The sequence below is a fragment of the Lissotriton helveticus genome, chromosome 7 (genome assembly GCF_964261635.1).
Source record: "Lissotriton helveticus chromosome 7, aLisHel1.1, whole genome shotgun sequence".
Classification (NCBI taxonomy): Eukaryota; Metazoa; Chordata; class Amphibia; order Caudata; family Salamandridae; genus Lissotriton; species Lissotriton helveticus.
Genome location: NC_136068.1, coordinates 1,950,872,119 through 1,951,016,297, shown reverse-complemented (window position 1 = coordinate 1,951,016,297; position 144,179 = coordinate 1,950,872,119). Strand labels below are relative to the sequence as shown.

Genomic DNA, 144,179 nt, shown 5'->3' with positions numbered 1-144,179 from the left:
GAAATACAACAAGAATCTGACTTCAATGGCCCCAGGCCTCTGTGCCACTGCACCTGCTGCACCAATGGAAGCTGGACCCCTGGCTCTAGAGAATATTTTGCTTTTGCGCATCACCCAGTAAAGTATCCTATTAGATTCTCTCATGACAATTCAGAATAACAAACGAGCTGCTTCTTTTCTCCTTTCTATTTACATAATTGAAATATTTTTACAGTTCATTCACAGGGTTTTATGCTTACAAACTTTCAGAAATGCTCTCACCCTGCAGTCAGGGAAAAAGCCATCATCAATCCCCATATTAAAAGAATAGGCAGCAATTTGTCCAAATGTATCGCCTCACATTCAATCTCTGTGGCAAGAGAATATTTTTAATTTCAAGGCATATTTTCGCTTTTTCATCTTAACTCCATTGTGGTTATTTCAACAGCTAGAAACAAATGTAAAAAAAAGAAATCTGCACGACATTGATAGATTGTGGTCGCTGAGCATCAGCAGTGACATCGCTGAACGTGATGAGTGTAACTTACCTTTTGTATCCGCCTTTGCAGCAGGCCGAGTCAGAGGAGGCAGGTGAAGGAGAGGGTCAGGCCCCAGTGACAGGCAGGCTAAGATGTGACAATGGCCATCTGGTGTCCTCAGTGTAGCTGTATGGAGAGGGGCCAACTGCAGGAATCTAGGGCCAGATGTTGGTAGAATAGATTTACCGATTCTTAATTACCGAAAATTACCGAATTTTACCGATTCGGTAATTAAGAATCTGTAAATCTGAGGGGTGGATATGTAGGTATTCCAGATGTGCTGGAATACCGAATCGGAAAAATTCGGTATTTTTCACAAGGCTGCAGGGGGTGTCACTTTGACACCCTCTGGCCCCCCCAAAACAGGCTCGGGTGCCATGTGGCAGGCATACATGCCCTAAGGGCAGGTCTGCCTGTCACATGGCATAAGTGTGCATGCACACATGTGCATGCACACCGGAATCGGTATTTTAACATCAAATTGGATTTGATGGTAAAATACCGATTCGGTAAGGACTCTGGGACTCAGAAGAGTCCCACCTACATCTGGGTGCCTCAGATTCGGTAAATTTACCGAATTTTTATTTTACCGAATCGGTAAAATTACCGATTCGGTAATTTTACCAAATCGGTAAAAAAATGCCCCCTACATACCTGTCACCCATTTACTGTCGTGTATTTCTATAGGTTCTGATTCGATCCCCCTATTCCTGACCCTATTCTGGTTAAACTTACTAGCTAGTTAACTAACAGTCAGCCCATGAGGCAAGAAAACCCCCATGATGCAGATACCGTTATCTGACGCAGTCACACTACGGCACAGGAACGTGTTATCTGATTAGGTCATAACGCTTGAGATCTAATTAGACAAGCGACATTCCTCCAGCCCCTGATAAGGCATACGACGTTCTCATAACAAATCAAACCTATGACAACCTGGATAATCCGTGCGGCCATTGTTTTGATTTCACAGAGAACTTTAGTAAAGAATGTGCTAACGAGCAAGTCGTATGACATCTTTATTGACGTACCTATGTCCATCCTTACGTCAATCTCGGCACCTTTAAGGTATAAATATTGCTGACCTTGCCCTATGCAAACACACGCGTGGTGACAAGACGGAGCAGCCATACTTGCCGAAGCCGAGAGCAGAAGCAGACCCCGCAGGCAGCAGCCCCGCCTTCCTGACGCGCTGAGAGACGCGCTGCTATCTCAAGCCGAGAGACCCATCACCGGCGCTTCTGGGCAGCCCTCGCAGGCAGCCTGGAATATCGAGAGCAGAGAAAGAGATACCATTCCTCATTCATCCTAAATTCCAGGTACAGAACTGAATAACCCCTCCTAGAGAATTCTTTAGTTATTCACTTGGCAAAAACAAACTTAAACTAAACTGTAACTTTCTATTCCCGCCCACGCATTAGACTTAGGTCAGGTACACGGGGTAGGCGTATTTAGAAACACCAGTTGAGTACGTTTAGTCAAATGTATATGTGTATGTAAATATATTTTAATCATTTTAAACATCATATGGCTCAGAAACCATATCAATGTTTTTACAGTATTATTTTATACTATTGCTTCTAATGTATGCACTTTACTTAACTATAAGTATTGCAATAATATCGATCCATTTCTCTTGTACGAGAAAAGAGACTGATCAATAAATAACATCTTTTATTGAACACGCCCGTCTCTTCCTTTTCTCTACATTCTGATGAGACTAAGAATGCACGTACTGACTGAGTAAAATAATTGCCTTGTGCTCACACGACTCTCGAGATTGACTCTTGATTAGGGGAGAGCAAAGTTGTCATGTTCTATGGTTGTCAGAAACTAAATCCCTTCTTGTCTAATCAGGGGAGTTAATCCTTCCTTGAACATTCGAGAAAGTTTCTAGCGAACTCTGAGCTTAGCTGGCAAACCCAAAAATTAAGTCTAGTATCGACAGTAGTAGACCTAGTTAACGTCTGGCCTAGGCCTTTACTGCTGTAGGCACTATTCCAATGCGCAGAGCCTATTGGGAAAATAGGTAATCGGTAACGGACAAAATCGGCCGTTACCGGTCGGTAAATGGCCTGAAATGGCCACCTACATCTGGCCCCTGGTTCTTGCTTCCTGGGTCCCGGATGGAGGCAGATGCAGGAATCAGGCCCTGGGACCCTGCCTGGCACCGGAGAGAAATTTGCTACTCTTGTGCTGCTCCTGGCTGGCTCCTTGTCCATGGTCCTTACTGCTGTATGGCACAGAAGGAAGGGAAAGCATTGCAAAATGCATATTTAAAGGGCTTCGATTGCTTCCTGCATCACAGCTATGGGGGTGGTGACTTTGCACGCTTTGCTGATGGCAAGATGATGGTCACTGCCAATGTGAAATGCGAATCATGTGAGCCTGCACTGCAGAGTAGAAAGGCTGTGCATGCTGCAGTGAGCACCGGTACTCTCTCTGGGCGCGGAGAGGTTCCAGTACTCGGAGGGAAATAAAAAAAAGTAGTGCTGACACTCAGTACTGGTGAGTACCAGCCCCTTTGAAGCACTGCTCAAAAGTACAAAATTAATATAAGGGCAAAACTGTGCGCCAAGACAATAGTGTATGTTTCAATTTGTATACCAGCTTTAATGTGTTTTCAAAAGGAAGGGGCAGAGTAAATAGGCGAGCAAAAATAAAAAATAAATAAAAAGACTTCAAATAAGTGTAAGACTCATGAAGGATCCCTAGCCCTGCCAAGTTCCAAGCATCAGGTGTTAGACTAACGCACTTCAGTGTGGTGGTCCGCATCACCACACTGAAATGCGTCTACTGAGTTGTCAAGCAGAACGCTGTTTACGCACCATTACTGAAATCTGAAATGTGCGCACGCAGCACCCTGCTCCCAGCAGGCTTGGGGGTTCGCTTAGGCTGCTCGTAGACAGCTCTAGCTGCTATGGTAACAATGTAACAAGATTCATGCACCTGAGACAGACTGCAACTGACGCAAGGAGTCAGTGCTCCCAATGTCTAATACGGATAGTCAGTGAGGAGGAAAGGTCAGGACAGTTTGTTTCAGACACACTCTTTAATAGGCCAAGAGACATCCTGCTGCTGTCCGCGGCGGTTGCTGAGCAAGCAGCAGTTCAAGCTCATCAGCTGCTGGCAACACAAACAGCTCAATGCTAAATCTAAAATGAATATCGGTGGTCATGTTCGCGCTATATAAAACTTTCAAAATAAAATAAATAAAAATAAATCCCGCGACCGGATTCACCCGACTCTCCGCCCCACAGGTGGCAGCAAGCTGACAGTGATTGAACCCATCGCAGCACCGCCAGTCGTAGTGCTTCCAGGGTCAATAGTCCACCACAAGAGCAGCACACCACAGTCCATTCTGTACAGAGCTGAGCCGCCCTGAATGCTGCTGGCCCAGCATTTTGGGGCCCACGGGAGAATCTGAGTCATACTCCTGAGTGCGGCCATGAGCGGCGTTTACCAAATTGCTGCGCTCTCCTGCCTTGCAGCAAAGAGTAAGTGGAGTGCGGTACTCTCGCTTTTGTTTTCTAAAAATGTGCTTTATAATAGTGCGCATTGCCTATTTCCCTGACATCATTCCTCAATCACACTCACAGCAATGAGATTGATGATCATGAAAAGGCTTAGGCACCTCACACAGGCTGAAATCACACAGTTAAATATGTTAGGATATAAATACTTATTTATTGGCAGGGTGGGTTCCTTTTAATTTAAAAGTATGCATTTTCCTCAAACAATGCTAAGCATTTGGGGGGCGTGGCTTGGCCGGCAGCGATGGCGGCAGCGTTTTAGGTTCGCTCCGGCCAGCCCCGTAAATATGCTGGCATTTATCCTGATCTGAGCATGTTTTTCCGACCAGCTGTTCTCCGGAGCCCCAGTGCTGTCCGTGGGTGACCCCGGTTGTCTGTTAGGGCTGCTGGGGCGCTGCACAACGATCTGCGGCGGAGGTGGGGCCTGGTGCTTGCCCGGGAGGCTGAAGCCGGGACCTGCAGTGTCGCGCCCTGCCGGGGAGGTGACCATTGCGCCGGCGGCGGGATATTGGTGCGCGAGGGCCGCTGAGCTATTCCAGCCCCTCCCTGCACGGGGGGGCCTGACCACAGGAACGCGTGACGGCTGGCAGTCTTACCAGGCCTCCCACAGTGAACCGGACCGCCTGAACCGGCCGTGTGGTGTCGGGGAGGCGGCTGCAGCGGGTCGGCCCTTTGGAAGACGGCAGCCATCTTGCCGAATCAACCCGCCGCTGTGGGCAGTGCGGCTGCCTTGCAGATCTGGTGACTTTGGGGACCGGAGGCGGCCCTGGGAGAGGCTGGACAGATTTTTGTTTGTGGCCTGGTGGGGGCAGTGGCCATATCTGGTCTCCCGGGCAGCAAGCTGCAGCTTCACAGGCCCAGTGAGGAGGATTGCGGCGGATAAGTGGGGACAGCGCTGGTTTTGCCCCCTCTCCCCCCCTCCTTGGACCCTGGAGTGCGTCGCCAGACCACGTGTGCCGCCTTTGGGGAATCCTGTGTGGCTTGTGGAGATGGCTGGCTGGTGCTTCGTGGCCGTGGACTCCTTGTGCTGAACTGGCCGGCAGTGGTGAGTTGCTCGCAGAGGGGCTTGGGGATTGAGACCTGGGGGTGAGGGCGCCCGCTCGATTCCCCCCCTCTCTTCCATATATCCTGCATGGTGGAGTGGTGATGGCCCTGTAGCAGGGCGCTCGGCTGCCTCATCGGGCTGTGGTGACTGGGGGTGTGCTGGCCGCAGTGCTTTGAAGTGGCTGTTCATGAGCTCTGGGCGCCCCGGGGCCGGGGGCGGCGACGGGGACCCTTGAGGGTGTGCATCGGTGGTCGGTTCGGGCCACAGCGCGCCGACGGAGGTGGGGTCCCCTGTCTGGAGTGGTGATCTGGCCCATGGCCTTCCAGATTGGCCCCTCGGATCTCTGGTGTGTGGGCGCTGACGGGTGTCGCAGTGAGGAGCTCCATCCCACGCATATCATCTACGGGCACCAATACGCGGGGTGCAGCCGGTGGTGGACATACTAAGCAGGGGACCCTTGATAAATTTACAGAGGCGGGGCAGGCGGTGGAGGGCCGCACAACGTGGTGCCCGACAATGCAGCATTAATGGCGGCCATTATGCAATCAAGGGACATGCTTGACGCCAAGATTGGGGCTGTTGGATTTGACGTTATGTTGCTCCGCCAGGATCTACGGAATGCTGTTGAAAGAATCACCAGCATGGAGACTCGCATCTCCGAAATTGAGGACGATGTGACTGTGCTCAAGAAAAAGGTTGCCGCCATGGAAAAGACTCAAAAGGGCCTTGCAATGCGGGTTGTGGATGCAGAAGGGTGTGCTCGGCGGAACAACCTCCGTTTTGTTGGTTTCCCGGAGGACTGTGAGGGCAACAACGCAGAGCGCTTTCTGGCTCAGTGGTTGGAGGTCTGGCTACCCTCGGATGCTCTATCCCGCTGCTTCGTTGTGGAGCGGGCTCATAGGGCCCTCATGCAGAAACCCCCTACCGGGGCACGCCGGCGCCCATTCATTGCGAAATCTTTGAACTATGCTGATCGCGACGCCATCCTGCGACATGCACGGTCAAAGGCCCCCCTCACGTACAACAATGCCACCATACTAATCTTTCCGGACTACACGTGGCTGGTGCAACAGCAATGCCAGTCTTTCCTTACAGCTAAGGCCCGCCTCCGGGGCCTTAACATCCAGTATGCTCTACTCTACTCGTCACGCTTGCGGGTCATCTACCAGTCCCGTACGCTGTTCCTCGATTACCCCGAGGAGGTCTTCCAGTGGACGGATGAGACTGTGAAACTTCGCGTCACCACGGCTCAAGGCGGTGAATCGGATTCCTCCTCCAGTGGGAAGGCCCGCGGGGGCCTGCGGGGTCAGCGGCGTCGGTGCAGGGGCTCAACTTCTGGCCGTAGTTCGCGCTCTGGCTCCACGTCCCGCCAGGGGGATCTGCCTCCGGAACAGCGACACCAGGACGTTCCCTGATGTATGAGACTCTCGTCCTGAACTGTGTGCACAGCAATAATAGACGCTCAGGTGCTTAGGTAATCGGGGCTGGAGCCTGCCCCAGTAGGTTTGGGTGGGTGGGAGTTTAAACCCTGTTTATGGTTTGTTGCTCGGGGATCCATTGTGAGGAGGGGTTTGAGTTCCCCCGTTGGGGATCGGGCTGCGCTCCAACCGCGACAGGTGCTTCCATGTTTGGGAGGTGCAGGGTGCGGGGTGGAGGGGGGGCTGCTATTTTGGGTTCGAGTTGGGGGGGACTGTTTGCGCATGTTATGCTGCTCTGTGTTTGCTATGCTGTTGATGTGCTGAGTCACCAGGACACATGTTATCTACATACATACTTGACCCTATGTCTGCTACGGGGGACGGTAGGCCGGTGAATTCCGGATCTTTGCGTGTTTTGAGCTGGAATGTGCGAGGGGTGTTGGACAAAGTGAAGAGGGGTGCGGTTTTCCGATATGCTAAGAGGACGGGGGTGGATGTCTGGTTATTGCAGGAAACGCATCTGCTAGGCACTAAGGTACCATGTCTCCAGCTATTTGGGTACACACAGGTGTTCCACTCAGGCTTTGTGAGGGGGTATAGGGTGGTTGCTATACTTGTACATCGAGGATCTCCTATGTGCATGATACACTCTGGACTGACCCACAGGGTCGGTATGTCTTTGTGCAGGGCAGGGTCGGGGGGGACAGGTTGACACTGGGTAGCGTATATGCCCCGCCCCCTCTGCAGTGGCCTCTTGTTGAAAAGCTCACGGCCCTTTGGGACGCCATACCGGATGCCCTGTCTATAGTGGGGGGAGATTGGAACGATGTCATGGACCTGGGCAGTGATAGGTGGTGTGGGGGGCAGTCGCTGGGAGAGGTGGGGGGGTCTCCACCACCAAACTCCATGCTCTGGTGACAGGTCTGGACTGGATCGATACATTGAGGTATCGCCATGGTTCACGTAGGGACTACTCATACTTCTCAGCAGTCCATGAATCGTTTTCTCGATTGGATTACATCTTTGTACCGAGGGGGAAGGCCCATAGGATCCACTCGGTGGCTATTTTACCGAGAGCCTTGTCTGACCATTCCCCAGTAGCCCTCACATTCCTCATAGACCAGGCCCGGCAGTCGTTTCGCTGGCGTATGTCTGCTTGGCACTTGATGCAGGATGATTACCGGGAGCACATGGCCAAAGAATTAGATCATTACTTGCTGTCCAATGTTGGCTCCGTAACCTCCCCTACCACTATCTGGGAGGCCTTAAAACCCACTTTGCGGTGTGTAGATATTTCTTGGTGCGCAGCGGCCCGTACAGAGCGAAAGAGAGACTTAGTGCGGCGCGAGGCTGCGCTTGAGGATGTAGAGCGTAAGAGTAGGGGGGTGGATGGAGGTCCCATCAGACGTCAGCTGCTACTTGCTCAGCAACAGTACACAGCCGTTCTCATGGAGGAAGCGCGACAGGCTTGGCTGGCCACTCGTAGTCAGGTGTACCAGTGGGGGAACAAATCCTGCAAAATGTTGCACCGCCTCTGTCAGGGCACTTTCCATTCCCAACCGCTGCCCCAACTTATGTGCCCTAGCGGGGAACCTATACTTGAACCTACAGCTATCACGAAGAGCTTCGCTGTTTATTACGAGGGACTCTATGCGCCCCGGGAGTGCTTGCCGGTTGATATGGTCCAGAAATGCATTGATGACCTCCCCCCGTGGGCTGTCTCCAATGAAGTGCGGGATTTATTGGACAAACCGTTGTCTGATGATGAAATTGGCACGGCTCTGGGTGAGCTGAACCCCGGTAAGGCGCCTGGTCCAAATGGCTTCCCCGCCGAATTCTTTCGTTGGTATTATATGCAGCTGGGTCCGTGACTCCGACCGGTGATGGAGGAGGCGCGCAGGGGGGGGTGCTCCCATCTGACTGGAGGCATGCTCAGGTCGTGGTCTTTTTGAAGCCGGAGGACCCCCTGAAAGCCACGCGTCCTACCGCCCGGTATCGCTACTGAATACTGAGGCTAAGGTCCTGGCCAAGGTCCTGGCTAATAGGCTTAAACCCCACATAGCTGACCTGGTCCATCCCGATCAGGCCGGTTTCATGCCTCGCAGGGCCACCCGCCACAATATCAGACGCGCTCACGTTGCGATCTCTGCTTGGAAGAGGCTGGGGGAGAAGGCGGCGCTCTTTTTGGCAGATATGGATCGCGCCTTTGATTCTTTGAGCTGGGTGTACTTATTTGCTCTGCTGCGACACCTTCATCTTGACCCCCGCTTCTTGGCATATGTTCAGCTGTTGTACACTGATTTTACGGCCTCCGTGCGAGTCGGGGGTGCTGTCTCTCGTTCTTTTTCAGTTCGGAGGGGAACACGGCAGGGCTTCCCCTTATCCCCCTATCTATTCGCGCTCGCCATGGAGCCCCTCACGGCATGGGTGTGCATCGATGCCCAACTTAAAGGCCTTCGTGGTCAGCGGATCTGGTGGATAAAATAGAGCTCTACGCCAATGATGTTTTGTTTTTTCTTACAGATTTGGACCGCTCGGGCCGCGGCTCCTGCGTATTTTGCAGATTTTTGGTGAAACCTCCGGCCTATATATGAACCCTGCTAAGTCGATGCTGTGGATACTCGGGGTCAGGGACGGGTCGGGCGTGGGCATCGGACCTCCAGAAGGCGTTGGGCGGTATGAAGTACCTGGGGGTGTATTTATCAGAGGATGCTACAGTTTCCCGCAAGCGTAACCTCACCCCGGTTTGGACTCGTACACGCGATGATATCAAGGTGTGGTCCCGTTTGCCATTGTTTATATATGGCAGATCGGCCATTTTCAAGATGGTTGCGCTTCCCCGCCTCGTGTACCAACTACAAAATCACCCCTATCAGATCCCGCCCAGCTGGTTCCGACAAGTCAACTCGGCACTGAGTGGCTTTATGTGGGAGGGGGGGATTGCTCTTGTGGCGCTGCGGACATGCTTCCGCTCAACATATACTGGGGGCTTGGCCACATCAGACGTGCCCTCTTATTATCAGGCGGCCCACCTATTGGTCTTAAATGACTGGTGGTATAGTGATCGAGGTGACCCGGCCTATGCGGTGGAGCGATTCGTCATGGGTTCGGCGTCGGTCCACATGCTGCTGTATTCGGCAGTGCTCCGGCGGAGTCTTCCTTCGGCCACGCAGGTGGTTTTTTTAGTCTGGCAGAAAGCGCTGCGTAGAATGGGGTGGTGGAACGTGCTCACTCAGGAAACCCCCCTCTGGTCCAATGGTCGTCTGCTCCAGTTAGCTGCGCTATTGGGCTTCCGGGGCTGGGATGCTATAGGCATCTCAACGTTGGGCGATGTGATGACAGGATGTACCCTTAAATCCTTCCAGGACTTGCAGAACGAATTTGAGATGCCACGATCTCAATTTTTTAAATACCTACAGTTTCGGCATGCCTTGACGCTCTACTTAGCCGACTTTGAGCAGCTCCCTGATTTTAGTCCGCTGGAGGCTAAATTCTTTATGGGGGAACTACCCGATAAGAAACTCTCCTGTATCTATCAGACCCTGGTGCATCACTGCTCCTCCGATCTACACAAACTCAAGGCTGCGTGGGAGGAGGATCTCAGGGATTTGGAGGAAGAGGACTGGAATGAGGCTCTGACAAGTCCACGGTTAGCAGTAATTTCCACTCGCTTGCGCTTGATCCAATTTAAATATCTGCTTCGCGCGTACTTTACTAGTCAGCGCTTATGGAGGGCGGGTATGGTGGGGTCCCCTGATTGTCTCCACTGTGGTTCAGACCTAGGCACACTCCTTCATACTGTATGGGGATGCTCCGCACTACAGAGGTTTTGGGAGGGAGTCTTTCGATGCTCGTCTGAGGTGCTTCCACGAGACCCCAGGTTGGCGTTGCTGAATGTTACGGAGGGTATAGGGGGCAATAGGTACAAACGACATTTGCTGCTTCTGGGCCTCGTCCTGACTAAGAGGGACATTGCCAGGGCCTGGAAGGCGCTACATGCCCCGCCCCTGGCTGCCTGGAAAAACGGTATGGACCTTTGCATGGGACTTGAGCAACCCATATTTTTGGCCAGAGGGTGCCCAGGCAAACATTTTAAAATTTGGAAGAGATGGGCTGAGTACCGAGGGCTGGACTTGGACCCTCCGCCTGATGTGACGGCTCTCCCGTCGCCTTGACATTTGGACATTTGGTAATACTGTGAAGTGTCTTGAATTGACTATGCACGTTTTCTGTACACGTATTTCTCATTTCTCTGTTAGCAGCAGCGCAATGGGGGGGGAGGTGGGGTAGCGGGGGTTAGTTTGTTCTGTAAATGTCTGCAGATGATATGCTTACTTTATTGATGTTGGCAGAAGACGCCGGTGCTCGGGGCTATGCATTTTATGTGTGATCAGACAAATAAAAATCTGCTAAAAAAAAAAAAACAATGGAAAGCATCACCAATACGCACTCTTATCAATAAAGTTTCAATAATTAAAAAAATTTACTTCAGTGGGTATTCCAAACGTTTCTTTTATTTTTATAATGTTCTTCTTATTTTGTTGTGATGTTATTTTCACATCACAACTTTTTAATTAACACCTCATAATTCTTCCGGTGATGTGCCCAATCCATTTCAGGCTATGCCCTTTTATCAGGGGCTCCTTCCTAAAAATATAATGTGAACGTTTTAAGGGAATACAGTGTGAGATCTATCTCATTAGTGCATGCTACAATTCCATGCATACTACATGCTTATCGAGAGCGTGGACAGCGACCCTCATCTAGGGAATCATTCTTCACAACTTGTGAATTATATGGTGGAGGTAATCTAAAACTAGTAACAGTAATGATTCGTAAAAGAGGGTAATCAAATGATAACAGATGGCTTTACTATTCGCATCCTGAATACAATTGTGAACATTGTATGTATTTGTGATAAGTAATTAGTATCGAATGTGAATGGCAGATCTTTCCAAAAAGTGATCAGCAGGACTTTTTTTCATTTTTTTTTTTCAAAAGTGATCATGCCATTATTTATGATGTACTGGCCTCTTTTGGTAAGAACTCAGGACTCTCTATTAATTGGGGTAAATCTTTGTTGTTTGTTCTGAAGGGTGATCCCTGGCTCCTCCGCGAAATTGTCCCATTTAAATTAATATGCATGGATTCAAATATCTGGGTATCTTCATTTCTTTGGATCCGGCGGTCATATATGCCCAACATCTCCTTCCCCCCTAGCGGAAGCTTAGAAGTGATATCGCTAACTGGAAGAAACTCCCGCTCTCTTTGTTGGGGCGAGCGACCCTTTTTAAAATGATGGCATTGCCTCGTTTCCTTTATGCACTTTAGAACACTCTAGATGTAGTGCCAGCCAGCTATTTCCGTAAGGTTGAAGGGTTGCAGCGTAGTCTTTTGTGGGAGGGCAGACCCCGTAACGCTTTAGCCAAACTGACGCTTCTCTGGTATGATGATGGCGTTGCCCTCCCGGACATTAAGCCTTAACTATTGGGCCTCTCAGCTATCTGCGATCAACCAGGGAATGTTTGGTCCTATCTCTGATCCTGGCTATGCTATGGATAAATGGCTTCTCCCCAGAGGTAGCTACAATAGGGCGCTATATTCTAGGCCAAACAAAGTTGAATTTGACAGGGCCCACTAAGCATGCTGTCCGAATTTGGCACGAAGCCACAAGCTCAATGGGATGGAAGGACAAATTGACGCTAGCTACCCCACTTTTTGATTCCGAGCGGTTGGCTAAGCTCTGGAATACGAAAGAATTTGATAAGTGGGACTTGATAGGGATTTCCACTATCAGGGACATCTGGGGCAAAGGGAGGATTAAGTCCTTTGAGGAACTGCAGACTGAATTCGAGCTATCTAGCTCCGAGTATTTTCGCTATGCATAAATTCGTCATTCTTTATAGGCTGCTCTGCCTGTGGACGTGGAAATTCCAGAGGCTGTGGTGTAGAGGGCTAGATTGGAGTGCAGTAGATTGGAGAGGAGTGTAGAAGGGCAGGTTGGGATAGATTGGAGAGAGGTGGATTGGACTGTAGTAGATTTGGGATAAATTGGAGTGAGGCAAATGTGGATGGTGTAAATTGGATTGTGGTATAATTGGGTAGATTGGAGTGCGGTAAATTGTGGTAGACTGAAGTGGGGTATATTGGGAACATTGGAATGGGGTATATTATAGTGTGGTAGAAAGGTAGATTGGCGTGGGATAGATTGGAGAGAAATAAATTGGGATAGATTTGAGTGCAGTAGATTAGGATGGACTAGAGTGGGGTAGATTAGAGTAAAATGAATTAGGGTGACTGGAGTGGTATAGGTTTTGGTAAATTGGAGTGGCGTACATTGGGTCATTTAGGAATGGGGTAGATTGGGATAGATTGAAGTGGGGTACATTGCAGTGGAGTGGGGTAGATTTGGGTGGTGTGAAGTGGAGTAGATTGGGATAGATTGGAGTGGGGCAAATCGGAGTGGAGTAGAGTGAGGTAGATTGAAGTGGGGTCGATAGGAGTGGGGTAGATAGGAGTGGGGTAGATAGGAGTGGGGTAGAATGAGGTAGATTGGGAGTAGTTTACATTGGGGTATATTTGAATGAGGTAGATTGGAGTGGTGTAGGGGGTAGATTGGAGTGGGGTAGATTGGAGAGGAATGTAGAGGGGTGGATTGGGATAGACTGAAGTAGGGTGGATTGGAGTGTAGTAGATTTGGGTGGTGTAAATTGGAGTACTCTATAAATTGGAGTACTGTGTAATGGGGTGGATTGGGTTGGACAGATTGGATTGAAGTAGATTGGAGTGGGGTACATAGGAGTGGGGTAGACTGGGATAAATTGGAGTTGGGTAGATTGGGTAGGGTAGATTGGAGTGGGGTAGACTGGGATTCATTGGAGTGGGATACATTGGACTAGGGTAGGTAGAGTAGGGTAGATAGTATGGGGTCGAGTGTGGTAGATTGGAGTGTATTGGATTGGGGTGGATTTTAGTGGGGTAAATTGGAGTGGGGTAGATTGAGGTAAATTGGAGTGGGGTAGATTGGTGTACAATGGAGAGCGGAAGACTAACTCCCTTAATCGCTGTCTTTCCGGGGCAATCAGTATGTGTCCTGTCTGAGTGCATTAATTTGCCATTTTAGATGTACATATCATCCAAAGATTCTAGAGCAACCATCATGGTCCGCTGCTCCCCTATACATTTGTGACACAATATGTCACACATAAGCATTCTATAATAGGATATGCTACAGCATCAGACTCATGATACCCACAACATACTTCTTGATGCTCTATCACGTTAGTGAATATTGTGACGGATCCCTGACGAAGGCTCTTTAGCCGAAACACGCATAGTGTCAACATACCGCCAGCTTACTTTATCGATTCAGCCATTCGCACAGTGTGTTCCTTTTACATAGTGATATTGTTTGATCAATTTATGTAATGTACAGGAAAAAAGAGAAAAAAATGTTTATCATTGTATTATAAAATGTGTATTTATTAACGTATTTATTGCAAATTTGGACACTGGATAAAAGTAATGAATTTTGTATGTAGAGAATTATCAGGCACTTTTTCAAATGTGACAACCCTGAATAATCAATAAATAATTTGATAAAAATAACACAAACAACTTTGCATGTTATTGGACATATATATAATGGAATTATCTGTTGCCTAGACATCATTTTTGTTTTGCCTGCTGTTGGACTTGGCCCTTCTGGCAGGTTCACCCCTGAACTTTTTGCCTTGAATTATAGTGATTTCTGGTCTTTGCACACTTTGACACTGTGGCGCAGTGTAAAGTGCGTGCACTCCATGAGTGCGTGTGTGCACCTGAAGACAAAGGGAAAAGGTGTATAAAAGAGGGGCTGTGACCCCATGAAAATGTTCTTGTTCCCAACTTGAATCCTACCAGGGGCGTGCTTCTGCTTGGGCCCAGGGGAAGGCTTGCCTCCCTGGGCCCTGCCCAACCCCTGGCTTGCTGATGGAATCCTTGTGGCACTGGAAGCCTTGTCCTGTGATGTACTGTTTGTTGCTGGGACCCTCCTGCTGTGGGGGTCATTTCCTGGGGCCTTTGGTGCTTTCTGTGCCCCTAGCGCCCTGTGAGCGCTTTATTTTCCATTTCTGGGCAGAGCGCTGTCGTTTTCCCGCGGAGGGAAGCACTCCTACCCTTTCTTTGCCCCCGAGCGCGCAGGTGCCACCCTGCGTCTTTGTTCGCATTTATTTATTCAATTACGGGTGCCCACCCCGTTTATATGGTCCTTAGCGAGTGCCCACCTCGCTTGCGTATTTTAAATGCTTACCGAGGTGCCCACCCCTCGGTATTACCCCCCGTGAATCGCCGCCGCGGCCCCTCTTAGGCCAAAACCGGAAGTCAGGCACCTTTTGGGTGGGACGGGGGTGGGGCCTGCCACCCGACAGGAAGTCCCGCCCGCCGCCGCCGACCGGAAGAAGAATGAGGCTGAGCGATGGCCGCCCGGGGCTCCCATGATGTGGAGAGAGCCCCGGGGCAGCCAGCAAAGTGTAGCGCCTGTGTTGTGGGGCTCCCATGTAATGGAGGGAGCCCCGGCCAAGGAGTCCGCCCGGAGCCACGAGGGCTCCGCCTGCCGAAGTCCCGGTCCCGGGATGGGGGACCGGGTGAAGCGTGGTGCACCCACCCCCGCCCCGGAGAAGCAGCTAGTGAGTAGAGCTGCCTGGGTGGAGGGCGGGGGAGGAGAGAGCACCAACTTGAGGCCCCAGGCGCTGGAGTCCCTGTGTTCCTAAGCAGCCCCCGCTTGACAGTGGGGCTGCTCAACGATGGGGTATTTGTTGGTTTGAGGAGCAGGATGGCTGCAGAGGCGCCCCCCTCTCCCTTCTTTTCTAGGGACATGTTCTTTTGGACTTAGGAGTGAGTCGCACTCCTTCCTCCCTACCCTGGCCTTCCCCAGCTGCGCAGCACTTAGTGCCAGCTGCCGCGTTTAGGCCCTGTCTTGTCCCTCAGCTGCCCAGCAAGTAGTGGGCAGCTGCTACGTTTAGGTGTTGGCGCAGTGGCGCAACCTGGACTTTGATGCAAGTTCTGTGCTAATGTAATTTCTGCGAATTGTTCTTTGCTGCACCGCTGAATGTGTTTTGATGCGTCATGTGCCTTGTTCTTACACCTCTGAATGTGTTGTTTATGCATCATGTGTTCTCCTGTGTTGCACCTCTGAATGTGTTTTGATGCATCATGTGCCTTGTTCCCTACACCTCTGAATGTATGTTATGCATCATGTGTTATGTGCTTATACCCCTACAGATATTGTGATACTTAGGTGGTTATTCTTGCTAGTACAGGTGGTGCTAGTGAGGTCCTGGTTCCCCGCGTAACATTTTCCTAAGGTGGTTAGGGTTGCGTAGGTGGTACTACTGCTTACCAGTGCTTACTGGTTGTGTGCTACATGGTTATTTGGTTTAAAACTATCTCCAAGGGCTTGATACTGAGCTCGCCCCCTGACCAGAGTCCCAGGACCAGTGGACTCTATTGTGCCTTCCCTGACAAATTGCTGGGACTTGTCTGATCTCCTTGGGCCACTGGGGCCTCGCCTGAAGTGTGCCTCGCTCACTCCCCTCGGCAGCTCGTGCCCGGGCGCCCGTCCAAGCCTCGAGCCGCACCGCTCTCCTCTGAGCCGCGCCGCTTCGCTGGGCCGCCCGCACCCTGCCCCCCTCCTCCTCCGAGCCCCACACGTTGGTCGCCACAGACAAACGCTTGTAGCCAGCCGGACGCCCGCTCAAGCCTACTAAGGAGATCACTCGCATTATCCCGCGCAACCAGGATGGAAGGTACTGTCCGATAGGCTCTATGTTCTAAGTTCTAGGCCTACAAGTATTGTATTCTAAGTTCTAAAAGTGCTATTTCTTTACCAAGTGCTTAGTCCTGACAGTGGCCCGGGTGGCCCTGTCCTGTGTACATATAATCCCTTGTAAATATTGCCCGTGCCAGTTGGCACAATGTACAACCTGTGATTATGATTCTAATGTGTTTTGTAATACAAAGGCTATTTTTACATATACCTTGTGGGGAGTTCCTTTTGTGGGGGACCTGGGATGTTGTTGCTGGGGGTGCGTGCGCAAATGCTTTACACATCGCCTCTGAGATAAGCCTGACTGCTCGTGCCAAGCTACCAAGGGGGTGAGCAGGGGTTGTCTTGGCGGGTGACTTCCTTACCCTAACTTAGGAATGGTGGTTTCTGCCTGACTTTGGTGCAAGCCTTAGCTAACCAGAAATCCCATTTCTAACACCTGCACACACATGTATAATGTTAGTTGCCTAGGTCTTTTTCCCAGTTGTTAATGCTTGGACCATGTCAGAGGTAGTGTGAAGGGGTGTGACCTCAGCGTCCAGAACCTTAGGGATCACGCAAGATGCCAGAGTCTGGTGGCCAGCCAGTACAGCAGCTCTCTGTTGTTTCTTCTCCCTGATAGATTCTCGCCGTGGAGGCGCACCCATCAATGTTGACCAAAACGCAGAGCGGGCCACTGCAAGTTGGTGAGAAATCTCGCTCTGGGATTCGTATTTTTATTTTTATTTAAGGCGATTTTATAAAGAGCAAACTTTACCCAAAGGTGTCAGAGGGCTTTACAAAAGGACCATTTACACTACATAAGGACTTTGGAGTACATGAGTTACATAAAAGATACAGACAGAACAACTCTATATTCGCAAAAGAACAGTAGTAAGTACATACGTCTACTGCAGATACTAGAGGTTAAAGTTGCATATACACAAGTTGTAGATTCACTCAAGGAAAAGAAACAAACAGAAAAACTCAACATTTATATAAGAAGGGTAGTAAGTAAATACAGCTACTACAGATACTAGGGGTTAGAATTACATATATACAAATCACAAATCACTCAAGATTACATTTTAAAAAGCGATTAGGGTTGGACAATTATATATTACAAATTTACAGAGCATGGCATTTTTGCCGTTGTTCAGCCAGGGTTCAGGTGGTGTTGCAGTTAGGGGCGGGGGTCTTGGGTCCGTATGGATCCCCGAGGTGGAAGTGGAGATGGCCGTAGAGGTAGAAGGCATGGTGGTGGTAGGCGGGAGTAGCATGTTCTAATACTCGCGGTTCCACAGCTCTTCACCGGAGTCCCCCTTGCCGGAATGCTGGGATAGTCCTTTTGTCAAGGATCTTTAATTTCCTCCTGCTGCAATGCGGAGCTAGATGCCCCTGAGGCTCTTTAATCCAGCACCCCCTTCAAATTAGAAGATCCTCTGGAGTGTGTTGGCCGCCATTTTGGGGTCAGGCACGGTCAAGCGTGGATCAGTTTTACTGCAGTTGCTAGTCTATGGCAAGCAGTGCGTCCACGCTTCACTGGATTTTACAGACTGCGCTATCCAGGTGTTCACATGTGCGCCGCAAAGACCCTCTATGAGCTCCTCCGGTCACGGACTGCAGCGGCACCAGTTGTGATGCGAAACCTCCTGCAAAGCGCTCCCAAGATTTCTGGGTGTGAGCGCGACGACGGCCCTGCTGCTCCGCTAAGGCATATGGGCATCAGCAGCTCCTCCGTCCCCTGGACACCGCAGTTGCCATTTTAATTTGCGCTGCAGCTGCTCTCAGGGAACCCCTACGAGTCACAAAAAAGGGGTCTTTTCCTCATGTGGATTGCACTCACTCAGCCTCCACTGGATCAGTCGAAGCTACGCAGCCTCTGTAGCCGGTCTGGTGAGTTTTTGGGCACATATGAGCTCGGGACACTTTTGTAGACCGAGAGCCGAGGTGAATCACGTCCACCTGGCTCCTTGGCCCCGCTAATGCGTCATACGGAAGTTCTGTTTCTCGGCGCATGGCTCGAGTCTCCAATAGAGTCACGTGCTGGATGCTGTCTTTTTCCTTCGACCAGATAATACTTTTGGAGTACCCCCCTGAATGTCCAGCTGGACACGTTCTGGTGTTTCGCCCTGTTTAACATCCACATTAACACCCACCCAACACAGGTGTCACTGGTCAGGTGATCCTGTTAATAAAAGGGTCCGGGCCACGTGCCCTGGACCTGTTACAGTACCCTACTCAGTGTTTCTGTGCAGTTATTTAGCGAGTATGTGGGCCTAGCGCCCAGGACATCACAATGGTGACGAGCGGGTCTGACCCCATGTGCCTGCCGGTTGCACAGGTCCAGTTGTTGTAGATGGGCTGGGCAGCCTGTGCCCAGGCACTCCCACACCAACCTGTGAGAAAGGTTGCAGCGCCCAGCCTCCATGACTTCGCCTGCCCGTTTTGACCTCCAAAAGGCAGGAGCGAACTGGTAGGCGGTGAGCCTGGGTGTAGAACAATATACCCCCGGCGAAAGGGAGAAATACATATGCATGTCGCAGTCGGGACTGTGACTTCCAACAAGCACTGTGAGAAGCCCCCCTGCTCAAGAAGTGCTCCGGCATGCCGGAAGAGAGAGATGTGGAGACGCACAGGCAGAACCCCAGCGAGCCCTGTAGGTAAGGGAGGCTACCTTCTGCCCTACTTCCCCCCGCTCGCAACGCACTGGTAAGCTGCCCTGCCTGCCAACACAGTGGGGAAAAGGGGGAAGCGGTTTTCCAAATGGGCCTGGACAGTGCGCGATATACAGCTCCAGCTCCAGCATCCTAGAGCTCCTGAACAGGCCGCACCTCACCAAAGCCCTGCGCCAGTCTCTCTAATGTCCGTGAGGTCATCAGCCAGAAGGAAGCTGCTGTGGTTTGTGTAGAGGCAGCTGCAGCGCCATAGCAGTGGCCATCCATGCCCGCAAAAGGCCGCCTAGGGCCAGAAGAGGCTATGTCTGCGTCCTGCATTCGAGCCCTGCACTGTTTTGCTAGTGAGTGTCAAGGCCCTCGACTAATGGAGAGACTCCCGTGGCCTGACACGACCGGAGAACCACATCAGGTGACCAAAGTGACAAACAGCCCCGGGGAAAAAAAACTGCCTCTACGAACTTTGGTCGGCTCTGCTGCCCAGGAAAGAAATGCCTGCAGTGCCCCCACAATGCTGCCTCTGCCAGCCACCGCCGAGTGCAGCATCTCGCCTACCTGCTGGGAACTGTGAATTAAGGTGGCCTCGCTCCTGCGGTGAGCGTTGTGGTGTGGTGGTGAGCCTCAGCAAGATCTATCAGTGCAAGGGGTTCGCCCTTCTCTGCACAAGTCCTCAGACCAATAGGAAAGAAGTTGGCACAGAAACTGGAATAGAAAATACAAAGTTTAATAGACCTCATGAGTTGGAACTACATTCACACAACACACTTCGGCAATGTATGAAGTAGCACCCTGAATTGAAGGAGCACAGTCCTTTTATACCCACGCAGGGGCTCATAAGAAGGCGGTACAAGTACAAGAAGGTTTTAGGTACATATAAGGTCATACAGAAAATGCACAATCAACATATGGGTGGAGCTAGTAAGTGGCTAATTCTGGTAAACACATCCTGACAGTTACAGATTAGTAGCAGCTGCAAGGACAGCTGCAACCTCAACTGAGCATGTGAGAAGCAGAAAAGGCTAAATATACCTTGTCACTATGCAGAATAAAAGAGTGTCATCCAGTGCTTGGTACCTGAGCAGCCCGGGGTAGCCTTTGTGTTATCCGGTGCTTGGTGCCTGAGCAGCCCAGAGTGGCCTGTGTGTCATCCAGTGCTTGGTGCCTGAGCAGCCCGGGGTGACCTGTGTGTCATCCAGTGCTTGGTGCCTGAGCAGCCCGGGGTGACCTGTGTGTTATCCAGTGTTTGGTGCCCGAGCAGCCCGGGGTGGCCTGTGTGTCATCCAGTGCTTGGTGCCCGAGCAGCCCGGGGTGACCTGTGTGTTATCCAGTGTTTGGGGCCCGAGCAGCCCGGGGTGGCCTGTGTGTCATCCAGTGCTTGGTGCCCGAGCAGCCCAGGATGGCCTGTGTGTCATCCAGTGCTTGGTGCCCGAGCAGCCCGGGGTGGCCTGTGTGTCATCCAATGCTTGGTGCCCAAGCAGCCCGGGGTGGCCTGTGTGTCATCCAGTGCTTGGTGCCCGAGCAGCCCGGGGTGGCCTGCGTGTCATCCAGTACCTGGTGCCCGAGCAGCACGGGTGGCCTGTGTGTCATCCAGTGCTTGGTGCCCGAGCAGCCCGGGGTGGCCTGTGTGTTATCCGGTGCTTGGTGCCCAAGCAGCCCGGGGTGGCCTGTGTGTTATCCGGTGCTTGGTGCCTGAGCAGCCCGGGTGGCCTGTGTGTTATCCAGTGCTTGGTGTCCGAGCAGCCCGGGGTGGCCTGTGTGTTATCCGGTGCTTGGTGCCTGAGCAGCCCGGGGAGTGACCTGTGTGTTATCCGGTGCTTGGTGCCCGAGCAGCCCGGGGTGGCCTGTGTGTTACCAAGTGCTTGGTGCCTGAGCAGCCCGGGGTGACCCGTGTGTTATCCCATGCTTGGTGCCTGAGCTGCCCGGGGTGGCCTGTGTGTCATCCAGTGCTTGGTGCCTGAGCAGCCCGGGGTGGCCTGTGTGTTATCCGGTGCTTGGTGCCCAAGCAGCCCGGGGTGGCTTGTGTGTTATCCAATGCTTGGTGCCCAAGCAGCCCGGGGTGGCCTGTGTGTCATCCAGTACTTGGTGCCCAAGCAGCCCCGGGTGGCCTGTGTGTTATCCAGTGCTTGGTGCCCGAGGTGGCTTGTGTGTTATCCAGTGCTTGGTGCCCAAGCAGCCCGGGGTGGCCTGTGTGTCATGCAGTGCTTGGTGCCTGAACAACCCGGGGTGGCTTTTGAGTTATCCAGTGAGGCCTAGGATGTTAGCTTCCTATCTTGTTCATCAAGTGTATTCAGTACAGTGTGTCCTAGTCGTGTCATCTGGGTTGCCAACGGTTCTTGTTTTTCTGTGAAATAAGATAAATGGTAGAAAGCTTAGCTTGTCCATGAGGCTACAGTGCAGGCTGCCTGTTGAGCTGGTTGAGTTTTTGAACTGGTAGGCCACTGTATTAACTTTTCTAGTTTGATGATAATGCCAGCCGCACGCGACGCCATGATGTTCATGAGATCCATCTGAAGGTCCAGTTTGTCTGACTGCATGTTAAGTGCTGAAACGTGAGTTTGCAGGATGCTTAGTAGGGAAGAGTGTAGGTGCGAAATATGCTCATGGTTCATGGCACACGCACTGGTCTATGTTATTACTACTTCGGTGTTTTCTGGGGGCGTATTGGTTGTTCCCATCTGCCATTTCCAGGTGGTCCTGCTTTATGCCTGGGGGTCGTATTTTGTTGCCTTGGGGGAATTTAATGGAGCCAACATATAAATGAATGGAAATTTCTATTATTGAAGGATCTGGAGCATGTTTTGTTTCAGAGATTTTGGTTGGATCTGCTGGCGGTAGTCGAAGCGGTAAACGCTGGTTCGTTCTTGGTGGAAATGCAAAGTCTTTGTGATCGATTGTCTGATCGATGGTCTTAACCCCCAGAGTTTGCATAAGTTCTGTATTATTCATTATTATTGATGAGGAATGGAGTCAGGTGAACCCCAGGGCTTCTTGTAGGTCACTTGTAATGCTTCCAAGTGTATGGGAGTGATGTGGGTCAGGCCTCTTATCCATTGTGGGTGTGGAGTGCTGGTAGTTCAGGGCGTGTGAGTGAGGCTGTGTCAGGGCGATGAAACCCCCTGACAGCTTTCTGAGTGCTGGCGCAAGTCTTTGTTCCAATTCTGACATTCAATATTGGCCGTTTGGAGCGTGGACCTTCGCCCGTGGTGGTACACTGCAGCCCCTCTGAGCCTTGATTGTTAGGGGCGTCTTTTGTTATAGAGTTCTGGTGCAGTCCAGTATGAATTGTTGAAGAATCCAGTGATTCCAATTTCTGGGGAGTCAGGGGGTTCAGCAAGTCCTCAATATGTTTTGTTGTGGAGAAAATAGCTGCTGCTGGGCCCTTTAGGAACATAAATTTGCCAGTGCCCCCGAATTGACAGAAGTATTTTTCCCCTCCTGAGGCGGAAGCCGGGAGGTCTCTCCTGCCGATCTTTGGGCATCTTTTATTCGAAACAGCGCATTTTTAACTTCATTGCTCTCGGCTTGATCTAAGAAGCCAGAGACTTCCTGCTGCCCCCTTGTATACCGTGTTCCCTCTCCCCACTCCCTCCGCCCACGGACCGCTCTCGGCTGAGTATTGACGCCGAGGTTCGGTCTCCCGGGTTTGGCGGCCATATTGGGTGTGGGCCGAGCGAGTGACGCACTCTAGTAGCGCTTATAAGGAAAAGACCATGACTCCGCGCAGCGGACGTGTACAGCGGACGCGCCGGACCTGCGCCGGAGTCGTGCCAGAGTCCTGCCCGTCTGCGCCCGTCCGCGCACGACCGGGCCCAGGGAGCAGGATCTCTGGTGGGCGATTGACATATTCTGCGAGTGAGCTACTTCTACTAGACCTAGGTGGGCAGACTTTAAACCCCATGAAGTTGACCACACTAAAGGAGACTAACATCATACGATTCCCTAGCTGTAAGCCCATTATCCACTCGCCCCCTCTGAAGCTCGCTAGCCTGAATACAAGGTCACTTCAGAAACACCACCTTGAAATATTTACTCTTTTTCAGGATGAGGCTATAGATGTATTAACCCTTACTGAAACATGGTTAGGCGACAACTCCTCCCCCGATATTATAGCTGCCCTACCAAATGGATAGTTTGGCACAACCGTCCGGATAATGCTCGGGGGGGGGGGGTGCAATTATGTTTAAAAAATATCTAACAGTAGTCAAACTATTAGCCGAAACTGTAGACTCAGCAGACATACTTGGAGTAAAGATCACCTTGAACAATACATGTCTTATTGTCCTAACTAACTATCGCCCACCACAATGTACTCCAGTATTTAATTAACTATTTGCTCCCATTATTTCAGATATTTGTACTCGATATAAAAAAGTCTTGGTGACAGGAGACTTCAATGTCCACTGGGACAGTGCATGCAAAGACTTGATAACCCGCCAGTTGGAGTCCTCTATGACCTCGCTAGGCCTAGAACAGCTCGTGGAAGCTCCAACGCATATCAAGGGTCATACCCTCGATTTAATCTGAACCTCTGTTCCAGAGGTGGTCCTTACGAATATCGTACCCTGTATTTGGTCCGACCATTACCTACTCCTGTGTGATATCCCTATTGATAGTGTCCTAGCCAAACCACCTTTTAAAACAAAAAAAGTGTGTCAATGGAAAAAAGTCGATGCAAAAGCCTTAACTGACGTCCTTCCTAAATATATACAATCAATGGTCCCTCATGGTGATCTAGACCAGGACTACAATACTATAACGGCGAATCTTAGACAGGCTATCGACCAGATAGCACCTGAAAGGGTACAGAAAATAAAGGGCACTGAAAAAGGGGCTCCTTGGTTTACCCCATCCCTAAGGGATCAAAAAAGAAAGCTTCGCCTTCTTGAGAGATGCTGGAGGAAAACAAAAGACTGTACAGACCGAGAACAGTACAAAATATCTTTGAACTTATATAAAAAGCTTATTGTGTCAGCCAAAGGGGAATATTACGAAACCCGTATAAACAATGCAGTTAATGTACAGAAAGAAACTTTTAGAATCCTAAAAGAATTGAGTAAGAAAGATGGAAAGGTGGAAACAACGATAGACTGTAACACCTTCCAACGTTACTTCATTGAGAAAGTGGCAACTATTCTGTCTGATATTAAGAAGGACAGTTTTAATGGTCCCCTTACACCACAGGTCTCCCAAGCCCCCCCGAAATCCACCATCTCTAGGTTTCCAGGCATGGACTCTACAATCCTTGGACAGCTCATAAATAGAACCAAATCAGGCTCCCCCGCAGAACCATGCCCTCCCGGTATTTTTTGTCTGGCGCTTCCTGTTCTAGCGGATCATATCATCTCCCTCTTAAACAACTCGTTAGACACTGGCCTTCTACCAGCTAGCTTTAAAGAGGCACGCGTCAAGCCCCTGATAAAAAAGCCAGGGGCGGACCCAGCTATTCTGAAAAACTATAGGCCAATATCCCAGCTGCCTTTTCTGTCCAAGATCCTGGAACAACATGTGCTAAAGTCCCTGTCCTCGTTCCTGGAGTCACACCACCTACTCCAGGAGCGTCAAGCGGGGTTCCGCGCACATCACAGCACCGAGTTAGTAATGCTCTCCGTGCTGGATGAGCTTAGAGGCATGGCTGACAGTAAGAAACGAAGTGCCCTGATACTTTTAGATCTATCAGCGGCATTTGATACTGTCAGCCATGTCCTGCTTCTGGACAGACTGGCCGCATTTGGGATAAAGGATTTAGCATTTCAATGGCTAAAATCCTTCCTGCTGGGGAGGACCCAGAGGATTCAATTAGGGGATTGTATATCTGAAGTGGGTGTTCTTGAGTGCGGTGTCCCGCAGGGCTCTGCATTGTCACCACTCTTATTCAATCTCTACCTACAACCACTGATAGACTCCCTGGCTAGTATGGGCTTCAGAATTTTTAACTACGCCGACGATACTCAGTTGTTACTGAGTATTGACAACACGGCTTCTGCACAGACCCAGGCCCAGAATATACTCAGATATACGGTGAGCTGGATGGCGGCAAATTTGCTGAAAATAAACCCCGAAAAAACGGAGGTTCTAGTGGTTTCAACTGCGGCCTCGCCCTGGAGTGACTTGTTTTGGCCCCAAGAGCTTGGCCCCACTCCAAAACCGTGCCCCAATGTAAAAAGCCTTGGTATTAAGATCGACCATGAGCTGACAATGGCTAGCCGGATATCCTCTGTTGTTGGGATGTGTACTAATCTGATCAGGCAGCTACACAAGTTAGTTCCCCTACTCTCCCTAAATATGCTCCGGACCATTGTCTCTGTGACAATAATCTCAAGGATTGATTATGGAAATGCGCTCTACCTAGGCCTGCCAAAAATCTCAATTAACCGCCTGCAGGTTATTCTGAATGATGCAGCGCGACTAATCTTTAGATTACCTAGACAGACCCATGCCTCCCCATTACTGCGCAGGCTACATTGGCTCCCCATAAAGCAAAGGGTGGATTACAAAAGTCTATGCATCGCCCATAAGGCAGTGTATGGGCAAGCGCCTGCCTACATAAAAGAACGGCTTGAGGTCTATAACCCTAAACGAGCGCTGAGGTCCTCCAACTCTCAATTGCTGTCTTGCCCGCGCTTCAAGATGGCAACCAAGGGAGGGAGATCTTTTTCTGTCCAAATTCCACAGATGTGGAACAAACTACCGGAGTCCCTCCGCAAAGAAACAAATCTTCTCCACTTTAGGAAGTCACTGAAAACACTGCTGTTTAGGGAAGCTTTCTCTTCCATCTGAAGTAATTTTCCTATATCTGTACTTTCTTTACTCACTCAGCTGTTGTTACTGCTTCTGTCAAGAGCGCCTGGAGACCTGACGGTGATTTGGCACTATACAAACCTCAGATAACAATAACAATAACAAGTGCAACCTGATACTTCAAAAAAAGGCCTGAAACCGCGATATTAATGTGCTGGCCTAGCTTCTAACGGCTTTAGTTGAAGAGAAAAAAGGTTTATCCGTGTGCAGCTACACCCACCCTGCATGGAGGGGGCATGAGCCACAGGCACTGTATCTGTAATCACCACACAGGAGATGCCTCGATGCAGTCCTGGCAAAAATTGAGGCAGGTGCCAAAACGAGTGGTGGCGTGGAAGGATAGCTGTTGCTTTCACACCAGCCGGGGGCAGCAAGTGTACTTGAAGAGAGCAAGCTAGATTAGGCCCCGTTGATGCCCACGCACATGTCATGTTTTAGTTAGCATTAGCTGCAACATTTTCTTTTTCCACTCCATTTTGTATGCTGATCAAAACTAATTTGTTTTAGTTCTGAGAAATGCCCTTTGCTAAGTTTTGTTTCTGTAATAAAGATTGTTAGTGCCAGCGCATAGCTTTCTCACTAGATTAAACCCTCTCCCATCTGTCTGGAAGTTTGATCGCAGCCCAGGGTGAAACGGCCTTGGACTGTGCTGAGATGTGCAAGAAATAAGAACAAAAAACTTAGTTTTTTTTTTGTGTCTTTCACTGTCCAGTTATATCTGCCAGGAAAATTCCACTTTGGGCGTGTTCTTACCTAACCATGAAATGTACATAATGTATCTCTATGCTTGCTGTTTTTAGTACCCATTGCAGCCCTCTCTCGAGCTTATATGAATAAACAGTTATTGGCATTTTTTCACCACTGTCTCCTCGACTCTTGATTTTGGTATGGAAGGCCGAGAGGTGGTCAGGGGTGACCCGGGTGACCCGGGTGGTCCTATTTGGGTTACTTCCCTCAAGCAATTTGCAATTACTTCTTCAGCATAACTGTACAAATTGAACAGTGATTGCGGGGGCGGTGCCACCGATAGAGCAAGCCACACCGGCCTAACGCCTGCTGCTTCCGCCTCTGCTGTGGAAGCCACGGCTCTAGCCCGCCCACTTTTCCTGCTACTTGCTGGTTGTCTTGCTCCTGTGCCTCTCCTATGCCTCACCTTTATTTATCTTCTGACTAACGGAGAAGAGGAGGGAGAGGGGGCCTATCCATTTGTCCGGCTGGTGCTGACAGTGGGATTGGTGGACAGATGGTCGCGTTCGGCCAGAGACTGGAGCGGCTAGGGCAGGCAGTGCTAGAGCATAATGCGGGTGGGCCAGCAAAAGAATACAAGGCCGTGCAGCCGATGTCACTCACCAGCACTGCCCTTCTGCCGCTGCCATGCCTCACCCTCGGCTTACTTTCTGGCTGGAAGGAGACTGCCCAAAAGCCGAATGAAGCCAGAGCTGCCGCTGCCTTGCTGCTCGCTCCTAGTGTGTGACATCACACGCATGCCACTTCCGCGTGGCAAATTAATTCATATATACTAAACCTAATCGAACCTCAGAAAATACTTGCAGCAATGCAGTGCCAGATTATGTGAGACCCGTTTGCTTCATCTATTAGATTAGAGAAACTGGAGGAAATCTTGGGACTCCAATGATCGTGAGGCCCACAAGTCCGCACTGCGGGAATATAAACGGAGAGTGGTGACAGTGAAGCAGGAGTACTTCTCCAACCTCACCAGCTCCCTCTCCTCTTCCAGGGAGCTCTTCAAAATTGCTGACACCTTATGCTCCCTGCAACTCCCAGATCCCGTAGTCAGTTCGCAAGAACTCTGCGACAACATCTCCGACTTCTTTCACAATAAAATTCTTGACATTCATGTATCCCTGGAAGCTCATTGTCATGCTTTGGACCAAAGCGTACTGCCTGTCATTTCCAGTCTTGATTCCTTAGGTACAGTTCCCTCCTGTTCTCTTATGGAATTTCCATCTTTATCCTTGGAAGGACTGAACCTGTTGCTTGACAGGACCAAATCTGCTTTCCCCTGGACCCCCTACCTCTGAAAAAACTTAAAGAGTGTAGAAATAGCCTTCTTCCTCCTATGCTTGAGGTAATGAACATGGCTATTACCCAGGGTTCCTTTCCTTCTGTGTGGAAGAAGGCGATTGTGAAACCTCTCCTTAAGAAGCCGTCCCTCGATCCGGCCTTACTGAAAAACTTCAGGCCGATCTCCCTCCTCCCTGCCCCCGCCAAGATGCTTGAGGCGCATCTGAATTTTCATCTGTCCTCCTTCCGCTCTCACTTGTGTGGTCAATAACATCCGACTCAAAGTGGACTCAGGCCAAACCACGGTCTTGGTTTTGTTGGACCTCACGGCCGCGTTCGACACACTGTCCCCGGCCATTCTTACATCTCGGCTCAGGGAAGCTGGTGTCATGGGACCGGCCTTGAGTCTCCTCAACTCCTTTCTGTTGGAAAGGGAGCAGAGAGTGATGCTTGGGAACCACCTCTCCCCTGCCAAGTCATTGCAGTGTGGGGTGCCACAAGGGTCGGCTTTAAGTCCGACCCTGTTTAACATCTATGTGGCCCCCCTGGCAAGACTAGTAAGATCGCAGGGGATGGAGGTGGTGTCCTATGCAGATGACACCCAGATTATGGTGTCACTGGCTCACTCTTCTGTTAGGACTTCTGCCGCCTGTTTCAGGGTATGCATGCAGTATGTGGCAGACTGGATGACTATAAATTCCCTGAAACTGAACGGCGAAAAGACGGAGGTGTTGATCTTTGGGAAGGACCAAGATGCCTGGTCAAGTGAGTGGTGGCCACCTTCTCTTGGCATCTGCCCCACCCCCTCCCAATCTGCCAGAAACCTTGGCGTAATTTTCGACACCTCGCTTTCCCTTTCCCTCCAAGTCAACAGGACCGTGGCCACTTGCTGGGGTGTGATCAGGATACTCAATAAAATCCGTGGGTATCTTTCCCCCCAGGCACGTAAACAGGTTGCAGTTGCCTTGGTAGGATCGAGGTTAGATTACTGCAACTCTCTCTATATGGAAGCCAATAAAAGCCTTTTGCATCGACTGCAGGTTGTGCAGAATGCTGCAACTCGCTTTGTCCTGGCCCTTCCTAAAACCTCCTCTGCTACTGCAGCCAGGAAAGAACTCCACTGGCTACCTGTGCAGCACAGAATCTCTTTTAAAATTCTGTGTTTGGCCTACAGAGCTGTGACAGAAGGCTCTTCCAGTGCTATTGGCTCTCTCCTTATGCGCTACGTTCCTACAAGAGGCCTTCGTTCTGCGGGACTTTGTCAACTTGTTGTTCCGCGTTTCAAACTAGCCAGATGGGGAGCCAGAGCTTTTTCCGTGGTTGCCCCTCAGCTCTGGAATTCGATCCCTTTCGAAATAAAAACCCTTCCCACAATTGAGTCATTTAAAAAGGCTCTCAAAACCTGCCTCTTTAAGAGGGCCTATCAATGAGAGAATGCTGTAGAGTGTACTGTAGGGGGGCTTAGCTGCTATATCTGATTTAGGCGCATTGACGCCCTTTGGGCTAAGTCTGCGCAAGATAAGATCCGTTTCATTCATTCATTAGTCTACATCAGGAAACAGCGGCCCGAAATTTCTAAATTAATCTTATGTAAAAATGATGGGGTACTCAAGGTTAGCCTCAACACCAAAAGCGCCATGCTTCTCTAGTTAGGGAGACGCCTTCATCTTTCCCCCACTTCTTTGCAACTTGTTGACATTGACAATCTCTCTGGGCAATTTCTTTTTCCAGTCTCCTAACTGCATCAGTACTGGAGTTTTGATTAAACTACAGACATTCTTTACTCATCATCATCATCATCATCTCATTCCCCTGAGGCGGAAAGCCGGGGGCTCTCGGCAATCTCTTTTGCAATCTCTTTTGTGCTGTAATTACGCGCTTTGAATACGAATAGCGCTTTTTACGTTTGTACATATTTTAGCCAGTCAGGTTTTAATAATTGCAGCCCTCACCTCGGCGCGAGATTAGCGTCCGCCGGAGGTGATACACAGGCTTTCTGGGTCACAGCGCTTGATCCACGCGCTGACACAGCACTCCACCCACCTCAGCAGCCATCTTGAGCGAGGTAAGGGTGGCGGTGCAGTGGTTGGACCCCTCCCACCCTCCTCATCCACCAATGTTTAAAGGCACCAGACCATCCCGACCGCGCAGCGGGCGCGCCGGCGGCGCGCCAAAGGCAAGCCCGTCTGCGCCCGTCCTCGCCGGGACCGGGCCCAGGGCCACGACCCCTGGTCGGCCGTCAGGCACTCATATCCTTTCCTATTCACGCACAACCTTATTGGACCTTAGACCATTGCCACTGTTGTCTTGCACGATAGTAGATCCTCACCTGAACCTACATGACCCAAATGCGCCTTGCCCACATTGTAAAAAGTTAATTCCTCTGCACTCGGTGCCTGCCCAATCCAATCAGCGGATCACTACCAAGGACGTAACTTTGCTGATGGCACTTATCAATGCCCGCTCACTGTGCAAACACAGCCAGGAAGTTGCGGATTTCATTACAGACAATAAACTCGACATCCTTTTCGTTACCGAAACTTGGTCCAACGAGTCGTCCGAACCAGATATGGTTATTGCAGTACCAGCCGGTTATAAGGTTTACCGGCAGGATAGAGTAAGGGGAAGAGGAGGCGGCCTGGCTATCATAGCCAGAGAGTGTTTTCCCGTTAGAACCACCCCTATTCCATCTAATTCATGTGAAGCATTGCAATTTGGAATTCAATTCAGTCCCCTTTTTAACTTTAAGGGTATACTGATTTATCGTCCTCCAGGGACTAGGACAGGTTTTCTCGCCAGTATTAGCAATATGTTGGAAACATTAGCAATGGAAAATACATTTACAGTGCTAGGTGATCTAAATTTTCACCTAGACCAACTTGACCACGCTGATACATCTACCCTCGTATCGGACATGGAGATTCTAGGGTTAAAACAATTAGTCATCTCGGCCACACACTCAGCAGGCCATATTTTAGACGCCGTCTTCTCCAATGTTGACTGTCTCCATATAACGGACATTCTACCAATGCCGTGGACTGATCATTACGCCATATGTGGGGAAATCTCCATCAAAGCTGTCCAAAATAACAATTCCATCTTAAAGCAAAGCTCCTTTAAAGATTGGAAGAATATAAATCAGACAGAGTTGAAAATACAGCTGGACAATATGTGTCCCACGGTGCCTAATAATCCCAACGAAGCAACGTTAAAATTCCAGACCTGGCTCACTCAGGCAACCGAGCATACAGTGTGTTCGAAATCTCTGTCCAGGAACCGAGCTAATCCGACTGCCCCATGGTATTCCGACGAGCTAAGGCGGCAAAAACAAAGTAATAGGAATCTGGAAAGGATTTGGAGAAAAAACTACGACTTGGCCAGTAAGAAAGATTACAAAGAATCTTTGGCACTTTATAAATCTATGATCACCAAAGCAAAAAAATCATATTATTCTAATCAAATTGACCAAGCCACAAATTCAAGTAAACGCCTATATGAAATAACAAAAATGTTGGCAGGTAATGTCCCCGACCTAACTCCTGTTCCCTCCCAAGAATTCTGCGATGATCTGGCGAAATTCTTCTTTACCAAAGTGGATGACATCTACCAAGCCTTCACCTCCAAATCATCCAAGATGAATACCGCTCCCCCTTGCCCATCTCAAGCCACTACCCTGTCGAGTTTTCTCAAACTTACAGATGACCAAACAAAGACCATTGTCTCAACCATCAAATCAGGCTCCGCTTTCGACCCCTGTCCAATCTCAGTCCTAACCCCAGTCATGGACTCCATTATACCTGTGCTGACTCAAGTTTGTAATGCCATCCTTTCCTCAGGGACTTATCCGAATGCTTTAAAAAAAACACTGCTGAAACCTTTATTAAAAAAACCCGGCCTGGATAAAAACGAACTTAAAAATTATAGGCCAATTGCGAGCCTACCGTTTTTAGCCAAAGTAGTCGAAAAAGCTATGAATTCCCAACTGTCAGACTTCATCGAGAAACATCGACTGCTAGATGACTCTCAATTTGGCTTTCGGAGACATCATGGGACTGAAACCGCCCTTATTAAGGCCGCCGATGATGTTAGGGCCATCCGGGATCAAGGCGGTACTGCAATTTTAGTACTGCTAGATCTATCAGCAGCCTTCGACACGGTCGACCATAACATCCTGGTCGACCGTGTCGAAAAACTGGGCATTTGTCACTCAGCCAGAAATCTCCTTGCCTCCTTCCTCGCGGATAGAACACAAGCGGTCACCCTTGGGCCTTTTCGATCTGCCCAACTCTCGCTGCCATGCGGTGTCCCCCAAGGCTCATCCCTTAGTCCGACACTATTCAATATCTATGTGTCGGACCTTGCCAATGTCATCAGGGCTTATGGGATGAGCCTAACATCTTATGCGGATGACACACAGTTGGTGCTGGCCATCAAGGGTGATGGAGGAGAAGTAGCGCAAAACTTTAAAAACGGACTGCTTGAAATCGGAGAATGGATGGCAACTAACTGCCTCAAACTTAATTCGGAAAAAACCGAGGTAGTTATCTTCGGCCTGCTCCTCCCAGCATGGTCCTCCTACTGGTGGCCATCTGCTTTTGGTCCCCCTCCCACCCCCGCATCAAAAGTTAGGAATTTAGGCGTCATTTTCGATGATGGACTCAGCTTTATGGACCACGCAAACAAAGTTGCCTCAACGGCACATTTCAGACTGAAAATGATTAGAAAGATTCGCCCCTTTCTCCTGGAGACCTTAATTAAAACCTTGGTGAGCTCCTTAGTTTTAACAGCGTTAAATTATTGTAACGGTCTTTTCCTCAACGCTCAGGTCAGGGTCAAAAACAAATTACAGTCAATCCAAAATGCGGCGGCACGCTTGCTCTCAGGAACCTCAAAGTTTGAATCCATATCAGCAATAATAAGGCAGTATCATTGGCTTACGATCGAAAATAGAATTAAGTTCAAGTCTTTGTGCATAGTTTACAAGGCTTTAAACAATCAAGGACCACACTCGCTTAAAGACCAACTGAAATTCTATGTACCTTCCAGACAGCTCCGCTCCTCCTCCTTGCACCAACTAGTTATCCCACGATCAAAGAAAGTTTCTTGGGGTGACCGTCGCTTTACAATCGCTGCCCCCAAACTTTGGAATACTCTCCCGCACAACATCAGGACGAGTCCGTCACTCTACCAATTCCGGAAACTCTTAAAAACATGGTTATTCAACCAATGAGCCTCTTGCAACGAGTGTGAAACTGTGGAATTACTAGCGCCAAGACGCCCTAGGGTAATCGCTGCGCTCTATAAATGTCAACAAATAAATAAATAAATAAATAAATGTTTATATCTATTGTTTTTACTATTGTACGCAAAATATTAACCAACCATTAGAACCAATAATAGTACCATTTCAACTTACAGCTAGCTGGGTTTCTACTTGTCAACTCTAAATAAAATCTGTCAATTTCGAAAAAAACATTGATCCTCTTATTTTGTAGAGTGATCTGATCTACACTCTCCCTTTTGCGCCACTCCAAGTCGATCAAGCGGGTTACCAAGTTTATATAGGTGATAGAACAGTTTTTTTTATAAAACTGTGCCTTCCTTTTAAAAAAAATTCCAAGGTTTTACATCAAACCTTCCTGGGGGATATAGTCAATCTACTTTATCACTTTATTTTGGGCCCTGCTGATGCTGAGATCCCCACAATTGTCAAGAACGATTGAAGAATTATTTCATTTTGTTTCAAAATTGGGAGATAGACAGGTAAGAGAGATGCTAATTCTATTTAAGTCCAAATACAGGCACGTGGGGCTATTCCAAACGTTAGATCCTTCAAAAGTTACAAAGTAGATTCCTCCATAGACTGTTAGCGGTTCCCGCAGGGACGGCCTCCTATTTCTGCCATTCTGAGGTTGGATTATCTTACTTGGAGAATTTATTTGGGTTGGCCCTTCTCTTGTTATGGCTTAAGATTTAGCAAACCCTAGAGGTATGCCTCACAAAAACAATCTTAAAAGATTATCTGACCATGGACAACATGGCAAATATCCCATTGTTAGCCTATGTCAAGGGCACTTTAGCATCTTTGGGGATAGCAAACCACTTCATCAACGCAGATACCATTGAAGATGCTGCAAAACACCGGATTAGGCTCTTTCTTCTGAACAGCGCCCGCATGAGCATCAAACAAAGGCTCTTCAACTGTATTCAATGGCAAATTAGTTTGCATTGTCCCCTAAATATGAATAACAATTTAATCTCACTTGCACAGAAAACTCTCAGTACATATGGTATTTAACCCACCTATGTCTTGACACATTACATTTTTTCTTAGCCTTTCCTCAACAGAGACAGTGGGGCATATGTACTAAGCTCTTTTCCCATTCGTAAAGGGCCAATTCTCAGAATCGGCCCGTTTGCGAACGGGAAAAGGCCTTTTGGGATGTATCATTCCAAAAGGGCATTGCAAATTAGAGAATCGCCAATTCGGCGATTCCCAATTTTGCAATTGCATTTAAGGAATCCCAAATTGCGGTTCCCTGAATGCGATGTAGAAAGCACCTAAGTTGTGGGAATTTGGCATAAGAAATCGTAAATTACCACCAACCTACAGTTGGTGGTAATTTGTGAATTATTTGAAAAAAGCATTTTTTTGGCTTTTTTTAAAGTGCCATGTGGCACACATAAATGCCCTTGCACCACATGTGCACACATGCACATTTCAGGGGTGCAACAGGGTGTCGTTTTGAAACCCTTGCACCCTTGAAATTGCGTGCGCAATTTGAGAGTACCTATTGGGTACTCCGAATTTGCGCACGCAATTTCCATTCATCCCTATGGCCCTCTTGGCCCGTAGGAATGAATGGGAAGGGATTCCTTAATTGCGACTCACAATTTACGAGTCGCAATTAAGGAATATGAGAGAATCGCAAAATATTTGCGATTTTTTTATTAAATCTCGTTTTGCGATTCTCAAATAGCGATTGTCAAAAAAATTGCTATTTGGAAATCGCAAAACCTTTCATTGATACATATGCCCCAGTGTTCGCAAACCTCCTGAATTGCCCTTTTGATATTCGGTCACAACATAGAACAGTCCATTTTATGCTTTTTTTGTTCTTTATATCAGTCTTGGTATCTATTCTTTTTAGCCCCAGTTTTATGTCCTCTTAATTTTAAAAACATACAAGAAGGGTATGTCATTCCTTTAGAAGTTGGGTTCGGCGCAGGCTGTTCCGCTGTTATCAGCTGTATTAAATGTTCATTAATTACAAGAAAAAGATATTCTTAGACAATTACCTAGAGTTTGTTGCATCAAATACCTTTGTATTACATAGAACGGTCTGCTGATTACTGTTTGTTTTATTTGATCTGTGACTTTAAATTAATCATGAATTATGGAACTTTTTAATATTTTAACTAGACAATGTAAATTTTCATTTCTGTCTATAATTATTGAATGTATTCTGTACTTGAAATAAATTTGTGATGTACTTTTATGGCATTCTTGCCGAATAAAGTTATTTTGAATGACACTATTTTTTAAAATCATTTAATTTCATAAAGCTTTATTCGATCTGGAGTACGAACAGAGATCATAAAAGCACCAATAGTGATAACAAGTATAAAACTCATCAATTATTCCAATAAAATACCTTAAAATTACAGATATATCTCAGTGTTTTCAAATTAGTTAAAATGCTTCCTTTTCTTTGTGCAGGCCCGGAAGAAGTTAGCTAATAAAATGACTGCCAAGTTTTTTAAGAAAACTAAGAGCAACTCTACATTGCCTAAACTTGTGCTGTCTCAGAACCGGTAATAAGTATCCTTCTGGTTCCTTTTTATACAGTTCACAGAATAAAATGATATGGAGGTCTGATTGTTCTGAGATTCCGTCACATGGGCAAACAGACAGGTCACAGAGCTTATGTTTTCCCTTTGGGTACCCCACCACCAGCAATAGAAACAGATTCATGCAGAATCTTGGTAGAATCAATCGGTGCTGTAGATTTGTAATTTCCCCTAGGTAGTGATAGTCACTCTCTTATAAGGATGGGAGACTCATATATATCCTGACTGATGACTTCGCTTTGTTTATCTCTATACGCTCATGCGCCAGGTTAGCCAGACATTTTCCTTTTGCAAATTTCTTTGATATTTGGAGGCAACTGCTTAGATTTTTACAAAAATCCTCCATACCGAGGTAGTCCTATATAATGTGATGTAACAAAACACAATGGTCCAGCACTCCACAATGAATAATAATAAACCAATAAAAATGTGCAGAATCCGTTCAGTAGGGCGTAAAAAGTTATTTTATTATTTGTTTCTTCATACAAAGCGTAGTCAATGCGTTTCGACCAGAGGACTTCTTCAGGGCTACAAAAGTGAATATACAAAAATACATATATTACAAACTACTATTTACAAATAAAAACAACTATTTTACTACACCAAAATTTGAAATACATGATTACTTTGTGCAAATTAGAAATGAGACTTCCACTATGTACATGGACTTGATTCACCTACTAAACGGATTTCTTTACATATTTTTATTTGTTTTACAAAACACATCAGAGAACAGTTATTTTTCTGGAATTGACAGAAGGAAAGAGAGAACCTGTTTACATACGCCCTTCGTTTGTTTTTACTTGCCGTTGCTGCTATTCACAAGGTCCAGGGACTAAAGACCTACTCCTCGCGGTACCCGCTTCGCGGGTCCCGCTTCGTTTTTGCAATCTTGACCCTTGGCTTCAGCTGTCTCTGTGGGGTGTGTTTCTGGCTGCAGGGCTGCGATCGTGGAACCGGGACTCGCTTTCCCAGGAGTCCCGGTGTACCACTGGCCGAGTCACCTGGCCCCGCTCTCCCTGACCGCCCCGCCCCACCTCCACTCACTTAAAAGGACCAGGATTGTGCTGCTGCGTGGGACGCCCTTCGTTTGTTTTTACTTGCCGTTGCTGCTATTCACAAGGTCCAGGGACTAAAGACCTACTCCTCGCGGTACCCGCTTCGCGGGTCCCGCTTCGTTTTGCAATCTTGACCCTTGGCTTCAGCTGTCTCTGTGGGGTGTGTTTCTGGCTGCAGGACTGCGAGCGTGGAACCGGGACTCGCTTTCCCGGGAGTCCCGGTGTACCACTGGCCGAGTCACCTGGCCCCGCTCTCCCTGACCGCCCCGCCCCTGACGCTGTGTTTCCCTGGCCTATAAGTAGAATACTCCTACGCTGCGCGGGAGCGCGTGGGAGCGCCCGGGGCTAAGCCCGGGCAAAGGGCGGGCCCTCTGTGGCCCTCCGAGGCCTGTAGAGTCTGGTCTGGGCCATAATTCCAGGTTATTAATTTGATTGCTTAATAATTGCTGTAACATTGGTACTAATAAGTGTGACTATTCCTATTTCTTATATTGCTGTCTTTTGGGTCCAGGGATGTGCACTCGGGAAACCCGAAGTAAGGCTGCTGCTAGCGCCGCCAAACTGACGGGTACCCTGGATAATTTTATTGTGCGCACTAACACTTTAATTGATGAGGGAATTGCCCTCATGGAACGAAGAGTGTCCAGGGATCTCGAAGCTGCTAGGAGATCATCGTTAGGCCCTTTAGCCCATGTACCCTCACCAAACAGTTCCCAATGTATTCGCCTCCTAGACCCTTCACAATCTATTTCTGGAATCCAACTGGGTTCCACCAGCCAAACCGCATTTGAGGATCATACTCCCTTACTAACCCCCCAAGTTGCCCCTTTGACCTCACTAGTAGTACCCCCAAACATCACAAACGAACTTGATGGACTACTAGCACTTAGAGGCCTTAGGGAAGGTGCTATACCCAAATCCTCGCATTTTTCGAATCAGGATAACACTGTTTTAATACCCGTATCGGTTGAGGGGGGAACTCTTAGATATCCAAGTGATTTGTCTGGTGGGTTGGAGGTAGAAAATGATATTGTGGGCTCCGTAACAACCAGCGAAGATAAAACTGCGGAGCATCGTGCTTCTCACCCCCTACCCTTGGGTATTCCCGATGACACAGCCTCAACCCAAAGTTTGGAAAATTTCCTTGAGGATTGTTCTCAGGTGGAGCAACCTGATGGGGAGGAAGATGAGAAGGGTATTTTTATGAGCTCTATAGCTACACTGATTGCTTCCCTTTTGGCCCCTTTGGAAACTAGACTAAAGGGCATTGAAGATAACCTGAAAGCCTTAAATCTAGAATTAAAAGGTAAATCGAAACCATTTCCTATAAAGACTACTGGAGGGCAAGTTTTAGTTGGTGATACACCATCCTTGCCCTCCTCACAAGCTGTAGGGAATGCCCGGCCCCAAATGCGCGTCCTGCTAAAACCCTTCCTACCAAGACTATTAACAATAGCTCCAACATTTTGCCCTCCAAGACAAACAGCTTGCCCTTAAAAGTGAAGGTTGCCTCCACTATTGCCCCTAAATCTTCCAATACAACTGATCCTAAACCACCCTCCTGTAGGTATTAAATCACGTCGGAACATTAACCTACCCCCTGATGCTCACCCCTATGTAATTGTATTAACAGGAGTTCCTGAGCTCCCTCCCTCTTCATCTGAACCATTTTGGGCTCTTAAAAATAAAGTATGCTACTGGCTTGACAGAAATTACCCATTACCGCCAAATACTCGCAGTAACATGCTTATGTTAGAAAGAGCACCTTGGGTGGGCCAGAAGACCAAAAATATTCAGGGTGATTGTATAGTTGTGACATTTGAGGACACGCGCACAGTGGAGTTTATCTGTGCCGGACCCCCATGTGACACTAGCTTTCCTATTCAGGTTAAATCACTCTCCCATTTTTATATGCTTCAAGATCAACGTAGCAATAGATGGAGCTGGTTAAGAGCTCCAAACAATTCAAGAAGGGGATCGAGAGAAGAATCTTTCCGTGATTATAAAGCAAACTTCTGGGATGGAGGGGAAGATAGAGGATGGAGTACTGTGCGAAGGAGAGCAGGCAGATACCCTCAGGGGGCTAGCCAGTTTCAGGGAGATTGGTTTGGTCAGCAACATTACCCCCACCCCTCTTCCTGGTTTCAATCATTTTAGTAGCTTAGAGGCAGTAGATTGACTTCCAACCCACATTCCTGGTGATAAGGTCCTAATACAGAATGTTGGGTTATCACAGATAACCCACATAGGTGGAGAAAATAGAGAGGACTCTGTGATCGATATGCCCATTAGAACGATTGAATCTGAGTGCATGGGGGGAGGACGGGGGGGTCCTCAACTCCCGTAATAGTCACTGACTCTCGTTCCATCTACATTATCTCTTGGAATATAGCGGGACTAAGAAAAAACCTTGAAATCCCAGAATGGAATGATTTTGTTGATAAGTTTCACATTTGTATGTTTCAGGAAACATGGTGTACGACCCCCCAATATAAAAATGGGTACTCCTCTTACTTTGTCTCAGCGGTCTCCATAGGAAAAGGGCGCCCCTCTGGCGGCCTGCTTATTTGGGTGAAAGTGATTTTGAATTATTCTGTTACCATACATAATATATCATCAAGTGATATTCTGCATATTTCCCTGAAAAGTCCCAATGGGAGTTGTGTTCACCTGTTTTGTGTATATGCTAGAGGGACACCGGGTGGTTCTATTTCTCCAACGATTCAGCTTTTAGATGTTAAATTGACTGAGCTTCCACCTAGGTCTAAAATCTTGCTGGGGGGAGATTTTAATTGTACATTTGAACCTTTGGATGATGAGGATGTTATGGGTTCAAATTCCGAAGACGTGAGTCAGGCCATTCCACTGTTAACGTTGGCGCCTATTAAAAAGTGGACTGCAAGAGCATTACAGTTGAATGCATTAGCTCTGGACCATAACTTACGGGAATTAAATGGTCAGACAATTTCTGATCGTGAAGGAGCGATGACCTTCAATAGAATTAATTGCCCATCACGTATTGATTATATCTTTTTAGATGTACTTTCCTGGGCTAGTCTAAAAGACATGGAAGTCATACAGTCCTCTGACAGTGACCATAATCCACTCTGTATGGAAATTGGCTGGGGCAATGGGATTAACAACAAAGGTGGCCCTGAGATGATTACAAAGGATGTTCAACCATCCAATTGCAATCGGAAACTGAGGTGGGATGTGGTTAAGCTTGAAGAGGGGAAAATCGATAAAATCAGGGAACTGGTCCAAATAGAAACTTCCAACCTTGTAGAGGTGATAAGAAGTGACATTCCCCTTATGGGCCAAAAACTATTGGATCAATACCAAACTTTTACTGATAAAATAGGAGCAAAGTTTGTTAAAACACCCCAAAGGAAACCCGCAGTGACCAATGGACTGCCTAAAGAGAATCCGTGGTTTACTGCAGAGTGCAAAGCCAAGAGGAAAGCTATTGGCACAGCAATAAAACTAAAGGATCCACTATTAGTTAGATTAGCAAGGAAAGACTACCGTGGCTCCATTGCTTTGGCAAAAAAAAATTGGGAGGAAAAGCATTGGCAAAAGCTCAAAACTGCTGCCAGCGGTAAAAATTCCATTATATTTTGGAAACTGATTAACAAGCTAGACAGGAGGGCTGGTAGCCCAATTTTAAATCATATTACTGACCAGCAATGGCACGCCCATTTTTTAAAATTATATTGTAATCCTGTTGATCAAATACCCATCCCGCCTTTGTTGGAGTTTAGTAAAATTGCATCTGGTTCGGAAATGTTGGCTAATGGAATACCTTTTTCCGAGTTAGAAGTTAAAGCTGCGATTCTAAAGATGCATCCAGGGAAAGCAGCCGGCCCAGACGGCTTGCCGGGAGATCTTTTATTACATGACCCCCACTCTGGGCTAACTATATAGCTACTTTATTGGCTCTTATTCAGTTAGGCCACCCAGTCCCTGTATCATGGAAAGGTGCGGAGGTGATCACAATCTTCAAAAAAGGAGATAGAGAGGACCCTGCCAACTACAGACCAATTAGTCTGATTGACACCATCCAAAAGGTAGTCGGTAGGGTCATCATAAACCGAGTAGAGACCTGGTTAATGGACAATGACATCCTTACGCATTTTCAGGCTGGTTTCAGGCGGAATGTTGGTGCTATGGACCAAGTTTTCCGGTTCTGGCCGTATATTGGAAGTCAGTATCGATCACCAAGGGTTGCCTGTATTTGGCTTTCATTGATCTAAAAACGGCATTCGATGTTATTCCTCGTGCCAAGCTATGGGAAATTCTACAAGCTATGGGGTTTCCATGCCCTCTTCTCCAATTAGTTATTAAAATGCATGAGAACACCTATGCAAGAATACGCTGGGGAAGGCGGGGCCAATTGACAGAGAGGGTTCCAGTCAGCAGGGGGGTACGGCAGGGATGTGTGATGGCGCCAACACTATTCTCCCTCTTCATAAATGGGGTGGTGGACCATTTGAGGGAGGTTCCGGCAGATGCCCCCATTCTTGCCGGGGAGAAAACCCCGACTCTCCTCTTTGCTGACGATACCCTCTTGATGTCCAAAACACCCAAAGGTCTACAAACGCTTCTTGACCGTTTCTCTTTATTTTGTGATGACCGTGGGTTAACTGTTAACACATTGAAGACTAAACTAATGGTCTTAACCCCCAATAGTAAGATGAGAAAGGTACATGTTACCCTGCGTGGTTCACCCCTGGAGGTTGTGAGTGAATTTGACTACCTCGGGGTGAGACTGTCTAACCGTATGACTTGGGACTCCCATATTTCTAAGATGGTACTGAACCTAAAAAGGGTGTCCGGTGCAATAACAAAAAATCAGCGACTTTCCATAAGCCGTCCGGTAGCCCCTGCCCTAATAGTCTATGAGGGGAAGGCTTTATCTTCGGCAGTTTATGGCGCCGAACTATGGGGGGCAGAAAACACTAGGCCACTGGTAATTGCTGAAAATAAGTTTATCAGAGATTTAGTTTCACTTCCGATTTCTTCACCCTTGTTACCCCTATTTTTTGATATGGGTAAAAAATCTATTGCGGACAAAGTTCGGCTTCAGCCTTTGTTATTTTGGGTCCGCCTTAGAAGAACCGAGGAACTAAGGGGGTACGCTCGAGTGTTGGATGAGCTAATAACTCTTAATGTTTCCAATCAAATAAAATGGCTTAACAACCTCAAGAAACTAGTAGTGTCATTAGGTCTCGGGGAGTCTTGGGCGTCACAAGGTCCACCCCCAAAAGAAAGTGTAAAGAAATTGTATTGGGATTGGGTTGAGTCCAAAATTAATAACCGTTCAAACTTGGGAACGCTAACAACGAACTTTCTTGCTCACAAACCACATATGAAGTTAGAACCGTTCTTAGATTTTATCCAAACAGCCAGCCATAGAACTCTATTTTTGAAATTAAGATATGGCACCTTGCCTCTTAATGGTTTTGTGGGAAAATGGAATTCTAAGGGGGGTATTGAATTAAAATGTCCAGGGTGCCATTGTCCTGAGGAAACCCTTCCCCATTTTCTATTTGCCTGCCCAACATATAAAGTTGTTAGAGCTAAATGGCTGAAACCTGTATGTAGGGAGTTGGGGGTAAAAGATTGTATGTCAGCCCTACGTATTATTACAACCAACACGGTTTCTTTGTACATTGTTTGTGGGGTGGCCAAATATTTGGGGGGTGCGTGGCTATTACGCTCCAGACTGCTGAACAACGTGTAAATCTCGGGAAAGGGGAAGTAAATTTTTTAAAATTTCTGTTTCATTTTGATTTATGAGATGCAATTGTAGTACTATGGATTATTTGTTTTATATGTTTGTACGTTTGTACTTTTATGATGTATGTCCATCGAATAAAGTATTACAACAGCATACTCCTGTGACTTTACATTTCCATAGGGAAGAGCTAATCATACAAAATTATGGTTTATTTGCTTGTCAAGCAGAGACTATAATAGTCCTAAGTTGATTTGCAGCTGGAATTAAATTATATTACCCACATATATACACCATGTATTGGAGACTAATATTACCGTAAGGAACAGCTGCTCATATTTCAAATTTTAGGCTTTGTTATTGCTTACCAAAAGTAGTGATAATGTCAACTGTGGATTTTGACGACCAATGGGTACATTCACGGATCTAATAATTCAAAGATTCAAGCGTGTACAGGGATGGCCACCTAATATGTAGAAAGCAATATTCTTCTTACTGATTCTAGTAATTATAGACACTATTATTACCCCAATATTTCAAAAATGAGGTTTCTACAATTTTTTTGTGACAATGAGTTCTTTAGAAGGTTTAAGGTTTCTCAACCAGTCATTGTGGCGTATGTAATCCCCCTTTATAATAATAAAAGAAAATTCATTGTATATAAACATTGTTTAAAATATTCATCCTGCACATATTTATGTTGGAAAAATATGGCAAAAGGTAAAAGGCTGAACCTCCATATGTAAAGTATTTTTCTCCAGCACGTAATAATGGAGACCGGGAGAAACCAGAGACAAAGTACAGTGCCCCTCCGAGCACCCACGAACACCCCAACAGCTCAGAAACCCGCAGCCAAAACCCAGACTCTAGATCACTGAGACAATTTCCATAACCAACATGTAGGACAGGGTTTCGACCCGCAGTCACCAGTAGACCATACAAGAGATCCCTAAATGGGATAGGTGCAGTGCAAAAATGATAATAGGTGTGGTGGTGATAGTTTAGAATAGAGGACAAACAGCAAACCAATTTTAATGGCCGTTAGTCTCTTTCTGGTTAAAAACAGGAACAGCGCAAAAAAACAGTGCTAACAAATAACTGTGTGTGGGCCACACACAGTTATTTGTTAACAGTGTTTTTTTGCGCCATTTAGTGATCTCTTGTATGGTCTACTGGTGACTGCGAGTCGAAACCCTGTCCTACATGTTGGTTATGGAAATTGTCTCCGTGATCTAGAGACGCACCATCCCAACTTTTGAATTACCATATGATAATTTTAATCACTAATAAGACTTTGATGGGAATCCATCCTTGGACAATGGGTCTCACCTACTATTACTGGTGGTTACATGTGTGTTGGTTTTGAGTAATTCTCTGTAGACTCCACGGTATTGTTACTTGGCACTTAATTAATTGGCTTTGAGTCTTAGTGGTTTTCGAGTACACTATACTCTGTGACAGACCCCTGGTTTACTTGTTTTTTCATTTTGCTCCCACCATCCTTCCATTATTTCACTGCCATTATTTCTCACAGCATTCTGAATTGTCATGTGTGATCTCTAATATAGCCTTATAGCCACCCGCTGAGGGCTATAACAGTTGTTAAAGGCCTTGATCCTGATTTATAGGCATGAGTCACAGGCAAGGGCTTACAAGGGAGAGGGTCTTTAACAACCAGTGTAGCCTGAGGCAGAAGGGCTATAAAATCCCATCCGCTGACGTATTAAATTTAAACTGAGAAACAGAAAGATACATATTTGAATGTTGGTGCAGAAGGCGTATACTAGCCACTGTTAGCCCTGAGCCCTTCTCCTGTCTTCATCGGAGCTGCCAACAATTCAATCTTCTAAATATATTTATTTAAATATTCTTACTCCGCCTTTATTTCCCAGTTAGTAGCCAGCAGTCTAGAATCCATATTGTTGCAGGTTGATATTTGTAACTCAATATCTTGACATACACCCGCCTTTGTCTTCCCGGTTCTAATGTTGTTGTGTGCGCTAGGGATGGGCACTCATTTTAATCCACTATTGTCAATATTCGTTGCCGGTAAGGCTGCAGTAGCACAATATCCAACTTCGAAAGATTCTGTGGAGTCAGTTAATCCTTATATTGGTTCATACGGTGATATTTATGCTTCCATTTCAGACACTAAGCGTGCATACGCTGTCAGTGGGTGTTTGTCTAGCGCTGATCACAGAGGTCTTTTCCCTTTAGGTTTGTCCATGTCCCTTACTGCGGGTGCTGCAAGGCTCCAGCTGTGTGACTCTCATGTCCTATTTGTGACTTGTGGGAGCCAGTCATTTGCATTGGAGTTTGGAAGATTCCAGCCATGTCCATTAGACAGCTGGAGGAGACAAAGAGACACACAGAACACACAGTAATATCTGACCTTCCTGCCTGCTGTTCATGGGACATGAGATCTTGCTTGTCCTAGGAGGACTGAACGATCAACAGTGATGCACCGGAAATAGACGGGAACGGAAAGCAAGCTGAAGAGTAGTCAAAACAGAATAGGGTCAGAGCTCTCCAGCTAGTCAAACTTCAAGCATTCGGTACAGCTGTTTAGCGTCCTTCATCGTTCGGTTCTCCTATATATATCATTTAATAATGACTTTAATTTCTCAGGTGTTAAAAGCGGATGCCTCCCCTTTCCACAATCTACACGCTAATCAAACATGTATTTTACTACCAGCCACAGCACATTAACAAACAACTGACAGTGCAGTGTACGCATTGATAAATACGTTTTAATTTGAAAATGAAATCAGGAAGAGCATTTTTTTAAATGATTATTCTAATCTAAAGCAAGGAGGCATTCTTTATTTTAGATATCACTTTCATGAAGAATAGCTATATTAGTAACTAACCGTTTTCAAATTAGTTAAAATGCTTCCTTTTCTTTGTGCAGGCCCGGAAGAAGTTAGCTAATAAAATGACTGCCAAGTTTTTTAAGAAAACTAAGAGCAACTCTACATTGCCTAAACTTGTGCTGTCTCAGAACCAGTAATAAGTATCCTGCTAGTTCCTTTTTATACAGTTCACAGAATAAAATGATATGGAGGTCTGATTGTTCTGAGATTCCGTCACATGGGCAAACAGACAGGTCACAGAGCCAAAGTACAGTACCCCTCCGAGAACCCACGAACACCCCAACAGCTCAGAAACCCGCAGCCAAAACCCAGACTCTAGATCACTGAGACAATTTCCATAACCAACATGTAGGACAGGGTTTCGACCCGCAGTCACCAGTAGACCATACAAGAGATCCCTAAATGGGATAGGTGCAGTGCAAAAATGATAATAGGTGTGGTGGTGATAGTTTAGAATAGAGGACAAACAGCAAACCAATTTTAATGGCCGTTAGTCTCTTTCTGGTTAAAAACAGGAACAGCGCAAAAAAACAGTGCTAACAAATAACTGTGTGTGGGCCACACACAGTTATTTGTTAACACTGTTTTTTTGCGCCATTTAGTGATCTCTTGTATGGTCTACTGGTGACTGCGGGTCGAAACCCTGTCCTACATGTTGGTTATGTAAATTGTCTCCGTGATCTAGAGACGCACCATCCCAACTTTTGAATTACCATATGATAATTTTAATCACTAATAAGACTTTGATGGGAATCCATCCTTGGACAATGGGTCTCACCTACTATTACTGGTGGTTACATGTGTGTTGGTTTTGAGTAATTCTCTGTAGACTCCACGGTATTGTTACTTGGCACTTAATTAATTGGCTTTGAGTCTTAGTGGTTTTCGAGTACACTATACTCTGTGACAGACCCCTGGTTTACTTGTTTTTTCATTTTGCTCCCACCATCCTTCCATTATTTCACTGCCATTATTTCTCACAGCATTCTGAATTGGCATGTGTGATCTCTAATATAGCCTTATAGCCACCCGCTGAGGGCTATAACAGTTGTTAAAGGCCTTGATCCTGATTTATAGGCATGAGTCACAGGCAAGGGCTTACAAGGGAGAGGGTCTTTAACAACCAGTGTAGCCTGAGGCAGAAGGGCTATAAAATCCCATCCGCTGACGTATTAAATTTAAACTGAGAAACAGAAAGATACATATTTGAATGTTGGTGCAGAAGGCGTATACTAGCCACTGTTAGCCCTGAGCCCTTCTCCTGTCTTCATCGGAGCTGCCAACAATTCAATCTTCTAAACATATTTATTTAAATATTCTTACTCCGCCTTTATTTCCCAGTTAGTAGCCAGCAGTCTAGAATCCATATTGTTGCAGGTTGATATTTGTAACTCAATATCTTGACATACACCCGCCTTTGTCTTCCCGGTTCTAATGTTGTTGTGTGCGCTAGGGATGGGCACTCATTTTAATCCACTATTGTCAATATTCGTTGCCGGTAAGGCTGCAGTAGCACAATATCCAACTTCGAAAGATTCTGTGGAGTCAGTTAATCCTTATATTGGTTCATACGGTGATATTTATGCTTCCATTTCAGACACTAAGCGTGCATACGCTGTCAGTGGGTGTTTGTCTAGCGCTGATCACAGAGGTCTTTTCCCTTTAGGTTTGTCCATGTCCCTTACTGCGGGTGCTGCAAGGCTCCAGCTGTGTGACTCTCATGTCCTATTTGTGACTTGTGGGAGCCAGTCATTTGCATTGGAGTTTGGAAGATTCCAGCCATGTCCATTAGACAGCTGGAGGAGACAAAGAGACACACAGAACACACAGTAAAATCTGACCTTCCTGCCTGCTGTTCATGGGACATCAGATCTTACTTGTCCTAGGAGGACTGAACGATCAACAGTGATGCACCGGAAATAGACGGGAACGGAAAGCAAGCTGAAGAGTAGTCAAAACAGAATAGGGTCAGAGCTCTCCAGCTAGTCAAACTTCAAGCATTCGGTACAGCTGTTTAGCGTACTTCATGGTTCGGTTCTCCTATATATATCATTTAATAATGACTTTAATTTCTCAGGTGTTAAAAGCGGATGCCTCCCCTTTCCACAATCTACACGCTAATCAAACATGTATTTTACTACCAGCCACAGCACATTAACAAACAACTGACAGTGCAGTGTACGCATTGATAAATACGTTTTAATTTGAAAATGAAATCAGGAAGAGCATTTTTTTTAAATGATTATTCTAATCTAAAGCAAGGAGGCATTCTTTATTTTAGATATCACTTTCATGAAGAATAGCTATATTAGTAACTAACCGTTTTCAAATTAGTTAAAATGCTTCCTTTTCTTTGTGCAGGCCCGGAAGAAGTTAGCTAATAAAATGACTGCCAAGTTTTTAAGAAAACTAAGAGCAACTCTACATTGCCTAAACTTGTGCTGTCTCAGAACCAGTAATAAGTATCCTGCTAGTTCCTTTTTATACAGTTCACAGAATAAAATGATATGGAGGTCTGATTGTTCTGAGATTCCGTCACATGGGCAAACAGACAGGTCACAGAGCCAAAGTACAGTACCCCTCCGAGAACCCACGAACACCCCAACAGCTCAGAAACCCGCAGCCAAAACCCAGACTCTAGATCACTGAGACAATTTCCATAACCAACATGTAGGACAGGGTTTCGACCCGCAGTCACCAGTAGACCATACAAGAGATCCCTAAATGGGATAGGTGCAGTGCAAAAATGATAATAGGTGTGGTGGTGATAGTTTAGAATAGAGGACAAACAGCAAACCAATTTTAATGGCCGTTAGTCTCTTTCTGGTTAAAAACAGGAACAGCGCAAAAAAACAGTGCTAACAAATAACTGTGTGTGGGCCACACACAGTTATTTGTTAACACTGTTTTTTTGCGCCATTTAGTGATCTCTTGTATGGTCTACTGGTGACTGCGGGTCGAAACCCTGTCCTACATGTTGGTTATGTAAATTGTCTCCGTGATCTAGAGACGCACCATCCCAACTTTTGAATTACCATATGATAATTTTAATCACTAATAAGACTTTGATGGGAATCCATCCTTTGACAATGGGTCTCACCTACTATTACTGGTGGTTACATGTGTGTTGGTTTTGAGTAATTCTCTGTAGACTCCACGGTATTGTTACTTGGCACTTAATTAATTGGCTTTGAGTCTTAGTGGTTTTCGAGTACACTATACTCTGTGACAGACCCCTGGTTTACTTGTTTTTTCATTTTGCTCCCACCATCCTTCCATTATTTCTCACAGCATTCTGAATTGTCATGTGTGATCTCTAATATAGCCTTATAGCCACCCGCTGAGGGCTATAACAGTTGTTAAAGGCCTTGATCCTGATTTATAGGCATGAGTCACCGGCAAGGGCTTACAAGGGAGAGGGTCTTTAACAACCAGTGTAGCCTGAGGCAGAAGGGCTATAAAATCCCATCCGCTGACGTATTAAATTTAAACTGAGAAACAGAAAGATACATATTTGAATGTTGGTGCAGAAGGCGTATACTAGCCACTGTTAGCCCTGAGCCCTTCTCCTGTCTTCATCGGAGCTGCCAACAATTCAATCTTCTAAATATATTTATTTAAATATTCTTACTCCGCCTTTATTTCCCAGTTAGTAGCGAGCAGTCTAGAATCCATATTGTTGCAGGTTGATATTTGTAACTCAATATCTTGACATACACCCGCCTTTGTCTTCCCGGTTCTAATGTTGTTGTGTGCGCTAGGGATGGGCACTCATTTTAATCCACTATTGTCAATATTCGTTGCCGGTAAGGCTGCAGTAGCACAATATCCAACTTCGAAAGATTCTGTGGAGTCAGTTAATCCTTATATTGGTTCATACGGTGATATTTATGCTTCCATTTCAGACACTAAGCGTGCATACGCTGTCAGTGGGTGTTTGTCTAGCGCTGATCACAGAGGTCTTTTCCCTTTAGGTTTGTCCATGTCCCTTACTGCGGGTGCTGCAAGGCTCCAGCTGTGTGACTCTCATGTCCTATTTGTGACTTGTGGGAGCCAGTCATTTGCATTGGAGTTTGGAAGATTCCAGCCATGTCCATTAGACAGCTGGAGGAGACAAAGAGACACACAGAACACACAATAACAAAACGGGTGCTGTGATTTACCCTTGGTCGAATAAACACAAACTTACTCAGTACTTGTAATCTTGGGTAAGCCAACTGCTCCACTATTTCACAAAAAAAGTCAAGACATTTATCATATCCATATTTATTTAAATGAATCGAGAGTGATCTCAAACAAAGGGCCTTACAAAAATTACCAAGATGGAACAATCGATTATGAATTGATTACACAAACCCATAGAAAAAACTAATGGAACATGTAATGCATGACAATACAGAACCCCTTGTCACAACTACAGGGGGAAAATCATGTTTAAAAAGAAAATATGCAACAATCATAATATTGGAACTATTTTAATAGCAAAGATGAACAAAATTGAAAAGCTACTCATCTAATTTCCATTGTCAGACACTAAAGTTAAGGCACAGAGAATGCAAATCATATGAGTAAAATCAGCAACAAATGAAACAAAGCAAAGACTCCCCAGGCACTTGGAGAAGTTGGCAGCTGGGAGACAGCTGGTTAGTGTAGATCATGAACGTTCACGGGGACTCCACTCTGACATAAAAGGAAAAGACATGATAGAACAACTGAATATGAACAAAACAGCACATATGTTCGGGATGTTGCCAACCCAGAGTCCAAAGTCTCAGTTTATTTACCTTCTGTCAAAGAGCGACAACGTTGTTCTCAGCACCTGTGACTGAGGGGCATCAGCACGTTTCAACTGCAGCACTATATGAGACACAAATACAAAGCAGCAACTCTGCTGCAGAAGAAGAAACAAACGAGGCAGTCTCTGCCCAGGCAATGCAATCAGAGAAGTTGTAGTCTTAGTACGAGAAGGATGTAGCAATCAACGGTGTGTCACCAGATGGCAGGGTAGTGGGAACTGCTTTGTGGACACTAAATGACATCAAAGAGAGTCGTAGGTTTTCCACTGAGGGTAGACCTAAGGAAGCAGGAGTAAAATCTGACCTTCCTGCCTGCTGTTCATGGGACATGAGATCTTGCTTGTCCTAGGAGGACTGAACGATCAACAGTGATGCACCGGAAATAGACAGGAGAGGAAAGCAAGCTGAAGAGTAGTCAAAACAGAATAGGGTCAGAGCTCTCCAGCTAGTCAAACTTCAAGCATTCGGTACAGCTGTTTAGCGTCCTTCATGGTTCGGTTCTCCTATATATATCATTTAATAATGACTTTAATTTCTCAGGTGTTAACAGCGGATGCCTCCCCTTTCCACAATCTACACGCTAATCAAACATGTATTTTACTACCAGCCACAGCACATTAACAAACAACTGACAGTGCAGTGTACGCATTGATAAATACGTTTTAATTTGAAAATGAAATCAGGAAGAGCATTTTTTTTAAATGATTATTCTAATCTAAAGCAAGGAGGCATTCTTTATTTTAGATATCACTTTCATGAAGAATAGCTATATCAGTAACTAACCGTTTACTTAAAGGATGGCAGGATTACATGCACTCATGGTACAATGAAAACACATTTAGTTGAAGACACTGTCAGGCATATAGGAAATCTCATAGCAAATAATTAAGTTCCAGGCTGCTTTATCTACGATGAGGTTTTTTTTTACGTCCTTAAATCTTTCACTGTTATAACAGGTAATATCACATCTGTCTTGGCTCCCCATTTTCAAAGCAGGTTTTTTACTATATGTCAATAGCCTGTGACTATTGCCCTTAGGAAAAAAACATTTTCTTCTCTTGTTTCATTACACTTGCTTTAGTTAAAGCCACTATAAGCAGTTTCTTGTAACTGGAAGTTTAAATGTAATTATTCACTGCACGGCTGAGATGTTCTTTCTTATTTTCTCATGTGTGGTCTCTGTGGCTGGGATCACTTGTATTTCAATAGTGGGTCTTTTTCTTTTTGTCATGCTAGCAAATGTTATTCTGTTATAAGTAGTTGAATACCAAAAGGTGTAATTTTTGGACTATGTGGTAATCTCTTTTTTTCCTCCTCAAATGAGTTTTCTTTGGTAGATAAATTCTCCTAATAGTATATTTTGGGAACTGGTAAATCTGAACTCCATCTATATTTACTGAGTTAGTTGCAATAGAAAATAAATATTCTGACGCAATACTAATGATTGGCATTGTGTAATGAAACAAAACCAGAAAAAAGGCAGACAAAATAAAAAGAATAGATGGTGATCTATAATTTTTTGAAAATCAGGACTCGCAACTAATCTTTGAAACCAAACAAAATTGTAAAGTGGTTCACAAAAAATAACACAGACAAAACCATTGGTGTGGTTAAATCAATAAACTTTGCTTGGCCATGAGTCTACATGATTTTACTGCATAAATATCATTAAAATCATATTTTATAAATTTCAATATATGAAACTTCCTTTAAAAGTACACTTAATCCCTGCTCAATTTCAGAGTTATCGCCTCCTTCTCATTTGAAATTATCTAAAATCATCATCTTAACTGCCCCTTTCAAACTTGAATTTAAAATTATGCTCTTTGCCAAAAACATGCCGGCTTAAAATATAATAATATAGCATGTTTAATAGATCTGTTTATGGATTTTAATCAGTTTTCTAATTACTTTTTAGGTATTTCATCCACGTTTCCAAATCATGCTTTCCACTATCAATAACTCGAAAATCTCACACAGTTTGCCTCGCAATACATACAAACCATTTTCTACAAATTCTTCTACTTGCTAATTTACATTTTTGTTAGTATTGCAATTTAACCTGCAACAATTTTGTAAACAATGATTTTATATCTTTTGTAAAGTTTATAAATGATAGCGGTTTCAATAATGACAGTTCTCAGCTCAGTACTGAAAGTAGAGGAATTTGTATATTTTTCTTTCCCATCTGTCTAGCAACACGTGCTTTCAAAATGAAGCCGGTCTCACACGCTGTGCATTAATTAAGACTTCTTATTAGTTTGTACGTTCTGGTTAATTCTAAGGCTTTCTTTTATTAATGAAGCTTTTGCCACACTCTGAGCATTGATTAAGGATTCTTGCATGAGTGTCTTTTACGGTGCATGGTAAGACTTGCTTTACTACTTAACCCTTTTCCACATTCTGTGCACTGATAAGGAGTCTCTCCTGTATGAGTTCTAAGGTGACTAGCAAGACCAGAAGATTGACTGAACCCTGCCCCACATTCAGTGCACTGATAGGGTTTCTCACCTGTATGTGTTCTCTGGTGCTTAGTAAGGCTTCCTTTGTCAGAAAAGCTAGCCACACAATCAGGGCACTGATAAGGTTTCTCACCCGTATGTAATCTCTGGTGCTTAGTAAGAATGTCTTTCCTAGTACACCTTTTACCACATTCAGAGCACTCATAAGGTTTTTCACCTGTGTGTGTTCTCCGGTGACTATTAAGAGATCCTTTCTGATTGAACCCTTTCCCACATTCTGTGCACTGATATGGAGTCTGTCCTGTATGAGTTCTAAGGTGGCTAGCTAGGATATGTGAGCGACTGAAGTGTGCTCCACATTCAGTACACTGATAAGGTTTCTCACCTGTATGTAGTCTCTGGTGTTTATTAAGGTTTCCTTTGTCAGAGAAGCTAATCTCACATTCAGTGCACTGATAAGGTTTCTCGCCAGTATGTACTCTCTGGTGAATAGTAAGATTATTTTTATTATTAAAACTTTTGCCACATTCAGTGCACTGATAAGGGTTCTCACCTGTGTGTGTTCTCTGGTGACGAATAAGACTATCTTTATAACTAAAATAAACCCCACACTCAGTGCATTGATAAGGTTTCTCACCTGTGTGTATTCTCTGGTGAATAATAAGACCTGCTTTTGCCCTGAACGTTTTACCACATTCTGAGCACTGATAAGGTTTATCCACTGTATGTGATCGATCGTGTGTAATAAGATATTCTTTCTTACTGAACTGTTTACCACATTCAATGCATTTATAGGGTTTCTCACCTGTGTGTGCTCGCTCGTGAATTGTAAGATTATCTTGCTTATTGAAAACTTTCTCACATTCTGAGCACTGATAACGTTTCTTGCCCGAGTGTGATCTCTGGTGAAGAGTAAGACTTCTTTTCACTTTGAACCTTTTCCCATGTTCGGAATATAGATAAGGTTTCTCACCAGTTTGGACTGTCTGGTGGATAGGTTTCTTATCTGTATCAGTCCCTTGGTAGATGGTAAGAAATTGCATGCTGTCCCACATTCAGTACATTAATCAGGTTTCCCACCTGTATGTCTTCTATTATGCTTTGTAGGATTTTTTTCTCTTGAAAGGTACTGGTAACTGATGAGAGTTTTCTTTTGAGAGTGCTCTCTGGTGAATGGCACAGCTTTCAAATTAACCCCCCTCGTCGAATCTGTGCATCAAAAATGTTCATGCTCTGCTTCTAACTGAAGATCAGTAATGTTTCGCACCTGTACATTTTTCCGTTTGAAAGAAGCATTTTCCACATTCAGTGCACTGATAAAGTTTCTTTCCAGTTTGGAATGTGTTCTCAGGTGTTTAGAATCAAGTCCTTCCTTGATGAAGCTCTTCTTACAGTTGCAGCATTGATATGATAGTCAGTGTGAGTTCCAGATGCCTGTCACACTTTCGCTTTCTTTGAAGCTATTTTCACATTCAGTGCATTGATAACGTTTTTCAGAAATACGGATTCTTTTGTTGAAAAAAATTCTTTCTCCCTGAGTGAAGCTTTTCAATATTTTTTTTAATGAAACTCATCATAGACTTGATATAAATTTGTGAGATATTTGTCAATAACAATCTTTTCTATTTGATCCATGCTTTAACAATTTTCTCTGGTTTTCCTTTGTCTGTCTGGTATGTAAGATTCGGTACTTTATTGATTACGTGTCACAGAGAATTGATAATGTCACATTTTCCATTAATTAATCGGTCGGGAGTGCTACCCAATTAAACTCAACAGAATTTCAGTTGCTGTGTTTCACGCATTCATTACCTATTAAAATAAAGAGAAAGCAACATTATTAGCTTTTGTCATGTTCCCTCAGCAAAATATACAAGACAAAAGCTACTTCTCAGTAATTTTGCAGAGTCCCCTTTCCCATGTTTTAGCTAGTATCGCTTTAAATTCCTATAACGGTGGAATGACTGCATCCCTGGCGAAGGGAAGAGATAATAGTGTACTTGTACACCATCAGACAACTTTCTTTTAAAAGTAATAAAGAACAAGCATTGGCAAATCCAATATGTCTCGTCTATGCAGAAGCTATAGGCTTTGGTAATGTGTTTTAGCCATGTTGAACCAAAACAAATTTTTTCCCCTGGACTTGTTATTCAATTCCGATATTTCGCTAAGTGAATACTTAATAATCAACCTAAGAACAAGAGATATAACTAGGATATCAAAAGTAACCAATTATGCTCCAACCACAGTATTTGGAATCTCATATTTTATAGAAATACACGTAAAATACTATTGACATTTGGAAATATAATTCATAGTTTATTGGACTAGATACATAACAATGTATATTTGTAAAGCGCATGTTCACCCATAGGTATCTGGTGCTGATAACAGATGTTTATTACAACCAAATTCAATGCTACTTATGTTATCGACTTCAGATGGATGAAAGGCTGAGTTGGCCCACCGGGATTTGAACCTTTGATTACGGGGTCAAACACAGGTCCCTGCAGCTGATGCATTTGTCCACAGAGCCACCAGACCCGGCCACAATATCTAAAACGTTTAGTCCAAATATTACATAAAATACAATTGTATACGATCAAAGTACCAAAAAGGACTATTGCATCAACGCAGCATTTCGGTGACTTCTTGAAATGTATCCCTCTGTCTTCAGGACTAATAACCCACCCTATCAAGAGGAAAAAGGTACTTGACTACTTAGCCAAGACTAAGGGGGACATTATCTTGCTGCAAGAAACCAAACTCTCCACAGTTGAAGCAGGCAAGCTCAGAGTCAGATGGATAGGTCGGGTCGCCTGCTCACCGGCGGTGGGTAAAAAGAGAGGGGTCATTACCCTGACCAATAGCAAATCAAACATAACCATCGAGAATGTGCAGCAAGATAACCAAGGCAGACTACTGATCACGCAGCTGAAAAGAGGAGAGGAGACAATACTAGTGACAAACATTTATGCACCAAACACCGTCGACACACCATTCTGGGAGGGGGTAGCTCAGGAACTAGAGACCAACAGTTCAAACAATATGATGGTTGTGACGGGCGACTTCAACATGGCGCTAGACCAGACGCTGGATAGGCAATCAAAAACACAAGCACGTACCCCGACGTCCCACAAGACATTAACCCCTTCGATGCTTGGGTTCCGTCATGCCTCACGGTTGAGCTGTGCGGATGACGGAATGGTTCCGTCACTACCACACCCGCGAATGGAATGTTCAGCAGCGTGGGAGAGTCAGCGCCGCAGGCAAGGTGTTAATGAACTTATGCAACAGATTCAACTTAGTGGACCCGTGGCGACTACAGCACCCCGATACCCGAGACTACACCTTCTATTCGAACCCACACAACTCATACAGCAGAATAGACTACATCCTCATCTCAGGAACCCACACGCACCTAATAGAATACACAGACATCGCCGGTAGAACAATATTGGACCACGCCGGCATTAGCCTACACCTCTCAGGGAGACACAACGAACACACAACCCGAAGATGGTGACTCAATCTCACAATCATCGCCAAACAAGAAGATAAGGCTAGAATCCAGAAAGCCATCGATGACTACATCAAAGAGAATGATACACCGGACATAGACCCCAAAACCCTGTGGGAGGCCCTCAATGCAACCATCAGAGGGGCACCAATAGAAATCAAGGCCAGGGAGGGACAGGGAGGTGAAGGCTCAACCGTCACAGCTAGAAAAAGACATCAAGCTACTAGAATCACGACACATCGGAGACACCACAAACCAACACATATTAACAAACAACGACATCACCCCCTCGCAAGACCTCTGCAACTCCCTCGCCTCCTACTTCCACAACAAGATCGCGGACATACACAACAGCTTCAGCACACAACCGACGCACGCCACGACCGAACCACCGCCCCCCAACACCACCCTCTGCGCCTGGACCCCAATCAGCACCGAAGACACCGTCCGCACGATGAACTCCATCCACTCCGGATCTCCGACCGACCCCTGCCCTCACCACGTCTTCAACAAGGCCGACGATGTCATCGCACCCCACCTGCGGGACATCATCAACACCTCCTTCGACACCGCTACCTTCCCGGAAAGCTGGAAGCACGCCGAACTCAGCGCTCTACTAAAGAAGCCATCAGCCGACCCCACCGACCTCAAGAACTACCGCCCCATCTCGCTGCTCCCGTTCCCTGCAAAAGTAATCGAGAAGACCGTCAACAAGCAGCTGGCCACCTTCCTCGAGACGAACGGATCCCTCGACCTCTCGCAGTCTGGCTTGCGGGCCAACCACAGCACCGAGACCGCCCTGATCGCAGCCACCGATGACATCCGAGCCCTGCTTGACAACGGAGAAACTATTTACAACAAGGGGTGGTGATGGACAGAGTCTCTGAATTAAGCAGAGTACTCTCACCCAGTCAAGAGATCAGGGCTAGATCCAACACCGTTTTTTAGCTCATTGCACCATCCCAGTTTCAGAACCTGGCTGTATGCAAATTAGTCTGTCCCTGGCCCAGTGCATCATGGGAACAGGGCAGACCAGACTACAAAAGCCAATTCTTACACTGGGAAGGAAACAAGCTTCCGGGGACCGGTTTCTGGCATTTCAGCCGTCTTCGGCCCGGCTTGCTTGAATCCTGATGGTGCAATGAGCAAGGGACTCACATCTGAGTATACCCTTCCACGCTTAGGGTGGACAAAATTATTTACAACAAGGGGTGGTGATGGACAGAGTCTCTGAATTAAGCAGAGTACTCTCACCCAGTCAAGAGATCAGGGCTAGATCCAACACCGTTTTTTAGCTCATTGCACCATCCCAGTTTCAGAACCTGGCTGTATGCAAATTAGTCTGTCCCTGGCCCAGTGCATCATGGGAACAGGGCAGACCAGACTACAAAAGCCATTTCTTACACTGGGAAGGAAACAAGCTTCCGGGGACCGGTTTCTGGCATTTCAGCCGTCTTCGGCCCGGCTTGCCTGAATCCTGATGGTGCAATGAGCAAGGGACTCACATCTGAGTATACCCTTCCACGCTTAGGGTGGACAAAATTATTTACAACAAGGGGTGGTGATGGACAGAGTCTCTGAATTAAGCAGAGTACTCTCACCCAGTCAAGAGATCAGGGCTAGATCCAACACCGTTTTTTAGCTCATTGCACCATCCCAGTTTCAGAACCTGGCTGTATGCAAATTAGTCTGTCCCTGGCCCAGTGCATCATGGGAACAGGGCAGACCAGACTACAAAAGCCAATTCTTACACTGGGAAGGAAACAAGCTTCCGGGGACCGGTTTCTGGCATTTCAGCCGTCTTCGGCCCGGCTTGCTTGAATCCTGATGGTGCAATGGGCAAGGGACTCACATCTGAGTATACCCTTCCACGCTTAGGGTGGACAAAATTATTTACAACAAGGGGTGGTGATGGACAGAGTCTCTGAATTAAGCAGAGTACTCTCACCCAGTCAAGAGATCAGGGCTAGATCTAACACCGTTTTTTAGTTCATTGCACCATCCCAGTTTCAGAACCTGGCTGTATGCAAATTAGTCTGTCCCTGGCCCAGTGCATCATGGGAACAGGGCAGACCAGACTACAAAAGCCAATTCTTACACTGGGAAGGAAACAAGCTTCCGGGGACCGGTTTCTGGCATTTCAGCCGTCTTCGGCCCGGCTTGCTTGAATCCTGATGGTGCAATGAGCAAGGGACTCACATCTGAGTATACCCTTCCACGCTTGGGGTGGACAAAATTATTTACAACAAGGGGTGGTGATGGACAGAGTCTCTGAATTAAGCAGAGTACTCTCACCCAGTCAAGAGATCAGGGCTAGATCCAACACCGTTTTTTAGCTCCTTGCACCATCCCAGTTTCAGAACCTGGCTGTATGCAAATTAGTCTGTCCCTGGCCCAGTGCATCATGGGAACAGGGCAGACCAGACTACAAAAGCCAATTCTTACACTGGGAAGGAAACAAGCTTCCGGGGACCGGTTTCTGGCATTTCAGCCGTCTTCGGCCCGGCTTGCTTGAATCCTGATGGTGCAATGAGCAAGGGACTCACATCTGAGTATACCCTTCCACGCTTAGGGTGGACAAAATTATTTACAACAAGGGGTGGTGATGGACAGAGTCTCTGAATTAAGCAGAGTACTCTCACCCAGTCAAGAGATCAGGGCTAGATCCAACACCGTTTTTTAGCTCATTGCACCATCCCAGTTTCAGAACCTGGCTGTATGCAAATTAGTCTGTCCCTGGCCCAGTGCATCATGGGAACAGGGCAGACCAGACTACAAAAGCCAATTCTTACACTGGGAAGGAAACAAGCTTCTGGGGACCGGTTTCTGGCATTTCAGCCGTCTTCGGCCCGGCTTGCTTGAATCCTGATGGTGCAATGAGCAAGGGACTCACATCTGAGTATACCCTTCCACGCTTAGGGTGGACAAAATTATTTACAACAAGGGGTGGTGATGGACAGAGTCTCTGAATTAAGCAGAGTACTCTCACCCAGTCAAGAGATCAGACATGAGTCCCTTTCTCACTGCTCCATCAGGATTCAAGCAAGCCGGGCCGAAGAGGCTGAAATGCCAGAAACCGGTCCCCGGTAGCTTGTCTCCTTTCTGGTGAAGAATTGGCTTGGTAGTTTGGTCTGCCCTGTTCCCATGATGCACTGGGCCAGGGACAGACTAATTTGCATATAGCCAGGTTCTGAGCTGGGATGGGGCAGTGAGATAAATAACGGTGATGGATCAAGCCCTGATCTTTGGACTGGGTAAGAGTGGTCTGCTTAATTCAGACACTCTGTTCATCACCACCCCCTTTTCTGAATCGCTTGACAACGGAGAAACAGCAGCCCTCATCCTCCTAGACCTCTCCGCGGCCTTCGACACTGTCTGCCACCGTACACTAGTACAGAGACTCAGCAACGTCGGAATCCAGGAGAAGTCTCAGGAGTGGATCATCTCCTTCCTCGCCGGAAGGACACAGAGAGTCCGCCTCCCACCGTTCAGATCTAAAGCCACCGAAGTCATCTGCGGCGTTCCTCAGGGCTCCTCGCTCAGTTCAACCCTCTTCAACATCTACATGAGCCCCCTCGCAGACATCGCACGCCAGCACAACCTGAACATCATCTCCTACGCCGACAACACCCAGCTGATCCTCTCCCTCACCAACGACCCCGCCACCGCCAGAGCCAACCTTCACGAAGGGATGAAAGAGGTAGCCGAATGGATGAAGAACAGCCGCCTGAAACTGAACTCGGACAAAACAGAAGTCTTCATCCTGGGATCCTCACCCTCCGCCTGGGACGACTCCTGGTGGCCCCCCGCCCTAGGCAACGCACCCAAACCAACAGACCACGCACGCAACCTAGGCTTCATCCTGGACTCCTCCCTCTCCATGACCAGACAAGTCAACGCCGTCTCCTCGTCGTGCTTCAACATCCTGCGCATGCTACGTAAGATCTTCCGGTGGATCCCCACCGAGACCAGGAGGACGGTCACCCAGGCCCTCGTCACCAGCCGTCTGGACTACGGCAACTCCCTCTACGCCGGAACCACTGCCAAACTCCAGAAGAGACTCCAGCGGATCCAGAACGCCTCAGCACGACTCATCCTGGACATCCCCCGTCGCAGCCACATCTCCGGACACCTGAGAGACCTGCACTGGCTCCCGGTCAACAAGAGAATCACCTTCCGTCTCCTCACCCACGCACACAAAGCCCTACACAACCAAGGCCCAGGATACCTCAACAGCCGTCTCAACTTCTACGCCCCCAAATGCCAGCTTCGATCGACCGGCCACGCCCTCGCCGCCGTCCCCCGCATCCGAAGAGCCACCACAGGGGGACGGTCCTTCTCCTACCTCGCCGCCAAGACATGGAACTCCCTCCCGACCCACCTCCGCCTGACCCAGGACCACCTCGCCTTCAGGAAGCAACTCAAGACCTGGCTGTTCGAGCAGTAGCAGACCCCCCTCCCCTAGCGCCTTGATACCCTCTGGGTGAGTAGTGCGCTATATAAATGCCTTGATTGATTGATTGATTGATTGAACAGAACTCACAATGAGAAAATACGAATTCAACAGAATCCTTAGTGAACGGGCGGGGCTATGGATAAAAATATATAAACAAATCAACCTATGCAAAGCCAACAAAGCTGGGAAAACCCTAGCGTCATACCTCAAGCACAAGCAAAGGCAACACTACATCACATCAATCAGAGACACTAGCAGCAAAACACATACCCGTCACAAGGACATCCTACACACCTTCATGGAATTCTACAAGGAGCTTTACAACAAAGACGATAAACTAGATACAGAGGGGACAAAGACCTACCTTGAGAACCTAAACTTACCTAGGATATCGACAGAAGAAGCACTGGTGCTAGGACAAGACTTCAAAACTCTCAAAGTTAGGATAGCCATTAAGGCCCTAAAAGACAACAAAGCCCTGGGACCAGATGGATACACAGCACCATTCTACATATCCTTCCAAGACCAGCTTGCACCGATCTTAACGAAAGTTTTTAATCACTGCTGGGGGGAGGGGTAATAACAGAGACGATGTCACAGGCCAACATCATAGTCATCCCCTGTTGGAAACGGGATCCCTGGCTGGCCAAGGCTCACGCCAACGTCAGTCAGAGATCACCATTCCCAAGGTCAGGGCAAGGGATAACCCCTGCTCACCCTCTAGGTAACGTGGCGCGAGCAGCAAGACTAAACCTGGAGGCGATGTGAGTTAAGTATTTGCGCACACACCCCAGCAACAACTCCCAAGGCCCACCACAAAGGAAACTCCACACAAGGTTATATAAAAATAGCCTTTGTATTACACCAAAACACATTATATGAAAACACACACTTTATAATGTGCCAACAGGCACGGGCGGAATTTACAGGGGATATGTACAAGACAGGGCCACCTGGACCACTGTCAGGAATCAGCACTTTTAGAAGTGACACTTTTTAGAAATAGCACTTAGAAGTTAGAATATAAAATTACTGTAGCACAAATTAGAACATAAAGCACACAACCAGTAACTACTGGTAACCAGGACCTCACTAGTACCACCTGCACTAGGAGAAAAACAACCACCTAAGTATCACAATACCTGTAGGGGTGTAAGAACATGACACATGATGCATAACATACATTCAGCGGTGCAAGGAAGGAAAACACATGATGCATCAACAAATACATTCAGAGGTGTGGCAATAACAATTGCACAGTCATCACATTGGCACATTACTCATAAATGCGCCAGAATCACATTAGCCATAACCTGTGGCAGTCCCAAAGGCCAACTGGCCTCTCTAGGGCTAGGACGCCCTGTGTCCAAATGTCAGGACCTAAACATGGCAGCTGCCCACAAAGTGCTGGGCAGCTGTGTGAGACAAGGCTGGGGCCAACGCTGGAGCCTCGCAGGCTCTTCCCAACTGACTGTCTCCTGAGCCTCTCTGGCTCAACCAACAATAATGCACCTGAGCCCCTCGTGGGCTCTAATAAATTAATGTGGCCCTCAAGAATCTCTAGGGCTCTTGAAACAAATGGGGCGCTGCTGAGCCTCTCCCAGGGCTCAAGAACACAACAATGGGGGCACTCAGGAGCCTCTCGGGCTCTCCAGTAACGAATAGGGCGCTGTGAGCCTTTCAGGCTCTAAAACAAATGTGGCGCCTGAGCCTCTCGGGGCTCTCCTAACCAATGGTGCCTCGAGCCTTGCAGGCTTGTAAATATTAGGCCCCCGGGGCCCCTCGTGGGCTCCAAGGAAATGCCCTGAAGCGTTGGAGCGGCCCTCTGCCAACTGGGGCCGCTCTGAGAACAAGGAGAAACTGCCCCCGGAGTTGGAGTCCCTCCCGGACTCTGCATAAACAAATGAAATGAAATGAAATGAAATGAAAAGAAACTTCTGAAGCGCACTGCGGCCAAGCGGCTTCCTGGCGCTGAGGATCACATCAATATCTGCCTATAGGGCACGGGAGGGATTTAGCCAGGGAAAGCCTGAAGAAAGAAGAAAGTTTTAAGGGCTTTGCGAAAGTGCGAGAAAATAGGAATGGAGCGAATAGAGAGGGGGAGAGTGTTCCAGATCTGAGGAGCCCGCACAGAGAAACGGGTGCCACCGGTGCGAGATTTGCGGAAGCGGGGGACGTGAAGAAGAGAGAGGGAAGAAGAACGGAGAGAGCGGCTAGGGGCATGGGAAGAGATCAGAGAGTTGATAAAGAGAGGAGCGGAGCGGGCATGCGCCCGAAAGGCCAGACAAGCAAGTTTAAACTGGGACCTGAAATGAACGGGGAGCCAGTGAAGGGTTTTGAGGGCAGGAGTGATATGGGAGAACTTAGGAAGACAGAGAACAAGACGGGCCGCCTGGTTCTGGATGGCCTGGAGACGGCGAGTCTCGTAGGCAGGAATGCCTACATACAGGCCGTTTCCATAATCCAGGCGGGATGTAATGAGGGCAGTGATGATAACTTTGAGGACATCAACAGAAAAAAACCGGGAAATTTTGCGGATGAGGCGGAGGGAGAGGAAGCAGGAGGATACGACAGAACTGATGTGCGCATGCTTAGAAAGATCATTGCTGATCTTGATGCCCAAGGTCCGGACAGAGGGGACAGGGGAAGGGGGAGTACCAAAAGAAAGGGGCCAATGGACTGAAGACCAGGGATTAGAGGGGCCACCAGTGAGAACGAGCTCTGTCTTGTCAGGGTTGAGCTTCAAATGATTGAAGCTCATCCACTGGGAAATAAAGACAAGAGTAGAGCTGAGCTTAGGAAGGGAATGAGTAGGGGAAGATAGATCGAAGACGAGCTGGAGGTCATCTGCGTAGTTATACACCGAGACCCCCAGCTCAAGAAGCGAGGAAATAAGAGGGCGGATATAAAGATTAAAGAGAAGGGGGGAAAGGGAAGAGCCTTGGGGTACCCCACAGGTGACCGGGAGGGGGGGTGCAGAGAAATCAGAGAGGTGAACTGCCTGCGATCGTCCCTGAAGGAAGGACGCGATCCAGGAGAGGGCAGAGCCCTGGATGCCCGCTGCGCTGACACGGTCAAGGAGAATGGCATGATCGACCGTATCAAACGCAGTGGACAGATCCAAAAGGACTAAGGCCTGAGGAAGGTTGCTATCGGCCTTGCCTTTCAATTCATCCAGGACCGCAAGGACCACACCCTCGGTTGAGTGGCCAGGTCGAAAGCCAGCCTGGTGAGAGGCCAGGATGTTGTTCTCCTCTATGTAAGAAGAGAGGCAAGATGTCACGTTGCTCTCAAGAATCTTCCCTAGATAGGGAAGAAGGGAGATCGGCCTAAAATTCGATGGAAGGGAGGGGTCCAGGCCAGCTTTCTTCAGGATAGGAAACACAATGGCAGACTTCAAAGAAGAGGGGACAGAACCCAAAGCCAAGCAAGAGTTGAGAAAGGTTAGGGGGGGGTAGGGCAACTGGTGTATAGGGTTCTGAGGATGCGAGCAGGTGCACAGTCCGCCGGAGAGCCAGACTTGACCTTAACGAGAAGGTCAAGGAAGAGCTCTGGTGAAATGGGTTTGAAGTGATCCAAAACAGAAGGGGAGAGGGAGGAGTGATCCGGCAAGTCGAGGTGAGGCACAATCGGGATGTTGGCCTTAATGGTGATTATTTTATTGATGAAATAGTCATTCAAAGAGTGACAGAGAGATTGAGAAGGAGCAGGGGAAAGGCCTGCACGGTCAGAGGTGGCAAGGCTACGGACCAATGAAAAGATCTCACGAGATTTATTGGCCGAAAGGGCTACGCGGTCCGTGAAATATTTGGATTTGGCCGCTAAGATGGCCAATTTGTAGTTATTAAGGAGAGCCTTATAGTTCAGGCGGAGAGTGGGGCAGTAGTTACGGCGCCAACGGCGTTCAGACCGCCTAAGCTCTAGCTTCAGGGATCTGAGGTCGTTGGAAAACCACTTGTGGGCGTCGTGAAGGCGGGCCGATCTGATCTTTTTAAGTGGAGCGGCCTGGTCACAAGCCGAGGAAAGCCAGATGTGAATGGCATCCGCCTGATTTTCCACAGAGAGGTCGGTCAGGATAGGAGCCGATAGGGACAGAGAAGAGGAAAGATCATTGAGATCAGCCTTGTTCCAACTCCGAGCCCAGATGTTTTTGGGTAGAAGGGCTTTCTCGGGTTGACCCAGGGGGATGGAAAAGGAGATCAAAAAATGATCTGACCAAACACAGGGGGAGATCGAAGAGACCGAGGGATTGCAACGTAAAGACCAGATCTGGTCGAGGATGTGACCGTGGGTGTGGGTGGGGGTCGAAACGTGAGGTAGAAAATTGAGACAACGAAGGGTGGCAGAGAAATCTTTAGAGGAAGAGTCCTCCCGCGGATCACCCGGCCAAAAATTAAAGTCCCCAAGCAGAAGTAGCGAGGAATTATTTACAGCCAGGGTGGCCAAGAGATCCTGCAGAGAAGACACAAAGGATGGCATGTTTTGAGGAGGACGGTACAGAAGGATCACCGTGAGGGGGACCGGGAGGTTGAGAGAGCGGGCCACCAGAAAATCAACACTGGTGATACAAGGATGCGAGAGGAGCTGGAATTGCAAGGAGCGGCGAGCTATCATAGCCACGCCACCCCCAGTTCTTCCATCAGGGCGGTCAGCGCGGAGAGCGTAATGAGTGGCGGGGAGAATGGCAAGAAGGTCCGGAAGTGAGTGGGAGGAAAGCCAGGTCTCAGTGAGGAAAAGGAAGTCCGGAGGGTCAGTGTCCAACAGATTGAAAAGAGCGGTTTGGTTTTTTACCGCAGAACGCGTGTTAAGAAGAATAGCAGAGGCAGCAGGAAAACCGGGGGAAGCACGAGCGGGGGAGGGCGTAGAGGAAATTGAAGGAGGAGAAGAGGGCAAGACAGAACCAGAGAGGGGGGGGGCATAAATACCGTGCAAAGAAAGGTGTAGAGCTACGGAGGGGGAGAGGGGGATAGAAGCCGGGAGAGAGGAAAGTTGGGCCGAAGAATACACCAGAGGACGGGCAGAGTCTAGGGCCCCTAGTCCCGGCCCGTCGCGGACGGGCTTGCCTTAGGCGCGCCCGCTGCGCCCGTCCGCTGCGCGAACGGTGAAAGCACATGATAAATAGTGCAGCTAGAGGGCGTGGCCAGGAAGTGGGCGTGGCCGGGGGAGCGTCCGCTGAGGGCGGCAGGCGATTGAATGAGAGGCCGCGGCAGCGTCAAGCTCGGCTGCGCGGGAGGCAGGGTCGAGGGCAGGGCCCCTGAGGCAAGGTGAGAAAAATAAGTTTAAAAAGCGCGGAATAGCGCTAGATAGTGAGGGTGCTGGGATTAAAAACAAGGTATGTCTAAATGCTCCCGCGGAAGGCAAGGGAGTGATCCAATCAGGGCTGAGCTAGTATTCAGCTCCTAAATACCGGCCCAGGTGGGCGTGGCCAGGAAGTGGGCGTGGCCGGGGGAGCGTCCGCTGAGGGCGGCAGGCGATTGAATGAGAGGCCGCGGCAGCGTCAAGCTCGGCTGCGCGGGAGGCAGGGTCGAGGGCAGGGCCCCTGAGGCAAGGTGAGAAAAATAAGTTTAAAAAGCGCGGAATAGCGCTAGATAGTGAGGGTGCTGGGATTAAAAACAAGGTATGTCTAAATGCTCCCGCGGAAGGCAAGGGAGTGATCCAATCAGGGCTGAGCTAGTATTCAGCTCCTAAATACCGGCCCAGGTGGGCGTGGCCAGGAAGTGGGCGTGGCCGGGGGAGCGTCCGCTGAGGGCGGCAGGCGATTGAATAAGAGGCCGCGGCAGCGTCAAGCTCGGCTGCGCGGGAGGCAGGGTCGAGGGCAGGGCCCCTGAGGCAAGGTGAGAAAAATAAGTTTAAAAAGCGCGTAATAGCGCTAGATAGTGAGGGTGCTGGGATTAAAAACAAGGTATGTCTAAATGCTCCCGCGGAAGGCAAGGGAGTGATCCAATCAGGGCTGAGCTAGTATTCAGCTCCTAAATACCGGCCCAGGTGGGCGTGGCCAGGAAGTGGGCGTGGCCGGGGGAGCGTCCGCTGAGGGCGGCAGGCGATTGAATGAGAGGCCGCGGCAGCGTCAAGCTCGGCTGCGCGGGAGGCAGGGTCGAGGGCAGGGCCCCTGAGGCAAGGTGAGAAAAATAAGTTTAAAAAGCGCGGAATAGCGCTAGATAGTGAGGGTGCTGGGATTAAAAACAAGGTATGTCTAAATGCTCCCGCGGAAGGCAAGGGAGTGATCCAATCAGGGCTGAGCTAGTATTCAGCTCCTAAATACCGGCCCAGGTGGGCGTGGCCAGGAAGTGGGCGTGGCCGGGGGAGCGTCCGCTGAGGGCGGCAGGCGATTGAATGAGAGGCCGCGGCAGCGTCAAGCTCGGCTGCGCGGGAGGCAGGGTCGAGGGCAGGGCCCCTGAGGCAAGGTGAGAAAAATAAGTTTAAAAAGCGCGGAATAGCGCTAGATAGTGAGGGTGCTGGGATTAAAAACAAGGTATGTCTAAATGCTCCCGCGGAAGGCAAGGGAGTGATCCAATCCAACAAAGATGCCCCCTGAGCCTTTCACTAGGGGGAGGGGTGGGCACCGGCAATGTGCCCCGGCGCCCCCTCCCTTCTCTCACAGCTACTGCGCACTCGAACACGGAGACCCTCTGGCGCTGCTGCTTGGGGGGGGAACTCCTCTCTGGTCCCGGTGTGGCTCCTCGGCGGGGGCTGCTCTCGAAGCACTCCTAGGCTTCCCCAGACCGGGGGAAGCAGAAGGGAGACTCGCCGGTCCTGCCCTCGTCCGGGCGTCCTGTGTCTGGCTTCCTGTGGGGCAGGCTGTACTTCCGGGTCGCGGCTGCAACAATAGCAGCGCGGCACTGGGAGGACGGAGGCGGGACTTCCGGGTCGCCGTAGGCAGCGCGGCGGCCCGGGCTGCAGCGGCGATTTCACAGGGAGTGGGCTCCCGTGTAAGTTAAATATAAAGCGAGGTGGGCACTCGCTGTGGGGGCCAAAGAACTAGCGGCAAGGTCCCTGGCAGGGTGGGCACCTGCCAGGGGACAAATTAATTACAAATAAGCGAGGTGGGCACTCGCTAGGGCAAGCAAAGCGCTCCCAAGCGCTATAGGTAAAGAAAAGCGCTCTCAGCGCTAGGCAGGCAGGGAAAAGCGCTCACAGCGCTAAAAGGCACAATTAAAGCGCTCCCAGGCGCTATTAGCCCAACAAAAGCTCCAGCAGGGTCTGGAGGCAGGCAGGGGGGCAAGGCTGGGCCCAGAGCCAGCTCACTGGGCCTCCAGGCAGGGAGGCAGTCCAAGTGGCGGCCCTCCTGGCCCCAGCAACAGCAGCAGCCCCCTCTGGCAGGACCCTGGAAGAGAACAACTTCTGTGGGGACACAGCCCCATTTTTATGCTGTAAATCCTTTGTTCTGGCACAAGGTGAGGGGAGAAACCAGTCGCAGGTGGTTGGTGACCACTCTTGATGTGCTCATCACTTCACTCTATTCCCTGGCAGGGCTAGGGTCGTTAGACGCACCACAGGGGGCGGAGCCAGCATTGTGTGGGGGAAAACCCAGCCTCATTCAAGACACAGGTGCACTCCTCCCCAGCCATCAGCATGCTAATCTCCACACTCACCACCGGGCAGACCCATCATGACTCATGGAGCCTGGCATGCCAGCCAGCTCCAGCCAATCACACGCCAGCACCCTCACAGCACACGTACATCAACGTCTAGAAGTGGCACTTCCCCACTAGACACATTCATGCCGCATACATCATTTCGCAGCATTCAATCACACGAGTCCACATATACCAGACTCGAGCCTGTACACCCCACGCATCAGGAACTACCAGGGACACATACATTCCCCATGCATTCCTATGGGAGGGCAGGCCTACCTTACTCCATGCACTCAGAGTGCGCACGCACTTTCCACTGGGACACAGTGAAAGTGTGCAGAAACCAAAAATCCCTAACACAGGGTCACAAATAAAAGCAAAAAGTTTAGGGGTGAACCTGCCATAAGGGCCAAGTCCAACATCCCCAAAGAAGGTAAAGAGTCACAATGGCCGAAAAACTACTGGCCAATATCACTCATAAACCTAGATTGCAAAATATACGCCAAAATCCTAGCAACAAGACTCAACAGAATACTCCCACAGCTAATAGGGAACACACAGGTAGGATACATGAAAACTCGAATGTCAGTGACAACACAAGACTCCTCAGTCAAGTCATCGAACACTGCTCGAATTCATACAACTCGGCAGTCACAATCACACTTGATGCAGAAAAGGCCTTCGACAGAGTCTCCTGGCACTTCCTAGAGAAATGCATGCAGGCAAACAACCTGGGTGACGACTTCCTAAAGAAGGTCATGGCCCTTTACAAAAACCCCAAAGCACAGATTGCTGTCAATGGAACAACTTCGACCCCTTTTAACCTCCAAAGAGGGACTGCCCACTATCCCCACTGTTGTTCCTACTAGCTCTAGAGCCACTGATCAGGGACATCCTAGCAAATAAGAACATTGCGGGCATAACCATCAATGACACAACAGCTAAACTTGCCGCCTACGCGGATGACTTACTAATTACAACAGAAGATCCTGCCAAGTCCATACCGGCTCTCATGCACACCATCGACACCTACGCATCTCACTCGGGTTACAAACTAAACAGAGATAAATCAGAGTGTATGCCACTGAATATACACACAACGAAAGAGGTACTGGGAGACTCAGGGCTAGCCTGGCAAACGGGATCTGTCAAATACCTAGGAATCTATTTCGGGAGGAACCTAAGAATCACCCTTGAACAAAACGAGAAAACACCTTAGACAAGATAAAAGGGCTGCTGGAAAATTGGTTGCCCAAGTTTATCACCTGGTGGGGAAGAATAGAAACAGTTAAAATGATGATCACCCCAATATTTAACTACCTAGTCAGCAAGCTTCCCCTAGCACTAACAGACGACTTCCACAAGAAAATAGACCAAATACTTAACAAATTTATATGGAGAGACAAAAAAAATGAGAATAGGCCCCCAAAACTGAGACTGAGGAAAGAACAAGGGGGCCTCAAAGTAGCAAACCTGAGAACCTTCCAGACTGCCTTTGTGGCCAGGCAGGGGATGCACTGGGTACTCCAAAGTCAGTAATACACGCCTACCTGGCTATCACCAGAGAGCCATCCTTGACAACGCTGACCCACTAACCCTCCTCACCACCAACAAACAGTCACTAAAAGGGAACCCAATATTCAAGATAACAAAACAGGCACTTCTTAAGTTAGACCAAAAATTAGAGATAAGCATCAAAAACTCACTGTGGGTAGCACTCTGGGCAAACCCCAAAATCACATACAGAGGCAGACCCCTACACATAACAACATGGAAAAAATTAGGCCTCTCGCACCCAGCACAGCTGGAGGAGAAGGGCATGCCCCTCACGTTTAACAACATAAAGGAAAAGCACGCCCTCCCTGACCTAGAGCTATACAATTTCCTGGCTATTAAATCGGCCATCACAAAAGCGAAACTAAACAGGCTGACTCCCTCAATATTCCAATACATGGAAAACATAAACAAGACTGGTCACCAAGTATCTCACCTGTACAAACTCCTCCGCCCAGCATCCTCAAAGCTCAACGCTAAAAGTACAGACTACTGGGAAACACGGATAGGCACGAAACTCACAGAACAAGAAATATATACCATGTGGAGGTCCCCAACACGTAACATGATATCACCGGTACTAGCCCAAACAAACTTCTGGCTGCTGCACCAGGTATACTGGACACCAGCGCGACTAGCGAAGCTAGGTCTGAAAGAGAACAACAGCTGCTGGAACTGCGAGAAAGAGAAAGGGGACCTAGCCCACCTCATCTTCTATTGCAGCAAGGTTAGCAAATTCTGGAGGAAGGTGTTCGACTTTACTAAAAAGGTCCTAGGCTGTCCCCTGAAACAAGAATTCAGCACTATAACCATAGCACACTTCAATACAGATGTTACCTCACAACAAGACAGAAACCTTCTCGACTTCCTCCTAAATAGTGCAACAAAAACAGTGCAAGCCAAGTGGAAAGACACCACCAAGGCCACATTTCAAAGGGTGGCTGAATTGGGTGACGTATCTAAGAGGAGCCGATACCACTGCACTATGACACACATCTTGGAGAAAGCCCAACAGAGAGATGTGGTCATCTTTAGATAGCTTCCTAGACCTGTAAAAACCACCCTAGACAGCTGCGAGAAAGTGAAACAGCAAAACCCATTCACAGTGTTTGATGGTCGATCCACAACCAGCCGCCAAATGCCAGTATGTTATATGTTTTACGTTATATGTTATAACTAGGCACAGGACCGAAGGATAAGGGGGCCATTGCAACCTAGCCATAAAGGCCGCCAGCCCACCCCCATCGGGACATTCGAACAACCATTCAATAACCACCTACCTAACGCTTTTATGCAATTCATGTATGCGAAATGAAACAGCGAATTGTTCTAAGTGTTATATGTATATGTGTATCTTGTCAAAGGAAAATAATAAAAACATATTTAAAAAAAGAAAAATAAATAGGAGAAACCATAAAATATAGATCTATAAAAATAGTTGTTAAACAGATATCTTAACACATACAGCTTGGCATACAATGTTGTTCTTACTATGATTCTTTTATACATACCACATATTAAGACAAAAAAGGCATAATTACCAACATGATGTATATTATATATATCTCAAGCATCAACAGACATGATGTTTTTATATTATTCATTGCCATGCTTAATTTAGTAAATATAGAAATAATATGCGCAGCGTATATTATCACCAAGAGTGTCTAAAAACAAATCCTAAGGGGCTTCCTCATTTGCCTTCCTTTACATTTCAACATATTATAACATTATTCTTACCTATTAATATTTCCCATATCATATCATGTATATTGAAGGTGCCGTGCTTTTATTGTCCTTCACCAATAATTGTATGAACAGTCTGTTTCTTCCCGAATTAGATAAAAAACGGTAGAAATACAAGACTTTTTTCATGCTTTTATTATGACAATAATATGTTATTATTTTTTTTTAAACAGATTTTATTGGTTGCATGATAAAACATAGGAAGCAAATCTCTGATCTCCAGAGATAATCACTACAACAGATAAGCAATGACTGTGACATGCAAGCATTTCCTCAGGCGATTATACAAATGTATGGACAAACAAAGAAATACCCTGTTGTACAAACCCCCCCACCCTTCCCTACCCTCCCCAACTCCCTCCCGCGCGTGCCGCTGCCTACTCCGTCCTTTTCGTGCTATGCATGTTGCAATGCCTGCCGTAGCAAAGGTTATCCATTGTCAAATTAGTTGTGTGACCTCTTCCTCTGGGGGTGGGTCCAGGCCCCGATAGTCCGCCCACCGCTTCCAAATTTTATAGTGCTTGAGAGGGCACCCCCGTGCGACGTACACAGGCTGTTCCAGGCCCATACGAAAGTCCATTCCATTCTGCCAAGCTATGAAGGAAGGGGCGCGGGGTGCCTTCCAAGATCTCGCAATGTCCCTTTTAGCCAATGTCAGCCCCAGCAGTAGTAAATGGCGCTTGTACCGGTTGCCCCCCACTCCGGCCAGCACATGGAGAAGAGCCAGTTTAGGGTCCCTCTGCAGCTCCCAGGCCAGCACCTCATTCAAGCACCGCAACACTCTGTCCCAGAATCGTTGAATAACCCCACAGTCCCACACCGTGTGTAGTAGCGTCCCCACCTCTGTGTTGCACCTAAGACAATTCGGGGAAGCAATCAATCCTGCTCTCCACAGGCGCTGTCTAGTGTAGTATGTTCGGTGGAGGTACCTGAATTGTATCAGTCGCAAGCGCGTAGAAATAGCCGCTCCCCTGGGCCCCTCTAGGGTCTCCACCCAATCTTCCTCGTCCAATTCCCCGACATCCCGCTCCCACTGGATCCTGAGTTGTGCAAGGTCTGAGGCGCTGTGGCGTACAAGAGTCTGGTATATGCGGGAAATCTTTTTATCAGGCAATTCTCCCATAAAGACTTTGGCTTCTATAGGACTAAATTCGGGTATGTCTTCCACTCCCCGAAGGTACGGTGTCAGAGCATGTCGGAATTGGAGGTATTTGTAAAATTGGGCATGTGGCATTTCGAACTCCTCGCGCAGCATGGCAAAGGACTTGAGCACCCCTCCTGACATGACATCGCCTAGGGTAGAGATGCGTCCCAATTCCAAAAGCCCACTAGGGCCGCTAGTTGAGGCAATCTTCCATTCTGCCACAATGGGGTCTCCAGGGTCAGGACGTTCCACCAGCCCACCCTGCGCAGGGCCTGCCGCCAGATCTGAAAGACTACTTGCGTGACGGACGGCAGGGATCTCCGAAGAGATGCAGAGTACAGTAGCGTGTGCAGGGAGGCTGAGCCCATGAGGAATCGCTCCACCGCATAGGCAGGGTCTCCCTTGTCCGCGTACCACCAGTCGTTCAGTACCAGTAGGTGGGACGCCTGGTAGTATGACAGTACGTCCGACGTGGCAAGGCCTCCCGTGTATGTAGAGCGGAAGCAGGTCCGCAGCGCCACCCGCACCGCGCCCCCCTCCCACAAAAAGCCACTCAATGCCGCGTTCTGGCGCCGGAACCAGCTGTGTGGAACCAACGCCGGATGGTTCTGTAATTGGTACAGTAGGCGTGGGAGCGCGACCATCTTAAATATGGCAGATCTACCCTGTATGGAGAGCGGCATCCTGGCCCATGTCTTGAGATCTTCTCGTGTACGCTCCCAGACCGGGGTAAGATTGCGCTCCAGGGCCACGGACGCATCCTCCGTGAGGTATACTCCAAGGTATTTCACACCGTCCACAGCCACCTGAAGCCCATCGGCCCACTCACCCAGGGGTTGTGGACCCCGTAGAGTCCAAAGGGTGGACTTCCCGGGGTTCATATAAAGCCCCGACGTTTCTCCAAAAATTTGCAGGATCCGCATAATGCGAGGCCCCGAACGATCCAAGTTAGTGAGAAAAAATAGCACATCGTCGGCATATAGGGCTATTCTATCTGCCACACCGGGTGACCACTGGAAGCCACTCAATTGGGCATCAATCCGCACCCACGCCACGAGCGGCTCCATAGCGAGTGCGAAGAGGTACGGGGAGAGGGGGCACCCCTGTCTAGTCCCCCGCTGGATACTGAAGGAGCGGGAGATTCCACCGCTGCTGTCAGGTCCGTGTAGAGGAGCCGCGTGTATGCCAGGAATCTGGGGCCTTAGGTTCGGCCTAAGAGAGCAAACAAATACGTCCAGCTCAGGGAGTCGAACGCCCTATCCATGTCCGCTAACAGCAGCGCTGCCCGCTCTCCCAGACTCCCCCAGGCCGAGATCGCAACCTGGGCTCGCCTAATGTTATGTCGAGTGGCTCGCTGAGGCATAAAGCCGGCCTGGTCCGGGTGGACCAAGTCCGTGATATGGGGCTGGAGTCTATTGGCAAGGGCCTTCGCCAAAATCTTGGCCTCGGTGTTAAGCAGCGAGATAGGTCGGTAGGACTCGTGCCTCTCCGGAGGGCGCCCCGGCTTCAGAAAGACTACTATCCCCGCGTGTCTCCAGTCCGGAGGGAGCATACCTTTCTCGCATGCCTCCTCGACGACTGGCCGGAAGTGGGGTGTCAGCTGCGTTGCATAGTGTCTAAAACATTTGCATGGTAACCCGTTCGGACCCGGTGCCTTGCCCGGGTTCAGCTCACCCAGGGCCGTGGCCAGCTCGTCGTCCGTTAGCGGCCGGTCCAGTGCCTCACGAACCTCATCCGATACAGCCCGTGGCGGGAGATCGTCAATGAAGCGCTGCACCATGGCGGCATCTAGGCACTCCCGGGGCGTATACAGGGTTCGTAGTAGGAGGCGAAGCTACCCGCTATCGCGCCGGGCTCCCCCAGCGGCTCCCCGTCAGGGGCGACTATCAGGGGCAGCGGCTGTGCGTGCATCATGCCCTGACACAGGCGATGGAGCATTTTGCAAGACTTATCCCCCGATTGGTATATGCGGCTCCGTGTGGCTAGCCAAGCCTGACGGGCCTCATCTAGCAATATTGACGTATATTGCTGTTGCGCTAACACCATCTGACGCCTTGCCCGTCCGCCATCCTCCCCCCGACCCCTGCGCTCCAGATCCTCCAATTCCGCCTCCCGCCGCACCAGGTCTCTACGCTTTTCCCTCCGCGCTGCTGAGCACCACGAGATATCGATACCCCTCATGGTTGGTTTCATTGCCTCCCATAGCACTGCCGGGGACGCCACAGAGCCTACATTGGCGGATAGGAAGTGCGCAAGCTCGCGAGTAATGTGGGCGCGGTAGGAGGGCTGCGCTAACTGGCACCACCTGAATGGCTGCCTGGTACGCCCAGTGTCTATCAGCACGGAGATCGGAGAGTGATCAGAGAGGGCCCGCGGCAAGATGTCCGCCGACAAGAGCCTAGCGGCCAATGCCCGTGGAAGGAAGATGTAGTCCAGGCGCGAGAGCGAGTCTCGCGCGGAGGAGAAGTATGTGTAGTCCCTACGCGCCCCTCGCTTGTACCTCCAGGAGTCAATCCAGTCCAACCCCATGACCATTGCCTTCAGTCGGGACACCTGCCCCTCCCTCCCCGCCACCTAGCCTGCAGCGCCCCGCCATCTGTCCCACGATGCATCCATGACGTCATTCCAGTCCCCCCCCCCACGATCGATAGGGCCGTAGGCATATCAACCCAGAGGGACATCAGTTTCTCTACTAGGGCCCATTGCAGTGGGGGCGGCGTGTACACACTACCAAGTATAACCACCTCACCTCTAATCTCGCCCTGCACGAACACATACCTGCCCTGCGCATCTAGCCATGTGCGTCTATGAATAAAGGGGACTCTACGATGGATCAGGATAGCCACGCCCCTCGACCCCCTCGTAAATCCTGCATGGAAGGCCTGTGTGAAACCATTACGCTGGAGGCAGAGCGCCTTAGTACCCAATAGGTGTGTCTCCTGAAGTAGCAGTATATCAGTTCCCCTGCCCTTGGCTCAGGTGAAAACAGCCCCTCTCTTCACCTTATCTAACATTCCTCGCACATTCCAGCTCAGTATGCGTGTCCCACATGGACCTAGCCGAGATCCCCCAGTATCAGACGGCATTTACGTAAATGCATATATTTCAGACATATCGCACCACAAGCAGCAACAGCAGCACTCACCACGGATCGGAAGCAGCACAGCACACACAGTCCCTTCCCCTGAACCAGAATAGTCCCAACCCCCATCAAACACCCCCCCACTCCCCCACCCCGCACCTCCCAAACATGGAATCACCTGTCGTGGTCGGGGAATGCTCCTGACCCCAACGGAAGGCCAGGGAGCACCCCCTCCAATGGGTCCCCTCAGCACAGCCCATGTCGAACTAGGACGTGACCCCTCCACAGCTTCGGGTTAGCGTGGCCTCCAGCCAAGCTAAAGTGCCCCGGTCAAAGGTAGCAGTCAGATGGATGGGCAATTGTTCTGTCTTCCCCACAGTCAGGGCACATCTTCGTTGGCCTCCTGTGTCTCCTTGTTTTTGCGCGTTCTGGAGCCCGATTGTGAATTGCGATTCGATCGAGACCTGCCTCGGCGCTTGCGTTGATCCTCGGGGTCCCTGTCGAGGAGTCAGACTCACCGCCCCTTGCCGTGTTGACTCACACCCTGACCGTCTCGTCCGTCCACTGAAAGACGGCCTCCGGAGTATCAAAGAAGAGGGTGCGGGACTGGAAGACAACCCGCAGGCGAGCCGGATACAGCAGGGCATAGGATAACTTCAAGCCCCGGAGACGGGCTTTGGCCGCGGCGAAAGACTGTCTCTGTTGTTGCACCAATTTCGTGTAGTCCGGGAAGATGAGGATAGAAGAGTTCTCAGACAGAAGCTGGCCTTTAAATCTCGCCTGTTTCAGGATAGCGTCTCTGTCGGCATAATTCAGCAATTGGCAATCATGGGACGAGGGCGTTCTCCCACTGGGGGTTTCGGAGTCAAGGCCCGATGCGCCCTCTCCACCATGAAGCAACGCGAGAGGGTATCGGCCGGCATCCACCCCTCCAGCCATTGTTGTAGGAAGCGCTCAGCATTGCCCTTTTCGCAACCCTCTGGAAACCCCAGGAAGCGAAGATTACTGCGCCTGGCGCGTCCTTCTGCCTCCTCCGCTCTCGCCACCAGTCCTTTCTGCGTCCTCTCGAGGGCAACCACCCTCTTCTTCAGGGTAGTCATGTCATCCTCCACTGATGAAATACGCGTCTCCGCGCATGTTATGCGTTCCACGGCGTTCCGCAGGTCCTGTCGAAGGAGCATAACATCGGAGCCCACTGCCTCAATCTTGGCATCTAGGGCATCTCTGGACTGCGTGATTGCGGCCAGGAGCGCTGCATTGTCCGGCACCGGGGGCTGCGTCCCTTTTGCACCGGCGGCCTCAGTAAACTTATATATGGGGCCTTGCTTGCCCTGGTTTCCACTGCCACCCCGTGTCATGGTGCCGCAGGGGAGTGGGTCCTCTCCCCGGTCGTTCCCAGTCAATGCCGCTCAATAGGCTTCACCTGCAACCAGACCTCCAGCGGCAACAAGGTGGCCCAAGGAAGGATGTTTTCACTGTGGTCCGTGTGGGCTCCCGCCGGGAGGGGAAGGGGGGCCCACCACGCAGTCTACCGCACACACAGCCGGCACCAGGGTCCGACTCGACCCCCGAGATGTGGCTGGACCCCACCGATCCCGGGAACCCCCACTGTCCGGCCACCCAAGGCCCTCCGCAGCAACCAGCAAGCTCCGGCCCTGCCCTCCTCCCAGTTGGGCCCGGGTCTCTCGGGAGGCGGAATGCATGCCAAAGCGAGCCCGGGGCCCGACCTGACCTCCGATGCAGCCACGCAGCGCAGCGACTTCTCCTCCTTACCTCCCACCGGGCCCCACACCGACCTCGGCACTCAGCAGTCCCTCGCCAGGGTGGACTTCCTACCAGGTAGCGCTGCTCTCCCACTGCCGATGGCGACTCCATCCATGGGCAAAATGGCGGCCGCGCCCCTCAGCCTTCTCCGCAGCAGGGGCCCGCTGAGCCGGGGCTGCCTCCACTCCGCAGCGCCGGAGCTCCGACAGCCGGCGCCGGCTCCCCCGCAGCACTCGGCTCGGCCCCTCTCGCCTGGCGGGACGATCAGCAAATCGAGGTCCCGGCTCCACAGGCCGCACCAGCAGCCCGGCTCGCGGCTCTGCCTCCAGGGCGCCACACCGCCACAGATCACAATGCGGGCGGCACCGGCCGCAAGGCTCAAGCGTCCCGGTGTCCGGGAACAGACCCAGCTGCAGGGATCAAGGAAATTTGACCGGGGTCAGGATATTCTTATCAGGATAGTGATCGGCTGGTCGGAGCTCCGGCTCTACACGACCGCCATGTTCGCTGGCCAAGCCACCATAATATGTTATTAATAATCCATACATGTCACTCAAGGTCTTCCCTAGTATTTAAGACTTTTTTATTTTAAAACATGCATCTCCAATTTCACGTGGGTAAACACGTTTTAGCAAGTCTACTTTTGCTTTCCTGCCCTGAGCAAGACTCCCGCTATGATAATGCAGATCTCAGCAGTCAATTAATAGCTACTTAAACCATCAGTTCAGTTACCTGCACAATGTAAAAATCTATTTTATAACTTTACTTATATTACATAAAAGCATTTTTTAACGTACTCTCTACCGTAAAAGCGCCATAAATGTTCCTATTTATAGCTCATCACTAAAAATCTCCGCTGTCTGTTTGACGCGGTTCACAGAGTTTATTATATGTTCTGGTTTAAGAATCGACAAAAAGTCTTGCAGGCTGACAATACAACACTGCCCTATGTTTCTAACATACATACAGGTATGTTTAGTTTAATACTATATTACAAGCCACCTATTTGGATATAATTTTTGCCTAATTAGAGTTCCCCCTCATTTAAGTCAGGGTCTGAAACTAACATAAACCATCCTTCCCTTTTTTTAAAACCTGGGACATATTACTATCATTGATTCATACAGAAAGATGGTTTCCCACTGCTTCCTTATCTATCCAATCTGTCCCCTTATCTTATCTTTTTAGCCTTCCTGTTCTTGTGACTGTGGTTTCCCATTCGTCCCTTATTTATCCTATCTCTGCCCTTATCTTTTAGTCTAAGAATAATGTTATATTAGAACATTGGAATGTTGGGAGCTCCATTGCAGACAATGGAGTGCTCCCTGCTTCTACGGGCCGGTAAAGGACCGCAGAGAAACATTCCAATGTTCTACAAAGGCTTCTCGAAGCTCGAGGGGATTTATATCCCCTTGAGCTTCGAGAACCCTTTGTTTAATTTGTTAGAACATTCTGCCCTCTAGTGGCAGAATGTTCTAATAGCCTTATAGCCCTTCGTAGCAGGGCTATACCGGCTATTAAAGTCCCGCTGTCTCGTTAAAGTCCCTCGCCTTCGGCTCGGGCCTTTAACGATTCAGCGGGCCTTTAATAGCCGGTATAGCCCGCTACGGCGGGCTATAAGGCTATAATAAGTAAAAATTTAAAGGAAGGAAATCAAGGTTGGCCCTTTAGATTTTTTTTTTTTGCTACTCATGGTACTAATATACATTGGGCATATTATTTAAATATGTCTGAAATTAGATATAGCAATGAATAACATAAAAATATCATGTCTATTGGTGCTTGATATATATAATATAAATATACATCATGTTGGTAATTTTGCCTTTTTTGTCTTAATATGAGGTATGTATAAAAGAATCATAGTAAGAACAACATTGTATACCCCACCGTAAGTGTTTAGAGATTTGTTTAACCACTGTTTTTTGGAGCTAAATGTTTTATGCTTTCTCCTTGTTCAAATTCAGTATTGGTCCTGAAGAAGGTGAAATAAAGATAAAAAAGCCAGCAAAATGCCGCGTACATACAATAACATTTTTAGTACTTTAAATATATAGTTTTTTAATGTAATTTTTACCTAAACATTATGGCTGATGTATTTAGTCCAATGGATGATGAATTACATTAACAAAAGTCAATAGCACTTAATGTGTATTTTATTTAATATTCATGATATTCTAAATATGGTTGTTGGAGCATAATTGATTACCTTTGATATCCAAGTTATATTTGCTGTTCGATAATTAAGCATCCACACAGAGAACGATGGGATTTTGATCACAAGTCCAGGAGATAAACTTTTGTATTGGTTTGGCTGAACGTTACCCCCTGTGCCTTTGTAAGAGGGGTCACTCTCTAAATTGTTGTTTTAGCCATGTTGTACATCAGTGTGGCTGCTGTACACAATGCCTAAAAGTGAGGGAGGTGGGGCAGATTAGGGTCGGATAGGTTGTGGAAGATAGGGCTGGGGTAGCTTAGAGTGGGTCGATTAGAGTTGAGTAGATTACAGTGGGGTAGATTGGGCAGGGGTAGACTGGAGCAGATTGGGATGCAATATGTTGGGGCGGATTAGGATAGATAGGGGAAGGCTGGGGTTAATTGGGGCACGGTACATCGGGGTGAGGTGGACTAGATTGGGGTTGGCTGGGTATGATAGATTTGAATGGTGTAGATTGTAGTGTAGTAGATAGAAGTGGGGTAGAGAGGGGTAGACTGTAGCGCAGTAGATTGTGGTAGATTGTAGTGGGGCAGGCTGAGGTAGGCAGGAGAGATGTAGATTAGAGTGGGGTAGATTGGCTAGATTGGAGTAAATGGAATGGGGTAAGTTGGAGTGTGGTCGATAGAAGGCTAGACTGAGGTTGAATGGGGTAGGTTGGGGTAAGTTGGAATGAGGAAGATTGGGGTAGATTGTAATGGGTTAGACTGGACTGGAGTAGACTGAGGTGGGGTAGATTTGAGTGGGGTAACATTGGAGTTGGTACGCTGAGATAAACGGGGCAGGCTGGGGTAGATTGGAGTGGGTTAGTTAGAGGTAGATTGTAGAGGGGTAGACTGGAGTAACTGCAGCGGGCACACTGGAGTAGACTTGAGTGAGTTGATTGGGGAAGATTGGACTAGGGTAGATGTGGTTAAATTGGAGTGGGGTAGATTGCAGTGGGGCACATTGGGATACATTGTAGTGGCCTAGACTAGAGTGAGGTAGATGAGTAGACTAGAGTGGGTTGATTGGGGTAAATTGGAGTATGGTATATTAGAGTGCGGTAGATTGGGTATTGTGGAGTGGGGAAGATTGTGGTGGGGCAGACTGGAGTGAGATATATTGGGTGTGGCAGCCTGATGAAGACTGGAGTAAGATAGACTAAGGTAGATTGGAGTAGGGTAGACGAGTGAGGTAGATTGGAGTAGGGTAGACGAGTGAGGTAGATTGGAGTAGGGTAGACGAGTGAGGTAGATTGGAGTAGGGTAGACGAGTGAGGTAGACTGGAGTAGGGTAGACTAAGGTAGATTGGAGTAGGGTAGACGAGTGAGGTAGATTGGAGTAGGGTAGACGAGTGAGGTAGATTGGAGTAGGGTAGACGAGTGAGGTAGACTGGAGTAGGGTAGATGAGTGAGGTAGACTGGAGTAGGGTAGATGAGTAAGGTAGATTGGAGTGGGGTATATTGGGGTACATTGAAAGGGGTAGGCTAGAGTGGGGGTAGAGAGGAGTAGATGGTAATAGACTGGAGAGTAGTAGATTGGCTGTGAAGTCAATTTAAGTGGGATATAGAAGGATACATTGGGATGGACTGAAGTGGGGTAGATTAGGGTGTATTTGAGTGAGGTAGATTGATGTAAATTAGAGTGGGGTAGAGTGGAGAAGGGCAGATTTGGGTGGTGTAATTTGGTGTGGGGTAGACTGGGATAGATTGGAGTTGGGCAGATTTGGTGGGGTTTGGAGTGGGGGTAGTAGTAGATTTGAGTGGGGAAGATTGGAATGGGTCCATTGGGGGTAAACTAGGGCAGACTAGGGTAGACTAGTGTGGGGTTGTGTGAGGCAGATAGGAGTGGAATAGACTGTGTAGGCTGGAGTGGGGTAGATTGGAGTAGACTTCAGTGGGTAGATTAGGCATGATTGGACTAGGGTAGATTTGAGTAAATTGGAGTGGTGTATGTTGGGATAAATTGGAGTGGGATAGATTGTGGCGGGGTACATTAGAGTGGTGAAGACTAGAATAAAGTAGACCGGTAGATTGTATTAGGCTGATTGGGGTAAATTAAAGGGTGGTTGATTAGAGGGCAGTAGAGGGGTATATTGGAGTGGGGTAGATTGGAATGGGGTAGATTGAAGTGGTATAGATTGGAGTTGGGTAGTTTGAGGTGGGGTATATTGGACTGGGGTAGGTTGGGATGGGTAGATAGAGGTAGATTGTGGTGGGGCAGACTGGAGTGTGATATACTGGGGTGGGGTAGACTGAGTTGGAGTGTGCATATTGAGGTAGAGTGGGGAGGGTTAGATGTGAGTGGTGTAGATTGGGGCACTGATATGGATGGGCAGATTTGGGTAGATTGAGGCAGTAAAAATATGGGTGGGGTAGATTGGAGTGTGGTAGACTGGGGTACTCTTGAATGGGGTAGATTGGAGTGGGGTAGAGAGGGGCAGATTGGGATAGACTGGAGAGGAGTAGATTGTGGTGAAGTAAATTGTAGTGGGTAAATTGGGATAGACTGGAGTGGGGTAGATTAGGGTAAATTTTAGTGAAGTAGAGTGGAGAGGGGTAGATTTGAATGTTGTAAATTGGAGTGAGGTAGACTGGGGCACACTGGGATGGATTGGGGCAGATTGGAGTGGGTAGGTTGAGATAGACTGGAGTGGAGCAGATTGGGTAGACTGGAGTAGTTGGAGTGGGATAGATTGGAGTAGACTGTAGCGGGGTAGAATTGATTGGGGCGGATTTAGTGTTATAGACTGGGATATGTTGGAGTGGTGTCGATTGGGGTACATTGGCTAGGGGTAGACTGGAGTGGGGTAGGGTGGGTGGGGTATTTTGGATGGGGTAGATTGAAGTGAGTACCGGTCGGTAACGGCCAAATTCGGCCAAATTCGGCCGTTACTGACCGGTAAATGCCTACCTACATCTAGCCCTTAATCTCCGTGAGGGGTGTCCAGCTCATGACCAGGGTGGTGTACTATATTGTTACTCACCAGGTAATGGGGTTGGATCATCCAGTATGGGGATTCTTGGCTGGACATACACATACACACAACACGTAGGTTAGGGCTGCATAATAGGAGTACGCCGGATTGTAATATTAATTCATATGCTTGCATATATGCTTGTTTAAGTACAATGGTGGAGTTTTTAGTTTTAATCCCCGTTCTGATACGTCTTATAACTTTCATCTGCTTCTGTCGATCATTGCAGCACATATATTCTATACAAGAATCATGTTGGTTCAATAAACATTGAAAACGTCCCTCTGTGTATTCTTAGTATACTTCTTTGAGCAAAAGAGAGCACGAGTGCATGAGCGAAAGGCTCTAGATCTGTTACCGTGGTTCCTGAGGGAACAGGGTTGTTATGTTCAGTGGTTGACAGAACTGTTCACTCCCTGTCTAGATTTAGGGGGGCCAACGGTGGAACTGTGAGCTAGCTGGTCTAAGGGCCAACATATCCTGCAGGGTGCACAGAATCAATCGAGCACCATCCCAAAGTTTATGTTGCCCACAAATTGCATAGTTCCTACTGATTAGTGAAAACTAGACAACATGCCACCGCCAAAGTTGATTAGGTTCTTACTTTGTATGGATCAATTGTGAAATTCAATCATGCCTTCTCAGTGACCTCTGCATACCTCTTAAACTGAGGACGTCGCGGTGGTAAGGAATAATCTCCTCAGCCGAGTAGGTACATCCTATGTATTGGCTGTTGGTAGTTCAAGCTTAAGAGGATCTAATTCCCACCGTGATAGGAACAGTCTGTACTTAATTTCTTTTATATACATGGCACAAAACATCACTGAGAACTGCAGTTATGAAGTTACTCCAATACAACTACAACATTTTCTCACACTAGATGTTGGAGATGTTACCTTAGTGGTAGAGGCACACAAAGCATATAGGGCAAATGTGTTTTATTCTTGGGTTACATTTCCAGTTGCAGATGCTGTAACATGAGTATTCCACACATACACAAATACCAGATGAATATACTTCATATGAGGCAATAGAAGTTCCACGCACTTACCAAGAACATCTAATTAGTTAAAAGGCGCCCTTCCATACACCACATAAAACGTGAGACTTGGCGCCCTCAGCAATGAGGGGACGATATGGCCAGTCCTAGCTGGATACACACTGCTTCCTGGTATCAACAATATATCCGCCACTAAGATTCCAGGATTACACAGTAACCTAGTAACAATAAAAAGATACCTTACACAGTTTGTGATGCGAACATTAACACTTATTCCTGCGCAAGCTGTTCAAGCTGCACCATCGCTATTCGTTATATCAGGCATTTGTCCACAAACACCGAATGCAGTTATGGGTAAGGTTCCCATCAAGTGGGAAGACATTTCATTTTGGATTACACAGAAAATACATCAGCTTGAAGCATTATTTTCCCATTCGGGCCTGCAGGAGAAACAGAGAGAGTGTTTGATTTGTTCAAGCGCTCCGTCCATCATTTTCTTTTGTATCGCTTTGTTCGCCCTAAGTGTGGCAGGGTATGCTCAGACGTGAGTCCCTTGTTCACTTGGCCACTGGATTCAAGATAGCCTGGCTGATGAGGATTATGAATCCGAAACCGGTCCCAGGATGCTTGTTTCCGGTCCAGGGAAGACATGGCTTGGCAGTTCGGGCTGGACTGTTCCCATAAGGCACAGGGTCAGACTGATTTGCATATAGCCATGTCTGAACTGGGGTGGCTGAGTGAACTAAAGAATGATGATGGATTAAACCCAGATCAGTTGACTGGGGGTGAGTGTTTGATTTGTTCAAGCGCTCGGTCCATCATCCTCTTTTGTATCGCTTTGTTCGCCCTAAGTGTGGCAGGGTATGCTCAGACGTGAGTCCCTTGTTCACTTGGCCACTGGATTGAAGATAGCCTGGCTGATGAGGATTATGAATCCGAAACCGGTCCCAGGATGCTTGTTTCCGGTCCAGGGAAGACATGGCTTGGCAGTTCGGGATGGACTGTTCCCATAAGGCACAGGGTCAGACTGATTTGCATATAGCCATGTCTGAACTGGGGTGGCTGAGTGAACTAAAGAATGATGATGGATTAAACCCAGATCAGTTGACTGGGGGTGAGTGTTTGATTTGTTCAAGCTCTCCGTCCATCATCCTCTTTTGTATCACTGGTTAGAAGCGGCAGACCCTGAAGCAGAGGTCGGCCCGGGACCAGGGTTCAATTCCCGACGCGGCAGGGTCAATGTCCGCGGACTCGATAATTCTCGCCGAGGTGCCTACGCTAACCATGGGTCCCACTCTGCAACTCTGGGCAACAGCTTGCTTAATCTCCACAATGGCCCCATTAACGCCGGGGATGCCTGGCTGCACCTTGGGGGTGCCCAGGAGGGACCATCTAACAGGGAAAGCCAGGACGGGTTCCCCAGCGGTATACAGCGCCAGGACACCCCGAGATGGGGTAACAGTGCGCTTTACAAGTATACTTACCTTATGATGGGAACACCAGATACCAGGATAAAATTCCACATCATCGATATGAAGTGCAACTACAGTTGGAAGGGGAAGGTTTATCATTGTCTTCTTTTGGGAGAAACTCACTCAAGGTTACAATATTCTTCTGGCTGAAAATTATTGTCTACCTGATTTCGTAATGGATTGCCCAAACGGGGAAATGGCAGGCTTACCAGCTTTTTCCGATCTCGTACTAGAATCAATTAAACATTCATACGCCTAGGAGTAGGTTTTAGCGCTAGCTCCTGCGTTACACCTCAACCATGTGGGACAGTTCCCCTTATCTTCCCATGGAGGTCACCGCCACAACCTCAAATACAAAATCCAATAAAAGATGAAATTACACAACAAGTTAGGGAAATCCTAAGACATCTTGAGTAACAAGGAGCAAAAGAAAATTGGACCTCTTTCATTAATAATCCTTTGTTTCCAGTCATAAAACCACATTATTCATACTGTCTAGGTTTAGATTATACACATTTGAACACAGCTACTCGCACATTTGCAGTACAAAATGCACACAGTAATGAATAACATTGTCCAGAAGAAATATAAAATAACGCTAGATATCTCTAATAGATATTTCTGCCAAAATATAGCGCCTAAAATCAGATATCTGACAGCATTCAGCGTGCTAGGTTTTCAGAAACAATTCTGCAGTTTGCTTCAAGGGTACAAGATTAGCCCTGGGCTATCCTCAGCCAGAGTTACACAACTACTTGAAAACTTTGATGATCAGGCATTGTCCTATGTCAATTACATATATTTGACGGACGATGACCTCATGGAACACTTGACCAGAGTAGACCGCATAATCCAGGGGGTTCGTTAACATGGGTTATAAATTACACTTCAAAAAATCAAAAATCGCCTACCTCAATGTCCTATTTCTGGGATACAAATTGTGTAGTGAAGGCAAAAGCCTAGCGCCACACTTTTTGAAAAAATGTGCGTTGCTCCAAACTCCAGCGATTTTGAAAACATTGCAATGCATATTAGGATTTTACTATTTCCAAATTTTGGCAGAACATACATTCCTGACTACGCAGAACAGGTATAACCATTATACGACTTGATACGTCCAGAATTTTCAAGCACGCACTGGACGCAGTAACATACAGAAATATCACGTTGCGTACAAGCTGAAGCGCTATATAAATACAATTACAATACAATACAATACATGATAGCTTCCAAACACCTACACACATGTGTAAACAGGACAAACCTGGTGATCCGGATAATTGCGGGTACATCAGGATACACATATGTAACGTTCAATGAAGGTGACAGTATCAATTGTATATAAATCAAATTTATATACGAATACTAAAATGCATTTTGCACCTACTGAAAAAAATACTGATAGCAGTACAGACTGCTTTACTGAGAGAACAGGCCCTGACTCAAAAGAAACGCATAAGTGTCATGACCCCATTACCGACACCAGAGACTGTTACAAGAGCAAGCGTTCGAAACGCTAAAGATCTACATCCACAATAGATACAATGTGCCAACTCGCTCACTGCAACAGATGTAGATTACAGATTTGATTCTACACGTCAAACACAAGCATTCCTGCAGTCCAAACAAGAATAACCTCTGCCTAATAAAATAATGCATCTAAATAGCAATGATTTACACTGATGGTTCTGTTCAGCCTGCTGTAGGGAAAAAGCATCAATACTCAGCGGCGAGCGCAGTAGCTAAAAGAGCATATGCATGATGGAGAATTCTGTCCTGAGAAAACCTATATACAGTCACTAGGTGACTGCACAGAGCCGCTGGCAGAATTGAAGGCTCTGGTACTGGTACTAGAGAATACGGATGCTGGATTCCCCGCACTTACACTGTGTAACTCGTATTATTGTGTGCAGTCATATAATGAATGGAATATGCTACTTACCAGTATGTATCTGTTCTTGGCATCTAGGTCTGCTGACATTCATATCTGTGCATAGATCGCCGCCGAGTGTTGGGTCAGGATGATTGCACATTGTTGTCCTGGAAGAGTCTTCGAAGTATCACGAGATAGGGGGCTCCTCCCTCGGACTACAGTGCGCATGGGCATCCTCTCCATCCCCAGATTGTTTTTCGCCATTGTGGCAGAGATGGAGTATAGCACAGTAAGAGATGTCCATGCAAAGAGTGAATGCTGCAGCTGCGACAGGCACCGGGGAGGTGGGCAGGCGATATGAATGTCAGCAGCCCTACATGCCAAGAACAGATGCATACTTGTAAGTTATGTTATGTTATAGGTTTTGGTAGAGCGCAAAACAGCTGCCCCAGCGAAGAGGCGTCCCGGCGCTGGAGGAAACCACAGACCCTAGCCTAAGAATAAGAAGAAAGGGGAGAAAAGGAGGCCTAGAGAGAGGGGAACAGGTGAGTTTTAATGGACTTTCGGAAGGTGGGTAGGCTTTCTAAGGAACTGATATTTTGGGGCAGGGAGTTCCAAAGCTTGGCTCCCAGAACCCTAAAGGAACAACCGCCAATGCGGCAGAGCCTAGTGCGGGGAACGCTCAGTAGGTGTTGGTTTGAGGATCGCAAGTTACGTCGTGGTACGTAAGGAGAGAGGAGGGGTCGTAACAGAGTTGGGCTTCCGTGTTCAAGGATTTTGAAGGTCATAATGAGGGCTTTGAACTGAATTCTGGAGTCGACGGGTAACCAGTGCAATTTCCGGATAGTAGCTCTAGCCGAGCATCTGCAGGGAAGGCCGACTACCGGCCGAGTTTTGCACGCGCTGCAATCGTGCTATCTCTCCTTTATTAGCGCCCAGGAGGAGAACATTTGCGTAGTCCAAGCGAGAGAGGATTGTCGCTTGGATAATGATTTGGCGGACCTTAGCATCAAAAAAGCCAAGTATGGGGCTAAGGCTCCTCAGCAAGCCAACACAGGTGGCAGCCACTTTTTTGGTGTGGGTCTGATAGCTGAGTGAGGCATCCATCCAGACTCCTAGATTTTTGACTAGGGATTTGGGAGGTGGAATAGTCCCTAGAGACGAAGGCCACCAGTGCTCATTCCAGTGGCTGGTGTTTTTACCAAGGAGCAGCACTTCCGTTTTTCCCGCGTTAAGCTGCAGGCAGTTGTCCGTCATCCATTGTGCAACAGCAGCAAGACCGTCTCGGAATTTTGAGGCCGAGATGCAAGGGCCTTCCGTGAGAGTGATGGCCAGCTGTGTGTCGTCAGCATACGACATCAGCGTCAAGTCCCACTCTCTGGCCACTGCTGCAAGTGGCTGCACATACAGATTAAAAAGGGATGGGCTCAGTGCAGAGCCCTGCGGAACTCCCTGTGCAATGGGATGGGGTTTAGATAGGAATGGGGGGGGCAGACACCCGGAAGGATCTGTCCTTGAGGAAGGAACAAAACCACTTTAGAGGCCGGAGACCCCTGCTGTCTCGAGACGATTGAGAAGGCTGTTATGGGATACCGTATCAAAGGCTGCGCTGAGGTCGAGAAGAATCAGCGCAGCACTCTGACCGGAATCTAAAATCGTCCGAAGGTGTTCGTTTGTAGCCAGGAGAGCAGACTCCGTGCTATGACCTGCTCTGAACCCATTTTGAGAAGGGTCCAGGATGTTATTTTGTTCCATGTGTTGGGATAGGACGTTGTTAGCGTGGGCCTCTGCAAGTTTGGACAGCCATGGAAGCAGTGAGATGGGTCGGAAATTTTCCGGTTTCGATGGATCAAGGGTGGGTTTCTTGATGATAGGTGACACCCATGCTTATTTCCAGGCTGTCGGGACATATGCTGAGGAAAAGGAAAGATTCAGTATGGAGGCCAGGGAAGGCAGGAAGAAGTTGAGTGAGTCCAAAAACTGAGTAGGACTCATGGGGTCTGCAGGGGAGCCAGATTTAACTTTCCTGCAAAGTTTGGTGAGATTGTTATAAGAGATTTCTGGGATGTGAGTCAAAATGGAACGGTTAGAGATGGAATCAGTGAGATTGATAGAATTGGGGGGGAACTGCGGGAAGGATCTGTAGATATTTTGGACTTTCTCCACAAAAAAAGTAGCGAGGTCCTCACACTGTTGTGCGGAGGAGACGCTGGGGGAAGGAGATCTGCTGCTCTGCAGTTCTTGAACCGGTTTGAAGACAGTTTTGGCAGGGTTAGGGCTCGAGATGATTTTGTCTGCGTAGAAGGTGGCGCGTGCGGCGCAGATGGCTTTGTGATAAAGTTTTTGTTTGGATAGATAGATGATTTTATCTCCATTGTTGTATTCCCTTCTCCAGAGACGTTCGGCTTTTTTACAGTCTTTACGCATGGTTTTAAGGGTGTCGTTGTACCATGGATTAGAAGGTGAGCTGCGCCCTTTGGTCCATTTGGCTGGGATGAGAGCGTCGAGTCCTCCAGTAATCCAATCGTGGAAAGCGCCATAGGTCATATTAATGTCCTGGTTGGCCTCGCGATGGAATTCACCAAGGGTGACGTGAAAGTCACTGGTGGATAATTTGTGCCATGGTCTTTTTAGACGGCGAGTTGGTTCGGTTTTGTATGCTATTTCATTAACTAGTATAGTCAGTTTAATGAGATAGTGGTCTTTCCATCCCATCGGGACGGGCACCTCTGTCTTAACCTCCTGGATGTTTGTAAAAACCGGATCAAGAGTGTGCCCAGCTGAGTGCGTTGGAGCTTGGATTAGGGAGTTAAGTTGTAAGGCAGAGAAGTCGGCAAGAAGATTTTTGATAGTGGAGTCATTGGGCAGATCGAAATGAAGATTGAGGTCACCTAGTATGGTGAAATTGGCAGATTTAGTCACTAAGGAGTTTGCTACCTCAAGAAGAGCTTCAATAAATTTAGGGGCGGGTCCAGGTGGACGATAGATGTAAAGGCCTGACAGGGCAAAGTGAGGGCTGGTTGTTATTTTGAACCGGGCACATTCACAGCCGGGAAGTTCTTCCTTGGTGAATGAGCAAGAGAATTGCTTTTTGTAAATTACAGCGATGCCTCCACCTCTCGCATCTCTATTTAGGGTCGACATAAAGTAGTTGTCTGGAAGCGTGAGGTTAGGTATAGCAGACGCGCCGTCACGTAGCCAGGTTTCACAGAGGAAGAGGATATCAGGATTCTCATCGAGTATGAGGGTGTTAACCTCATGATGATGTTTGGTGAGAGACCTGACATTGAGTTGGAGGATCGTAAGTGGGGTAAGTGTAAACGAGTCTCGTTTCTGTCGGATAGGGCGGGGGCTAGCTGTGATAAAGTGGCAGGACTTACATTGGAGCATATTCCGTTCGAGGCATGTGGGCTATCTGTGTCAGCCGCAGCAGTCTGGAAAAGAGTTTTGAGAACAGCCTGTCCTACAGCAGCTTGCTGTTTTGAATGTACATCTACACAATAGTGTTTTGTAAATGTATGTGTGGTTGACCATGTGGCTGCTCTACAAATTTCATGTAAAGGAATATTTCCCAGGAAAGCCATGGATGCCCCTAGCTTACGTGTGGAATGCGCTCTAGGGGGGACTGTTAAGGTGCGTTTTACTTTCAAATAACAGATTTGGATGCACTTAACTATCCACCTGGCTATACCTGATTTTGAAATAGGGTTACCCTTGTGTTGTGGTGAGAAGGCAACAAACAGCTGTTTTGTTTTCCGAAATGTTTTAGTTCTGTCTATGTAATATAGCAGAGCTCTTTTGACATCAAGGGTATGCAAGGCCCTTTCAGCTACTGTTTGTGGGTTCTAAAAGAACACTGGCAGTTCTATAGTTTGATTTATATGGAAATGGGATACCACTTTTGGCATGAATTTAGGGTTTGTTCTAAGAACTACCCTATTTGCGTGTACTTGGATGAATGGCTCTTGAATAGTTAGGGCTTGTAGCTTACTAACTCTACGTAGCGAAGTAATGGCAAAGGAAAGCCACTTTCCAAGTAAGAAATTGTAGTTCGCATGAGTGCAAAAGGTTGGTCCCATTAGTCTGGTTAAGACAATGTTTAGATTCCAGACTGGCGAAGGTGGGTGTCTTGGAGGAATTATGCGTTTAAGTCCCTCCATAAACGCTTTGATTGCTGGCACCCTGAATAGTGAAAGGTGTTGCCTGTTTTGCAGATATGCTGCTAACGCAGCTAGGTGTATTCTGATGGAAGAGAATGCTAAATTGCACCGTTGGAGGTGCAATAGGTAGCAAATTATGTTTTGAGTGGAAGCATCAAGTGGGTTAATGTCATTGTTGTTACAGTAAATGACGAAACGTTTCCACTTTGCTGCATAGCATGCTCTGGTAGTGGGTTTTCTTGCCTCTTTGATAATATTCATGCAGTCTGGAGGCAAGTTGAGGTATCCAAATTCTAGGATTTCAGGAGCCAGGTCGCTAGGTTCAGCTGTTGGGGATCTGGGTGTTGGATTTCGCCATGGTTCTGAGTTAGAAGACTGGGTGTTAGTCGCAGTCTTTGATGAGGCACCACTGACAGTTCTAGGAACGTTGTGTACCATGGTTGCCTCGCCCAGGTGGGAGCAACTAGGATTAGTGTCCGCGAATGTTGGCGCATTTTGCGTGCCACCAGCGGTATCTGTGGAGCTAGGGGAAAAGCGTACGCAAATTTGCCTGACCAGTTCATCCATATCGCATTGCCTTGCGACTGCGGATGTGGGAACCTGGCGGCAAAGTACTGGCATTTTGCATTTTCGCTTGTGGCAAACAGATCTATTTCCGGGTGTCCCCACTTCCGGAAGAATGGTTGGAGGACTTTGGGGTGAATTTCCCATTTGTGCATCTGTTGGCTGTGCCTGCTTAGCAGGTCGGCCACTTGGTTGTCCTTGCCTGGGAGGTGTTCTGCCATGAGAAAAATGTTTCTCTGAATGGCCCATTTCCACATTGCTTGAGCTAGGTGCGACAGCTGTGGCGAGTGTGTTCCTCCCTGTTTTTGGATGTAATACATAGCTGTCATGTTGTCCGTCCGGATCAACACCGCTTTGTTGCGTATGTGTGTCGCGAAAGCTTTTAGGGCTAGAAAAATGGCCATCAACTCTAGGAGGTTGATATGCATTTTCTTTTGCTGTACAGTCCAGAGTCCCTGCACTGTGTAGTGTAGGACATGGGCTCCCCATCCTAGTAGGGATGCGTCCGCTGTTAAGACTATTTGTGGGACAAGCTCTTGGAACAGTCGTCCTTTGCAAAGGTTTTGTGGATTCCACCAATGCAGAGAGTTGTATGCCCGACTGGTCACCAACACTAGGTCTTTTAATTGCCCGTGAGCCTGGTTCCACTGCCTTGCTAGGCATTCTTGTATTGGACGCATATGTAGTCTGGCGTGAGGGACTATGAATATGCACGAGGCCATCATGCCTATTAGCTGCATAAACACGCGAGCTGGCAGTGACTGTTCGGGTTTGAACTTTTGTATTAGCGTCTGCATTCCCTGGAACCGGACCCGTGCTGTTTTGGGATATGCTTTTGCTGACAGTGTATCTATTGTCGCTCCCAGGTACTGTTGGACGTGGGTGGGTTGTAGGTCTGATTTTGGGTAGTTTAGTGAGAATCCTAAACTGTGCAGTAGTTGTATAGTTTTTGACATGTGGTTGGCACATTGCTGGGCTGTTGGCGCATGTATTAGCCAGTCGTCCAGATAAGGGTACACATGGATGTGTTGCCTTCTGAGATGTGCTGCCACTGTCGCTAGACATTTGGTGAACACCCTTGGAGCTGTTGTCACCCCAAATGGCAGGACCTTGAAGTGGTAGTGTTGCCCTTGAATGGTGAACCTCAAATACTTTCTGTGTGCAGGGTGTATTGGTATATGAAAGTATGCGTCTTTGAGGTCTACGGTTGCTAGGAAGTCTCCCTGCCGCAGCAGTGGTAAGACTTGTTGCAGAGTGAGCATGTGGAAATGCTCCGACAGAATGTACAGGTTGAGGGACCTGAGGTCCAATATTGGTCTGAGAGACCCGTCCTTCTTTGGAATTAGGAAGTATAGTGAGTATACTCTTGTTCCCTGATGTTGCAGTGGGACTGGTTCTATGGCCCCCTTTTGCAGCATACTGATGACCTCTTGCTGAAGGAGCGTTATATGTTCCTGTGACATGGGACGGTGCACGGGTGGTATGTTGGGTGGAGTTGAGGTGAGTTCGAGGCAATAGCCATGTTGGATAATTTGCCTGACCCACCTGTCTGTGGTGATATTTAACCAGACAGGCAGAAATTGTTGTATTCTTCCCCCTACTGGTGTTATGTGGTCTAGGGGTAGTGTCAAGAAGTCACTGCTTTGTGTTAGTGGAGGATCTATTTGCATTTCCTCCACGACCTCTACCCTTGGTATTGTTTCCTCTGTAACCACCCCTGCTGGTGTTTTTGGTATATGTGGACTGACTGTGTGTTAGTCTTGTAGTTGGAGGATTGCTGTGATGTTCCTCGTGCTCCTCCTCTATAATTGGAGCGACAAAAGAAGCCCCGGTGTTGTTGGGACTGAAGAGCTCCCATAGACTTTGCAGTCTCTACATCCTTTTTCATTTTGTCCAGAATTGAATCAACTGCTGGACCAAATAAAAAGTCTGGGTTGATTGGCTGATTAAGAATTGTAGATTGGACTTCATTCTTAAAGCCTGATATACGAAGCCATGCGTGGCGCCTTAGCAGCACGCTTGTATTGATGGATCTGGCGCGTCTAGGGCACATTTAATGGATGCATTGGTGATGAGCTTCCCCTCTTGTATAAGTTCATCTGCCTGCTGTTTGTAGGGATCAGGTAAGTGTTGGAGAATTTCTTCCAAACTGTCGTAGTGCGCTCTCTCGTACCAGGCTAGCAAGGCTTGTGTATTGGCTATCCTCCAGGAGTTTGCTGCCTGAGCAGCCACTCTTTTGCCTGATGCCTCAAATATTTTAGATTCCTTGTCTGGTGGTGCGGCCTCACCAGTAGTCTGTGAGTTTGCACATTTACGTGCGTTGGATACCACTAAGGAATCTAGGGGTAGCTGCCCTTTGATGTATGTAGGATCTGTAGGTGCAGCCCTGTATTTTTTCTCAATTCTAGGGTTTATGACCCGTGCCCTAGCTGTGTCTTTAAAAATGTCACTTGCATGTTTTAACACCCCTTTTAACATTGGGAGTGTTTTAACGTGTCTCTCAGATCCCGTCAGTGTATCAAAGAGGAAGTCTTCCTCAACAGCATCAGAGTGCATCCCTACATTGTGGTAGGTTGCTGCTCTATCCAGTAGTGAATTAAATGCTACTGTGTCCTCTGTGGGTGATGGCTTAGTAGGGTATACTGCAGGGTCTGTAATGGGCAGAGTCCCTTCAGCGTCTGGTTCCCCACCCCACCCCATAGCTGTGTGTTTGGCTCTAAAAGAGGGTTTTGTGGATACCCAAAACCTACATCTGCGTCCTGATCCTCATCAGGGGTGTAGTCAGAGCGTGCCGGTGAGGTTGGGGTATAAGGAGTAGTAGGCATAGCCGGAGTGATAGGTTCAAAGAATATAGGAGAGGTAGCACAGTCTCTTTTCTTCTTTAGGGGGATCCTAGAAAGGTCTTCAGTTGCGAGAGGCCTTTTCTTTTTTGTATAAACAGTCACTATACCAGTCTTTGGGTCAATGCAGATTTTAGACTGGTTTTCTGTTGAGGGATCTGGGTGAAGAAGTTCCTCTTCTACAGTCCTCGGTTTTGGTGCTGTAACCTTTGTTTTTTGTTTTTTCTGTTCAACGCTTTTTGGGGCTTCGACCGTTTTAGGTGGTTGGATCGGTTTCGAGTGTTTTTCAACAGGTTTTGTTGGTTGAACGTCCTTTGCTGGCTTCACAACTTGTTTCGGACCGACCATTTTTGGCGGTTCGACAGTCTCTTTATGTTGTTTTGGAGCCTGCTGTTTCGTCTCGACGCCCTTTTTCGGTTCGATGGGCTTTAGCTCGACCGATTTCCTTTCGTCCACCTTCGGTTTCGGTTCGACGGTAGTCTTGGGCGTAGGCCTTGTTCCGGCGTAAACCGTTTTTTCCCTTTGTCGATGCTTGAGGCTGATTTGCTCGATTCGACGTGCTTTTTGGGAGTCGATTCGACGTGCTTTTGTTCTTGCGTCGAATCGACGTGTTTTGGCTTCGAGGTTGACTCGACGGCCCTGGACTTTGAGCTCGACTCGACTGCTTTGGTCTTGGATGTCGACTCGACAGTCTTTGGTTTCGAAGGTCGCAGTGTTAATGTGGCCTTCGGTTCGACGCCTTTCGGCTTAGACATCGACGTAATTCGGTCCGAAGACTGTATTGTTGATTAGTTTTGGTTTCGATGGAACCAATATTGTATGACGTGTCTCAGAGGTCTCTTTCGATATGTTCTTAGCCGGGCGGTATTGCGGGGCTGTAGAACAAGGTTGTTGATCTCGGCTAAGGCCTGCTGGCGATGCCTCGACCTGAGTCTCTGATAGAGGTGTAGTGTCTATATGGGGCGGTGTACTCACTCTTCGCCCCTCGCCGTCATCGGGGTCGTCTTCATCTGCTACGATGTCTTGATCATAGTCCTCGAGATCGATGATCAGTTCTCCCTCTTCGGGGTAATATTCGGATTCAGGCTCCAAATATTGTCTGTTGTCTTGATCCGAGTCTTCGGCGCTTGCTAGATCTTCTTCGTCACCGAAGATGTTATCGGGTTCTGGCGCCGATCGTTGCATTTCTTGCCTCGCTGCCCGTCGATTCCGAATAGTCTTTTTTGATCTGAACTGGGCACAGGCTAGGCAACTATCTTCATTGTGATCTGGAGATAGGCATTTATTGCACACTGGATGCTTGTCGGTGTGCGGGAACTTCGAGTTGCACTGAGGACAGTACTTGAATGGACTTCGTTCCATCGACGGTCGGTCCACGTGGTGTCGAGAAGGCCTCACGGCCCAAAGTTGTAGAAGCTTATCGGCACCGAGCGCTGAACAATACCGACGGAACCGAAGGTCTTTTGGCCTTTTGAAAAGTTTTTCTTTATTCCGAACTTGAAGAGTAAGAAAGTACATCTGAACCCAATGGCGGAGAAAAACAATCTGGGGATGGAGAGGATGCCCATGCGCACTGTAGTCCGAGGGAGGAGCCACCTATCTTGTGATACTTCGAAGACTCTTCCAGGACAACAATGTGCAATCATCCGGACCCAACATTAGGCGGCGATCTATGCACAGATATGAATTCAGCAGCCCACATGCCTCGAACATTTGCATTTTTGGAGTCAGAATGGATTCAGGGACTGCTTGCCTTGGGTTCATGTCATTCACACACTGAGCCACCAACGTGTTGGTGTTCAAGTTGCAGGGATTTCCATCGCTGATGCAGATGCTAAAGTGACAATTTGCACGGCCACGGTTGCGGCAATCACTCATTCTAGTACGAGGATACAAAGAGACATCATGGTGGCCGTCAATGCTGCTCCCAATGAAACACATCTGCCGAAAGGCTTTCCACTAGAGTACTTCTACAAGTTAGATGCACAAATTACACCTTATGCTCAGATTTTGGAGAGGGTTATAGAGTAATACCAAACAGTGATCGCAGAATGGGGTTAATTCTAGCTGCACATGAGGGTCTGGCTTCTGCACATGCAGGGGTGGCTGCTACAATTTCATTACTGCAGCAACGCTATTGGAGGGCAGGTCTTTATAAACAGACCAAGGACTTTGCCCTCAGATCTGCCACCTGCCACCATATGAAGAGCACCACAGTGGCGTGTCCACCACGACGCCTCTACTAATTTTAAACAAGCCAGTGGCTAGTGATTACCCAGACCATTGCGGCCCACTATCATCAGACGGGGCTTACAACTATATCTTGGTGGTAGTGGTTTCCTGCTTTCAATTCCCGTGGGTGTGGCCACAAGCATCAGCTGATGTCCAAACTGTTATAAAGGATCTGCGAGTCTTTATCGGAACATACGCAGTTGGCACATTACATTCCGAGCAAGGTCCGGCGTTTAGCTCTCGGGCTTACAAAGAGGCCATGGGAAGTTTGGATGTGAACCTGCGTTTCTCGTCTCCATACCATCCAGAGGGCAATGAGGTAGTGGAGAGGAAAAACAGTGACTTAAAGCAGTCTTTAACAACAAGGGTCCTAAACTCAGGTCGCAGTTAGGTCCATCTCCTATATGGGGTCCAGGCAGCTTTGAATAACATGTCAAGAAAATCCCTGGGTGGTCGGACTACATATCAAATCGTGTTGGGGGTTAAGATGTGGGTCCCAGACCTTGACAATGCCAGCACAGTGGCAGCGAAAACAGCATTTGACAGCAATGAAAATGTGGCTGTTTTACAGGAACTGAATGACTTCCAGGACGAACAAAGCTATGGCCAGGTAAAACGCACCACAACTGGAGAAGTGAAGGTAGCTCCAGCAAGGCCTGGATGGACCCCGAAGGTTGAGGATCTGGTCAGCGAAACTATTGTAAACAAGAAAGAGTTTGGGCATCCTACAGAGAGCCTGTGCATGTATGAGAACTCTTCTTCTTCCGCCCCTTGCTGGCCATCAAGACAAAAGGTTAGTCTCCATTGATCTAATCAAACCACACTATGTGGTCCCTAGGGTGGGTACCAGTCTTCTCTCGCTACCGTACAGGAGGTTCAGATGGAAGCTTTAATAACCAATGAAGCTTGTTGTCTCGAACAAGAGATAAAAATAAACAAAAATGAAGTATGTCTTCTACTTGTTGCAAAAACAACGACAACTCTACAGTCAACAAGTACAGAAACACAGATTTCAATTCGGAATCGTGAAAAGAACAAGGTCTACGTCAACACACTACAGATCGAGTCTTCATCAAGTTCAACACAACCTGCTGAGCTGCCAAGGATAGACCGGATGGCTTCTGGCTACTTCATCGACTTCTCCTGTAACACCTCAGAGCTACCTCCGCCTCCACCCCATCCACCATTTGAACTCAAAGTACGTGTTGTCTATCTTTGGCTGACAAGAGCATACTTTGTCTGGCCATCGTTACACATTTGGATTACAATTTGCATCACTTTTACTGGTTCTTTGGATTAATTTTGTGACAGCGTTCTTTCTCCTTCTGAATGGACATTCTTCCCAGAACGCTCTGCAGATTAAACGCTAGACTTGATTCTGAAACCACACACATCATCACACCGTGAGCAAAGAGACCTTTCCCTGGTGAATATTTCAGCCTTTCCAATTCTGGGTTGGATTGTATGGGATAAGGTATCATTTGATTTGGTATCACTCCACTGGCTAAGAACACTTACAGCTCTTCTCATCGAAGCTATCAGTATGCGGTACGTAGAGCCAAAGCCAAATATTTTCAGACACGCATTGAGGCAGCCGAGAGCTCCTCGCGTGAATTATACAAAATATATAAAGAAATATCCTCAGTCTCGGGATCTAGTACCCCCATAAAGGTCTCTGTGGAGGGATGTAATAAAGTCGCCAACTCTTTTTCTAATAAAGTGAAAGCGATTTATGCCTCCTTTTCTCAAGTCCCAGTTAAAGGCACAGATCTTGCAGCAGGTAGCTCAATGGTATCCTTTGAGTCCTCACTACAAACTTTTAAGGTTCCTACAGTGGACAAGCTTATAAAGATATGCCGAAGTGTGAAGTCCGGGTCCCCCAACGATCCGGCACCGGCTTGGGTCATTTCAGAGGGAGTGTCAGCCCTGGAACCTCACATTAGGCAGGTCCTAAACATCTCCTTCTGCACTCAACAAGTCCCCAAAGAGTGGAAAAAAGCCATAGTACTGCCAATAAGGAAAAAACCTAACGTTAGCTTGGAGGTGCTGGAAAACCTCAGGCCTATTTCCTTACTACCGTACGTGGCGAAGGTGGCAGAGAAAGTGGTTAATACTCAGCTCTCTGAACACCTGGAGAGGTGGAACTTACTTCATCCATCTCAGTCAGGATTTAGGGTGGGCTATTCCACGGAGACAGCTCTCCTCCGAGCCACCGAGACTTTAAGAGCAGGGGCTGATGCAGGTCACACAATGGCCCTAATTATGCTCGACCTGAGTGCAGCTTTCGACACCGTAGCACATTCCATCTTGCTGCGGTGTCTGAAGGAAGCTGGGGTGGCTGGTCACGCGCTGTGCTGGCTACAGTCATTCCTCTCAGAGAGATGCTTTCAGGTTCAGCAAGGGACTTGTCGCTCAGCAGAGATGCCATTAGATCAGGGAGTGCCTCAGGGCTCGGCTCTTAGCCCCACTCTTTTTAATCTTTATATGGCCTCTCTGGCAAAAGTGGTACTATCATTTGGGGTGGAATTGGTGTCGTACGCCGACGACACCCAGCTGCTGATCTCTTTATCGCAGAACTCCTCCAACACTCCTACCAACTTTAAATCCTGCATGCAGGCACTGGGAGAATGGATGGACTCACATTGTCTAAAACTCAATGGTTCTAAAACAGAGGTGCTGGTGGTGGGAGGAAAAAGCGATAATTGGTCAGCTGAGTGGTGGCCTTCATGCTTGGGTCCTACTCCTACCCCCTGTGAGGAAGCAAAGAACTTGGGAATCTGGATGAATCCCTCCCTCTCGTATGATGGCCACATTAGGCGTCTTGTGGGCAAATGTTTTGGAGTTCTAAAGACCCTAAATAAAACTTTAGACCTACTGCCCCTTGCGGCCAGAAGGACTTTAACACAGGCACTGGTGACCTCGCGGTTGGACTATGGAAATGTACTGTTCCTGGGGGCAACCGAGGGTAGCCTGGGCCGCCTCCAAGTCATCCAGAACTCCGCCGCCAGGTTGGTGTTGAGAAGACCTAGGAGGGCCAATTCGCAGAAGGCGCTGGATGCGCTTCATTGGTTGCCTGTGAAGAAACGGGTGCGTTTTAAGTGCCTACTCTTCTGTCATCGGATTGTCTGGGATAGGTCGCCCGCTTATTTAAAGGATCTAGTCAGCCGGTATGAACCCTCCAGGACCCTTCGTTCGGAGGGGACCGGACTGCTGACAGTCCCCAGGACGAGGAAGGCCAGAATAGGTGGTCGTTCTTTTGCGCTCCATGCAGCTCAACAATGGAACAAACTTCCCTTGGCCTTGAGACTGGAGAGTAGTGAAGCTCGGTTTAGGGCCTTGCTGAAAACTCACTTATACACAGCATAGACCTCTGGATTCTCTCTCTTGCTGGTTCACTGCTAGCTTTAGCGCGGGGACATGCCGTGATGGCATTACTGTGCGCTTTACAAGCTCTTTATTATTTTATTATTATTATAGTCCCACTGAACTTTTTTCAAATTACACATTTATTTAAAAAGTCATTAAATTACCCCTATCACTGTTTCTGATGATTGGGACATTGATACAGTGTATGAAATGCTAGAAGATCGAGAGCATTCTACTGCGTTTTCTTCTGATGAGTTATATGATGGTACAGCTAACTACTTTGATGCCATCTTTCTTATATGAAGCTTTAGGCCCTGTTGAGTGTACATAAGAATCACCGCACAAGATGCTTGTACTTTCCATTGTGCTTCAGTAAAACTGCTTTTGTAATGCAAGGCATGCGCAAGAAAGATACGAGAACATAATGAGATGCTAGCTTAGCCACAAAGTATTGCAGCATATCACATTTAGAAATATTTATGGTACGTGCTGGATTTTGCATATTGTTGCACGGAAAAGTACCAAGGCTGATACATTGCATTACAGTGGAAAGTCCCAGACGCTGCCTACTTGAGACACATGGTCAGCAACAGTATATTTCGGACCATAAATGGTACAGCGCAGCCTAGGCCTGTGCTAATTGGTCAAGCAGCCCATGCTTAATTTGTGTTACGTGCATTATGATGCTGCATCCTCTTCTGTTTGGTGTCTATAAAAGCTGTCAGAAATGTCACATCTTTGGACACTCAGTGGATATACTGTCTGTCTCCGTGCTGCACCTATTTGTATTATCTTGTCATCTATATAAAATTATCTCTATCATATGTGCTGATTGCTATTATTTCATTAAGACTAAAACACTAAGATGAGATGTTTTGTTTTCAACATCAGTCATCATTTTCTACACCAATGTACTATTCCTCGTGGGGTTTTTAACTTTACAAAATGGGAATATTATCCTAAACAACCACAGGTTAGTTCAAAAGCATTTGCACAGAAGTTTGATTATTTTTCTGGGTAGGACATCTCTGACCCAGCCTCTTACTATTCTAGGCTTGCACCGTCCCCTACCAAGAAAAATATGTTAACAGACTAAACTGATTAACTATGCTTCTTTCCTTTCCTAGCTCCCTGTACAAGGTTTTAACTTTTGGAGGAACACAATAGATGTGAAGTCTATCTGGGGGACTAAAGATTGACAGGTTTAGGGAATGGAGGCTTTATTTAGAGCCTGCTTAATACCACAACAAATGATTTTCCTGCACAAAACTGTGCAACAAACGTGTCTTGGCCTCGCCAAAATAAAAGATCTGAACACAGAACGGGTCTTGCGTGCCTCTCTCATACAACCGTTGGGAAGTTGTGCCTTGATTGGCAAAAAACCTTGACACTGTCTCAGGTACAACAGCACTTATACCTTTTAGCTGATGGCTTGGAACCACAGGACTTTTTATTAAGTTCTCAAAAACCACGTCCAAAACGCTTTCTTTATGCCGTCTATACTGAGATATGGAAAAAAATCTCAACAGGTGGCTTCTCAAAGATTGGGCGAGATTGACAGGGCCAATCTATAACAGGCTCTTGCAGTACTTGACAACGGTATGGCTACCTTATCATCCAGAATACACTCTTTGGGTAACATTGTGTCATCGACAATAGATGTCATACAGCAAGATATGTCTGCCTTACAACATGGACAGACCCAACGGAGGTCTATTCTATTGCAGAGCTGGACATTATAGACACAACGTTCTGGCCACATGCTGTGGCGACACATTAACATCATGAATCTGTTTTCACCTTACAGAACAACAGATAGTTATGGCATGAAAGGAATCCCGTTGTCACCGCTGCCATTCTCTCACAATGGCTCATGCCCATCTTGGTTCAAACGTCTATATGCCTCTAATGAACAAAGTCTGTTACCCCAAAGAAGATGGGGACCCATAAGCAAAAGGGACTGCTTTAGAAATGAAAGAATATAGTAAAGGAAGTTCAGCAACAAACTAGGTGTATCCAAAATCTAGGTCGGCTAAAGGAAATGGACCCTTTGTTATCCCTGCTGCCATGACCACTGGCCCCTTTGTGTACAAAGTACAGGCGATGTGCCAGTGGACCACAGCAACTGTACTTCAGTGTTGCAGATGTCTATGAGAGGCTGAAGCAGCTTCCTTGCATCACGTCACACTTATTTTGTTTGTAGAACTAAGGGATACTACTTCCTACATGCAGGTTGGTCTGGTACCGGTTACATAGCCTTCCTTTACCACCTGTGTTTTTAGCTCCTGCAACCTACCATCAAGATTTACAAGTGTTCGATCACCATGCTGGTAGTAGGGGAAAACGTGCAATCGATGTCTCTGTAGTCGACCAGACAGAGACCACATGAGAATAATATAGATTGGAGCATGCTGTATCATCGGATCCAGCTGTTGTGTCTTCACACCGGTCAATTCACCTTTTGTATATCCGGTAATTTCCAAAATGCATAAATTAGTCACTGAGATACATCAAGATTCAGGAACATGGACTCGGGCTGGATGGTTCTGGAGCGTATTTTATGTATGGGGATTGAAAATATTGTCGGCCTTGTTCATAAAATTGGCTATTCTCTTCTCTTGTTGTTTATGTTTTCAATACGGACCAATGCTTTGTTCCCTCTGTATTTCCACTTGTACAACTTGTCTACCATCTAAAACGAATGTCCAAAATGTAAATGCCCATTTAGCAATAGACCGAGAAGTCAGCGGCATGATGTTAATCGATATATATAATATTTATCGTACCCCTTTAGAAGCATACGAAAAATTTGATACCTTATGCTAAAAGGGTTGTCTATGGAAATCTGAAAACATTTCTGTTAGCATAAGGTGAAGCCATCTTGGTTGTGGCATCCATTTTGTTGGCTTTGTAATTCTCCCATCCTCTGCTGCTCGTCTTTTTCCCTGCCTGTGCTGTCTATTTTAGTTGACTTCCTGACTCAGCTAAAGGCAATGTGCATGCTAAGAGTTTGTAGCTGCCAGAACACCTGGTCTCAGACTCAACTGTCAATCATTTACTGCTGCCATAGGCACTCCTCCTCCCCCTCCCACATTGCTGACTAAGTGATCTCACATCTGCCCATGTTTGTCGGTAATCATTCCTGTGTAGACCTGTACCTTCTATTTGTATGCACAGGCTTACCAGTGCAGAAAAAGCTGTATATAAGGCTTGTATTCTGTGACTTCAATGTACTACCTCAGGCAGCACTTGAGAGTGCTGTATGGACGTGGTCCCACTCATGAGTGATTAATAAACTTGTTGTTAATTCCCAACTCCAGTGCTGATATCTACTTTGTTTGTTTTTGAACCCGTGGACAAAAGGGTGACCCTGCACCAGTTTCCCCATAAAAAGGTATATTTCCACAGTGACAGCTATCGGTAGTACACAAACAATGACAGGACGATCACAATCTTAGCCCAAGACAAGGATGCCTTTTCTATAAACAGACATCTGTTTCCGGGTACAGACCGAGGAGGGACTTCTCCTGTCATCGAGAGGTCTCTACATGCTGATGATTTGCCCAACTGCTGACTAACATCTCATCGAGGGGTGTCCAGCTTGTGACCAAGACGGGGTCCTACCTTCTTACCTACCAGGTAATGGGGTTGGATCTCAGAGTACGGGAATTCTTGGCAGGATATACATATACATCCTAGACACATAGGTTAGGGCGGCATAGTAGTAATACGCCAGATTGTAATAGTAATTCATATGCTTGCCTTTATGCATTGTTTCAGCACAATGGTTGAGCTTTTTGTTTTATTCCCCATTCTGATACTTCTTATAACTTGTATCTGCTTCTGTCTATTGATCATTGCAGCACATATATACTATACAAGAATCCCGTTGGTTCAATAAACGTTGAAAATGTCCCTCTGTGTATTTTTTTCAATATTTCTCTGAGCAAAAGTGAGCACGAGTGCATGAGCAAAAGGTATAATATCTGTTACCACAGTTTTTGAGGGAACAGGGTTCTCATGTTCAGAGGTTGCCAGAACTGTTCGCTCCCTGTCTAGGTTGAGGGGAGCTAACGGGGGCACTGTGAGCTAGCTAGTCTAGGGGACAACATAATCAACATAATTGGTGCACAAAATCAGTCGGGCAACAGCCTAAGTTTATGTTGTCTACAAACGCGCAGTTCTCACTGATTGGTGGAAACTACACGAAAGAGTAAATTGGAGTGGGTTCGATTGGAGTTTGGTAGATCTGGTAGGTTGGTTGGGCTAGATTGAGGTGTGGTGTATTGGAGAAGGGTAGATTGGGTGGGGAACATTCAGGGATGTGGAATTCAATTAGCCTGACACACAGGACATATTGTTTGGGGTTAAGGACAACAACTTTTGATGTGTATTTTGTCCCTTGGGACAAGTAGAACCAACCTCCTCTGTTATGGATCAGGGAAGGGAATTGTCTGTAGTTATGGTAATACTTGTGTCCACATGTTAATGCTGCTCAAACTTTAATTTATGGTTCATTAATTCAAAACCTTTATTGCTAGGGTGAGTACTCTAAGTAAATGTTGTAAGCTCGTATTGCACTGCTAACAGTGGTTTCAGTATAAAAATGTTTTTGAGGCTATGTATAATGCTCCCAGAATGTTCTCAGATTAGACGCACATATTTACAAAAGCCTGAAAGCAAGATTGATGATTCTTTGCTTTCAAAATAAAACATTCACAAAAAATGAAAGTAGGAAAAAAAAACATTTAGCTAAACTCCTGTAAAAATGTAGGTGCCATTCCTTTGCAGCTTCATTTAGTAAAATATGCTGATACATTCTAGTATTTCCCAAAAATATTCATAATGAAAAATCAGTGTAACCATTTTCAATAAGATTATGGGAAACAAAAATAAACAAGCATTGGCAAAATCAGTAGGTATGACATTTGTGGTCAGCCTTTTGGCTTTGTCAATGAGTGACTTGTTTTGCCTTAGTTTTTATTAAACCTTATTTGTGCGGGAGCTGCCGGGCCCTCACAATTATAACAAACAAAAAATGTGTTTTTGGTCTCAAAGAGCAAACATGTCCACAGTAGTTCCTGGCATTAGACAAAACTACTTTATGTGCCGATATGCTCAGTTCGAAAGAGCAGACAGCTGACACAGAGATATATAGATAGAGAGAGAGAGTCCGAATTTTAATAAACGCACAAGGTCATGGTTAATGCCAGACCTAAGAAAGGGCCCAATTAATAAAGAAAGTCTCAAAAGTGAACCCTTGGTATATGTCCTTGCTTTAAGTACAGGTATCCAGCTTTCGTGAATTCACAAGAATTTTAGGACAAGAAATAGCACTCCTACAAAAATATCTGTGGTCTGCATTTTAGCATGAGCAAATATGCACGTGTGATTTTTTTCATGCAGAAATCTCAGTGTTTGCAAGTTCACTTTCCACCAACCACTTTTTTCCCAAACCTGGAAGAAGTTGTATGTCTGCCATTGTGAGGAGTACATTTCCAACATTTCTCAGTTTGGGAAAAGATTATAGAAGAGTTAGTGAAAAGCATGCAGGTTAGTAGGTTTGAACAGACTCAAAGGGGCATTCCAACCCTGAAACTATTGCTTACTCCTACCTTCAGCCCCGGTATGTAGATCTGTGAAAACGTGGCAACACAAGTGAATTGCTAGTATTCAAACCATGCTATAGTGTGAACCCTGTGGTACAAAAGGGGGTGGTGATGGACAGAGCATCTGAACCAATTAAACACTCACACCCAGTCAACAGATCTGGGTTTAATCCATCACCGTTCGGTAGCCCACTCTGCCACCCCAGTTCAGACATGGCCATATTCAAATCAGCCTGACCCTGTGCCTCATGGGAACAGTCCAGCCCGAACTGCCAAGCCATGCCTTCCCTGGACTGGAAACAAGCTTCCGAGGACCGGTTTCTGGCATTTCAGCCGTCTTCAGCCCGGCTTGCTTGAATCCAGTGGCAAAGTGAGCAAGGGACTCACGTCTGAGCATACCCTGCCAACATATGGCGAACAAAGTGGTACAAAAGGGGGTGGTGATGGACAGAGCATCTGAACCAATCAAACACTAACACCCAGTCAACAGATCTGGGTTTAATCCATCACCGTTCTTTAGCCCACTCTGCCACCCCAGTTCAGACATGGCCATATGCAAATCAGTCTGACCCTGTGCCTCATGGGAACAGTCCAGCCCGAACTGCCTAGCCATGCCTTCCTTGGACCGGAAACAAGTTTCCGAGGACCGGTTTCTGGCATTTCAGCCGTCTTCAGCCCGGCTTGCTTGAATCCAGTGGCAAAGTGAGCAAGGGACTCACGTCTGAGCATACCCTGCCAACATATGGCGAACAAAGTGGTACAAAAGGGGGTGGTGATAGACGGAGCATCTGAACCAATCAAACACTCGCTCCCAGTCAACAGATCTGGGTTTAATCCATCACCGTTCTTTAGCCCACTCTGCCACCCCAGTTCAGACATGGCCATATGCAAATCAGTCTGACCCTGTGCCTCATGGGAACAATCCAGCCCGAACTGCCATGCCATGCCTTCCCTGGACCGGAAACAAGCTTCCGAAGACCGGTTTCTGGCATTTCAGCCGTCTTCACCCCTGCTTGCTTGAATCCAGTGGCAAAGTCCTAGGATGCTTGATTCCGGTCCAGGAAAGACATGGCTTGGCAGTGCGGGCTGGACTGTTCCCATGAGGCACAGGGTCAAGGCTGATTTGCATATGGCCATGTCTGAACTGGGGTGGTGTGGAGTGCAAAACAACAATGGATTTAGGCCCAGATCTCTGTACTGGGGTGAATGTATGACATTGTTCTGCATTCTGTCCATCAACTGTTGGTTTTGCATTGGTCACCTCGAGTGGGATGGGTATGCTCAGACGTGAGTCCCTTGCTTTCCACACCACTGGAGTCAAGCTATCCTGGCTGAAGACAGCTGATGGCAAGAAACCAGTCCTAGGATGCTTGATTCCGGTCCAGGAAAGACATGGCTTGGCAGTCGGGCTGGACTGTTCCCATGAGGCACAGGGTCAAGGCTGATTTGCATATGGCCATGTCTGAACTGGGGTGGTGTGGAGTGCACAAAAACGATGGATTTAGGCCCAGATCTCTCTACTGGGGTGAATGTATGACATTTTTCTGCATTCTGTCCATCAACTGTTGGTTTTGCATTTGTCACCCCGAGTGGGATGGGTATGCTCAGACGCGAGTCCCGTGCTTTCCACACCACTGGAGTCAAGCTATCCTGGCTGAAGACGGCTGATAGCCAGAAACCGGTCCTAGGATGCTTGATTCCGGTCCAGAAAAGACATGGCTTGGCAGTTCGGTCTGGACTGTTCCCATGAGGGACAGGGTCAAGGCTGATTTGCAAATGGCCATGTCTGAACTGGGGTGGTGTGGAGTGCAAAAAAACGATGGATTTAGGCCCAGATCTCTGTACTGGGGTGAATGTATGACATTGTTCTGTCCATCAATTGTTGGTTTTGCATTTGTCACCCCGAGTGGGATGGGTATGCTCAGACGTGAGGACCCATGCTTTCCACACCACTGGAGTCAAGCTATCCTGGCTGAAGACGGCTGATAGCCAGAAACCGGTCCTAGGATGCTTGATTACGGTCCAGGAAAGACATAGCTTGCCAGTTCGGACTGGACTGTTCCCATGATGCACAGGGTCAAGGCTGATTTGCATATGGCCATGTCTGAACTGGGGTGGTGTGGAGTCCAAAAAACGATGGATTTAGGCCCAGATCTCTGTACTGGGATGAATGTATGACATTGTTCTGCATTCTGTCCATCAACTGTTGGTTTTGCATTTCTCACCCCGAGTGGGATGGGTATGCTCAGACGCGAGTCCCATGCTTTCCACACCACTGGAGTCAAGCTATACTGGCTGAAGACGGCTGATAGCCAGAAACCGGTCCTAGGATGCTTGATTCCGGTCCAGAAAAGACATGGCTTGGCAGTTCGGTCTGGACTGTTCCCATGAGGGACAGGGTCAAAGCTGATTTGCATATGGCCATGTCTGAACTGGGGTGGTGTGGAGTGCACAAAAAAGATGGATTTAGCCCAGATCTCTGTACTGGGGTGAATGTATGACATTGTTTTGTCCATCAATTGTTGGTTTTGCATTTGTCACCCCGAGTGCGATGGGTATGCTCAGACGTGAGTATCATGCTTTCCACACCACTGGACTCAAGCTATCCTGGCTGAAGACGGCTGATAGCCAGAAACCGGTCCTAGGATGCTTGATTCTGGTCCAGGAAGGACATGGCTTGGCAGTTCGGGCTGGACTATTCCCATGAGGCACAGGGTCAAGGCTGATTTGCATATGGCCATGTCTGAACTGGGGTGGTGTGGAGTCCAAAAAAACAATGGATTTAGGCCCAGATCTCTGTACTGGGGTGAATGTATGACATTGTTCTGCATTCTGTCCATCAACTGTTGATTTTGCATTTGTCACCCCGAGTGGGATGGGTATGCTCAGACGTGAGTCCCATGCTTTCCACACCACTGGAGTCAAGCTATCCTGGCTGAAGACAGCTGATAGCCAGAAACCGGTCCTAGGATGCTTGATTCCGGTCCAGGAAAGACATGGCTTGGCAGTTCGGGCTGGACTGTTCCCATGAGGCACAGGGTCAAGGCTGATTTGCATATGGCCATGTCTGAACTGGGGTGGTGTGGAGTGCAAAAAAATGATGGATTTAGGCCCAGATCTCTGTACTGGGGTGAATGTATGACATTGTTCTGCATTCTGTCCATCAACTGTTGGTTTTGCATTTGTCACCCCGAGTGGGATGGGTATGCTCAGACGTGAGTCCCATGCTTTCCACACCATTGGAGTCAAGCTATCCTGGCTGAAGATGGCTGATAGCCAGAAAACGGTCCTAGGATGCTTGATTCCGGACCAGGAAAGACATGGCTAGGCAGTTCGGGCTGGACTGTTCCCATGAGGCACAGGGTCAAGTCTGATTTGCATATGGCCATGTCTGAACTGGGGTGGTGTGGAGTGCAAAAAAACGATAGATTTAGGCCCAGATCTCTGTACTGGGGTGAATGTATGACATTGTTCTGCATTCTGTCCATCAACTGTTGGTTTTGCATTTGTCACCCCGAGTGGGATGGGTATGCTCAGACGTGAGTCCCATGCTTTCCACACCATTGGAGTCAAGCTATCCTGGCTGAAGATGGCTGATAGCCAGAAACCGGTCCTAGGATGCTTGATTCCGGTCCAGAAAAGACATGGCTTGGCAGTTCGGTCTGGACTGTTCCCATGAGGGACAGGGTCAAAGCTGATTTGCATATGGCCATGTCTGAACTGGGGTGGTGTGGAGTGCACAAAAAAGATGGATTTAGGCCCAGATCTCTGTACTGTGGTGAATGTATGACATTGTTTTGTCCATCAATTGTTGGCTTTGCATTTGTCACCCCGAGTGCGATGGGTATGCTCAGACGGGAGTACCATGCTTTCCACACCACTGGAGTCAAGCTATCCTGGCTGAAGACAGCTGATAGCCAGAAACCGGTCCTAGGATGCTTGATTCCAGTCCAGGAAAGACATGGCTTGGCAGTTCGGGCTGGACTGTTCCCATGAGGCACAGGGTCAAGGCTGATTTGCATATAGCCATGTCTGAACTGGGGTGGTGTGGAGTCCAAAAAAACTATGGATTTAGGCCCAGATCTCTGTACTGGGGTGAATGTATGACATTGTTCTGCATTCTGTCCATCAACTGTTGGTTTTGCATTTGTCACCCCGAGTGGGATGGGTATGCTCAGACGTGAGTCCCATGCTTTCCACACCACTGGAGTCAAGCTATCCTGGCTGAAGACGGCTGATAGCCAGAAACCGGTCCTAGGATGCTTGATTCCGGTCCAGGAAAGACATGGCTTGGCAGTTCCGGCTGGACTGTTCCCATGAGGCACAGGGTCAAGGCTGATTTGCATATGGCCATGTCTGAACTGGGGTGGTGTGGAGTGCAAAAAAACGATGGATTTAGGCCCAGATCTCTGTACTGGGGTGAATGTATGGCATTGTTCTGCATTCTGTCCATCAACTGTTGGTTTTGCATTTGTCACCCCGAGTGGGATGGGTATGCTCAGACGTGAGTCCCATGCTTTCCACACCACTGGAATCAATCTATCCTGGCTGAAGACAGCTGATAGCCAGAAACCGGTCCTAGGATGCTTGATTCCGGTCCAGGAAAAACATGGCTATGCAGTTCGGGCTGGACTGTTCCCATGATATTTTACAAAACAAGGGAACCCAAGGTGCAATCTCCAGGGACCTATGGGTAGTACTTTTTAACAGAGACAGTGGTCCCTAAATAAACAAAATGGTTCAATGAATATAGACTAGATAGTTCTATATTAACGTCCAGCCGGACCGTTTTATTTGATTAAATAGTTGATTGTATCAAAATCTTTTAAAATTGTAAGTGGGACACCAGCCGGTGCCCGACTAAACACACTCCACAAGAAAAAACATACAACATAAATTGTACGCAAAACAAAAGGGTAGTCTGATTGGCATAAATTATACACAGACTAATCATAAACTACACATATGCACATCCAAAATCTCAATGCATTAGTGACATTTGTGTATGCTGTCGACGACGTTTCGAACTACAACTTATTTAGAGTTCATCTTCAGGACTATTGATCCTTTGCCTAGTCTGAATGGCTGAGCTAAATCCGCATACCAATAACACATTATTCAATTTGCCAACAAATAACCAACAAAAAACAAGGATAAGAAAAAGGGGAAATAAAAACAGTACATTAGAAATTGGACTGTTCCCATGAGGCACAGGGTCAAGGCTGATTTGCATATGGCCATGTCTGAACTGGGGTGGTGTGGAGTGCAAAGAAATGATGGATTTAGGCCCAGATCTCTGTACTGGGGTGAATGTATGACATTGTTCTGCATTCTGTCCATCAACTGTTGGTTTTGCATTTGTCACCCCGAGTGGGATGGGTATGCTCAGACATGAGTCCCATGCTTTCCACACCACTGGAGTCAAGCTATCCTGGCTGAAGATGGCTTATAGCCAGAAACCGGTCCTAGGATGCTTGATTCCGGACCAGGAAAGACATGGCTTGGCAGTTCGGGCTGGACTGTTCCCATGAGGCACAGGGTTAAGGCTGATTTACATATGGCCATGTCTGAACTGGGGTGGTGTGGAGTGCAAAAAAATGATGGATTTAGGCCCAGATCTCTGTACTGGGGTGAATGTATGACATTGTTCTGCATTCTGTCCATCAACTGTTGGTTTTGCATTTGTCACCCCGAGTGGGATGGGTATGCTCAGATGTGAGACCCATGCTTGTCACACCACTGGAGTCAAGCTATCCTGGCTGAAGACGGCTGATAGCCAAAAACCGGTCTTGGGATGCTTGATTCCGGTCCAGGAAAGACATGGCTTGGAAGTTCGGGCTGGACTGTTCCCATGAGGCACAGGGTCAAGGCTGATTTGCATATGGCCATGTCTGAACTGGGGTGGTGTGGAGTGCAAAAAAACGATGGATTTAGGCCCAGATCTCGGTACTGGGGTGAATGTATGACATTGTTCTGCATTCTGTCCATCAACTGTTGGTTTTGCATAGTATGAACCCTGGCATAATCAGGCTATATAAGAGCTCTTACATAGTGAGACTGCTGCCATAATGTGTCGCTGCATTAAATGGCACAAAAGGGACAAGTAGATTTATGAAGCAACCTGCCCATGGACAAATAGATATATTATTAAATCCACACCCCTGCTAATTGGAGTCGAGTGGATTAGAGTGAGGTTGACTGGAGATTGCGAGATCAGGGTAGGCTGGGTGGGGTAGATTGGAGTGGGGTAGACTGGGTTAAATTGGGGTAGATTTGAGTGGGATAGGTTGAGGTAGATTGCAGAGAGGCAGATTGAAGTGGGATCGAATAGAGTTGGGTAGATTGGAGTGCGGTTGATTGGGATATATTGAAGTGATGTATACTTTGGTGGATTGAAGTGGGGTAGATTTGAGTTGAGTAGACTGGAGTGGGGTAGATTGGAGTACGTTTGGTTGGGCATATTGGGATGGGGTAGATTGGGGGTGCTTGGGGTAGATTGGAGGGGGTTAGTTTAAGGTAGATTGCAGTGGGGTGGATTGCGTAGACTGGAGTACTTGGAGTGGGGGGTAGAGTGGAGTAGGTTAGATTAGAGTAGGATAGATTTGGGTACAGATGAGTTGCGCGGATTGGGGTATTTTTGAGTGGTATAGATTGGGTTAGACTGAAGTGGGGTAGAATGAAGATTATAGTGGGGTAGATTGGAGCGGGTATATGGGACAAACTGGAGTGGGGTAGATTGGGAGGTCTAGAGTGGAGTGGGGTAGATTGTGTGGGGTGGATTGGAGTCAATTGGGTTGGGTAGATTGGGCTTGGGAAGATTGGGGTACATATGAGTGGGGTATGTTGCAATGCTTTAAAATGGGGCATATTGAGGCAAATCGGATGGGATAGATTGGGGAAGATTTGGGTATACTGGGTTGGGGCAGATTGGGTTGGGGTAGATGTGGGTGGGATAGATTGCAGTGGGGTAGAACAGGGTAGATTGGAGCAGATTAGAGTAGCTGGAGTGGAGTAGATTGGAGTCCGATAGATTGTGTTAAGACTACCTCCTAGTGCCAAAGGATTCCACGGAACCAGATGTTGGTTCCCAAATCCCCTCTGCGTATGCCCACACAGTCAACAAAAGATATGCGCCAGCCAAGAACCCACAAAGGGGGGGAAAGGGGAAAAGAGACTGCCTTTGACTTCAGGAATCCTGCCTGCACCTCCCTCATGAATCTTGAGTGGAATGGTGAAATGTTTGTGTAGGTTTGGTTGTACCGCAAGCAACCTGCATACAAATAAATAATTACTTATTACTGTTACGAAACAACTCTATAGATCATTAGAATGTTCACCACTCATTTACCCAGTCGCTCTGTGCACCTGAATTTTTACAGAAGGTTAGCCGTTCTCTGTGAAGAAGGCTGGAGTTAAAATTCTTGTTGTATTGAACCAGTTTTCTTAATATGGAAGGAATAATACTGAGGTCACTGAGTGTATTTTTTTCCAGGAATTCAACATTATGGCATTTCCAAATACAAGGACGAAAGCGGTAGGCTGAAGAGACTTAGAAAACTCTACAGAAACTAACTCTTATTATCCTTTTCGCAGGAAGACGTGAGAGAAGAAGTTCAATCTCAGGAGTCCGCTGTAAAACTGGAAAGAGGCTCTAAAACACTACAAGTCACTAGTCTCTAAATAAGGGAGGATTACCCTCGGCGTGCACACCGCGTGCCAAAAAGAGGTGGAGCCCAAAAACGAAGACAAAATCTCCTCAGGCAAGCACGACTCTGGAACGCCGTTCTCTCGGTCAAAAGTTCAGCTTAAGTGCGCAGTTTGTGGGCATACGCACCGGAGGAAAACAGCAAGCCCGAGACATATGCTGGAAGACTAGAGCACAGACTCTGGCCCACATGGCAGCTTCCATCTTGAGGGGTAGAGAGTTCCGTGCAAGAGAGTCTTTTCAGTAGTCGTTGGAGTAACAGCCTAGAATACAAACGCTGGAACATTCAGCGAGGCTACTGGGAATAATTTAGTCTCCTCTGTCTGGGTGAGTAGTTCAGAATGCTGGCAATCGATTTCCTGACAGACTGGAGCAAAGTGGGGTACCAAGATTTAGCCCCTATTTTATGAAGCTCGATGCCTCTCGCGATCAGGAGTGTTCCCAACCTTCTGGCGTTCAGAAAGGCAGTAAAGACTTGGTTGTTTCAGTAGCTTTAAGCATCTCATTCTCCTCGCTCTCTGATATTTAGAGATGGGACGTCCCTTTGCTGGGACAGCCATGCGCTTTACAAATTGCCTAACATAACCTAGAGGTATGCTGGGTGGGGTAGATTAGGTGGGATAGATTGGGGTGGGGTCAATTGAAGTGAGGAAGGCTGAGGTAGATTGTAGTGGGGCAAGGAGATTAAAATGGAGTGGATTAGATTAGAGTGGGGTAGATTGGGGTAAATTGGAGTACGGTAATGGGGTAGATTGAAGCGAGCAGTCGATTGGGTGGGTAAGATTGGATGGAGTAGATTGGGATATGTTGGGTGGGGTAGATAGGATTAGGCTGGGTGGGACAGACTGTGTGGGGTAGACTAGGGTAGACTGGAGTGGGGTAAATATGAGAGGTGTGCACTGAAATGGGGAACATTGGAGTGAGGTAGATTGGAGTAGATTGCCCTGGGATAGATTGGACTTGGGTACGTGAGGTACATTGGAGTGGAGTAGATTGGAGTGAGGCATATTGGGGTAAATTTAAGTAGGGTACATTTTTTTGGAGTACAGTGGAGTAGGGTAGTTGGGGTTGATTTGAGTGGGATAGGTGGGATACACTGGAGTGGGTTAGATTGGGTGGGGTAGATTGGAGTGGTGTACATGGTGACAGGTGTGGGGCAGATTGGGCTGGGGTAGATTGGGGTGGGTGGATTGGAGCCAGGTAGTTTAGGGTAGATTGGGAGCGGGAGACTGGCGTGAGATAGATTGGGGTAGAGTAGATTGGGTCAGGCAGATCAGGGTGGGTTGGATTGGGGGTAGACCGACTGTGGTAGATTGGAGTGGGGTAGGTTGAGGTTGGCAGATTGAGGTGCACTGGGGTATGGTAGATTGGGTCAATTTGGAGTTGGGAAGATTTGAGTGGGGTAGATTGGATCGGGTAGCTTGGAGTGGAGAATAATGGAGTGGGATAGATTGGAGTGGGGTAATGGGGTAGATTGAAGAGAGCAGTCGATTGGGTGGGTAAAATTGGATGGAGTAGATCGTTAGGAGTGGGGTAGATTGGGGTGGGTGGATTGGAGCCAGGTAGTTTAGGGTAGATTGGGTGCGGGAGACTAGCGTGAGATAGATTGGGGTAGAGTAGATTGGGTCAGGCAGATCAGGGTGGGTTAGATTGGGGGTAGACCGACTGTGGTAGATTGGAGTGGGGTAGGTTGAGGTTTGGCAGATTGAAGTGCACTGGGCTATGGTAGATTGGGGTGGTGTAGATTGGAGCAATTTGGAGTTGGGAAGATTTGAGTGGGGTAGATTGAATCGGGTAGCTTGGAGTGGAGAATAATGGAGTGGGATAGATTGGAGTGAGACAATTGTGAGTACATTGGAGTGGGGTCGATTAGAGTGGGGTAGAGTGTAGTGGGGTAGATGGGAGACTGAAGTGGGGTAGATTGGGTGGGGTAGATTGAAGTGGGGTAGATTGGGCGGGGTAGGTTGGGGTGTATTGGAGTGAGGTATATTGGGGTAAATTAAAGTGGGATAGCTTTGGGTTGTGCAAATTGGTATGTTGTAGATTAGGATGGATGGGAGCAGGGTAGATTGATGTAGATTGGCGTGAGTAAGATGGGGTGGACTGGATTAAACTGGGTGGGGTAGATTGAAGTGGGGTAGATTGGGGTAGACTGGGGTAGATTTGAATATGGTAGACTGAGGTAGACTTGAGTAGCATGGATTGGAGTGGGGTAGATTGGGGTAGGCTGGGTGAAGTCGATTGGGATTGAGTTTCTACCACTTCTCTCACTGGACACCAGGAAAACCGTGGTCCAGGCACTTGTTACTTCCAGACTGGACTATGCCAATATTTAGTACTTAAGCCTTCCAGAACATCTCCTCCAGCGCCTTCAGGTGGTTCAAAATGCTGCGGCCAGACTGGTTCTGATGCTCAAACTCAGGACTCACATGTCCCTGCCCCTGAAGTCATTGCGCAGGCTCCCCATGAGTAAAAGGATAAAATTCAAGGCCCTGGTACTGTTCTTCACAGCCCGAAGACCGGTTTCTGGCATTTCAGCCGTCTTCACCCCTGCTTGCTTGAATCCAGTGGCAAAGTCCTAGGATGCTTGATTCCGGTCCAGGAAAGACATGGCTTGGCAGTGCGGGCTGGACTGTTCCCATGAGGCACAGGGTCAAGGCTGATTTGCATATGGCCATGTCTGAACTGGGGTGGTGTGGAGTGCAAAACAACAATGGATTTAGGCCCAGATCTCTGTACTGGGGTGAATGTATGACATTGTTCTGCATTCTGTCCATCAACTGTTGGTTTTGCATTGGTCACCTCGAGTGGGATGGGTATGCTCAGACGTGAGTCCCTTGCTTTCCACACCACTGGAGTCAAGCTATCCTGGCTGAAGACAGCTGATGGCAAGAAACCAGTCCTAGGATGCTTGATTCCGGTCCAGGAAAGACATGGCTTGGCAGTTCGGGCTGGACTGTTCCCATGAGGCACAGGGTCAAGGCTGATTTGCATATGGCCATGTCTGAACTGGGGTGGTGTGGAGTGCACAAAAACGATGGATTTAGGCCCAGATCTCTCTACTGGGGTGAATGTATGACATTTTTCTGCATTCTGTCCATCAACTGTTGGTTTTGCATTTGTCACCCCGAGTGGGATGGGTATGCTCAGACGCGAGTCCCGTGCTTTCCACACCACTGGAGTCAAGCTATCCTGGCTGAAGACGGCTGATAGCCAGAAACCGGTCCTAGGATGCTTGATTCCGGTCCAGAAAAGACATGGCTTGGCAGTTCGGTCTGGACTGTTCCCATGAGGGACAGGGTCAAGGCTGATTTGCAAATGGCCATGTCTGAACTGGGGTGGTGTGGAGTGCAAAAAAACGATGAATTTAGGCCCAGATCTCTGTACTGGGGTGAATGTATGACATTGTTCTGTCCATCAATTGTTGGTTTTGCATTTGTCACCCCGAGTGGGATGGGTATGCTCAGATGTGAGGACCCATGCTTTCCACACCACTGGAGTCAAGCTATCCTGGCTGAAGACGGCTGATAGCCAGAAACCGGTCCTAGGATGCTTGATTACGGTCCAGGAAAGACATAGCTTGCCAGTTCGGACTGGACTGTTCCCATGATGCACAGGGTCAAGGCTGATTTGCATATGGCCATGTCTGAACTGGGGTGGTGTGGAGTCCAAAAAACGATGGATCTCTGTACTGGGATGAATGTATGACATTGTTCTGCATTCTGTCCATCAACTGTTGGTTTTGCATTTCTCACCCCGAGTGGGATGGGTATGCTCAGACGCGAGTCCCATGCTTTCCACACCACTGGAGTCAAGCTATACTGGCTGAAGACGGCTGATAGCCAAAAACCGGTCCTAGGATGCTTGATTCCGGTCCAGAAAAGACATGGCTTGGCAGTTCGGTCTGGACTGTTCCCATGAGGGACAGGGTCAAAGCTGATTTGCATATGGCCATGTCTGAACTGGGGTGGTGTGGAGTGCACAAAAAAGATGGATTTAGGCCCAGATCTCTGTACTGGGGTGAATGTATGACATTGTTTTGTCCATCAATTGTTGGTTTTGCATTTGTCACCCCGAGTGCGATGGGTATGCTCAGACGTGAGTATCATGCTTTCCACACCACTGGACTCAAGCTATCCTGGCTGAAGACGGCTGATAGCCAGAAACCGGTCCTAGGATGCTTGATTCTGGTCCAGGAAGGACATGGCTTGGCAGTTCGGGCTGGACTATTCCCATGAGGCACAGGGTCAAGGCTGATTTGCATATGGCCATGTCTGAACTGGGATGGTGTGGAGTCCAAAAAAACAATGGATTTAGGCCCAGATCTCTGTACTGGGGTGAATGTATGACATTGTTCTGCATTCTGTCCATCAACTGTTGATTTTGCATTTGTCACCCCGAGTGGGATGGGTATGCTCAGACGTGAGTCCCATGCTTTCCACACCACTGGAGTCAAGCTATCCTGGCTGAAGACGGCTGATAGCCAGAAACCGGTCCTAGGATGCTTGATTCCGGTCCAGGAAAGACATGGCTTGGTAGTTCGGGCTGGACTGTTCCCATGAGGCACAGGGTCAAGGCTGATTTGCATATGGCCATGTCTGAACTGGGGTGGTGTGGAGTGCAAAAAAATGATGGATTTAGGCCCAGATCTCTGTACTGGGGTGAATGTATGACATTGTTCTGCATTCTGTCCATCAACTGTTGGTTTTGCATTTGTCACCCCGAGTGGGATGGGTATGCTCAGACGTGAGTCCCATGCTTTCCACACCATTGGAGTCAAGCTATCCTGGCTGAAGATGGCTGATAGCCAGAAACCGGTCCTAGGATGCTTGATTCCGGTCCAGAAAAGACATGGCTTGGCAGTTCGGTCTGGACTGTTCCCATGAGGGACAGGGTCAAAGCTGATTTGCATATGGCCATGTCTGAACTGGGGTGGTGTGGAGTGCACAAAAAAGATGGATTTAGGCCCAGATCTCTGTACTGTGGTGAATGTATGACATTGTTTTGTCCATCAATTGTTGGCTTTGCATTTGTCACCCCGAGTGCGATGGGTATGCTCAGACGTGAGTACCATGCTTTCCACACCACTGGAGTCAAGCTATCCTGGCTGAAGACAGCTGATAGCCAGAAACCGGTCCTAGGATGCTTGATTCCAGTCCAGGAAAGACATGGCTTGGCAGTTCGGGCTGGACTGTTCCCATGAGGCACAGGGTCAAGGCTGATTTGCATATAGCCATGTCTGAACTGGGGTGGTGTGGAGTCCAAAAAAACAATGGATTTAGGCCCAGATCTCTGTACTGGGGTGAATGTATGACATTGTTCTGCATTCTGTCCATCAACTGTTGGTTTTGCATTTGTCACCCCGAGTGGGATGGGTATGCTCAGTCGTGAGTCCCATGCTTTCCACACCACTGGAGTCAAGCTATCCTGGCTGAAGACGGCTGATAGCCAGAAACCGGTCCTAGGATGCTTGATTCCGGTCCAGGAAAGACATGGCTTGGCAGTTCCGGCTGGACTGTTCCCATGAGGCACAGGGTCAAAGCTGATTTGCATATGGCCATGTCTGAACTGAGGGGGTGTGGAGTGCAAAAAAACGAAAGATTTAGGCCCAGATCTCTGTACTGGGGTGAATGTATGACATTGTTCTGCATTCTGTCCATCAACTGTTGGTTTTGCATTTGTCACCCCGAGTGGGATGGGTATGCTCAGACGTGAGTCCCATGCTTTCCACACCACTGGAGTCAAGCTATCCTGGCTGAAGACGGCTGATAGCCAGAAACAGGTCCTAGGGTGCTTCATTCCGGTCCAGGAAAGACATGGCTTAGCAGTTCGGGCTGGACTGTTCCCATGAGGCACAGGGTCAAGGCTGATTTGCATATGGCCATGTCTGAATGGGGTAGTGTGGAGTGCAAAAAACGATGGATTTAGGCCCAGATTTCTGTACTGGGGTGAATGTATGACATTGTTCTGCATTCTGTCCATCAACTGTTGGTTTTGCATTTGTCACCCCGAGTGGGATGGGTATGCTCAGACGTGAGTCCCATGCTTTCCACACCACTGGAATCAATCTATCCTGGCTGAAGACGGCTGATAGCCAGAAACCGGTCCTAGGATGCTTGATTCCGGTCCAGGAAAGACATGGCTATGCAGTTCGGGCTGGACTGTTCCCATGATATTTTACAAAACAAGGGAACCCAAGGTGCAATCTCCAGGGACCTATGGGTAGTACTTTTTAACAGAGACAGTGGTCCCTAAATAAACAAAATGGTTCAATGAATATAGACTAGATAGTTCTATATTACCGTCCAGCCGGACCGTTTTATTTGATTAAATAGTTGATTGTATCAAAATCTTTTAAAATTGTAAGTGGGACACCAGCCGGTGCCCGACTAAACACACTCCACAAGAAAAAACATACAACATAAATTGTACGCAAAACAAAAGGGTAGTCTGATTGGCATAAATTATACACAGACTAATCATAAACTACACATATGCACATCCAAAATCTCAATGCATTAGTGAGATTTGTGTATGCTGTCGACGACGTTTCGAACTACAACTTATTTAGAGTTCATCTTCAGGACTATTGATCCTTTGCCTAGTCTGAATGGCTGAGCTAAATCCGCATACCAATAACACATTATTCAATTTGCCAACAAATAACCAACAAAAAACAAGGATAAGAAAAAGGGGAAATAAAAACAGTACATTAGAAATTGGACTGTTCCCATGAGGCACAGGGTCAAGGCTGATTTGCATATGGCCATGTCTGAACTGGGGTGGTGTGGAGTGCAAAGAAATGATGGATTTAGGCCCAGATCTCTGTACTGGGGTGAATGTATGACATTGTTCTGCATTCTGTCCATCAACTGTTGGTTTTGCATTTGTCACCCCGAGTGGGATGGGTATGCTCAGACATGAGTCCCATGCTTTCCACACCACTGGAGTCAAGCTATCCTGGCTGAAGATGGCTTATAGCCAGAAACCGGTCCTAGGATGCTTGATTCCGGACCAGGAAAGACATGGCTTGGCAGTTCGGGCTGGACTGTTCCCATGAGGCACAGGGTCAAGGCTGATTTACATATGGCCATGTCTGAACTGGGGTGGTGTGGAGTGCAAAAAAATGATGGATTTAGGCCCAGATCTCTGTACTGGGGTGAATGTATGACATTGTTCTGCATTCTGTCCATCAACTGTTGGTTTTGCATTTGTCACCCCGAGTGGGATGGGTATGCTCAGATGTGAGACCCATGCTTGTCACACCACTGGAGTCAAGCTATCCTGGCTGAAGACGGCTGATAGCCAAAAACCGGTCCTGGGATGCTTGATTCCGGTCCAGGAAAGACATGGCTTGGAAGTTCGGGCTGGACTGTTCCCATGAGGCACAGGGTCAAGGCTGATTTGCATATGGCCATGTCTGAACTGGGGTGGTGTGGAGTGCAAAAAAACGATGGATTTAGGCCCAGATCTCTGTACTGGGGTGAATGTATGACATTGTTCTGCATTCTGTCCATCAACTGTTGGTTTTGCATAGTATGAACCCTGGCATAATCAGGCTATATAAGAGCTCTTACATAGTGAGACTGCTGCCATAATGTGTCGCTGCATTAAATGGCACAAAAGGGACAAGTAGATTTATGAAGCAACCTGCCCATGGACAAATAGATATATTATTAAATCCACACCCCTGCTAATTGGAGTCGAGTGGATTAGAGTGAGGTTGACTGGAGATTGCGAGATCAGGGTAGGCTGGGTGGGGTAGATTGGAGTGGGGTAGACTGGGTTAAATTGGGGTAGATTTGAGTGGGATAGGTTGAGGTAGATTGCAGAGAGGCAGATTGAAGTGGGATCGAATAGAGTTGGGTAGATTGGAGTGCGGTTGATTGGGATATATTGAAGTGATGTATACTTTGGTGGATTGAAGTGGGGTAGATTTGAGTTGAGTAGACTGGAGTGGGGTAGATTGGAGTACGTTTGGTTGGGCATATTGGGATGGGGTAGATTGGGGGTGCTTGGGGTAGATTGGAGGGGGTTAGTTTAAGGTAGATTGCAGTGGGGTGGATTGCGTAGACTGGAGTACTTGGAGTGGGGGGTAGAGTGGAGTAGGTTAGATTAGAGTAGGATAGATTTGGGTACAGGTGAGTTGCGCGGATTGGGGTATTTTTGAGTGGTATAGATTGGGTTAGACTGAAGTGGGGTAGAATGAAGATTATAGTGGGGTAGATTGGAGCGGGTATATGGGACAAACTGGAGTGGGGTAGATTGGGAGGTCTAGAGTGGAGTGGGGTAGATTGTGTGGGGTGGATTGGAGTCAATTGGGTTGGGTAGATTGGGCTTGGGAAGATTGGGGTACATATGAGTGGGGTATGTTGCAATGCTTTAAAATGGGGCATATTGAGGCAAATCGGATGGGATAGATTGGGGAAGATTTGGGTATACTGGGTTGGGGCAGATTGGGTTGGGGTAGATGTGGGTGGGATAGATTGCAGTGGGGTAGAACAGGGTAGATTGGAGCAGATTAGAGTAGCTGGAGTGGAGTAGATTGGAGTCCGATAGATTGTGTTAAGACTACCTCCTAGTGCCAAAGGATTCCACGGAACCAGATGTTGGTTACCAAATCCCCTCTGCGTATGCCCACACAGTCAACAAAAGATATGCGCCAGCCAAGAACCCACAAAGGGGGGGAAAGGGGAAAAGAGACTGCCTTTGACTTCAGGAGTCCTGCCTGCACCTCCCTCATGAATCTTGAGTGGAATGGTGAAATGTTTGTGTAGGTTTGGTTGTACCGCAAGCAACCTGCATACAAATAAATAATTACTTATTACTGTTACGAAACAACTCTATAGATCATTAGAATGTTCACCACTCATTTACCCAGTCGCTCTGTGCACCTGAATTTTTACAGAAGGTTAGCCGTTCTCTGTGAAGAAGGCTGGAGTTAAAATTCTTGTTGTATTGAACCAGTTTTCTTAATATGGAAGGAATAATACTGAGGTCACTGAGTTTCTTTTGTTCATGAATTCAAGATTATGGGATTTCCAAATACAAGGACGAAAGCGGTAGGCTGAAGAGACTTAGAAAACTCTACAGAAACTAACTCTTATTATCCTTTTCGCAGGAAGACGTGAGAGAAGAAGTTCAATCTCAGGAGTCCGCTGTAAAACTGGAAAGAGGCTCTAAAACACTACAAGTCACTAGTCTCTAAATAAGGGAGGATTACCCTCGGCGTGCACACCGCGTGCCAAAAAGAGGTGGAGCCCAAAAACGAAGACAAAATCTCCTCAGGCAAGCGCGACTCTGGAACGCCGTTCTCTCGGTCAAAAGTTCAGTTTAAGTGCGCAGTTTGTGGGCATACGCGCCGGAGGAAAACAGCAAGCCCGAGAGATATGCTGGAAGACTAGAGCACAGACTCTGGCCCACATGGCAGCTTCCATCTGGAGGGGTAGAGAGTTCCGTGCAAGAGAGTCTTTTCAGTAGTCGTTGGAGTAACAGCCTAGAATACAAACGCTGGAACATTCAGCGAGGCTACTGGGAATAATTTAGTCTCCTCTGTCTGGGTGAGTAGTTCAGAATGCTGGCAATCGATTTCCTGACAGACTGGAGCAAAGTGGGGTACCAAGATTTAGCCCCTATTTTATGGAGCTCGATGCCTCTCGCGATCAGGAGTGTTCCCAACCTTCTGGCGTTCAGAAAGGCAGTAAAGACTTGGTTGTTTCAGTAGCTTTAAGCATCTCATTCTCCTCGCTCTCTGATATTTAGAGATGGGACGTCCCTTTGCTGGGACAGCCATGCGCTTTACAAATTGCCTAACATAACCTAGAGGTATGCTGGGTGGGGTAGATTAGGTGGGATAGATTGGGGTGGGGTCAATTGAAGTGAGGAAGGCTGAGGTAGATTGTAGTGGGGCAAGGAGATTAAAATGGAGTGGATTAGATTAGAGTGGGGTAGATTGGGGTAAATTGGAGTACGGTAATGGGGTAGATTGAAGCGAGCAGTCGATTGGGTGGGTAAGATTGGATGGAGTAGATTGGGATATGTTGGGTGGGGTAGATAGGATTAGGCTGGGTGGGACAGACTGTGTGGGGTAGACTAGGGTAGACTGGAGTGGGGTAAATATGAGAGGTGTGCACTGAAATGGGGAACATTGGAGTGAGGTAGATTGGAGTAGATTGCCCTGGGATAGATTGAACTTGGGTACGTGAGGTACATTGGAGTGGAGTAGATTGGAGTGAGGCATATTGGGGTAAATTTAAGTAGGGTACATTTTTTTGGAGTACAGTGGAGTAGGGTAGTTGGGGTTGATTTGAGTGGGATAGGTGGGATACACTGGAGTGGGTTAGATTGGGTGGGGTAGATTGGAGTGGTGTACATGGTGACAGGTGTGGGGCAGATTGGGCTGGGGTAGATTGGGGTGGGTGGATTGGAGCCAGGTAGTTTAGGGTAGATTGGGAGCGGGAGACTGGCGTGAGATAGATTGGGGTAGAGTAGATTGGGTCAGGCAGATCAGGGTGGGTTGGATTGGGGGTAGACCGACTGTGGTAGATTGGAGTGGGGTAGGTTGAGGTTGGCAGATTGAGGTGCACTGGGGTATGGTAGATTGGGTCAATTTGGAGTTGGGAAGATTTGAGTGGGGTAGATTGGATCGGGTAGCTTGGAGTGGAGAATAATGGAGTGGGATAGATTGGAGTGGGGTAATGGGGTAGATTGAAGAGAGCAGTCGATTGGGTGGGTAAGATTGGATGGAGTAGATCGTTAGGAGTGGGGTAGATTGGGGTGGGTGGATTGGAGCCAGGTAGTTTAGGGTAGATTGGGTGCGGGAGACTAGCGTGAGATAGATTGGGGTAGAGTAGATTGGGTCAGGCAGATCAGGGTGGGTTGGATTGGGGGTAGACCGACTGTGGTAGATTGGAGTGGGGTAGGTTGAGGTTTGGCAGATTGAAGTGCACTGGGCTATGGTAGATTGGGGTGGTGTAGATTGGAGCAATTTGGAGTTGGGAAGATTTGAGTGGGGTAGATTGAATCGGGTAGCTTGGAGTGGAGAATAATGGAGTGGGATAGATTGGAGTGAGACAATTGTGAGTACATTGGAGTGGGGTCGATTAGAGTGGGGTAGAGTGTAGTGGGGTAGATGGGAGACTGAAGTGGGGTAGATTGGGTGGGGTAGATTGAAGTGGGGTAGATTGGGCGGGGTAGATTGGGGTGTATTGGAGTGAGGTATATTGGGGTAAATTAAAGTGGGATAGCTTTGGGTTGTGTAAATTGGTATGTTGTAGATTAGGATGGATGGGAGCAGGGTAGATTGATGTAGATTGGCGTGAGTAAGATGGGGTGGACTGGATTAAACTGGGTGGGGTAGATTGAAGTGGGGTAGATTGGGGTAGACTGGGGTAGATTTGAATATGGTAGACTGAGGTAGACTTGAGTAGCATGGATTGGAGTGGGGTAGATTGGGGTAGGCTGGGTGAAGTCGATTGGGATTGGGTTTCTACCACTTCTCTCACTGGACACCAGGAAAACCGTGGTCCAGGCACTTGTTACTTCCAGACTGGACTATGCCAATATTTAGTACTTAAGCCTTCCAGAACATCTCCTCCAGCGCCTTCAGGTGGTTCAAAATGCTGCGGCCAGACTGGTTCTGATGCTCAAACTCAGGACTCACATGTCCCTGCCCCTGAAGTCATTGCGCAGGCTCCCCATGAGTAAAAGGATAAAATTCAAGGCCCTGGTACTGTTCTTCACAGCCCTTCAAGGAGGTGTGTGCTGGATATCTCAGGAAAAGAATTAGCCACTACTTGCCAACCAGAACTCGGCGGTCATCCTCCCTGGGCCCGTCCTGCGTCCCCAGAATATGCCTAGCCCAGCCAGGAGGAAGAAGAGCCTTCAGACTCCTGGGAGCTCAAGCTTGGAACCGACTGCCGGCTACTCTCAGATCTACGATTGACCTGGTGGTTTTGAAGATACTTCTGAAAACTTGGTTTTTCCATGGTTCGGGGTGGCTGTTTGGTCTGTTAGACAGAGATTAGCAGCGTCGGGACACTCTTGCTGAGTAGCCGTGTGCACTACAAATGTGCATCATTCATTCATTCCTTAATATAGAAAATTAAGGGTTGACTTACCTTTCAACAAAAATCCACTCTCGTTCAACAATTGTCATCCGGTGCTGCCCCAATATAGGTCAGGACTCGGTTCAGTTTCAATGTCTATTTCTGAAAAACACATTATTTCAGATTCAGATTCAGAATACACATTATTCGGTATAAAATCAATTAACCATAAAAGCACATAAATGACAGCTTAAAATGTAACAAAATAAAATTTTAATAAATACAAAATATTTAAAAAACACCATTGTTTTCCTAGTTTTGACCATTCATTTCAGAAATTTCGCATTTTGTCTGTGATCTATCTGCCAACGGGAGAGGAGGTGGCCTAACGGCTAGGGCGCCCGGCCTCGGACCTGGGAATCTGGGTTCGAGTCTCGGTAACGATGCCAAAACCTCCTGTGATTCTGGGCAAATCACTTAATCTCCCCGTGCCTAAAATGAAAGTGTGTCCTCAGGTAACGTAACTGGAAAATATGTAAAGCGCTCTGATACCTAATTCGGTTTGGGTCTAGTTCGCGCTATATAAAACTCTGCAAAAAAAACAACAACAAAAAAACAGTTGTAGTTTAATAAAAGCAGGTCGACGTTGTCTGAGGTCAAACTGTCTTAAAATAGGAAGGATCCACCTTTTCCTTATTACACTGTAATACTTGCAAAACAATACAGCATGAATAGTCGACCGAGAGGAAATATGGTCGCAGGGGCATGCACAAAGGTGACGTGACCAGTCATTTGTACTAGGAAAGGTAACCCATATGTTCACAAGGTCAAGGCATAGGTATAAAAGCAACGTCCTATCATAATATCCATCTATATCTTTTAAATAAGCTTGTAGCCCAGACATGCTCAGCAATAACTGGTGGGATCTTACTGTAGGTTTACCAATGTTAGCTGTAAGCGTACTATCTGCCAGATATTCCATGCAGATGGATCTCAACTCTTTCCTAGAAACTGTTGACAGAGACTCTGGCTTATTAAAAAACTCAGGGCGCCCAATATTTGTTAGAAAAACGTTTACATATGTAATCCATGGAATACGAGCAACACCATGAAGAGAGCAACAGTCATTTATCACGTCCCTGTTTAGGCCTGAGGAGGTGCAGGTTCAGATTTTGTGCCATAGCAGAATAGGTTCCATTTTCACAAGGTCAGTCAAATAAGGCAAGCCCAGTTCACTGTGACAAATATACGTTGCTGTACATTTGGGTGCTGCTAACAAATATCTCAGGAACCTGTTTTCCTCCAGTTGCAGTGGCACAATACTTTCATAAGCCCAGAGACCAGCCCCATATATATAGCAATGGGCATACATTTTGTTTTGTAAATTGCAATCAGTTCTTGGATCGGGCGCCCTCCCAATTTTTTAGCAAAGTTTAATAAGGCACCTATGGCTTTACAAAATAGGAGCCGTCTAGTATCGATAGCTTTAGGCCAATGTGCCCTACGCTCAAAAACGATCCCTAGATAAGAGAATTGATCAGTACAATCAAGTTTACAATTGTCAATAAAAACATCTCTACTCTTAACACTAGGTTTACAAAATCGCATGGTATATGTTTTTTTAATATTTACAGAGATTAAAATTCGTCATATAGGAGACAAAGCTCAATACGAGTTTTTGTAGGCCAAGGGGGGTGCGGGACATAAGCACTGCATCATCAGCATACAATAAAGCCCCAATGAACCTAGTCCCTACAAGTGGCAAATCCACACATTCCTTAACTAGGGTTTCCACTAGGCTATTGATATACAATGTAAATAGAAGGGGGGCTAACAACGCAACCCTGACGCACCCCCTTCCTAACCGGGAAGGCCGTGCTAAACTCGCCATTTATTCCACATCGCGCATGTGCCTGCGCTCCCCTGTAAGATTCTTTCTGGAAGGAAAATATTGTAGGTTCTATCCCCAGACGTTCTAGTATCCCCCATAGCTTGTCATGATCAACACAATCGAACGCCGAACTTAAGTCTACAAAACACAGAAATAAATTCCCACGTTTGGCCTGTAGGTATTTACCCACCAAAAGACTTAAATTTAGACTCTGTTCTACAGTGCCCAGCCCTTTACGGAAACCGGACTGGCATTCGGAGATGATGTCCTTTTCTTCGACCCAGAGTTGAAGCCTCTCTAATATAACTTGCCCTGCTATCTTAGTTATTGAGTCCATAAGAGAGATAGGCCTATAGCAGGCAGGGTCATTTCGATCTCCTTTTTTAAAGATGGGCACTACAGTTGATACTGTCCAGGTGGGAGTAAAGCCTAAGTAACCGCAAGCCCTTAAAACCATTGCTATCACCGCACCTCAAAGTTCTGGACACGACTTGTACAAGTCAATGGGGATGCAGTCTGAAAACTTGGTTATTCCATGGTTAGGGGTGGCCTTTGCTCTGTTAGATGGAGATTAGCAGCGTCGGGACACTCTTGCTGAGTAGCCGTGTGCACTACAAATGTGCATCATTCATTTATTCATTAATATAGAAAATTAAGGCTTGACTTACCTTTCAATAAAAATCCACTCTCATTGCCGCTTTCAACATTTGTCATCCGGTGCTGCCCCCAAAATAGGTCAGGACTCTGTTCAGTTTCAATGTTTATTTCTGAAAAACACATTATTTAAAAAAAGCAGAGATGTAAAAAAATGAGCTATACCGATTATATCATTAAATATAAAACCAAAAAAATAACTAAGATAGAAAGGATTAAATACATAAAGTCCACCTACAATATATACATTCCTTATCGAAGATGGCCTCGTCAAAGGAAAGAAGACTCATCTAAGGTCAAGGGTCAATATCGGACTATTATGCTATCTCCCCACAGACACGTTTTACTCATATTCTATTTGCTTTCCATGAGAGATATGGTCCACAAAATTTCATTTTAATATTTTCTGTCCTTCTGCAAACCCGAAGTCTTTTCTTCCTGGTGTCTATGCCATACTCATTAACATTGGTCTAAATCAATGATGTATCTTGCACATGAAAGTAAATGCATTTTATCTTAAATCACATGAACATTTCAATACATTTTTTAGCTTCTCCGCCCCAACCAGTTGTAAAGTTTGCTAGAAGGCTAGGTGTATCCTGGCTATACATACTAGGAATATCAGAGGATACTTCCCATATTAGAAGTAGCAGCTATGATCTAAATATGGCTCACTGCTCGGTACAGACTAAAAGCTTAAATATGAGAGAGCAGGTATATATTAGAAGGTGGTATTCAGATCATCGATTAAATGTTGCCAATACCTAGAATTTAAAACAGCAACAGAATGACAATGAAGGTTTAAAGAGTCAGATAACATCTAATTCATAAATTGAATCAATGTTGGACCCTGGGATACAAGAGGAGTTACTGCAATCAACCAGATCCCTTCAGGCTCCTTGTCAATCAATCAATCGATCAATATTGATTGATCAGGCTCCTGGTAAAACGTGCACCAAAGTTGGTCCGCAGTCTGAACTCGGAACCAGTAGAGACAGGCCTGGAGATCTTTTCATATATGACAGTGGCGACGAGGATGGGGCCTCACCGCCTCCTGCTGGGGGAGCGACACTGGATCCCTCCGGGGATCACACCGGGGCTGAGGGTCACTGCAGGGATCCACTGGGAGCCTCACGACCTCAGGAGGCAAAGCCACGTCACGCTGCTTGAGAAACGTACTGCGCCTGCGCAGAGGCGAAAGACTACTCTCTACAGAGGGAGCCAAGATGGCGCTGCATTAAAACATACTGCTCATGCGTGAGTGCGAGACACCGCGAACTGAGGGGTGGAGACAAGACAGCGCGGCTTCCGAGATGTACTGCGCATGCTCAGAGGATAAGATACTAATCACTGGAGAGCACCGTGAACACAACGCTGTCTAATCAAAATACTGCGCATGCTCACAAGGTGACACCAGTCACCAAGACCAGACATTACCTGGGCTGCCTAAGAAAGGCAGCGCGCATGCGCAGTATGTGAGACTTTAATCCCCGGGCTGCTGCTACAACTTATTATTAACACATGCCAGGGCCTGCTCACAAGAGCAACAACAACCTCAAAACAAAACTGGATGCAGAGAAAAGAGTTATTTCTATTTTTATAGCAGCTTAACTGTGTTTTCAAAGGAAGGAGCTGAGAGAACATGGGGCAGAGCAAAGCGAGCAAAAATAATATAATATATAATATAATATACTTCCCATAAGTGTAAGTCTCGCGAGGACTCATTGATCTGATCCTTTCAAAGGCACCAGGGTAGTCATAGCTGCCAAGGTTCCAAATTGCCATGTGTGACATTTTCATAATATCTGTGTAATTATGAGTGACATTTCAACGACTATGAGTGACACTTACTCGCGAGCAAAGTCAAGCAAGCATTGAAAACGAAGGAAACTTAAATATCAGAACTTACACCCATTTGAGCCTTGGCTTAGCGACCTGGCCCCCTGGCTATTCCCTCCTAATTAATGATGCTGCTTAGCATCACTCCAGGGCGTCTCCCCCGCATGGGCCAGGGGCCAGCCTGGCCCCAACACAGGATGTTTGAAGCCCTAACAACACAGTGGTGCGTGTGTGTCTAGTGTTACTGGGCGGGGCGGCAGAAAAACAAAACAGACTGCCATCCCATGTTATGCCCACCCCGTCGTCCCCCCACCCACCTGCAAAATTAACCTGAAGAGGACCACCCCAGGACTCGGGGCCTCTCTCTGTGGCGCGACCGGGCCCAAACGCCAGGATGTGAGAGGCCCCAACAACCTCATGAACCGCTTTGTCACGGATGATCCAGCTATGTCTCCTTCACCCATGACCTTGGCTACTGAACTCACTGACTCAGACTGCAGGTCAGCGGAACCCCTATTCAATCTCTTTAACAACTACCAGTTTCGCTCAACTCACGCACTAAAAGAAGCCTGCTCTCCACTCTGGTGCCTGAAACCCACATTCCAGACTGTCACCATAATCGATTATATTTTGGTCAGCGAACTAATTTCAGCAGGACTTAGATTACAAAGTCAAAGACAGGGCTGAAAGAGATCGTAGGCCATTGAGGGCCACGTTACAATTAGAGGCACCGATAGCCACCTCCAACAATCCAATAGGAGAGACTAGTGGAGAAAAAACATATATGGTACCTTAAAGGATAAAATAGTCAGCTAAAATTGGAGATACATTGCGAACACAGATTGAAACAAAGCAGCATGGCACTGATCCACTAATACAAGTTTCATCAATAAAATGCTGAGAGAATACAGTAGGGGATCTACAAATATACCTGGGTAACGCACGACAACAGCGCCCAAGTAACAAACCCCTGCCGACTACTGGCTATCCATGTTACTCGAAGGACATAATCAAATGCAAAAGAGGCATAGGAAAGGCCTTGATGGTCAAAAAACAGAGGGGACATTTTACCTGAGGGTCTCTCCATCACAGCCCTGAGGTCAGCTTGGAGGCATAAAAAAGAACATACTGAAAAGAAATAGCTGAAAGTATTCTCCCTGATGAATGAGAAAAAGCTCAGCGGGCTCTGGAGGCACATCAACTAGCTGAGTAATCGTGGACTGTTGAGAGACAACAGGGTGGAAAAGAGAGACTGGTTAAGCCACGTAAAAGCAAATATATCAATCAATCAATCAATCAGGACATTTGTTAGGCGCGCTACATACTCGTGAGAGTCTCAAGGCGCTGGGGAGGGAGGAGAGGGAGGGGAGTAGGGGGTTGGGTGCTGCTACTGATCGAAGAGCCAGGTCTTGAGGAGTCTTCTGAAGGCCAGGAGGTCTTGTGTCTGCCGTAGGTTGGTGGGGAGGGTGTTTCAGGTCTTGGCGGCGAGGTGGGAGAAGGATCTGCCGCCAGCGGTCGTTCTTCGGATGCGGGGAACTGTGGCGAGGGCGAGGCTGGCGGAGCAGACCTTGCGGGTAGGGACGTAGGGAAGCTCAGTCGTCTGTTGAGGTATGCTGAGCCGGCGTTGTGGAGGGCCTTGTGTGCGTGGATGAAGAGCTTGAAGGTTATCGTCTAGTTGACTGGGAGCCAGTGTAGGTCTCTCAGGTGGGGTGTGATATGGCTGCGGCGGGCGATGTCGAGGATCAGTCGTGCCGAGTTGTTCTGGATGCGTTGCAGCCATCTCAGGAGCTTGGTTGATGTTCCTGCGTAGAGGGCGTTTCCGTAGTCCAGCCTGCTGGAGACGAGGGCCTGGGTGAGTGTTCTTCTCGTTTTGGTGGGGATCCACTTAAAGATCCCGTGGAGCATTTGTAGGGTGTTGCAGGATGAGGAGACGGCGTTGACCTGTTTAGACATGGAGAGGGAGGAGTCGAGGATGAATCCTAGGTTGCGTGCATGATCGGTGGGTGTTGGTGCTGTTCCCAGTGTGGCCGGCCACCAGGAGTGGTCCTAGGCTGAGGGTGTGGGTCCGAGCTTGAGTACCTACGTCTTGTCCGAGTTCAGCTTCAGATGGCTGTTCCTCATCCAGTCGGTGACGGCCTTCATTCCCTCATGGAGGTTGGTTTTGGCGGTGTGCGGGTCCTTGGTGAGGGAGGGGATGAGCTGGGTGTCATCGGTGTAGGAGATGATGTTGATGTCGTGTTGACGGACCACTTGTGCGAGGGGGGCCATGTAGACGTAGAACAGTGTCGGGCTGAGGGATGAGCCCTGAGGGACGATGCAGATGATGTCGGTGGCCTCGGATCAGAAGGGCGGGAGGCAGATGCTCTGGGTTCTGCCGGAGAGGAAGGACGTGGTCCAGTCAAGGGCCTTCTCTTGGATTCCAGCTTCTAGGAGGAGTGTCTTTAGAGTGCAATGACAGACCGTGTTGAAGGCGGCTGACAGGTCCAGAAGGGTGAGGGCTGATGTTTCGCCGTTGTCTAGTTGGCGCCTAATGTCGTCTGTGGCGGCGATGAGGGCTGTCTCTGTGCTGAGGTTGCGTTTGAATCCGGACTGGGACGGGTCTAAGATGTTGTTGTCTTCCAGGTGGTGGGCCGGTTGCATGTTGACGATTTTCTCAATGACCTTCGCTGGGAACGGGAGCAGGGAGATGGGCCAGAAGTTCTTCAGGTCCTTGGAGTCCACCTTGGGCTTCTTGAGGAGGGCGTTGATTTCGGCGTGTTTCCAGCTTTCCCGGAATGTTGCTGTTTCGAGGAGATGTTGATGACTTTCCGTAGTTGGGGTGCAATGGCAGCGTCTGCTTTGTTGAATATGTGGTGTGGGCACAGGTCTGACGGAGATCCTGAGTGGATGGAGTTCATGACCTTGCGTGTCTCGTCATTGTTGACGTTGGCCCAGGAGGTCAGGTGGATGGCGCTGGTGGTGTTCACAGGGGAGGTGGAGTCTTGCGTAGTCGGGTTGGTCGTGGTGTTGAAGCTGTCGTGGATGTCAGCGATCTTGCGGTTGAAGAAGATGGCTAGTGAGTCGCACAGTTCTTGTGAGGGCGGGATGTCGTTGGCGTTGGCGCTGGGGTTGGAGAGTTCCTTTACGATGCTGAAGAGCTCTTTGCTGTCGTGTGCGTTGTTATCCAGGCGACATGCGGAGGGTGGTGCACAGTTGTGGTGGGGTCCGCCCTGTGGGGAGATGCGTGTCGCAAGTATTTGTATTCATCACGGTAGAAATGTTGTTGTTACTATTGCCTACTATGCCGGGACAGGGAGCACCCTTAGCCCGGCGACATCTGCCCCGTAGTATGTTCCACAAGGGGAGTGTTAAGAAATGTTCTTGTTGTTGTTTTTTTTTCGTTTTGGGATCACAATCTCTTATTCTTGGTAACAGTGTGTTATGCAGGGGGTGGGGGATTAAATTTGCCTATGCACAGTTGGGGAGGGCATGAAGGGTGACACCCTCAAACCAGTCCCAGGATGCTTGTTTCCAGTCCAGGGAGGACCTGGCTTGGCAGTACGGGCTGGACTGTTCCTACAAAGGAACAGGGTCAAGACTGATTTGCATATGGCTGGGTCCAAACTGGGGTGATGTGGTGAGCAAAGGAATGATGGATTTAACCCAAATCCTTATAACTGGTGATGAATGTTTACATTGCCCAGCATTCCGTCCATCAATTGTTTCTTTTGTTATAAAGCGCTTAGTTACGCTCTCCGGCATGTCCCTGCGCTGAGAGTGAGCATGTGGGAGGGTGGAGAGTTAAGGCAGTGCTAGGCGAAACAGGTGTGTTTTGAGGGCTCTGCGGAATTTGGCCTCAGAGGGTTCAAGGCGTAGTTCAGTAGGTAGCAAGTTCCAATTCTTGGCTGCAAGAAGTCTGAACGATCTGCCCCCCATACGGGCTCTACGGATTTTGGGGACTGCGGCCAGACCAGTGCCAGAAGATCTAAGCATCCGCTCTGATCTGTAGGGGGTGATGAGACAGTTTAGGGGGGCGGGTGCCAAGATGCGATGGCATATGCAAAGGGCTTTGAATTTAATCCTTTCACGGATCGGCAGCCAGTGAAGGTACTTTAGAGCAGCTTTAGAGGAAGTTCGCCTAGGGAGCCTTAGCACCAGCCGGGCTGTCGCATTCTGCAATACTTGGAGACGGTTGAGACTGCTGGCCGTACTGCCCAGGTAAAGGAGATTGGCATATTCGAGTCTCGATGTTACCAGGGCATGCACAAGGGTCTGTCTGTCTCCAACAGGGAGCAGATCAAGGACCTTACGTAAGGTCTTGAGTATCCCAAAGCACATTCCCACTGCCCGATTAATCTGGGGCGCAAACGACAGTTCGGAGTCAAATAGTACCCCGAGGTTTTTGGCCTGTTGACATGGCGCAGGAGTAGGGCCCAGACAGTCCGGCCACCATGCTGAGGACCACACAGATGGGCCTCCCCCCACCACGAGCACTTCAGTCTTGGAGCCATTCAACTTCAGGCAGTTGTTAGACATCCAGGAGGCTAGCTCCTGCATGCAAGCACTGAAGTTGGCGGCCGCAATTCCGGGTGCCCGTGATAGAGAGATGGCCATCTTAGACATATGGAGTCAGCCTTGCCGGACACCGAGGGATTCACCCACTACTCTGCCCCTCATGATACATACACCTGAATTGATTATTGGCTGATTGCTAGGAGCTTACTCTCTTATGTCACGGATTGTACCAGCAGCCTGCACAGCATTACAGGATTGTTGCGATCGCAGCCCTCAGGCCCCGCCGAGCACCCAGCACCACAGGCCCACTGGGTCCAATTCTCTGGGATCAACAGATGCGGGAGGGCACCCGAAGCAGGCAGCCAGGGGAACACGGAGTCTAGATGTCTGAAAACAGTAGGAGTTTTCAGAATTATGTGCCGGGATGGCAGAGAGAGTTTAATATGCGTCATCTTGCAGCCAGAGAAACTACAATGTGAAGACGTTCCTCCATCTTGCAGCCAGGCAAGCTCCGCCCCCGGATTGATTTACTTGGAGGGCTCAATCCGCTTTACCCCTCTCTTATCTCGGCTTAAGATTTAGCAAACCTCAGTGGTCCGCCTCACAAATGCAATCCTAAAGGATTGTATGACCTTGGAAAACATTGTAAATATCTTCTTGTTAGTCTATGTCACAGGGCTTCTGCAAGTTGGGTGGTACAAGAGAACTTCATCAACCCTGATACAATTGGGGATACAGCAAATGCCCGGATGAGGCTCCTTTTTCTGAACAGCGTCAGCATGACCATAAAACAAACGCTCTTCAACTGTATTCAATGGCAAACTAGTTTGCATTGTCCCCTAAATATGAATTGAAATTGTATCTAACTTATACAGAAAATTCTCAGTACAAACCGTATTTGACCGGTTTACGTCTTGGCACGTTACACTTTCTCTTAGCCTTTCCTCATCAGGGAGAGTGGTTCGCAAACATCCCGAATTGCCCTTGTGATAATCGCTCACAACAATGAACAATCCACTTTATGTTTTTTTGTTTTTAGATCAGTCTTGGCGTCTATGCTTTTCAGACCCAGTTTTACGTACTTAATTTGTACAAGAAGGGTATGCCATATGTACAGCAATTAGCTTCAGCAGCAGTCTTTATTAGATGGTATTAATTACGAGAAAAAGGTATTCAGAAATAGACGATTGCTTAGCGTTTGTTGAATCACATATATTTGCATTACATAGAACAGACTGCTGATTACTGTGTTTGTTTTATTTGGTCTTTAACTATTTAAATTAATCATGAATTATGGAACATTTTGCTATTTTAACTAGATAATGTCATTTTTAATCGCGGTTTGTAACTGTTGAATGTATTGTGTACGTGAAATATTTTGGGATGTACTTTTACGGCATTCTTGGTGAATAAAGTTATTTTGACTGACACTTTATTTTATCAAATCATTCGTAAAAAGCAAAAATGATACAATGGTCTGGTGAAATCTATATGCGCATTGTACAAAATGTACATGATAATATTTGTTCAAATTGTGGACAGCCAACCCTCCCTCTTCCACACTTCTACATAAAGTGCTCAGTGCCAGTCTGGGGGTTGAGTCTCAACAAATGAAGGATAAAATCATGGATTCTGTTCCCTAAAAACGTTGAATTAGAAATGCAGGATATGGCCGGAAAGAAGAAACGGAACAAAGGGAGGACCGCCATCTTTATCAATGCCACTATCCTAACAAGGGGAACGGTAACGGGTTCCATCTTGCTTTCAACCTTTTTTCTTTAAGTAGCAGCGGTTTATAATTTAATTAATGTAGTTCTTCAACATATCTGTAAATATCACCCCTATATAATGTTTCGGTGAGCAGAATGTGATTAACGAACTGGCAGGCGTCACCGAGTCAACCATTGTATCTCTTGTATCACATCAGTAGGGTCATCAATAGGCCTCGGCTGGTGGACGCCAGGCTTCTGATTGGATGGGAAGTGGCACTAAAAACAAAGACGTACATTAAGATAGTTTATATTTCCCTTTGTCTAATGTAACAAATGAGTCTTGTCCCTCGCTCCAGCTTATTTGTCGGTGGAGTTTCGCTTTCCTTGTTATAGCCAAACCGTCTTCCAGGAATCACTGCTCTTTTGAACTCTCTAGCCATGGAAATAAAGTTCTGATTGCACCACCAACAGTTACAGTTTAGCAGGAATCATGAGTTTCAGAACTGCCAAGAAGCCTGGACACAAAGTCAACACAAGCATTTGCAATGCAATAGGTCTCGCATTCACGCGAGTTTTAGCTATTGGAATTGTAAATGACGATGACTTTTATCTATGTTTTGGTTTTTAAAACATAAATAAAAGGCATTGTCACTTACAATGCCCATAGCTTAAACGCACGTAAATGCGAGACCTATTGCATTGCAAATGCTTGTTATATCCTGCACTCAGTTATAGTAGTTGCTGTATATATGAATGTGAATACGTGTACACAATGTATGTATTCATATGTAATTCAAACCTACATGTACGTCATTTGTAGAGACTTGAAGTACCTATCGCCAGGGCAAGTCTACCTGTCTGACAGGTTATTCAAAGAAACAAGCTTGCTTACATACCTGTCGCTCGTAACTACACAGCTGGGGCTTCACAAAGGTGCTTGATAAAAATTCTTATGCTACATGGACAATTAACAGTTGTATAAGAGTAGGTTATGTGCTTGAAAAGGTAGGAGGAATTAACCTCTGAAAGCATCAAAATGGAGTCTGACCTATAAGAAACAGAAAGATGTCACCATCATCGCATTACTCCGAGATGTATTGGTAACCTCTGGGGTCAGTGGGAAAGACAGCACTATAGCCCGGCAGAAGTTCTGTCCTGGAGGTGTGGTGGCAGAGCGACAACCACAAGTACTGGCACCGACGAGAGAACACGGCTGGGATGGGTAGAATAGAGAGGGTAGTGTACTGTTAGGGAGGGTGGGCTAGGAGCCAGGTGTCCAGAGGGAGGAAACGGGCTATGATTGGACGCAGCTATGAGCTGCTGACACCAGACAGTGTGAAACTGTAGTTTCATGTGGGGGTAAAATCTCCCAATTTTCAGAATGTCTCTGGTCAGTGGGGTAGGTGTAGTAAACAAAGAAAAAGACGTGTGCGCTACTCTGTGAGAAAACCGGCATCTTTTTATTGCGCTCCCTCAAAAAAATTGCACTGCGCTATATAAGCATGGCATCGTTTGCCATTGATGTCTTTGTATATACACAAATAATGTGCTTGTGTGAGCTCAACTTTATTATTGCTCAACAGCGTATATGCAGAATAATTCGCACCGAACGTTAGCGTCAATAAGTGAGTGCGCTGTTTCTCCACTTTAAGTATTACTGGGGTCTTGCACTATGCGCTAGAAGGCCACTTGGCGCTAAACACCCAACAACACTTGGAGGAAAAAATATAATTTTGCAGGTGAAAGTTGATTGACGCTATAGTACCCGCATCCCCCTCTAGCTGGCACCGGAGGATCCCACCTGCTGAGGGGCACCGGTGACGCTGTGGTATAGCTCGTGGGGGCAGTCTGTCCTCCCCCGGGCAGAAGAGACCAGGGCTCGGGTCTCCCGTGGGCGGCCTGTGGGCCTCGCCGAGTGGACCGGGGCTCCTGTAGGCCCGAGGAGGGCCGCGCCTGGGCTGGTGCTGTCCCAACAATGTGGACACCCAGTGCAACTCTGCCAGCACTGCATCTGAGAGCCAGGACAGGGGAACAGCGCTGCCTAGAGTTTGGAGGGGCGTGGTATTGTCCCTGGCCAGAAGCGGGTGAAATTGCATAGTGAGACAACCGCTGGGTCTGCTTTGAGGACTCCGTAGCGATCTCTTGCTCGCGGCGAGGCGCCTGATGGTGTGACAGCAGATGTGCTGAACATTTGCCTGTGTCTGTACCAGCAGAACCAGAGTCCAAGGATCGCACGGGCGCATACCGACGCTTTCCGCAGTGCTCTGGGACAGCGACAGCTGAAAGCCCCTCGTAGAGGGACCGCCTAAGGTACAATCATCAAGGTAACGACAAGACCAATAATCCATCAGCAACCATCAACAACCAACACACACCTCAACTCCCTATTCTTAGAGAAAAATGGAAGCACTTTGAGAAGCTTCCAGCAAGCCCTGCCTCTTTCCCATCAGATTCCTGTACCACTCCGTACCGAGGTCACAGCGTCGGCTGGCCAGGCGGCTGTTATGACTATAGCGTAGAGTGAGCACATTCCACTGACAAGAACCGGTCTCTTCTAGTTCGAAAAAGGTGAACAACACGAAGAAACTAAAACATAGCCTCTTACCTAGAGAGGCTCAGAAGATGGCAGCAGCTTAGAAAATGGAGTCGCTTAGGAATAGGCCTCTATTCCCGCAAAAGAGCAGAATCAATATGCAAGAAGGCATAAGATCATGCCAACAGGCAAGAATCATTGCACAGCTAGATAAAAGTCGGAAGCAGAAAAGGCATAATCGGGCCCTTCTTGATAACTGATTTATATTATGCAGGCCTACACATCACTAAATCAGATTGAAATACACTGGGACAGGGTGGGCAATGGTCATAATCGAACCCTTCTACCATAAAAATGGCACATTCAGTACAATCCACCCATGACCATTGTCCAGCATCGTAGAACGTGTATTTTGCTAAACAATATGAAAATCATTGGCTGAATAACAAGAAGCATAACTCACAGCTCTAATAATAGGACTAGGTCGGACCATATTAAAAAAATTAGGAACACATTGAATACAACAACATATTGCAATCAAAAAACAGATTATTAAAAGAGCACCACCCAAAATGGATCGATGGAGACCACAATTAGGGAACCATTCAAAGAGCCAATCCCACCATCCCTGATCCAAATGTTGGCGTATTTCTGACGATAAATTTTGCAAAGCATCAATATGGGATTGAATAGATCTAGAATGATCAGACAAGTTAAAACAACAAAGACCTTCAAAATCGGAACACCCTCGAGCATGTTTCAATAATAGATAATCAATAGCTGCTCTATTTTGTAAAATGGCTTGGCGTTAACCTTGGGCGTCTAATAAAAATTCTGATAAAGCAATTGAAGTATGATTAATGGACTTAACCATGAGACAGGCTAACTTACTAATAGCTTTAGAATTATATATTGATGATGCAGGAATACCTAATAATGATGCAGCTAAACTAATATATTCAGATTTAGAAATCAAATGCAGATTGGATTCGCAATGTTCATCCAATCGAGAGAGTTCTCGTAATGTTGGAGTATGAAGTGAAGGGTTCAAGGAAAATATCATCAAACTAAGTCTGGTTAAAGCACACGGCCCATCAGAAATATTCGCTGCGGTAAAAGACCATGAAATATTTCCACATGAAAAAAGCAATCCCGTCGGCAGTTGAATGTTATTGTAGTGGCTGGCAACAGAAATAATGTAATTGCAAAACATGGAATTATGAACTGAAGAGCACATGCTGGATGCACGACTATGGCACAGAATTCTTGTATGTTGAAAAAGTGTAGAAACGTTTTCCAGTTTAGCTTGAACACATTTGCTGATCAACCGTGGATTACGTGTAAAATTATAGCAAACTTCACCTTCAGTGATGTTGTAAGTTTTCATCACAAAGGTTTGTGACCTATCAGAGTTAGTCATCCCTGGGCAAGATTTGCAAAAATCATAAACAGATATATGATGGCGTACTTCATCAATGTCGGCATCTCTATCGATATCAGTAACGTTGAAAACATGTAGCAAGACGGCAGCAGGAGTTGGAACAGTTACCAATGATGTCCGTTACACTCCTCATATTAGACATGCAGAAATAAGAAACGTTCAGCACTCTTCGTGCCAGATTCTCCAAAAGGTTAATTTTATCGGTCATGATCTCTGTGATCTTGCGCTCCCGGGCAATCATCACGCTTTGGAATCCCTCCGGCCCATCTTGGCCCCATGCGCACCATGCCGAAAGGGGTCCAGCAACGACACATCCCGCAGCAGCAATCCATATAATGACCTAAAAAAAAGAGTCAACACAAGCATTACTTATTCTCAAAGATAACATTTATCCACAGGAACACAGTCCCACTTTTCCTGTCCAGGTTTTATGACTAGTATTGTATTATCACTGCCCGTGGCAATTATTTCAGCTGGTACAGGGGGTTGGTTGGGTGACTGAACCCACACTCTGGCTCCTGGATTTTTATCAGTTGAGCCGAAACCTCCATCTCCATGTACAGTTAGGAGGGTTGGGGCAGTCCCCTTTCTCACCACACCACCCAAAACTGGCATTAAAACCAACTGGGCAATTCGGTCTCCAGGCTGGACTATCCAGTCCAAATCACGACTGTTCAACAGAATAATTTTTATTTCACCTTGGTAGTCCGAATCAATTATGCCACCCAGCACCTGGATGCCTTTTAGCGCTAGTCCAGAGCGTGGGGCGATCAAACCAAAGTGCCCCTCTGGTATCTGGACACCAATTCCAGTTTCAATAAGAACAATGTCTCTTTGTTTCAAAGTGAACTGTTTCAGAGTATGCAAGTCCAGTCCAGCAGCTTCAGGAGTTGCTCTGTGTGGAGCCAAGGCTCCGGGAGTAATTTCCCAATAGATAATGCTAGCCACTGCTGCGTGGGGCTGAACATTCACATAAGGAGTCAACATTCTCATTAAGGGTGTTTCAGAGTTATTCAAAGGACGATTATTTAAAATCTGTAAAGCCTCAAATAGGTTGTCCCTCCAATTTTTCAAAGAACCTTCAGAGAGTTATTTCAATCGATCTTTTAAAAGGCCATTCATTCTCTCAGAGAAACCTGTAGCTTGTGGGTAATAGGGAATATGAAAAATCCATTCAATATTATGGCGTGCACAGTATTCTTGTTCCATTCTTCCTTTAAAATGTGAACCATCGTCTGATTGAATTTGTAATGGGTTCCCATAGTACACGATTAACAAAACCAAAGTTTAAGTGTATTCTTCTGCGTAGCATGTTTGTATGGGGCTGCCATCAAATATCCTGAATACGTGTCTACAACAGTGCATATATATTGACAACCTCTACAGAGGGCAAGGGACCTATATAGTCTATCTGCCAAATCTGCGCTGGTGACTTACCTCATCGTAACTGACCTCTCACCATTTGTGGAATCACTCGCTGTCGAGAATGCTGGCAAATAGGGCACTGTAAAATTACCGTTTTTATTATATCATGGGGAAGGTGTAGCCCTCTATCAGCTGCCCACCTGCTAGTAATTTGTTCTCCAAAATGTCCGCACTTCTGATGGGCCCACCTCGCCAATCCAACCAGGTCAGAATTCTGCATTTCCACCTCTGCCTCAGAGATTTTAGCATTTTCGTCTGCAATGAGGTTAAACCACCTATCAAGTGAATCAATTGAACAATGAGAATCAACATGATATACAGTCATAGTGCTTTTTGGGAGCATGTCTCACACCTCTTTCCACAGTTCTTTACCCCATACCGCTTTTGAATTAATAAACCAATTATGCGAATGCCATGTGGGAAGCCATGTAGCCAATCCATTGGCTGTTGACCACAAATCAATATAAATGTGACAAACTCCAGGTAACTCCTGTTTTAAAGCCAGATAAACAGCCTAAAGCTCTGCAAATTGACTGCTCTTCCCTTCACCAGTTGTACTCAATAATTTCTGGGTAACAGGATTATACGACACTGCCGTCCACTGTCTCTTCGCTCCAACATACCTAGCTGAACCATCCGTAAACCACACGTGCTTTCTATCCTTCACGAAGAGATCGCTAAATGGTCTACCCCACTTAACAGGGGAATCCTGTACGTTGTAATCCATATCTAACTCTTCTATTGGCGCCTGCGCCACCTGCTCATGTAACATCGCTGTGCCTTTTGGACCCACTCGAGCCCTAACCATTATATACCATTTCCATTTTATCACACTGGCTTCTTGTGCATGTCCGATTCTATGAGTTTTGGGAGAGCTCATAACCCATTGCATTATTGGAATTTCGGGTCTCAAAGCAAAATCATGTCCTAGGGTCAATTGTTCCGTGTCTACTAAAGCCCAATAACATGCAGGCAACTGTTTTTCAAAAGGCGTATAACGCTCGCCAGCATCCGGCAACTTTTTCGTCCAAAATCCTAAGGGTACTTTTGTTTTACCTTGCTTTTGCCATAAGCTCCAAACTGCACAGTCACATTCAAATCAACTTCACTATCTCGTACTAGCCACAAATCTAAAGCATGCTGAATAGCCTCTTTCGCCAGTTCAAACGCAGTCTGTTGCGACTCACCCCACTCAAACGCATTCTTCTTTTGTGTGACTTTATACAGAGGAGCTAAGATCTGACCCAAATGAGGAATATGCTGTCTCCAAAATCCAAACAAACCAATACATTTCTACGCTTCTTTTCTATTTCGGGGTACTGCAAATTCTTTAATTTTCTACCTTACATGTGGAAACACCTCTCGATTTCCCTGATGCCACTGAATGCCTAAAGATTTCACACTTTGCGCTGGACCTTGTAATTTATCAGGATCCTTTACTCTGAAAATAGGTTACAATTTGGTCTAACTGAGTTTGGACTTGCTCTTGTGTCTCACCTTGAATCATGATGTCGTCAATGTAATGACAAATCTGTACTCCAGAACGTATCGGTACCTCATCTAAATGCTCTGCCACCAGCCGGTGGCATATTGTTGGGCTATGCAAATAGCCCTGGGGCAAACTTCGAAATGTCATTTGTCTACCACTCCATGAAAAACTAAATTGTTCCTGACATTCAGGAGCTATGGGAATAGAAAAGAAAGCATTGGCAATGTCAATAGTCGCGTACCAAGTCCCTGAATGTTTCTGAATTCTCTCAATCAAAGTAATAGTGTCAGGGACCGCAGCAGTCAAAGGTTGTGTATGCCTGTTCAATTCGCGGTAATCAACTGTCATGTGCCATGAATTATCACTTTTGCGCACCGGCCACACGGGATTGTTCCATGCAGAAGTAATTGAAACCACATCCCCTGCGTCCATCAAATCTTGAATGGTAGCACTTATGTCATCGTGCCCACCTGGAATCCTATACTGTTTCATTGAGATCACTGTAGTCGCCTGAGGCACCTTCACAGGAGGAATTTTCAGACGACCTTCTCTCACTGCGTTAGCAGAAATATAACGTTTTTTCCAAACTGATAATATCCATCGTCAACTCCAATTATATACTCAGAAAGGGGCACCACTAACACACTATATTCTGTTTTTGGTATTCTCCCTATTTTTAATTGAAGATTAGTTTGCACTGCTGGGATCTCCTTACCACCTAGTCCTGTAATTGTAAAATACTGTCCTTTAAATTTCTTGGGATTTCCATATATCAAAGTGGCCTCCCCTCCTGTACCTACAAGGGCTCGGGCCCGTTGTACATTGCGATGTTTCCAGAAAATTTCTATATCTACATAAAGTCTATGATCTTTACGAGCCCAATTCTGTACTGGAGCTTGACCTATTTCCTAGTAATTTTTGTTCCTGTCTTGTGCCCAAGACAAATCAGGGTAAAGGCTTTCATATTGTTTAGGAAGCACATCTTCTTCGTACACTCTTTCCTCATAATATGAGTTTCACATATTTCTACCGCTCTGCGGTCTCCAATTAGGAGATTTTCTCCGGTCATTTCTCATTCTCAGTTCTGGAGATCTACCTCTTTCAGTTCTAGCGCTACGATCTACAGAATCTTCCCTCTCATATTGTGTTCTATATTTTGGGGATTCCTCCCTTTTTCCTTGACACAACTCATCCTCACTTCCATCTGAATATCTCCGCTCATGTTCTTGTTTACTAACTCCTA

At 47.3% G+C, this 144,179-nt stretch overlaps 1 protein-coding gene across 2 annotated transcripts; it reads right to left on the bottom strand.

Annotated features, from left to right (window-relative positions):
• Positions 1–49,565: 49,565 nt before the first annotated feature.
• Positions 49,566–129,193, bottom strand: LOC144770970 (uncharacterized). 2 transcript variants are annotated; one of them, XM_078655836.1, is made up of 5 exons: positions 129,052–129,189; positions 128,018–128,116; positions 125,531–125,620; positions 83,642–83,808; positions 49,566–54,385 (listed from the first exon to the last, which is right to left on the bottom strand). In XM_078655836.1, the coding sequence occupies exon 5, from the start codon at positions 53,626–53,628 to the stop codon at positions 52,441–52,443; it is 1,188 nt and encodes a 395-aa protein (XP_078511962.1). In that variant the 5' UTR covers positions 53,629–54,385; positions 83,642–83,808; positions 125,531–125,620; positions 128,018–128,116; positions 129,052–129,189; the 3' UTR covers positions 49,566–52,440. The 2 variants fall into 2 exon arrangements, with proteins under 2 accessions (XP_078511962.1, XP_078511961.1); XM_078655835.1 differs by lacking the exon at positions 83,642–83,808 and having other exon boundaries at positions 129,052–129,193.
• Positions 129,194–144,179: the final 14,986 nt, after the last annotated feature.

Bases quoted from the DNA above. Each gene is read 5' to 3' on its own strand.
- LOC144770970 (XM_078655835.1), bottom strand. From the start codon at position 53,628: ATGTGGGACAGCATGCAATTTCTTACCATCTACCAAGGGACTGATACA.